Raw genomic sequence first — 138,787 nt, forward strand, 5'->3', positions numbered from 1 at the left:
TTAATTAACATGTTATTAGAAACACGGTTCTATATTTAGGCCCTCCTGTATCACTTATGCCACTCGATCAATCCATCTGATCTCATCAAGTCATATGATATCTTTGTCATGCTAGGGAACAGATTGCGCGTCTAGTGGTCCTCCATGCCTTGTCCATACGTGGCCAGAATTCCTGAGTTTGGAATTTTTCATAGGTGAATGAGTGATCTAAAATAGGATTCCGGTTTTATAATTTATAGTGATATAATTGACAAGTAGTAAGTGGGAAAAAGTGCCACTTCCCAATGGAAAATTAATTAAGTGCTAGGCTCTATATATTGAAGGGCTTCCATCTGAATCAAAAACACATCTGCCTAGAAGCCAAATTAAACTTATGCAAAATGAAGAGCTTACTCTGTAGAAATGCATTCACAGCGAGCCAAAAGCCTTATATTGCCTTGATCTTTGTTCAGTTTGCGTATGCAGGCATGGCCTTGTTTTCCAAGGCAGCAATTGCTAAAGGGATGAACCCTTTTGTCTTTGTCGTCTATCGACAAGCTTTTGCATCTCTTGCCTTATCTCCATTTGCTTTCTTCCTTGAAAGGTTGCTTATGAGAATCACATGCTATTATTTTGCTTCATTTAGAGCCATTTCCATTCTATATGCTAGCTTGTTGATCATTTTTCCGCTTAACTATTTGCAGCCAAAATGCCTCACCTTTATCATACTCCTCAGTGTGCAAGATTTTCTTGGTTTCATTATTTGGGTATGTAATAATAATTCGCTCGCTTCAGTTTGATTTTCTCAGCCACTTCGCTTATTTTTCACATTTCACAAGTGTTTCTTGTATGGATAAATTTCAGGCTCACTCTAAGCTTGAATCTCTACTATGTGGCAATCAACTACACTACAGCCACATTTGCTGCTGCCACCACCAACACAATTCCTGCCATCACCTTTGTCCTGGCTGGTTTGTTAAGGTAAAACAAAATTAATTAACCTAATCTTCAATAATTTGTAGACGCAGACCCTTCCGGTGGACAGACTCACTTGGGCTCTCCGAATCAGAATTAGGGCCCACAAGGTATAGGGCCCACAAGGTAAACAGTGTCACAACCTAAAAGCTTCTTCTGCCCAATTAATCCTGACACGGAGAAACGCAAGTGACGCCTGCACCATCTACCTAATTCCTTCTGCTTTTATTAGAAACAAAAACATATATAACCGGTTTTGAAAATTTTCAGGATTGAAAGCATTTCCATAAAATATCTGCATGGAATTGCAAAAGTATTGGGCTCCGTTGTCAGCGTTTCCGGGGCTTTGGTGTTTGCTTTTGTCAAGGGGCCTCCTTTAAGGTTCCTCAACTGGTACCCTGAAATCCAAAAGCAGGTGTCTGAATCATCGCCAACAAATGATTGTCCCATTGGACGGTGGATAAAAGGTGCTCTCATTATGATTTCAGCCAACACAGCTTGGTCTTTGTGGCTTGTTTTACAGGTTGTTACTTCAATAATTTACTTTTATTCTTTACACAAGCCAAATGGGTTTTAATTTCTGCACTCAATTCATTTAATCCATCTTTGACCAGTGTTATCGTTTTTATATATTTCAGGGTTACATTATCAAGCAATACCCAGCCAAAGTAAGGCTCACAACTTTACAGTGCTTCTTCAGCTGTATACAGTCAGCCTTTTGGGCTGTTGCAGCAGAGAGAAATCCATCGGCATGGAAGCTTGGATGGGATATCCATCTTGTTTCCGTGGTCTATTGTGTAAGTTTCATTAATAACCAGTTAACCACACAAATTCAATTAGTGCATTTATTAAATAAATCCTCAAATAACAAGAAACTAGAGTTATTCACTTGCAGATTAAGTCTCAACTGACATGAGACTGTTTTAAGATTATGATCATTCACATGATAGCGGCTCATAAAATCACAAACTAGGGCTTCAGTTATATTACACATCTAATTGAATGACCAAATATAGGTGAATTTAGCTTCTGTCTTTTCGGTTGAGTTGATTAACTTTAAACGTGACCGACATGTGAATGTACAATCAGATATTTATGATGATACTTATGTTGGCACTGGACAAACGGTAGTCCCAGATTGCTGGACCATCAACTCACTACAGAGATTATTAGGCAGTGCGCCACCATCTTTATTGGTAAAGTGGGAGATTTTTACCCAAAAAAAATAGCATATCCTCTGTCCGATGAGACAATCAACAATATTTTGCTCCTTTTTCAATCAACCAAAAACAATATCCTGCTGAATCATCATTTATTTTGATTTTTGAGTGGTCTCATGTGGTTAGTTATGAATTAGATGAAATATACATACGACACACATGCGCGCGCGCACACAGAGAGAAATTTGACTAAATATTTGTCCTTAGTACATTTTATTTTTCTGGTACTCATGTGTATTTGTTTGAAACATGGCAGGGGCTGGTTATCAATGGCATTACTTACTGGATACAAGTTTGGGCTATAGAGAAAAAGGGTCCTGTTTTCACAGCAATATTCACACCATTTGCTCTCATTATAACAGCCATCTTCTCAGCGTTCTTGTGGAAAGAAACCCTTCATTGGGGAAGGTCCATACACAACCTTTTCTTCAATGAACAAAATCACACACACACACACACACAAATAAACGTATATATTTATAAATATACAGTTTATATTTCAAAATGTGAATTTGAAATAGACGGCGCAATCTAATTACAATTCAATATCAAATTTGAGTTAAACTGCATTCTCGAGCTAAGCTATATATGCTGTCGATTTTAAATTAAATTTACATCTTCAAATATGTGGACATTTGTACTTCAGAATTTTCTCTTATTTGCGTAAATATAAATAAGCGATAGAGTTTGTAAAATGCAAATTGTGTACCGTTAATGAGTTGATGACTTAATTTATTTCATCGATATCATAGGTGACGAGAATTGACAAAAAGCTTAAATTTTATTGGCAGTGTTGGTGGGGCTGTTCTGCTAGTGGGTGGTCTCTACAGTGTGTTATGGGGAAAAAACAGAGAAGAAAGGATAAACAAAATTGTAGGAAATGATAACGATGAAGAAAATCCTGAAGGCAAAGAGGAAATCACAATGGAGAGCACTATAAACAATCACTGACTTGTGACGACTGATGGGATATAAATAATAATCAGACAGCAAATGGATTTGATTACGAGGCATTCCACACTGAGTACCAATTACAATGCTGGACTCTCCATTTGAGATACCAAATATATGTATAGGCATAGCTAAGCCTGTCCTGTCTTGAGTTTTAATTTGTACGAATCAAGGTTAATCAATTATGAAAATGTCACAGTTGTTTGTGGGTAAAAAGTCATTTTCACCCTTGAAGTTTGATATAATAACTCATTTCATCATTTCTTTTTAAATAACAACTCATTTTATCCATACTTTTAAAACAACTAACAATTAAATAAATGCAATAATGATTAAATAACAGAATTTTTAATAATATATAATTCATTGAAGGCACATTAGAAATTTCAATTAAATAAATGTAAACTATTTTAAAATAAAAATCTCAAGTATGATTAAATAACATTTGAATTTCTGTATGTGTGTGTGTGTGCGCATGCGCTCGCCCACATGTGTTCACTAAATCTTTTTTAGTTAAGTAAACTATTTTTTTATATAATAATAATAATAATAATTTTCAATCAGTGATCATTGTCTATAATCAAAGATAAATAAAAAGTTGAAAAAAATATATTATAATGCATTGTATTTTATTATGTTGTATTTTAAATTTTTGTTTTTTTTTTATGTAAATGAAAAAGTATGTGTTTACTTTTGATAAAGAAACAGCAGTGATTGATTATTTATTTATTTATTTCGGCCATATTAAAGGTAAGGACAAAAAAAAACTCTAGTGCATGTGAAATCTATGTTTTTTTTAAAAAAAATTTGTCTTTAGTATATAATTTAGTATTATTTAGTGTTATTATTGTTTATTCATTAAATTGTTCTCAAATTTTAAATTTATGCAAAAAATTAGATATTATTTAATTGTATTTGAGAGTTTTATTTTAAAATAATTCATATATCCCTAATTGAAATTTTTTATTTTGCCCTTAATAAATTACACAATAAACTAACAATAAATTAATCTAAGGGTGTTTTAGACTATTGTTTAAAAAAAGGATGAATTGAGTGATTATTTAAATAATAAAAATAAAATGAGGTGTTACATCAAACTCTAATAAAAGAAATGGGTTGGCTCATGCCTCATAGCGCCGAGAATATTGGGACTGTCATTTACATGTGATTAAACCAACAAAACAAATTATATCGTGCACATGATGCAAAATTGTTACTGTTCTGAAAATCTAACGGGTAAAAGTTCCTGCAGATTGTATGCTCAATTTTTAATCAAATAAAAAATGTTGCTTTATCAAACTTGTTTATCACTTCTGATACTCTGATTATCGTGATAGTTATTTTATCAAATAAGTCATCTACATATGTGATTTACTATCTTAGAATGTCAAACGATGGTAGTATGTGACTGACCATGTGCAATCGGGAAATTTTTGGATGAAACATGATATTTTAATTTACTGTTTAGGCCCAACAAAATTCAAGCCCCTGGCATTTGGGCTAAGTTTTAGCTGTCGACAAGGCTGGGTGACTCTATATATGTCTGTGGGGGCAAGAGGGAGTGAAAGAATAAATGAATGGATTCCCAGAGTTTTTTTTTTTTTTTTAATACTGTTATATAAGATTGTAGGTATTATAATTAATATTTATAAATAGATTTTATAATTAGAACTTTTTTCGTGGCATGTACTCTTCTGAAGCTCTGCCCAAATTCTTCAAATCTTCTCAAATATTCGAGAGTTGTCCACTCCACTCACATTTCGTGAGGGATAGATTGACTCCACTCAATTATTTGATAATTAAGGAGTTACAAATCCTCTTAAATATTCTACAAATGAATTCGCGGTGTTAAAAAGGACCGAAGGCGACATCATTGAAATGTGTTGCACAAAAAATAAGGGACAGCCGTGATCTTAGCTTTCAAGATTCAGCGATCATATCCATCCATGCATTGATGGGTCAATAATAAGTTAACTTTAATCTTTTATATATATTGCGTGAACAGGATCTTTTAAAATCCAAATTCCTGCGAAGGAAAAGCATATAATTATGAAAAGGATATATTATACATTGAAAAAAATCCCATTATGTAATACAGTGCATCACAGCTTGGGAAAAAAAAAAACAAAAAAAGAATATGCAGTAAAAAGCACTTGAATGATTCATCAGGATTTTTATCAGACATAGATAATATGCATTGATGGAAGAAGTGTGGATTTTTATCTGACGGTGAAAAGGGTGTCTTGATTTTTCTGGAACATTATGGTTTTCTATCACATTTATTGTACCAAAAACAGATTAAATTAATTGGTTGGAAAATTGTTGTTCACCAAACAGTTTAAATTAATCCAGTTTCCAATAGCAACATTATGATTCACATAACATTCTAAGTATTAATTAATGTGACAAATGAATGCGGTATGCTTTATACTTCGTCCTTTCTAGTATGATTTCTTTTTTCTTTTACCTTTTCTTTCAGATTGTATAAGACTTTGAGAATAATCAAATTCAAAACTGCATGTTAGGAAGCTGTTAAACAAATTATTAACATAAGAGATATAAATGTGTATTTATAATATGAAGTTTATTATTTGTATAATTGCATCCAAAAGAAGTTTTGAAATGATTCCTCTCAAAAGTTCGTAGAATCTTAAAAGAACAAGCAAAGCCCTAGGCTTTCTTAATGATGCAATATAAAGAATCACTTTGAGTGACCTAGGATCGTTGATGCCTTAATCTCTATAATTATGAAATAAATTAACAAGTTTAACATCTATCAGCATTAAGTGCATAGCGTCAAAGTGGAAAAAGTGGAGCAAAACCTTATTTTATTTCCTCTTTAAGGAGCCGAGCCGGGACAAGTACTAACTGAAAAATTACAAATCGACATGGAATTAATTGAACTTGAAAGTGATGTTTTATAAATTCTACTAAATAATGGGATAAGGACAAATTTTCTTTCATTTTTCGTTTTCTTTTATCTTCCACTAATCCTTTAAATCCTTTAAATCATCAACTACCCCATCCACCATTTCTAAACAGTCATAATGAAAATTTTCAATATCTCCTTTCACGGCAAGATATGTTGAATAAGTGAATCCACCAAAATAGAACTATACATGCTTTTTTTTTTAACATAAATTTTTTTTAGCTTAAAACTTTCACAAAAAAATATATATGAGAACAATTTTATTAATAAAAAAAAGGAGAGAAAAATTACAAGTTAAGAAACAAAATGATATTTAGGTAAACTCCAAACATCTTTTAAAAGGTTTTTTCTAATGAAAAATAGTCGATAATCCCACCAAGTAAAAGAATTGTAACCTGTAAACCTTAAAAAAAAAAAAAAAAAAAATCTCACCAGGCCATTTGTATATACATTTTTTTGCTCTTGAATTTTTTCTAATTTGTTATTCATTAAAAAATGTTTGTGGGCAACTAAAGCAAGATGCTTACAGTTTGCTAATATTGTCCCACATGTCCTTTATTTATACACCACCTGATGAAATATATTTCCTCTCCTAAAAAACTTCAGTGACCAATTAATCAGCATCTAAATCCAATTTTAGCTTTCGGCAAGATTTAAATTATAAGTCGAATCTACATCGTTGTTTCGTAATCATCTTTGTCATATTATATTTGTCTTAAGAATAAAGTAAAAGACAAGTAGCATTGCATCATTAATGGGTAAATGACACGTGTTATTATATAAACCTTTTTTTTTTTAACACCTTCTAATGAGTTTAGGTTGGAAATTGTAATCTCTTCACGGGAAGAAAAAAGGAACCCCCAAAGAAAAAAAAAAAAATTCCAATTAGGTGAAGAGAGTTAGTTATGTATCATGCCCTAGCACGCTAATTATTTTTCGATTATACATCATTGTCAATTAGTCGTGTTTCAAAACTACCAAAAAGTATGAAACGTGGCTTGTTCATGGTCTCTTCAATCATAGTGAGAGCTACTTATTGAGTTATGACATTGCTTGCATAGGAACCTTGTGTTGACAGTAGATCGATGTCTAAAAACCAGAAACAAACTTTTGTGGACATATATATAGATATATATTTTTTTTCATAATCCCAAACAGTGAATTTCAATTTTTTTAAGATTTTGCGCCCGGTTAAAGAAAAATTATATAACTAACTATAATTTACTGTACCGTAAATAGGATTTTAACACGATAATATTCTTTTAGTTGGATCAATCGGCATTGTTTCACTTAATTTTAGAAATGTTCGAGTCTCCTTATTATTTGTGAAGAGTATTTTCTTTCATTTATTATCATAGGCCTTGGTTATATATTAAATTTTGATTGTACACATTTATACTATGTGTTTAGCTCTGTTGTTGTATTGCATGTGATATTGAAATTTAAAAAAAAAAAAAATTAGCACGCCCTCTATAGGAGATATAGAGACTGAGAAAAATGCATGTTAACAAATGAAATCAAATAAAATGATTATAAGAATACATATTACTAGAGACGTAAATTTAAAAAAAAAAATCATGAAATAAGAAGAGAAGGAGAGATTTTAAATAGAAGATTCTGAATTCGATACCACGTTAGAGAAACATCTAGAAACAACGACCTAAAAATATATAAACTAAAAAAGAGAACCAAATAATTCAATTCAAGCACAATACCTTAGATACAAGACAGTGTCAGCCAAATGACTAAATCAAAACTTAAATGAGCAAATCATGTTAAAATCATGATTTTATCGGCTGCTGCTATTCTACGTTACTTTTTCAGTATCATTTGGCCGGCCAAATGTCAACGGGACTTGGAAGATGCCGAGATTAATTACGTTAAATTTTGTTTTCTGAGAAGCTAACTAAGCATTCGGCTTAGAGATTCTTCATTGTAGATAAATATTAGTCTTAGTGCTTGTTTGGTATAGCTTATTTAAGAGCCATAAGTGCTTATTTAATCGTATAAGCACTTTTTAAAATTTTTTATGGTGTTTGGTTATTTTTTTAGTAGAGTTTTTTTAGCTTAAATAAGCTAATTTAACTCTACTAGTAAAAGCCCAAAATTTGAGCTTTTGGGAGTAAAGGTTAGAGAGTTTTCTAAAAATATATAATAAAAAAATATCACACAGTTTAATGGTTCAAAAGTACTTTTTTTATTGACAACCAAATACCCAATGACTTTTTGTCCAAAAGCTCTATTGGTATAAACTCTACTGCTATAAGCTCTACTGTTATAAACTCTATTTAATAAGTTGTACCAAACGGAGCCTTAGTCTACATCAAATCTCTATTAGTTTGACATAATTTCCGGTTAATTAAATCGAAATTTGTTGAAATATTCCAATGAATGTATAATTCATAGCTCTGTGAGTTTTCTTGAGAAAGAAATCAAAAGCACGATAAATGAATCAATCAAGAGATGTACATGTCAAGGGATGCATCGTCACGTGAATTTAAATAAATAAGCAAGTGGATAGAGAGCTTTATTCATGCCGGAAGCTTCAATTTTTTTAGTTTATTTTCCAAAAAAAAATAATTTGTCTACCCGCAAGTCTATAAAAAGCTACCACTACAGTGTATGATGTATTGCTCTGGTCCCAATTGGTTAATTCAAGACCAAATTGTTACATATAAATTGCTTATAAAGAGATTAACCTAATCCATTATAACTAACTAATTCGAAAAAAACGTTAGATTGAAGGATTCTAGGTTGGCAAAATTTTCAATATTACAATGCCAACATCACTTTCTGCACAAGGAAATTACTAACACACTGAATTTGTAATTATTTTGTAGCGAATTTTTGTAGTATATTCTAAAAAAAAAATTACAAGAATACGTATTTGAAAACAGATTAATTTCCATTTGTCCCTAAATAAATTAATACATTTCAACTTATCTCAAAACTACTGAAAATATAAACACACCTCCATTTAGGTTCATAAGATTATGATAAATGAGATTCGTGTTGATCAAAATTCTCATCAAAGTTTTTATCTTCTTAATGACAAAAAAGTGTAGATTGGGTGATAAATTAAAGTATGTCAATTTATGAAAAAGGATAAATTGAAATTTATACACTTAGAAAAAGACATCTCCTTTTTTAAATAGTATGAAAAGTATCAAAGTTAAATCTGGTAATTGTAATTTTAGTAAAAGAGTAACTTTGATTGATTGATTTTTTTTTTTTGGTTAATGTTAATTATATAGGTTTTGAAAAAGTTGTAAAAAACAAAAAAACAAAAACCAAACCAGATCTAAAGTGTAAATTCTCAGTGTATTGCATCAATCTCATTCAATAAAACAATGTCATGATGTTAACCACTAGTCAAATTATGAACCAGACATGCCTACCAAACATATGCTCGGTTTGGTTAGAACTTAACCTAACACCAACAACAAATACGAACCCAATCCTAATCTAAAAGACTTCATTAAAAAACAAAAACAAAATTCAAACCTTTCAAAGAATTTGTTTCCTTTTTCATTTTTAAATATTCTTCCCTTTTTTTTTTTTTCAATTTTATGAAAATAGAGCAATACCGACTTTTTCGTTTAATCAAGGGCAATACAGTCATTATACACGTCCCGAAAGTCCACCAAGCTCCATGATGGCAGCGTGCCCCTTGTCATTATTTTGGTCACATGAATGTTTCACATTGGGTATGCCAACTACGGCTCTTCACGCCCCGTTATAAATTATTATTACAAAAACATCAAAAGAAACTAATTTTACAACAATTTAATTCATTTATTGTGGTCCTCGTCTAATATCTTTTATAGCCATTTTTTCCCAAATAATTAAACAATTTAATTTAGTTTCAGATCATTTTCTTGAAGAAATGACGTATGATTTTTATTTTTTTGAATCTGAATTTAGAGATTACTTTTTTTAAAAAAAATTTAGTTTATTTGATTTTACTACAAATACAAAATCTGAAAGTTAGAAAATAACTACTTTTGTGTAATTAATAACAGTAATGCTCGCTTGCTAATTGCTTGGCTACTGACACGCGCTCACTGCTTGCGCGCACCCAAACAGCGGGGTCCACCTAAGTCTGCCGTTGGTCAGCAACGAGAGTTAGGAAACGAGAAAGTCAACCGTTAAGGCTAAAAATGTAATTTAACCAACCTTTAAAAACAAAGATGGAAACGAGGGAGTACATGTACAGTAGAATCATTATTTTTATCACTGTTTATTAATTAAACAACAAGAGATTATAAAATCTAAGCACCTCTTTATTTATTGACATTTTTTTTGTGAAATGGATTTAAGAATTTTTCAAGTCCGGTCTCCACTAAGACAAAACTAAAGTCTAAAACCTCAGAACTGAATTTAGTGCCTTTCAAAGAAAGAGAGAGCGCAAAAAGTCTCAAGGATCTGACACGCCGTAGAAGAAGAGGGTGAGTTGCCCGTGATCGTTCTTTAGATCTCTTTGACTTTCCCGCAATATTTTTCATGTTCTGGTTGTTTCTCGGGAAAATTTTCAGAAAGTTAGTTTTTGTTTGCTTGGGTGTCTGATCGGCTGGATTTTGTGATTTGCTCATCTGGGTTTATTCCAAATATCGTAGAAGTGTCCAAGTTATTTTTTTAAAACTGCCTTTATTTGAATTCTTTTTTTAAATTCATTTTTTTTTATGAAGTAAGCTGTGGAGATCAAAGTGTTGTGTAATTTCATTCTTTTCAGAAGCAATTTTATTTTTTTGTTATTTCAATTTGTGAGTTCGTTTTTTCTCTTTATCCTTATTGTTTTCTTTCTTTTTTTTTTGGCAGAATTAATGTGAAAGCTGTGATCTTTTTCTAGAGGTATAACAATGGACCTTTGATCAAGATATGCCATGAGAGGTCAGTTCTAGCTTCTATCCTTGTTTTTTTTTAAGATTTTTTCCTTTTTTTTGGTTTAAAACAAAATTTTAGGTAGAACCATAAACTTTTTTAGATAAAATGTAAATTTTTTATTGCCCACTTACTTTGTATTTCATGCTTTTTTTCACCCTTCAATTTCCCTGTTTCTGTGTTAGATTGACTGGTCACACACGGATAAATATTGTAATTTTTTATCAAAAGAAAAATATTAGTGTAACTCTTTTTTCTTTCCATTTTTTTTCCTTTGCTTGATTTGACTGAGCTGAAATTTCTTTTTTTCTTTTCTCCTGTTTTGGTTTATAAATAGTGTTTCTTTTTTTTTTTTAATTTAATGTTCTTCTTTGGTTTAAAATTATACAAAATTGGAAATTTACATTTTGAATAAATGGTGATTTTGGATTTTGAGATCAGATTTAAAACCCGCCCAAAGATGGTTTCTGATAAAAGTCTGGTATTTTAGGTGCCTTTGGTCCATGTGAGGCTTTTCTTTTCTGAGAATCTTCTTTTCTATCTTTGTGCTTTTCCCCCATGTCTTCTTTCTCTTTATTTCTTGTATATTAAGCATGCCATTTAGTAATGAAATAGAGATTTTCTTTTTCTGTTTTCCAAATTGCAGTTACAACTCATAGGCAAGCACTATTATTTCCAGGTCATCAATAACATTAGTGGAATCAAGTGAATGCAGTCATTTTGGGAGGTGTATTAGGTTATTGGTGTCATCAGTCTACCGGAGTAAATGTCCTTCCGAAGTATAGTCCGTGATGTGAGGGATGGATTTGGGAGTCTATCGAGGCGTAGTTTTGAGGTGAGGCTGCCTGGTCATCATGGTAGGGGGAAATCTCATGGGTCGGTACATGAGTTGCACGACCAGCCTGTTGTGATCCAGAATAGCCGTTGGGCTGGTCTCCCACCTGAGCTTTTGCGTGATGTGATAAAGAGATTGGAGGCCAGTGAGAGCATGTGGCCTGCTCGCAAGCATGTTGTTGCTTGTGCTGCCGTGTGTAGGTCATGGAGGGAAATGTGCAAGGAAATTGTCAGAAATCCCGAATTCTCTGGAAAGATTACCTTCCCGGTTTCCTTAAAGCAGGTGAGATATTTATGACATTCTGTTGAGATTACAAGATAACTTTATGGGAAATAACTGATTGTCACTTTTATATTCATTTGGTTGGCTTCTGTTTCTTTTGAACTGTGATTTGATTATATCTTTACTTTGAATGAGATGTTCTTGTTGACCTGGGATGGAGACTGACAAGAAGTTGATTTACTTCCCATTTACAGCCGGGGCCTAGAGATGGTACCATCCAGTGTTTCATAAAGAGGGACAAATCTAATCTAACATACCATCTTTTCCTTTGCCTTAGCCCAGGTAAGCTGCTTTCAAAAGTGAATAAAATAGTTATATCCTGGAACTATTTTAGCTGCCTGAGTATAAATGTTTTTCCTCCTTATTTGCATGACATTTATTACTCATCTGTGGATTAATCACGTGGGATTGCAGCTTTGCTTGTTGAAAATGGAAAGTTTCTTCTTTCTGCAAAACGAACCCGGAGAACCACTTGCACTGAGTATGTAATCTCTATGGATGCAGACAACATATCAAGATCAAGCAGCACTTACATTGGGAAACTGAGGTAGGATTCCTTCTCTTTGTGGCTCCCTGGCCCTTTGCTTTGCCAGTCAGCTCCTTAGTCCTTAACTGTATCTGTCGCAAATTAAGAGTAGAGCTGAGGAAATGAAAATTTGTGATGAATTCTATTTAGTTGAGTACAATTGAAATTTTTCTGTAGCGTTTGTGCTGTCCTCTAACAAAGTGCATGGACAATGGAAAGAGAAAAAAATCTTGAAATTTAACCCTAAAGACATTTGAGGTTTCTAGACGTGTTCTTGATGAATCTTCCATGACCTAGCATGTTAAGCAATTTTCAGTTTGTTGGTTTCCCAAATTTATGTTGGATGAAGGGATCTTAAAGGCAAGTGTGAGGGGTCATCATTTAGTGCAGTTTGTTAAAAAAAAAAACTTCTTGGTTGCTAATTTTCATTTACTTAATGTTCTTATATAGTATATTAAAATAGAATAATTTTGCTTGGATGTAATACTTGTAATTGTTGATGTTATTTGTATTCCACATTGCATGGTTTGGATTTTGACTGAGGAATTTGAGAAATTAGATCGTTCTTGCAAGGCCACTTTCTAGAGCTCTTTAAATATAGAAGTTTATCAGCACAATAACACTTCCACTCCCCGCCCAAACTACAAATCTCAAGCCACAGAAAAGAAACTTATATGCCTTTGGATTTGGTGGTTGTGGGTTTAGCAACATATAGAGAATGCACAAATAGAAATTTATTGTTTGCAATTCATTTTCCCTTCTTATCAGATGGACACAGATATGGTTCTTGGATTTTAAGATCACTGTATATTTTTACTATAAACCCTTATGATGTAAATACTTTCTTTGATTCAGGTCAAATTTTCTAGGCACAAAATTCATAATTTATGACACGCAGCCTCCTTACAACAGTGCTCAGCTTTCCCCACCTGGCCGAAGCCGCAGGTTTTACTCGAAAAAGGTTTCCCCAAAGGTTCCCACAGGTAGCTATAACATTGCCCAGGTCTCTTATGAGCTTAACGTTCTTGGCACTAGGGGCCCTCGCAGAATGCACTGTACAATGCACTCAATCCCTGCGTCAGCTCTTGAGCCTGGCGGTAGTGTCCCTGGCCAGGCAGAGCTTAACCCTCGTTCACTTGAAGACTCGTTGCGGAACTTCTCAAAATCAATTGACGTTTCAACCGAATTTAGCAGCTCACGGTTCTCCGATATTGTTGGACCCCGTGATGAAGAAGATGAGGGAAAGGATAGACCCCTGATTCTTCGGAATAAGGCACCAAGATGGCATGAACAACTGCAGTGTTGGTGCCTCAACTTCCGTGGGAGGGTGACTGTTGCATCAGTCAAGAATTTCCAGCTGATTGCTGCAACTCAGCCTGCAGCTGGTGCGCCCACACCATCGCAGCCACCCCCGCCGCCCCCGTCAGATCACGATAAGATTATTCTGCAATTTGGCAAAGTTGGTAAGGATATGTTCACAATGGATTACCGGTATCCTCTGTCTGCATTTCAGGCTTTTGCGATCTGCTTGAGTAGTTTCGACACCAAATTGGCATGTGAATAGAAGAAAATAGAGAGGCAAGAAGTAGAAAATTTTAGTTTGTTCTGCTTGTTTTCTTTTTCTAGAGTTCTATATAGAATGAAGAAGTTGTATGCAGTGTACAACACATAGCTAGACTTCAAATTACAGGACACCATATCTGTGATCATGGGAGAAGAATCCTGTTTTTTCTTTGTTTCCTCAAATTTCGTTTATATTTTTAACTTTGATTTAGCTTTCTCTGTATGTTTCCTATTGTTTAATCTAAAAAGAAACATTTCAAATTTAAATTGGTTTTGTGTTCTAGCATATTCTGGTTACAAATTGAAGACACTAGGGGCCTCTTATGGTTCAGATAATTGACCTCCATTTAGTCTTGAGTGTGTGTCTATCTAATTTACTTTGGCTGCGTTTGACTAGAGGTGGTAAAAATACCCGCCCGGTCCGGACCCGGACCGTACCCGGGCATTGCGGGCCGGGTAATACCCGGCCCGGATATGAAGCCGGGTCGGTCTTGGGCATCACTTGATAAACCCGGAATTCGGATTTCATTAAAAAAAATTATAAAATATATATTATTTTAAATATTTTATATTTATTTGATTTATTTATTATACATATATAAAGTTTTAAACACTTAAAATTTATATTTTCATGTCAAATTTTATTGAAATAAATTTAAAACTTATAAAATTACCAAAAAATAAAAAATATATACACATAAATATTAAAAAATATAAAATCTAGGTACCCAGATTAAAACCCGGCCCGGACCGGTTGCATCCGGGCAGGGTCCGGTCATGGCAATACCCGGACCCGACCTGGGATTTTGCCATCTCTACGTTTGACACATTGTATTGTATTATGTTGGATTGTATTATTTTAATATAGATGTATCGTATTATACTTATTATATTATTATTGTATTATAATAATGTTGTACAATATTTGATGTTATATTATATTATATTATATTAATTTTTTATTATTAATTTAAATTATATATTTAGAAAATAATATTGATCAGTACTTAGAAAAATATTAAATATAAAAGTTTTAAATTTTAGAAATTTAATTTTTTAATAAAATATTGAAAAAATCATAATATTTCATAAAAATAAAAGTCTTTATCCTTAAATTTTTAGAAATATAACAATTATTTTTCAGTATATTCTAAATATATAACATGTGAAAAAAATATCAAAATAAATAATTTAATCAAATAATCTCTAAATAATATAACAACATAAATAAATAGTTAAAATTTATAAGATGAGTTCTAAAATCATTTTATAATGATAGAATAAAAATTTATATATACAAAAAGATAATTGCAAAATAATAAAGTTATTAATTGTTGTAACATATTCACTAACAAAATGAATTGTGCTAAATTATCCAATAATTATTTATATTATTAATTTTCAATTATTAAATTGTTGAATAATAATCAATTATTATATATAACTAAATAATCAATATTATGTCATATTTTTATTTTTACATATTATTTGAGTATTTATTATTAGTCATATTAACTTATGAAAGATTAATCATTTTTATATATTAATTATTATAATAAATTAAATAATAAATAATACATTATTTTATTATATTTTTAATATAATAAAAATTAAACTAAAATATAATATTATTGAATAATAAATCATGAATTTATTAATTTATATTAATAATTATAATGTAAAAATAAATATTATATTATATTCAAAATTTATATTTATTTATTACTATTACAAAGTTAAAATTAAAAATTAAAAAAAAAAGGAGAGAGAAGCTAATGCTGCGGTGACTAAAGGTCGAGTTTAGATAACGCTAGAAGTTAATGCAGTGTAGTCTAGCGCAGCAACTTGGTGCCCCAAACATGGGGCTGCAGCATTGCATTTTGTAATGAGGCTGAGGCCTACCAAACACCCCCTTTCCCTGCTTTGTTAGTGATAGAGACTCCTGGCTGTAGAGATGGCAAAACCCCGGGCGGGTCCGGGTATTGCCATGACCGGACCCTGCCCGGATGCAACCGGTCCGGGTCCGGGTCCGGGTCCGGGTCCGGGTCGAGTTTTAATTTGAGTACCCAAATTTTATATTTTTTAATATTTTATGTGTAGATATTTTTTATTTTTTGGTAATTTTATAAGTTTTAAATTTATTTCAATAAAATTTGACATGAAAATATAAATTTTAAGTGTTTAAAACTTTATATATGTATAATAAATAAGTCAAATAAATATAAAATATTTAAAATAATATATATTTTATAATTTTTTTTAATAAAATCCGAATTCTGGATTTATCAAGTGATACTTAAGACCGACCCGATTTTATATCCAAACCAAATATTATCCGGCCCGCAACACCCGAGTACGGTATGAGTCCGGACCGAACAAATATTTTTGCCACCTCCACCTGGCTGGCGGACAGGGCAAATAGCCTTTTACACCAACAGACAAAAGTTACTATAAAATCACTACTTTACCACGAAGCTTCGTTGGTTTCTGGAATTTAGCTCCTGTGGGTCTTCTGCACGGCTCGTTGTGGGTGGCTTAGTATACGACAGTATATTCCCAGTTATGTCCTTTTGTCTTTTGGACGTATCAATCATGTTATCATCCGAGCGATAACATATTATTATGTTTAGTTTATTGGGTTAAATGCTTCTTGATGTATCTGGAGAATATACACATGAATGAGCCGTTTTGATATTTTATATTTATTTGTTTATTTATTATTTTTAGGTCAACGCAAATCCAGCTAGACTGAGAAATTGTTGAATATTTGTTTGGCTTTTGTTTAGTGTTGAAGTATTATAGTTTTCACTATTCAAGTCACAACTACAATGAAAAAAAAAATGTTAACTATAAAAGTAAAAATTAATAGTGTGCATTATTAAGCATATCTTTTGAATGATAATTTTGATAAAATATTAAGATATGATTGTTTTTCTTCAGACATGTGTGAAATCAAATCAACTTAACAATTAATGTTTATTAAATATTTTGATGCTCTACAATTACCCAACCTCAGTATTAACATTTATACAGGGGTCTTAACTAAATGATTCATTTCTAACTAAACGACCCTCATAAGGGGCAGTTATAATTACTCAAATACCCTCCTATTTTGTTATAGAACTCAAAGTTAACGATATAAGATATAATAAGAAAAGGCAAATGCGAAGTTACAATAATTGTAACATACATCTCTCATGTGAACCACACAAATTGTAAGTCCTATAATTTTATGTGATTCACATAAGAGATATATGGTACAATTATTGTAACTTAGAGGTTCCCATAAGAAAAACCTCTCGATTGCCCGGGTGGTAACTGGTAAATGTCTAAAGAAAAGAGTTGTCGTTCCTCTTGTGCGTATGTGTCAAGATTTGAGCGGCTCGGAATCTAACTACATACGAATGTATTAGACAGACAGATGATCCTTCACTCACCACCGTCTAATTTAATTGTAATAAAACTGTGGTGGTCCAAAGTTGAATCGACAAGATTTACAAAACATGTGCATGCAACAAGGGGCATGCCGATTGGCTCATCTAACTGACTGACACTTGAGTCCCGACAAAAGTAGATGGCATTAAGGTCCATTTGACATGGAAGGGCATTGATTGAGATTGAGATTGTGATTGAGATTGAGATTGAGATTCATTCTTTCAACTATGGTGGACATAAAGACATTAAAAAATATTAAACTATTGTCCTTTTGAAATACCCAAAATTTAATATGCTCATGATTCATGTCATATTATTGCTGTAACCATACTCCTTGCGACACTCGTAAGGTTCTCTAAAATTTGGCTTATTTTGCGCTTTCTCCATGATCTCCACTTAATTGACACGTGGCGAAGTGGGCGTGCATCCTAAAATGTGGACCAAATGATCATCGAATCAATATCCTTACATTATTAAATGATCATATTGGGTTTTCAATCTTCAATGAATAGAGTTGGAGAACTTCATTTGTAATTGTAATCATCACTATGCAGTCTCTATTCAATCAGGGCAAATCTTCATAGCAAATTAGGAGCAGGAGCAGCATATAATTTCCTCATCGACAAACAAACTTCTTCAAATTTGCATTTTAAAAAATAAAATGAAATAAACAAACCTTATAATAATAGGAAGCCAGGACCATGAGCACTTAATTACACTCATTAACTCCATGTCATGGAACAGAAGCTTTACACTTATTCGATAGAATTCTTGACATCACAGCTTTACAAGGTAAATCAGCAAAAGATGGAAAAACCAGAGGGTCAACACTACGTACAATTGTATAGCAAAATGATATGAATTTGACAGAGTCTGAGAAGTGAGCACTGCTACTCGTTATTTGCCATCCAAACTGAAGTGTGCCGGCGCCTGTGCCCCCGGGCTGCTGCAGCATGGAAGCTCAAGGAGGCTTGTGTACTTCTGAAACTGAGACCATTAGAGACGGTGAGCGAGCGAGCGAGCGAGCGGGTGGGTGAGTGAATGGAGAAGATAAGGATGGCTCTCTTTGTTTCTCTTTTGGAAAAATATGCAAAAAGAGACACAAAATGCAAAGCCCTGGCCACGCCTGCAGTATATAAATTATATATGCATATGCATACGTGCTAAAAGACATTAGAAAAGCGTGTGATGGCATCATTTGGTCTGTGGCTGACAGAATATTGTATTGTATGTATTCTTCTGTTATCCTAGCTACTTAATTATCAAGTCACTTTATCTTTATCTTCAGCTTCCTTTTTTTTTTTTTTTTTAATTAAGGGTAAATTTTAATTTACCTGCACAATCTTCAATTTATTTCTTAATGTTTTTAAAACATTAATTTATTCTTATTTTCTATACATGACCAGATAACGATATTGGGGGGGATTAACAGCCCATTGAAGTTACATTTATTTTTACACTAATTTATAATTATTAGATTAAAGATGTAGTATTGGTGAGGATTAAATGAAATTAGTAATATAATTCTTAACAACATGTACTTTCTCTCTCTCCCTTTGTTATTTGTTATTCTCTTTTCGTGGCTAAGCTTCCATTGAAGGCACCATCAAAACCCACAAACTGGAATGCCTTGGTCATAAGAAGCTATTACATATTAAGAACATACCCATCATCAAATAACTCACAAATGGATATTATTATTTCAAGAAATTTGTGTTCTTATATTCTGTTTATTGTAAGTGGTTAATTACTTACAAATTCAGTGGTTTTCTTCGATTTTTGAACAAAGAAATCGAGAGGGGAGAAAGAATAAATATTTTTCTTAAATTAAATAAATCGCTAGCTTGCTTCTTGCTTAGTCATCACCACTTGTACTGAAACACAATCTCAAGAGTACTTTTGACTTAGATTCAACAAGATTGAGATGAAAGAAAAAAAAAATTAATAAAGATAAAAAATGGGAATAAAAAATGTTTGAGGGAGAGACAGAGAAGAAAAAGTTAGAGAGAAACAAAATTTTTATCAAAGATTTATTACGCTTCACAAAATCTTAGCCATTCATTTCTCTTAAATCTTATTGCTATAAAGTAATGTAAAAATAGGTATAACTTTAGAGGATTGTTGATCCGCCTCTATATCTACACACACACACATTGCCGTAATTAATTTATGTATAAATTAATTGGTGTACTTGTCAATGCCAATATCTCATGAGCAGTACTGAGTACACTCGCATTAACATTGAAAGACTAAGTAAATTGTTTCTTACTTTCCTCCGTCGGCCTTAATTTAATATCCATTGAAGGGGGATTGGAGTTATATAATAATGGGTATCTCTTAAAGTATCTAATGGGCCACCTGCTATTCGAAAGTTGTTGCACAAACTGTACATGGAGCCGATTTGAAGAGAAGATGATAAGCAAAAGATTTTGTGCAATATTGGGCCCTTCTGAGTTATGACCTTAGATAGTAAATTCCAATGCGCAAGTAGGCAAGTCATTCTCTATTGGGAAAGTTGGTGGAGCACTAAATCTTGATACCAAATCTCAAGATTGATTCCAAGTATAAAAAATTGTGGTTGTAATGAAATTGGTTTTGCATTTGGCCTCGAGTAATGATACAGCCACAAACTTTTATACAAATTTATTTTGTACAAACTGATGTGGCATGATAAGATTGGTTGAATTAAATATCACTTGGCCCACATGATTTGTTTTTATTAATTTATATTTTCATTCAACCAATGAATTAATGCCACGTCAGTTTGTACAAAATAAATTTATACAAGAGTTTGTGGCTGTATCATTACTCTTTGGCCTCACACTCCACATAGTGCTCACTATTTCTTAACTTTTCACAAGATAATATTACCAAGTCGGCGCTTTTGTCAAGTTATAACTAATAAAATATTAGAGATTGCACGCCTAGATGAACACATAAACGAATTGGAATGCTTTTTTTGTTATTCTTTTAACACTTATGTGTTATAATTATAAAGCTATATATATATATTAGAGATCTACTAACCGTTATCAATTTTATTATAACACAATTCACATATATTTATTGTCATTCAAATTAAAAAGGATATATCTACGTTAAAGGGTTTGTTTTGACTGATAAAATTACGTAAGAACATCATCAAAAGACTTTTTTAATTTTTATTTTTAAATACTAATTTGTTTAAATATGTGATAAATAGAAGTTTCCTTTCAAAAGGTTATTCAAATAGAAATAAGTTTCTATTATTTTAATAAAAAATTTTCCTCCACCAAGATAATAACAATTCTAACATTCTCTCCCATCAAGAATGATAAGATAAAAAATAATATAATACTAACTTAAAGGATCTAAAAGGCTCTTCAAGTGATATGAATTGAAGGAATCACTATCTAATTTAAAGATCTTTTTAAAACTCCTTTTACTTTTGTGGCTTTTCTAGTGATGCTCTAACTTACTGTCTGTATGTTAGTTTTTAGGTCATGTCTACTTTGGAACTGTAATAAGACAGACAATAAATCACAATTACACACACAAAGTGATAAATAATAAAACATATATTATAATTTTGATCGTGTGGTTATGAAATGGTGTACCTTAGAGCAGTTCGAACATAGGCAAACACTTTTTTTTTTTTCTTCATTTTATCTCCATTTCAAATTATTTTTTTTTCGGTTCCACGGTTTTTTCTGCCACCCCTCACATTAAACCGATGCTTTTATTTGGTTTTAAAATTGTATTCGAGTGAATGATGATACGTGCACTGGGCTCTGAGCGGATTTTTCACCGCGTCTATTGATGGAAATGCAGGCTAGAAAGCTTTATCTGATCTTACATTTGCTTACTTTGCGCTGCAAGCTTGATTATTGGATTATAATTTATGCATTAGCTTTTCTTTTTTATTATATTTCGCCATTCATGGCTGCGTATTGACTTGCAATCTTATCACTGTTTGTAATTGGTGGGCTTGAACAATATAGTTTTTATTTTTGGTTTGCTAAAAACATTTGCTGTTATGATGATGGATTTTGGTTGATGAATTGTTAAAGTAATTACTTGCTCGGATAACTGTTCTCAAAATGTATTTGTCTAGTACAAAAAATGTTTTTATTTACTTAATCTTGTATTATAAACTTTTCATAGGTTTTAGGTTCTGTAGTTCAGTCAGTTAATAGTAGCTTTGCCTTCTTTTTTTGTGTTAATATGTTTTTGGTATAGGCTTTTGCCCAATGATGGAAAACTCATTATGTGGAGTGGTAGCATGGATATTCGTTTTGAGTCTCTACATTTATCATTACTGTTGTAATCATCATCATCATCATCATCATCTCTCTCTCTCTCTCTCTCTCTCTCTCTCTTTCCCTCCCCCCTTTTAGGTCAACTGCTAAGCTACATATAATGTAACTTAGCAGCTGCTTTCTTTCTTTCTTTCTAATATCTTCTTGTTACAATGGATAATGATGGGTAAAGGCTCTTAACGAACCCATTTCGCTAAACCATCAATGACCAGTATAGCTATGAGATCTGAGGGCTATTTAATTTTTTATTTATTTCATCTGCTTTGGATGTCATTTCATTGCCTTCTGACTCTTTCCCTACTGTCATCCTTTTCAGTATATGTTCTATATCTCAAGTTTGAAATCTACAGCTTCAACAATGATGGAAACTCGTTAAGTCTAGTGAGTGCATTGGTTTTTGTTATTAGCCTCCATTATCACTTTTCTACCTCCTCTGGATCGTTGTTGTAAATGTTGTTGTTGTTGTTGTTGTTTATTGTTGACTATATCTTTGGAGGTATGGATTGGCTTTTAATGAGAATCATGAACTTCACTGTCTATAAATTGACTTATGAGATCTGAGGTTTCAATGAATCCTTTTGTTACTTATTTCTTCTTTCACTAATTCTTTCTTTATGTTTATTTTGCGTTGATTTTTTTTCTCATATTGTTTATTTAAGTTATGAGCATTTAATTTGAATAAACACTTTCTCATATTGTTTATTTAAGTTATGGGCATTTAATTTGAATAAACACTTTGTGCAGTGCCATCTAGTTGAGATGGCAAAATCTCTTATGTGAAAACAAGAGATCTGAGAATTGGACCGCACTCACATGGGTGGAGAGGGGGTTGAATCACCATTAGGCTGAATATCAAAATAAAAAGCGATGAGCATTTAATAGTCAGTTTTTGGAATTTTGTGAAGACTTGTGAGTTTTTTATTTATGCTGTTCTACTCTTAACTCATATTTTATCATTCATGAAATGTTTATAATCAATCTTCTCAAGCGTAACATGTAATGATTTAATCAATCTTCTCAACCATTAAGTGTGACTTAGGTGATTTTAGTTAAAAATATTTTCTGATTCCAGTTCTTTCTAATTGCAATCTATTCATAATCATGGAACTTCCATTTTTTCTTCCTCTTTTGCTCTACCTGCAGCTATCTTTTTGCATAATGTGCTTTTAGTTTGAGATTCCGTCTGCTATGGCACTCAATCATCTACCATTCCGGTTCCAGTTTCTGATATAAATGTGAATCAATCTTGTGCAATAAAGTATTTTTATTGTCAAAGTTGACCTTTGTACTCCTGATACATGCCTGCCTTGTGCTTGAAATTTCATCAATTAAATTCCTGTGCGTTATCGGTTTAAGTTCATGAGCACTTTGATAGTTCAGATAAGCGACTCATTTGACAAGGTTAGTAATGACCCTCTGTTTAGTCCATGTTATGTCTCAGTAGCATTCTGTCAAAATTGGAAAATTTCAAACTGACTATTCCTTCTGAAACTGTCTTGTTTGGCTGCTCCAGTTTGATTAGTTGGTTTTGGTTAAGTTTTTGTTTGTCAGGCATTCATGCTTCTATAACTTAGATGATTGTCAACTCTGGTGTTTTGTTTATGATTTGCTAATTGTTGAAAGATGGGTTAGATTGTTTACTAATATACCCTTAAAAAGGGTTTTACCATTGTGATATTTTGCATCTGCCCAATGATGGAAACTCGTTGTGTTGTTTGGTGGCTTTAATTTTCATTGCGAACCCCATCTTTGCTGCCACTCTATGCCATCATTCATTGGTGCTAACTTTTGCTGCTGCTGCTTTTGGTTCTTCTTATTCTTCATCGTAATCATCTTTTTCTTCTTCTTCTTCTTCTCAATTATTGTTGTTATTATTATTATTATTATTATTATTATTGTGGTTATTGTTATCACAATTGATGGTGGTGGTGGGTGGTAGCTATGGTGCTCATCTGATCACCATTTAAGATGTGGAATGGCTTGCAGTGAAAATCATAACCTTCTGCATGAACTGACTTGCAATGAGATCTGAGGGCCATGCTACTTCCTTTTGAGTTTGTAAAAGATTGCGTAGTAATTCTTTTGAGCATGGGAGTCTTTTTTATTTTCATTTACTTCATCAATTTAATCTGTTTTTAGTTAGTTTTCGACCTTGCAGGGTATTGGACTCTTGGCCCTTCCTGTTGGTACCACAATGAGTTATTTGCGGAGGTTTCCTTTGTGGCAATGTGATTACAGATCATTGTAAATCTTTAGCAAAATAATAGCAAGAGTTCAATAAGAACTTACAAATTTTTAACGGTTATTTTCATTTTTCCAATGCTCCTCATTATTTGCACTAAGTGTTATATTATTCATTATTTTTGGTGCCTCATTTGAATAAAATTCTATTCCAAGTTTACCTAATCTCTAAATAAGTACCGAGATTGGCAAATGATTCTGCTTATTATCTAATATAATTGAAAATTCATTCTGAATGTTATTAATATGTAGCTTCAGGACACTGGTGCAAGCTTCGATAGCGTCAACTGAATATTAGCATACCCATGATTGTAAATTTCCTAATGATATCGCGAAGAGAGTAAAAAAAAAAAAAAAAGGTGTAGCTTCTCAAGTAAAGTATCTTTTAGCAGGAGATCTGATGATTTTTTTTTTTTTTGTTTCCTTTCGCAAAAACTTGTGAATTTTGGTTTTTTTTTTTTTTCAAAGAATAAGTGAATAACTACGACTATTATTAAATCTTATGTTATTTGAAAACTGAAAACTGAGTTAAATGGTATCAAAACAAATCATCAATATGTAGTTTGGTGTTAAGGAGACGCGTCTCTGCGGTTCTGCTGCTGTGGTAGGCTACTAGTAGCACACTGAGAAAAAGTAAACAAATATACAGTAAATGAAAAAAAAAAAAAAAAAAAAGAGGAAAAGGTAAATAACAAAAAGAAGCCAAACAGGGTCTTAAAAGCTAAAAAGCCCGGAAATCCTCGCCTGCTGGCTGCTGGCTGCTGGCTGCTGGCTGCTGCATTACATACGTTTCCTAAAGCAACAGAGACAAACGTTTTCCCGCCACGGGGAGATGGTGGTGCTAGAGGCGAAGAGTCTGCGAAAGGCAGAGGTTCCGTTATCTCTGATTGAGAATCCATCTCCTGGAAACATTCAGTCCACCCGCCTCGCTCTCCACGTAATTCATACATTCCCTCTCTCCCTCTATTCAATTTAATTCTCTCTCTGTTCCGTCTGCGTTTAATAATAATCTTTTCTTTCTTTTCGCAGGTTAATGAGGACGGCTGCTCTTGTTTTGTCTACATTGCTTCTGGTTGCCACCTCTACAAGCTCCAGGTTCCTTTAAAGATAGTTTTATTAGTTCATTTCTTTTAGCTGTTGACTTTTTATTTATTATTATTATCTATTTTTCTCTTGTAGGTTATGATGGATGATTGGTTTGTTAGTGAAGGCAAAGACAGTCTCTTCATTCCTGAACAGACACCGGTACTTCAAGCTATCAATTTATTTTCCATTTGTTTCCTTTCCCCTTTTTCCTTTTAAAATTTATTATTATTATTTTTTTATAAAGGTCATGGATTCTTCAATGCTTAACCGATGTCCCCATCGTTCAGAAGTTCAGAGTATAGCCCTTGCTGAGACTGATAGTGAGTGACTTGTGTTTACCTTGATAGTGTTTGATTTCTCTACTCTGTCTTAGAGTTGAACTTTTTTTACATATTTTTGATTCATCATTATCTTCTTGACAATGTTTTAGATGATTTTTTTTTTTAAATTGTTCTCTATTGTCACCTTATGCCTTGCAGGTAGTGGTTATATGGTTTTGGGAAGTGTGGATTCTTATGGTCACCTTATTGTCTCTAAGCTGGATACCAGTGGTAAAGGTACCTCTTGTCTTAATCTTTGTCATGGCAGGCATTGCCTAATCCAAATGTTTACAATGCGTATGCAATGTTCTTTACATGTGTATGTTGGCAATTATCTAATTGTTGCATGTCTCAGAGGAAAAAGATATGAAGTTGGATTTTTTGTCTTACTCGACAATCTGGTGGCTGCAGGCACAATGTTGTTGTAATGTTTGGTTAAATTTTATTTTATTTTAATTTTAGACAATGTTTTAAATTCTGTCCACGTTCTGCCTTGCTAAATTTACAGAGTTCAATTGTTTGTGTGCATTTGTCCCATTGTCGTATAAATCTTTCCATTGTTCTCTGAATGAAATTTTGTCAAGCATAATTTTACCAATTTTGAGGGACATATAATGCTTTTCTTCATTGAATTACAAGGCTATAGCTGAATGTATTTCCATTATTTGTTTTTCTGGTGGTTTCTGCTTCATTTTTACCTCTATGGCTCTGTAAAACTGCTTATCAATGTATGCCACTGAAATTTTCAGATGTGGACAGGCTTACATATTCAGTATTGCCTCAGGATTGTGGTGTTGGAGAAGGTAGTTGGTCAGGGCTTTGCTTCAGTCCAAGTCAATGGTCCATGGTACCTAGCTTCTTTTATAAACTAATTTGCTAATTTATTTCATTTTAAAATGTGTATCTTTTGCTTGGATTGAAGTTCTTTTTCTCTCTCTCTCTCTCTCTCTCTCTCTCTCTCTCTCTCTCTCTTTTTGTATAATTTAAACTCAAGTTATACATCCTTTTCAACTGATTAGTCTCTAATTCTAGGCAGCTGTTGCACGTAGCTTCAGCAAAAGCATTGATGTTTATGACCAAGATATCCATCTTCGGACTTTACGTACGTAAGTATAACTGAGGAAGCTGCCCCTTTCCTCTTTCCCATTTCTTTTTCCTTTTGGCTAATAAAAATTTAGTAGTCTATCTGCTTTATTATTCTTAAATATCTTCATCAACCTTCTATTTGGTTTTCATGTTTCTGTCCTGGACTTTTCCTTTTTTTGTGTATTATGTTGCGTTCTTCTAGTAGTGGCTTACTTTGACAACAGTGGTATTCGACATTCTTCTGTTCTTCAGTAGTACATGAGATCAGGTTTAGTTGTGTTGAGTAACTATTTGTACTGATTTTCCTGTTTACACATTCTGATTTAGATAACTATATTTCAGTCTCTGGTATCCGTCATCATTGAATTTCGTACAAAATTTAAGTCCTGTAAATGGAGGTCCAAATATGTTAGCAGTTACTGAAGGCTGTCAGGTAAATTTTGTGACTTTCTTATATTACGTGTTCTTAATAAATAAAATGAACTTATGCTCCTCTAATCTATATCTTCTTTCGTGCCGGTCTTCACTTTTGGAAATTGCTGCAGCTAACTATATGGGATTTGAGAATGAAAGAAAATGGTGGTTGTCTACATCGAATTTGTGGTTCTGTTGGCGATATCTTGTATGCTGTTTGCAGTTCTTCAACGGGTAATATTGCAGTTGCTGGGGCTGACCGTACTGTGACCATTTATGATCCTCGCAGGTTGGACATCATTAGATTGGTTGAACTACGCATATCACACGTTCTAAATTATGCAGTCTCGTTTGAATTCTTAAGAGTACTATATGTTTATTGTTGATGATTTTGTATATCAGAATACTAATTAGCAGAAAATGGAGATACAATATACATCACCTCGAACTGAAATTGATCCTAACTTCTATTTATATCTTGTATCTAGATGGTCAGCACTATCAAGATGGGTGCACTGTTCAAAATATGAGGTCAGTCGATTTATCTGACAACCTTCTGCTAATTGGTTCTTGTCATTTTTTAGTTCTTTTCCAGTTAGCCTGTATGGAAAATAAGGACAGACTTGGTTGATCCAATCAAATGTTGTTTAATTTGTTTAACTTGGCATTAGCCGTGAACAACATAGGATATACCTGCAATTTCTTCACCATATTCTATTGTTGCCATTCTTGTCTTCAGTAAATTCCACTTTTCATTTGACTACTGAACTTTTGTGGGATATAGCATTGCAGCTAGAGATTACCGTTCTTTCCTTTTTGGCATTGCAGATAACTGGACTTTCTTTTTCATCAATTGACTCCAATTACATCTATGTGCAAGGGGTTGATTATGAGGTGATTATGAAATTTTTAAATCAATTCTTTCTTTTCTCTTAGTTCTTCTTCTACTCAATAATTTGAGCTTCATGTTCAAGCTGCTCATTTCAACATTTGATCGCTCAATTTATTATTAAATTACCTGTGATTTGTTTTGATGTTATTTAATTTGAAGCTAAGTTCATATCATTTTTCTTCTTGTTAATGAAATAAGAAGATACCCATAAAGCAAGCTTGCTTTTGTTTCCTTAGTTCCTGACTGCCACTTTGATGGTAGGTACTTGACTACTTGGACCAATTATAACATGTAGAATGATTAGACTGTAGTGATCACGTGGCATGCAGTTGTGTGGATTCAGGAAAGAAATTGTGGGGTGAGGTGAATCAGTTTTAAGTGTGCATCCAGTGCTAGATTAAGAGCATAAAGAATAACCTTTCATTGCCAAGTTTTTCTCTTATCAAGTTCAGTAGAAGAACTGATGATGTTTCAGTAGTTTGGGTACTAATATGCAAAAAACACATAATGTGGAATATCTTTCTTGATTTTTGATTGCTTTAATTGCTCTGAAATAACAACATATATCGCAGGTCTTTTGTGGACAGTGGAGAGAGAGCAGTAAGGTATTTGCTTTTAGAGGAGACTCAAACTGGCTTGGGTTCAGTAAGGTATTAGATTCTTCTGAAGTCACTGTGTCTGCAGTCCATGCATCACAGAAATTAGCCTCTGATAGCCTGAAATGATGCTGATACCATGCATTCAATTTAGAGTGCATTAGTTTTTTTTTTTTTTTTTTTGTTTTCCCCTCTTTCGGTGATCCTCGACGGAAAGAGGGAAATTTATTAATTGAAATAAAATAAAAATTGAAAGTGGTGGTGCTAAAGCAAAGTTGGAAAAGTTGTCCCGACTTACAGGTTCATGTGCTAAAGCATGCTTTCTATTTCAGTTTGAAGCTAAGATTGATTGCTATTATGAAGAATATTATAACTTTTGTCCATGCCTATATATGATGTGGCTGTAAATAAACTTGTAGAAACCAAAGGTGTAATTTATTCAGAGATGGTTAGCAAAGACATTGACTCAGAACTGAGCAGTGGGGTTTCAGTTCTGGAATTGAATTAGTTATGATGAGAGCTTATAGTATTGATATAGGAAAAATGCCGATAATCTCACAGCTTTAGTTGTTATTTCTTGTTGGCAGTGCTCTAACAGGGATGTATTGGGTGGATGGTCAGATTCGGGGAGCATCTTTGTGGCTGATGTTGTAGCTAAAGAGAATGAGATAAGTGCGTTGAAAAGTCTCGTCAATTGATATCCCTAGTGGTTGTTCAGCTATCTTCTAATACCTAAGTTGCTTTTCACTTGCCACATGTCCAAGTTTGATAAATCAGGGGCCTCTCTTAGCATTTCCGCAAGCTGTCATTTCAGGCATTGACACATGCTCCAGTCAAGCATTCAATTAACTGATGATCTCATTCCACAACGAAAATACAAGTAGTCGTTTGCGGTCATTCATTTCTTGTCTTCCTGATATGTAGCATGATTTCAGTTTGGTCTTTAACCATCCAAGCTGGGGTCAGCCTAAGGTAAGGATCTGATGTCTTGGACATTTACTTGTATGTTGTGTATTTTGGTTAAGCAGCTTTATCTTGAGCCAAGTGAACAGTATTCACAAATGCCAAAAAAAGAAAGGTTGAGAAAAAAATGGAGAAGAAAAGTGAGGTGAGATGTAACTTGATTGTATGGAAGAAGACTGCTTGAAATTTGCAATCCTCCCAAGTACTTTTCACCGATTTCATGATCACTTTAACTGTCAATTTTGAAATTTGCAATCCTCCTATTACTTTTCACCGATTTCGTGATCATTTCAACCGTCAACAGATTTCTTTCTTGTAAGTTATAACTTAGTCAATAAGATCTTTCCACTGATATAATTGTTTCAAACTTTCAATGATTCAGTCAGCAGGAATCCATTGTTGTCTGGAGAAATTCATGGCTTTTCTTGGGTTTCTCTTAGACAATTTGTTCCTGAATAAACTTTCACGTGGTCTCATTCTCTTTAATGTCGCCGCAGATCCTGGAATTTCTTTATCTTTTAACCTTTAATTTCCCTTTATTCAGTTTGCTACAGAGGTGGAACACAGAGGAATATAAAAAAAGTTAATCCCAGTATCTGCTTGGGAGCCTGAATGGTAGTTGTAAGATTCCAAAACTTTATTTCGCTTTACTTGCACTCTTTTTTGAGCGTTTAGATTTTGTGGGATTCAAGTAAATGACCATGACTGCTGAGATTAGAACTTGTGGACTCTGGCTAGGCTGTGTTGTTGTTTTATTTTATTTTTTTGAGTGTTTCAATAATTCAATTTGGGGACTCATTCAAAGTCAAGCTCAGGACTCTCTGGTTGGTCATTTTAGGAGCGACCAGAAGATAGGGTCCCATTTTTGAGATCATCATCAGTTAAGTCAGCATCCCTACTGACTGCTACTTTAATTAATAGATCACAATTTCATTTGGCAATAATTTAATGTACCAATTTCATTGGGGTTCTGCTTGACTTCGTAACAAACAATTTCCGCCTTATGAATTATGATGTCGAACATTAAAAAGCAAAAGAATTTTGGAGTGGATGATTCATTTTTTGGATAGACCTCTGGCTATCTCATTAATTTTTTTTTAAAAGTAAAAATTGCACAATATTCAGGCATGAAAGTGCTTGTTTCCTTGTAATCAGTAATTACTGTCATCCTCGTGATTATATATGTTTCCTTCAGGATTTGGATCTATTTCTTACCATCAATAATTAAACTTGATTGTGTTTCATAATTGCTTGAATTAGGAGTGTCATTTAGCCGAAAAGCATGATCTCAAAAAATTGGAGCGACCATGATCGAGGTACAAACGTCCTACTTCCCACCCATAGCAATTGACTAATAATAGTACAAGAAATAAACTAATAATAAATAAACTAGAAGTGGGTATCTCATTTGCAAGGCATGACATGGACAAGTTGCCATATTCAGACTTTCGGGCGAGATGAATCAAGAAATTTATATGTAATCATGCGCATGTGAGATATTTAATGTCATCATTGCGGATTAGATAGTAATTCTTTGATTTATTTATTTTTATTATTATTAAGTTTGGTTTCTTGCTACATAAGCCAAGAACGAACCTGTCCAAGCGGCCAGTTCTCTAATTGTAATTGCCCCCCCCCCCCCCACTCCGTGGTAAACCCCTTAATAGTTTAAATAACATTTTAAGGACCACCAATTATGAGCCCTAGCAATAATATTTAATTTAATTGGTCCACAACTTTTCACTCTGAAGTTCTTTATTACGGTGATGTTGAGATGTGTGACTGTTTTTCGTCTTACCAGGGGGCAAACATTTTTCCTTTTTTTTTTTGGTTTTTTTAATCTCTTGGGTGAAGAAGAATAAATTTGTCATTGAAATGAGAACAGCCCAACTCAATACCTCACAGTCAAATGTCAGCCTTTTCTAGTTCTGGTATCTTTGATTTAACTAGTGGGCAGGCACGTTAATAATATTAAAAAGTCTAAATATTTCTTTTTTTAAATTGAAACCTTTCACGTGCAAGAATAGAATATCATTACAATTTTATATCTTCGGACGAATTAAATATGTTTCCTTCTTATGCGGGCTTTACTTGCGTAATAATCAAATTATTCATTATTGTTTGCGTTATGATTGCAAGTTATATATTAAAAATTCTTAATTTTGTAGTCTTGGTAATATAATAATTGATAAGTCAAAAAATTGATATTTGTGAAGGTAAAAGTTGAAAATAGAAATCATTCGCTGGAAAAAAAAAAAAGAAAAAGAAAAGAAAGAAACGAAAGAAAGGTTAGGTCTTTAGCTTGTTCCGTAATTTGTTCATTCATTATATTATTGTATATGAAATTAAGAAACATTGTGAAATGTTATCCCATTGGTTTCCTTGAGTCATTAATTTAGATAATATTTCAATGACTCCTAGGGGCTAGGGCCATCGTATTTATACACACGTTCAAGCATGCTCCATTTTATTTTATTTTTTTTTTCCATTGAATAATTAATTTGAGAGTTGGATGAGAATATTGAATAATTCTTTTATTTTATTAGCTGACAAGTTTGACCAAATCAGACTTCTTCCACGTATTGGAGAAAAGATTTCTAGGGACTAGGGACCTTCCATGTGCACTGCACCGGTACATTGAATTGAAGTCTTCGAACTAGAAGGATCAATAACCCTTATTTTGGACCAAAAATTTAATTCTGTTTGGAATCATTCACAAATAGAGTGAATTTGTAGTAGTCCCTTATTACAAGCACTAAATTGCTAATCTACTATCTACAACAAAAAGGGGGAAATTTATTAATGTTTCCACAACTCCTGTGTTGTATGTTATTTTTTTTTTTGACTCTATTAAAACTTACGTGAAAGTAATAAAATATGCACCGATATATCTTTATTACAATATTATAATAAGCTGCGAGTAACATATATAAACTCAACTTGTTATCTTTCAGTCATGAGATAAGTCACAGCTCAAATGAGAAAATTTTAGAATAATTAGGACAGCATAAAACAAGCAGGGAAAAAAATCTGCATAATAATAATAATAAACAAAATTTATTTTCTGTCTGCAGCATGCTTTTTATTTATTTTGGGAAAAAAAAAAAACATTATCACATTCTTCTGCTTTAGCTGTGGCTGACTGGCTGTCGGTATATTTATTATTTATGCAACAGCTGCCTTGAACTTGAACCAAACCCAAAGAGTCTATCAACTCAAGACCACACGTTTGATGATATGCAGTTGTTAGTTTTTTGATTAAGAAGACAGATTCTCTTCTGTCATATTCTAAGCTCGTGTTCTTATCACCTTCATATTATTAATTAATTAATTAATTAATTAATTTCTTTCTTTCTTATAGTTATAGATAATATGTTGCCATCAGAATCTATAATTGCCAGTCTTTTTGTTGGTAGCTGTCTTAATCATGTTTTTTTTTTTACAACTTCCATTATAATAATTTGAATAGTGTGCCCCGTGTAATGGAAGTTTGGGAAGACAAAAATTTTGAGATTTTAATGCCTTTATGTTATTTTGATTTTAAGGAAGACGAGGATAAGAAATTACCATATATACACACACGGGTTTTGGATAATAATACTTGAGATTTTGCTAATCTTGTGATAGAGTTGATGTTTCTTTCTAAATTATTAAGAGTCCCGTGGCCACATACTTTCACTCTATCAACTCTTTACCGCCTCAAAAACACTTGGAAGTTTGAATTTGTTAGTGTTCACTATTTTGAATAATAACATAGATTCAATATTTCTAATTTTTTTTTCTTAATACATATTGCGATTACAATTATTGTTCGTAAAAGGGAAAATATTTATTTATCTATTTGTCATTATTATTTATTCATTTATTTTTTGCAAAAAGACATATACGTTTAATGGTTGGGTTTAGAGATTTAAAAATGAAATATTTTTGTTTTTAAATCAAATTCTTTGACATTGGGATGCGTTCATTTGTTTTTGTCAATCCAACGAGTTTACAAAAACTTTGACAATGCAGTAACAAATATTTACTCTTCAACTTCAATAACATTATTACTCAAATGTTTAGAATAAGATTATGGTATTTTTAAAGATACTATACTCAAATTTTGGATATCATCAAATAACTTTGATACCCAAACTATATCTTAATATGATATGAACCGTTGATTAAAATATATGAAATAGATGAACTGATAACAAATTGTGTTTCACGAATCCATCATTAATTTTACAAATACCATAACTCATAAGTTCACAGCACAATGCAACACAACCAAAAATAATAATAATAATAATAAATAAATAAATAGAACTTCCAATTAAAAAACAAAAAACAAAAAACTGACATTTTACCATTACATAATGGCAATTTCAATTTTCGTCAACACAACAGCTTCTAGACGAAAGAATCAGACCGGGACCAATTCCGTCTATCCCCATTACGCGCCAACGTAGACTCAGCTGAACCTGCCACGTGCACATACAAAATGACTGCGTCTTAGCCATTAACGTCTCCGCACGTGTAACCCATCTGAAGACCTAGCACTGTTCATCAGACAAGGACAGCGCGTTTCCAACCAACGGCCCGGATCTCGTCACATCCCGCGTGTCCGCTACGTGTGCGCTGCGTGTAAAAGCTTGACACGATCTTTAATTTCACCAAATTTTGTAAAATTTTTAATTTATCGGATCACATGCAGAGAGAGAGAGAGAGAGAGAGAGATGAAAAATAATGAAGGCCAATTTTCTAATAATGGTAATAATTTAATTATCCGTTCCTTTCTGACCTTTCTCTTTTCAACCACCATAAAACGCGGTCCAAATATCCCCAATATAATGCCGTCTCCTTGCGTTAGGGTTTCTCAAAATTCATCCACCATCATTCTTTCTCTCCTTTAAAAAAAAAAAAATTCAAATAAAATATTTTTAATGTGAGAGAGAGAGACAGAGATGCCCGCTACTACGGATTCATCAGCAGCGGCTTCTTTCACCAACATCGGCCGTTCAATTTTGAGTCTCCGACGCGATCAGGTCCATTCGATTGAAGGGATGAATATGCAACACCACGACGCCGACACTGAGCTGGAATCCTTCCAGAAAAGAGTCACCGATCGCTTTCTCGACTTGTCGTCGTCATCTGACGAGTTGTTGACCCTCTCCTGGGTCCAGAAGCTTCTTCAGTCGTTTCTGATTTCGCAAGACGAGTTCCGTCAAATTCTATTTAGAAATAAATCGCAGCTGCATAAGCCGCCCATGGATCGGTTGATTGCCGACTACTTCGAGCGGAGCGTGAAAGCGCTTGATGTTTGTAATGCCATTCGGGATGGGATTGAACAGATTAGACAGTGGCAGAAACTCATTGAGATTGTGCTCATCGCATTGGATAACAAGAAGTTAATCGGTGAAGGCCATTTTCGTCGCGCTAAGAAGGCCATGGTCGATTTGGCCATTAGCATGTTAGATGAAAAAGAATCCGGTTCTGCTTTGGCCAACCGGAACCGTTCGTTTGGGCGAAACAATGTGAGAGACAATCTTCATAAGTCATTGGGTCATTTTCGATCGTTGTCTTGGAGTGTTTCGAGGTCTTGGTCCGCGGCTAGGCAGCTACAGGCCATTGGGAACAATTTGTCCGCTCCTCGAAGCCATGAGATTATGGCGACCAATGGGCTTGCGAATTTAGTTTTTACCATGAGTTTCGTTTTGTTGTTTGTAATGTGGGCTCTTGTGGCTGCAATCCCGTGTCAGGACCGCGGATTGCAGGTGCATTTCTCCATGTCTAGGCAGTTCTCTTGGGCGGCACCGATGTTGATGTTGCACGAGAGAATTATGGAGGAGTCGAAGAGAAGGGACAGGAGAAATGCTTCTGGGTTGTTGAGAGAGATTTATCAGATTGAGAAGAGCACTAGGCTGATGAATGAGTTGTTGGATTCAGCTCAGTTTCCGATCACAGAGGAGAAGGAGGGGGAGGTTAGGCAAAGAGTGCTGGAATTGTCGATGGTTTTTGAATCGATAAAGGGGGGATTGGACCCTCTGGAGGGACAAGTGAGGGAGGTCTTTCATAAGATTGTGCGTAGCCGAACTGAGGGTCTTGATAGTTTGGGAAAAGGGAATGGTCCTGATTAGTTTTTGATTCGGAAATTGATTATAGGTATCCAAATGTGAAAATTTGCAAATGGGGTTTTCATTTTCTCTTTCGGGAATGCCAGGATGATGAAGATGTAATTGAAGCTGGCACTGAGAATGCAAAAAAATAAAAATAAAAAATGTAAGGAGGAAAATTTTCTTTTGTATTTATTAGCATATATTGTGTAAAGAAAGTAGGATATGGAATTGGACCATCACAGTCCATGGTGCTGTTGTCCATCTTTTGTGTTTCTATTGTATAATCAAGTTTCTTAGTAAATTGCATCTTGTTTTTGTAGTTGATTTTTGTTTTCATACTTTTTCCAATTTTTGTTAATGATACATACAATTTTTTCTTTGAAAGAGCTAGATGCTATTGTAACTTTCTTATCACATTTTGTTTTTTAATGCAATGACAAGTTCCTCATGCTATCAGACGAGTCTCCGTTGTTTGTTAATCTTTTCTAATGAAGATGAAATCGGCAAATATAATGGTCCTCTGTCTTATTCATTTTCAGAATTTCAGTTACCTTTTGTGTTGAAAGAAGAATAAAGAATTTAATTTGAAATTCTCCTTTGGCTTAGATTCTGACTGCAATATATTTCATGTAAGATGGTGTTTTCTTTTCAATACAACAATGGCCAGTCTTAAACATTCCATTTTCCAGAACCTTTCAATTTTGCAGTTCAATTTCACAAGGCTCTGATTCAAAGAATCAATATTTTCCATTATTTGTTTGTGCTACTACTCCTTAACTAGAACAACACTTTGTCGCATTTTCTTACCTTTGATTTATGCTGTTGGAAAGTGTTTCCTCTTGTATCTTTGTTCAGCATCTTTATTACATTTGATTTGTGCTGTTGGAAGGCTTTGCCTGTTTATCTTTGGTCATTTCTAGGTAAGATTTAGACCTCAGGTAACATTAAATTGTTTATCCTGCTTACAGTAAAGCATTAGTTTGGTTGATTTCTGTGAGCTAGTGTTATTCAAACTAACAAGATGAGTATAGCCATAGTTGACATACCTGCACATTTGTGATTTTCTTGTGGTATACATAATTGCCAAGGCCAATATTACACACTTCTGTGTATGGCACCAGAAAATACCACGTCCAATTCTATGAAATATGAATTCAAATGTCAATACCAGGAAATTGGTTCAAGTTATTTTTGGAGTTGGCCTCACTGGCTTCAATATTTAATGTTAACTGTAGGCTTGCTCTATCGATAACACATTTCTCAATTACAAGATTGTGCCACTGGTGATTGTTTTCACGGTTATCAGGAGCCACTTCTATGCTTTTTCAATGGTTTCCCATAAATATCTCAGTTATTACGGTAATTGCCAGAAATTTCTTTGCGTGTCAGCAAGATGACTTATCTGCAGTCAAGAAAGAGCTGCATGGATACGCTTGTAAAATCTCTGCTCTACTAATTTCTTTTGTGGTGTATAAGTCAGTTGTTACTCTTGTTTCTGATCATCAAGAATCTTCTTTGCTATTGTTTTAGGCCATTCTTGATAGATTAAGGCATCTCTGCTGTACCCAGCTGGGCCAATATCTTAAATGCTGAATGGTTTTGCTCTTAGCCTCAAGTGGATCAAAATTTTTCTTCTAAGCACTTCCTTTCTTTATCTCTGATAGGTCAAGGGACCCTTATCCAAACAGAAGTTCTTTTGACCTGCATCATAGCAGCTGCACGGTTGGTGGAACATAACATCCCTGGAAAAGTTGCAAATTTGAGCCAAATTTTCGATGCAAATGGAGAGGCTGCCAAAGAAAATGGCCTTGGTGGTTACGGAGTTCGGTTTGTTGTCTTTCCAGGTTATGAAACCAAATCTTTAATTTCTGAAAGCTCTTGGTTTCTTTTCCTGGTCAAACTTGGCCCTTACTGTAAATGTCTTATCTAGTGAGAATTCGCATCTTCTACTCTGAAATAAATGTCTTGGCTAGTGAAGTTTAAAAACTACATAAAATTTAGCATGTGTCAATCTATATAATATCTGAACTCAAGCAAATAAAACTTTAAATCAATTAACTCATCAATTAAAATATTAAAGGCAGAAAGTGAAAGTAATTGCAGAAACTTGTCTTGAATACCATAACGCAATAGCAAATACATTACTCATAATAATTTCCTTCAGGGAATCTTTAAAATAAAAACTCAATACTAGGAAAAGAAATATTACGTCATTCATTTATGACATTTCATTAAATCAAAGCATTGCTATTTGAAGCTTGAGAGTCTTGAAATGTAAATGGAAATCCTGTTAAGTTTAACTTCAAATGAGATTAATCTCCCTCTGTTCGAAATGTTAGTGAAGTAAGAGAATGAATTTAAACAAAACATTTGTTTCGAATTGGTGAAATCCCTCTTGATTTATATATAATTTTTTTTTTCATTTTGCTTTTGAAAATACAAATTATTCTATATATACATATTTTGCCTTTGAAAATACGAACTATTCAATTGTAGCTTAGATAGGGAAAATATGTAAAGACTAATTTACTTATTATCACTGTCACAACCTAAGGCTTACAAATTGAAGTGCTCTACTTTGAAAACTCACAGAATTTCCAAAAACAAATTTTACGACTAATTATTTATCTGGGACAATTGATAATGTTTATTTTAAAAGTCACCGTAAAACTGAACTAGCCCTTACGGTAAAATTGCAAATGGAAGTAGTTTGCGTTTAGAGGTCTTTGCTGGTGCAAGCCTCTAAACACTTTTTAAACTATATAATAGGATAACCTGCTGTTTTTACCATCAGTTTATACAACAAAAAGATTAAATTAAAATGCAAGAGAAATAGAGTTAAGTAAATAAGAAAAATCTTTGAGAAGTCCGGTGAGGATGAATTTGCTATTAGTTTCTTCAAATATGAAAATTAGACCGGAGGGATCTTTGGTGAGCCAAAGATCAGCCATGGAAGATTGATCATCATCTCTTGTACGAGTGAGCTTAAATCCCAATTCAAGCTCTACGGTTGCTGCTGCTTCTTCTTCTTCTTCTTATTTTAACTGTTTTTTTTTTTAAATAGAAGAACGCCAAATGATTATGTTCTTAGTACTAAATGGAGAATCAAAATTAATACAATTATAGAAAAATTGTAATGCAAGGCATTCTAACACATTGAAGTCACAATTTGGTGGCATTGTTTCTGGTGTGTGAATAAGAGTAAAGCACATGTTTTAGTCAGATTTTGGTTGACCGATTGAAACCGATTGAAACAAATAAAATAGCTTAAGAGAGGAGGAATAGAGGGATGTGAAGCTGCCTTGTTATGTTTGATGCGTTCTCGAGCAGGTTGGCTGGGTGGTTTGAGTGTTTGATAAAAAGGGAAAAAAGATGTGATGAAAATGAAAATGAAGGTCACCAAACATGAGCTAAATATGTCCTTCTAAACATGAGTCGACGGTGGCTGATTACTCCACTCCAACGTTCAAGTTAGATTTTGAGTGATAAGTGGCACCTCAAGGTCAAATGGACCTTAAAGCTATCAACAATGGAGAAAAGTGTTTTGAGAAAGAAGATAAGTAAATAATTTTTCCATAATGAAAGTTGGTTACCAGTTGGAAGAAATCCTTGAGCTTTGTAAAATGTGTTTGAAGGTCATTTTAGATATTTTGGACACATGACATTTAGTTAATGGTTGCCCTCCCTCAAGTGAGGGCGTTTTTGTGTAATTTATAAGGTGGTCTCAAGATGGTGACAAGCTTAGGTTTGGGAGGCAAAAAAAACCACCAGCTGCCTTTTTGCCTCTTATTTTATACATGTGGTAACCTCTCGAGCTTGTGGTTCTCCTACCTTTTTGGGACACTGCAATAGGTAGCTTACGTGCAATTTTCTTATTGCTCATCTTAGGAATCTCTATTCCCATTGGCACCTCATTCTTAGCCAAAAGATAGATATTTTTTATTTCTCACATGATAGCATTCTATTTATTACACTTTTAATTTCATTAGATCACTAATCTCATTATTTATTTTGTTTTTTAAATTTTATTATTATGATTATTGTAATAAGTCTTATAATATCAATCCATATGAAAATGATCTTGATACTTATCATTAGATTACTTATTATATACACTTGCATATTAACTTTTACATCGTATCGAGCACACACCATCATGCACTGTTCACATGCGGCTCCAACCACCAAGATTCGATTTTTAAAAAAATACTGTTTGATGATGTGGAGTTTTCGAAACTGCCCTTTTTTTCGAGGAACTTATCTTTCGATTCCTGGTGAACTTTTTCGGCGTTCTGGTCAAACAACCTGCTCCTCGCTTTACAAACCATCTAAGTGGGTGCATCAAGAGAAATTATTCTAAAAGAATTTCTCCAAAAGAGCTAGGTTGATCATCCCAAACTGGTCTTGATTTTATTACAGGAAACAAACAATTAAGTATTCACTCAATTTCTACAATAACACACAAAAGAACTTTAAGCCTTTAAATGTGAACTAAAAGACTGTGGTCGGTGAGCACATGTGAATGTATGTACATGTTAGATTTATTTCTCACATTATGTGGACTGACATAAATCATTCTAATTATTTTCTATATTTTACCGAATTAATACGTGACTAAAGTCAAATATTGTTGAACAATTTTGACATACCCTGTACAGTAGTATATTATGGACAAGTATATCCTTAATTGTGTTATTTTCGCCCATAATGGGATGGGCAATTTTGTACTAACACATGAGGGGTCCCTGCACTCAACCGCTGTATTTAAGTAACTTCAGCCCATTGGGAGTTAACTGTTGGAAAAATGCATGAGTGCAGTGCACCTCTCTCTCTCCCTCTCCCTCTCCCTCTTTTCTCTCCCGTGAGTGTGTGTACAGCAAATTTTGAAGCAAGCCGATCCTTGAACTGAGGCAAGAGAAAGGAATTCAGAAGCTAGATCAAGCAACTAGCAACTCTCTTGAGGCTCCATAACAAGCTTTCAAGGTCGGATTCATGGGAGATCACGGTAATTTTCGAAATTCCCGAAAATATGTGTTTAATTTGGAAATGCACGATTAAGGGCATAAAGTTTGTGTTTGTTTCATCAATTGGTATCAGAGCCCATGGTTATGCGTTTCCTTGTAAACCATAGTTGTTTTGTTGAAGAAATCTCACTCATGGAATTTTTTTTTATTATTTTCGGATTTTTCGAATTCTTCGAATTTGGACATATTTCCTCAAACGGTTGTTAAATAATGCATGAGTGATGATTTTGGAGCAAAGATATAATTTTTTCGTGTTTTTTTTTTGTGGCCAAAATCGGGTTGGTATGGATGTGGATGCTGTAAATGTACTGTACAATACTGTAGCAACAGCCCGAGGTTGAAGATGATGGGACAATTTCATTTGGATCGCTAAATTTTGTGAATTGTCCCTATGGCCCAAAATCTTTGCAAACTTTTCGAAAGGGTCCTTCGAAAGGGTCCTTGACCGAGGGTCAACTATGTAAAAGATCAGTTTGGTCCCTTGAATTTTGAGAAATTATAGTATGGCCCAACAGTTTATTTTATTTTATTTACATTTTGGGCCAAAAGTTTTAATAGTTAAAACAGTAAACATAATTCTGAAAATTTTTCTTTTTAGTCCAAAATCCTTTCAATTTTGGCGATTTTTCAGAATTTTAAATTTTAAAATAATCCATCAGTTATTGAATCTTATGGGCATATCATTTATATATTTTATTGAGGCATGTAGATATTTTATTTGATTTAATATCTTGTTAATTTCATTTGACAAAATTTATTTAGCCTCAATTTTGTTAATATACGAAATATATATATGATGCAAAACTACAATTTAGAGTGATTGTGTATCTGCTTATCGTAGGACCAATCATGATAAATTATTTGGTGTTTTGCAATTGGTTGTCCATTTATAATTATGAATTATGGATTATGTGATGGATTATTATTGTTATTACCAAGATCCATACGGGTGATGATACTGCCCTGTCGGCAAATCACTACTTGGTAGGATGCTTGGGAAGATAAAGAGATTTGTTGAGTATTTTCTACTGAGTGGCTTAATTACCCTGTCGGTAATAGGTCAATGTTGGTGTTATATTCAACTTGTCTGCTTTATCTTTAGGTTAGTGCATTCCTATATTGTTAAAGGATGCCTAACATATTGTGTTGCTATTGGAGAAACTTAGAATGAGGAGTAATTGATTATAGCATGATTTTAGTTTTGCATGCTTGATAATTCTTTTGTTATTGCTTCCTCAGCTCTAGATATTCTCTCCTTTCTCCAAGTAGCCTCCCTCAAGAATTTAACTGGGACAAATTTTGAGGACTGGCGTGAGTCCATTTTGTTTTATTTGTCTACACTGAATAGAGACTTGGCATTAAGAGTTTATGAACCAGCCAAGCCCACAGATAAGAGCACTGCTGCTGAAAAAGTAGAGTGGGCAGCTTGTGATGAATCCAATAGACACTGTCTGGATACAATGAAATACACCATTGATAGAACAACTAGAGATAGCATCCCTGCATGTGATAAGGCCAAAGATTACTTGGCAGCTGTTGGAAGAACTTTTAAGAAGGTAGATAAGGCAGAAAATGGTAACTATCTGAGGCTGCTTGCTAACACTCAGTATGATGGTGTTTCTGGAGTGAGAGAGCACATCCTTAAGATGACCAGTTACCATAAGAAGTTAAAGGACATGGATGTCAATCTGCCTGATGACTACCTGGTCTTCCAAATCCTTGAATCCATTCCACCACAATTTGGCAATTTGAGAAGCCAATGCAATACTCAGAGAGACACTTGGAATATCACTGAGTTGACTGCTTATGTGGTTCAAGAAGAGGAATCATTGAAGAAGGGGAAATCTCACACTGTCATGGTGGCCACTACTCAAGAGAGTGGGAGTGTGAAGAAAGGCTCTTCAAAGGGCAGCAATAAGTTTTTCAAGAAGAAAAAGTTTGGCAAGAAAACTTCACGTGGTACTTCTTCTACCACTTCTGGTTCCACTTCTGAGAGCTTTAAGGGAAAGTGCCACTTTTGTAAGAAACCTGGGCACAAGAGAGCTGACTGCAGGGGATTCAAAGCATGGTTGGAAAAGAAAGGAATTCATAAGCAGGAGGGAGCCCAATGAAGGGGAGTTGATAGTTCACATGGGCAATGGAGTGACAACCAAAGTTGAAAGCATAGGAGTTGTCAGACTACATCTAGCCACAGGCCATGTTTTGGATCTATTAGATACAACTTATATTCCTTCTATTAGGAGAAACTTGATATCTGTATCTATTTTGGATAGATGTGGCTATACTTTTCATTTTGGTGATAGAAAAGTTTACTTATTCCGCAATTCAGAGTTAGTTGGTTCTGGCACTCTTTATGATGGCTTGTATATGATTGATTTATTTTCTCGTGCTGTTGAATCATCATCCAATGCTCATGTTATGCACGTTGTTAGCTCTAATCGTGTCAAGGTTGATGAAAATTCCTCTATTTTATGGCATAAACGGTTAGGTCACATTTCTAAACAGTGGATGGAGAGGCTTATTAAAGATAGCATTCTACATAAGTTGGATTTCTCTGATTTTGGCACTTGTGTTGATTGTGTCAAAGGCAAACTTACTGCCAAAACCAGAAAAGAGAGAACTCAGAGGAGTCAACAGGTGCTGGAGTTGGTACATACAGACATTTGTGGGCCATTTACTCCTATTGCCATTGGAGGTTATAAGTACTTCATCACGTTCATCGATGACTTTTCTCGTTATGGTCATGTTGAACTTCTTGCTGAAAAGTCTGAATCCTTATCTGTGTTTCAAGCCTTTAAGGCTAATGTTGAGCTCCAAAAGGGCAAGCAAATTAAAGCAGTAAGGTCAGACAGAGGTGGTGAGTACTATGGGTGATATGATGAAACTGGGCGTAATCCTGGACCTTTTGCTAAATTTCTTCAGGAATGTGGAATAGAAGCCCAGTATACAATGCCCGGGACTCCTGAACAGAATGGAATTGCTGAAAGGAGAAATCGTACCCTTCTTGACATGGTGCGGTGTATGCTGAGTAACTCCACCTTACCAGATTTTCTATGGGGTGAAGCCTTAAGGACTGCAGCTTACGTTTTGAATCAAGTACCTAGTAAGTCAGTGCCCAAAACTCCTTATGAATTGTGGTCAGGAAAGAGACCGAGTCTTCGTCATTTTCATGTCTGGGGATGCAGAGCAGAAGTGAGGCCCTATAATCCACAATCAAGGAAACTTGATCCGAAAATAATTAGTGGTCATTTTATTGGCTATTGTATCGGCTCAAGGGGTTTTAGATTTTATTGTCCTTCCCACACTACTAGAATCATTGAGTCTGATCGTGCCATTTATTTTGAAGATGATCACAATGGTGGGAGTTCTGAGCCTCGCAGTCTGACATTGAGAGAAGAACGTGTGGTTTTGCCTATTCCATCTTTTCCGACTTCTGCGATGGGATTACCACATATTGATGATTCTTCTGTTGATCCTGAACTTCATCATAATATGGAGCCCATGATTGTAGAGGATGATGGTACTGATGTGCCATTGAGGAGATCAGAGAGGATCAGGAGACCTGCAATTTCTGATGATTATGTTATTTACTTGCAGGAGCATGATTTTGATGCTGACTCTTCATCTGATCCTATTACCTTTCAAGAGGCCATCAGTTGTTCAGAATCATCATCTTGGATACATGCGATGCATGATGAGATGGCATCTATGTATTATAATGGGGTTTGGGATTTAGTTGAGTTACCAGATGGATGCAGACCAATTGGTTGCAAATGGGTTTTCAAAACCAAAAGAGATGCCAGAGGTCAGGTAGAGAGGTATAAGGCCAGGCTTGTGGCTAAGGGTTTCAGTCAAAGAGAAGGCATTGATTACACTGAAACCTACTCTCCTGTTTCTACCAAAGACTCTTTTCGTATTATCATGGCATTGGTAGCTCATTTCAATTTAGAATTGCATCAGATGGATGTGAAGACAGCTTTTCTCAATGGGAGCTTGTCTGAAGATGTATACATGGTGCAACCTGATGGTTTTGTTGAGTCTGGTAGAGAAAACATGGTGTGTAAGCTTAAAAGGTCCATTTATGGACTTAAACAGGCATCCAGACAGTGGTATTTGAAATTTCACGATATTGTCACCTCTTATGGGTTCCAGGAGAATGCCGTTGATCAGTGTATATACTTGAGAGTCAGTGGGAGCAAATATATCATTTTGGTGCTTTATGTGGATGATATCTTGCTCGCTGCTAATGACACTAATTTGTTATTTGAGACAAAGCAAATGTTGTCATGCAGCTTTGATATGAAGGATCTTGGTGAAGCCCATTATGTATTAGGGATAGAGATTCTTCGTGACAGACCTAGAGGAATTCTAGGTTTGTCTCAAAAGACTTACATTGATCGCGTTTTGAAAAGGTTCAATTTGCAGTCTTGTGCTCCTGGGAAAGCTCCAATTTCGAAAGGTGACAAAATTTCCAAGTCTCAGTGTCCCGATAATGATGTAGACAAAGCTAGAATGCAAACAGTTCCGTATGCATCCGTTGTGGGTAGCTTGATGTATGCTCAAGTCTGTACTCGCCCTGATATTGCCTTTCCAGTGGGAGTACTTGGAAGATACCTGAGCAATCCTGGATTTGAACACTGGAAGGCTGCAAAGAAAGTACTTAGATATTTGCAAGCCACTAAAGATTTTGTGTTGACATTTTAGCGATTTGACTATTTGAATATAGTCGGATATTCTGATGCTGATTTTGCAGGGTGCTTGGAAGACAAGAAATCCACATCAGGTTACATCTTTATGATGGCAGGAGGAGCTATATCATGGAAAAGTGTCAAGCAGACACTCATAGCTTCTTCAACAATGGAAGCAGAATATGTAGCATGTTTTGAGGCTACATGTCATGCTTTATGGATGCAAAATTTTATCACAGGGCTAGATTATATAGTGGCCGTACCGAGGCCATTAAAGATATACTGTGATAATTCTGCTACTGTTTCTTTTTCTCACAATACAGGGAGTTCTTCACGTTCCAAGCACATTGACATTAAATACTTGTTTGTGAGAGAGAAAATTGCTCTATCTTGTGTATCAGTAGAGTATATCCCTACAGAACTCATGTTAGCCGATCCACTTACTAAAGCTTTAGCTCCAAAGGTATTTAGGGAGCATGTGACGCATATGGGATTATTTCAATCCACTTATATATGCTGAGTCAGTGGGAGTTCTGGTTTGTATTATGAGTTGCAACTTAAATGAGCTTATGTATTACTCATTTTGTTATTAAGCATGCATGTTGTTATGTGAAATGGATATGCCATATATTGTGTACACATTTGGTTGCGTATGGCATTATATATATATATACTGAGGATATTATGGTCCGAGACATTTTGCTAAGTCTCAATATGGACATTAAAGATTGAAGCATTATGACTTAGCTTCAGTGTGCTTTCTTGAGACATTTTGATTCAGTCTCATTATGATTATAAGAAAGCACGGCTTCTGTGAGACATCTTGGTATTAGTCTCATTATGATTAAAAAGGAAGCTCGCTTCTCGAGACATTTTGTTATAGTATCATTATGGTTATAAAGAAGCGATGGTCTAGGAGACATATTGTTTTCGTCTCATTTTGCTAGACATCTGGACTTTATGGAAATGAGCATGTTGATCACATTGTCATGTTATTTCCATAATTATACTTGTATACTACTACATGATCACGTGTTTATAAGTGTCTTGTTATATGGAGCATCCTGTCGGTGCACATATGATTTGATATTTATGGCACATTTTGGACTTGTTTATGTTTTGGGTGATTGCTTGTATTTGACCTTTTGTTATAGTCACATATTGATTAATTCGGTTGTTTTCAAAATATTATTTTATTTTAAATTTATCATTAGAGTGATTTCTGTCGTCCAAGTGGGAGATTGTTAGATTTATTTCTCACATTATGTGGACTGACATAAATCATTCTAATTATTTTCTATACTTTACCAAATTAATACGTGACTAAAGTCAAATATTGTTGAGCAATTTTGACATACCCTGTACAGTAGTATATTATGGACAAGTATATCCTTAATTGTGTTATTTTTGCCAATAATGGGATGGGCAATTTTGTACTAACACATGAGGGGTCCCTGCACTCAACCGCTGTATTTAAGTAACTTCAGCCCATTGGGAGTTAACTGTTGGAAAAATCAGTGGCATGAGTGCAGTGCACCTCTCTCTCTCCCTCTCCCTCTTTTCTCTCCCGTGAGTGTGTGTACAGCAAATTTTGAAGCAAGCCGATCCTTGAACTGAGGCAAGAGAAAGGAATTCAGAAGCTAGATCAAGCAACTAGCAACTCTCTTGAGGCTCCATAACAAGCTTTCAAGGTCGGATTCATGGGAGATCACGGTAATTTTCGAAATTCCCGAAAATATGTGTTTAATTTGGAAATGCACGATTAAGGGCATAAAGTTTGTGTTTGTTTCATCAGTACATACATGTCTCACTTCATATACAGACAATAAATATGATGAAATGCAAAAGGATAAAAAAATAGACCAATAAGATTTAACGTCATTGACAACTCAAGGATAACAGCAAATTAAAGGTTCAAGAGTAGATATTTAACTTACAGATGAATAACCAGCTACTCAGCCGAGGAAACGTCTATCCACCATATCTGCTGTCTCTATACCAGGGGAAAAAAGAAAAGGAAAAGAAATTAATGAACTAATTAATACTCTTTTTTTTCCCCATTAATGGGCACAAAAAGCAGCTCAACCTTACAGAACTGCCAATATTGAAATCCTTCTATACTTGAACTTGGGAGTGGGAGTTTATCCCACAGATTTCTTGATATCCAGGTTGTAAAATAAAAATAGGAAAATGTCTGCATATATTGACAAAGAATTAGGGATGGCAAAAATCCCCACGGGGACGGGTACCCTCGGGGATTTTCCCCATTCGGGGAGGGTACGGGGATAATTTTATACCCAATTTTTTTTTCGGGGAGGGGACGGGGAAAATTTTTTACCCAATTTTTTATTCGGGGAGGGGACGGGGATGAGGTGGAATCCCCATCCCCTACCCATTTCCCCATTTTAATTTTTTATTTTATTTTTATTTTTAAAATTACTAATAAATAAATAACAAAATTATAAATATTGTTAAAAATAATAAATATCAAAATAGTTGTATGTTGGGAAAGTGGTCACCTTTTGCCGGGAATTAGTTGAAGAGTATTAATTGAAGTTTTCACCAACTGTTTATTGCTTTGATTATACTGGTAGTAGTTCTTCTACTAGATCTACAGGGGATTCTTATAAGAAAGCAACCAAATGGATGATAGGTTTTGATGATTATGTAAACAATGGAGATTGTGCAGTTGTTGCAGATGAATTAAATTCATATTTGGATGAGAAAGTTATACCTCGGATGGAAGATTTTAATATTTTGAGTTGGTGGAAGACAAATGCTAATAGGTATCCTACATTAGCTCGAATTGCTAGAGATATTTTGGCAATTCCAATTACAACAGTTGCTTATGAATCAGCTTTTAACACTAGTGGTAGAGTTGTGAGCCCATACCATAACAGACTTCATCCAAGCACATTGGAGGCCTTAATGTGCTGTCAAAGTTGGTTACGAGCTTACAATAGCGGTATGAGTTTATTTTAATATGATTAATTTAAAATCGAAAATAAAAAAAATGTATTAGACTATTAGTTATTCGGGGACCGGGGACCCTCGGGGATCCCCTGTTATTATTCGGAGAGGGGATGGGGATTCTCTCAAGCAATTCTGACGGGGACGGGGAGGGGACGGGGACATATGTAAAATATCGGGGATGGGTATGGGGAGATTGGTCCCCTCCCCTCCCCTCCCCATTGCCATCCCTACAAAGAATAAAGCTTTACTTTGCAAACGATCCCCCCAACCGCCGGATAAATCGGCACTCTCTAAAATATTACGAAGGATCTGTTCATAATTTAATCCAAGAACAGTCATCGCCACCTAAGAAAAGCAACTGTGAGAAATCGAATTTAATTACTCCGGCATAAGTTGAAAAAATTTTTTTTTTAAAAAGGCACGATCTATACCTGTAGCTTGATGACTTTAATTCTACTTTGCTCATATAAAATAAAAGCACAAAACAAATAACAAAAAGATCAATAACTTGAGATCTGCAAGCAAAGATTGTTCATTCTTCACGACACTATTATCAGCGTCTCCTGCAGCAGCAAAATTCTTCCCACAGTTACAGGAGCAAACAGTAGCAGCTGGCAATGGCATCACCGCAGAAACATGAGCCAACGCTGAATTACGACGACCAAAAGCAGCAGTCATCGCAGACATAGTCAACAACCAAAGAAGACTGCACCATCAAGACCACAGGACCGGGAATCCTCCACCGTTTAGTGACAGATTTTTCTGAAAGATTCGATTTTGAACTCGAGCAGGCAACAACCGCGGTACTGTAAGCAGATTTTGTAAAGCTTTCAACTTTAACGCCTTCGAGCCTGGTACTTGCCGTAAATTTATCGAATTTGATGGCCAGTCCGCCGGGTTGGTGGCAGCGCAACTTGTTTTTCCACTTTGTTGAATAAAGCAATGAATTTGCTTTCAGTATTGAAGCCGTTGCCATTGAAATGATAATAACAAATATCAATCGATATAGGTTTTTCGAATGTCATTCAAGGTCTGATTTAATAATTATGATCTGTTAGGCCTCTTTGCCCCCAAGGTCGCTTCTTTTCCAACTTTGTTTTTGAACGACAATAGCAGAATTATTTAGCCCTCCACGTGGAAAATCATTTGGCAAAATTATTTTGAGAATTATTTTATGGATTTTTCATGTTGTATGAATTTTTTGGAATGCTTATAATGAAATTGTTGTAGACCTTAAATTTAATTGTTTTAATCTCTACCATTTATTTAATTTAATGAATAAATAATTAGTTAATTAATAAGGAATAAATAACTTTTAAAATACAGTTTGATGAATTTAAATTAAATGGAAAGGTTATGAATTCAACGAGGAAGGCTAAAGGCTTGTGCTCTAATACGACTCCTCTTATCCTTTTTTTTTCCTTTCTAATTTCTAAATAATATTTTTAACATGTGTGTTAACTAATTACAATATTTTTAAAGAATTAACATTTGTTCATTAATACAAATATTTTACGCGTTGATTAAAATCGAATGATGTGCATTGTTACGTTATTGATGTTGTAATTAAAAAAATAAATTATAAAATGACCCTTGTTTTATACTTAATATAACTTCATATAAGTAAACTTAAGGAGATTATTATTATTTTATAGTTTTTTTTTAATTCTTTCATGTTAAATGACGTGGCATGTGACATTCTCATTTATTGAGAATTTTTACAAAGTTTCAAATGTATCAATTACATTATCTTAGTATTCACTTTGTGAATGTCATAAAAACTAAGATCAAATTGAAAATTGAACATTGAGAGCATTTGATGTTTTATTGTACAAATTATATTTTGGATAACATATGTGTCGAAACTATTTATAAGTACTAACATGCTGAAACTAAATGGATTAATAATGGTAACAGGATGATTTCAAATTTTCAAATTGTAAGGCTGGTGATTCATTCAAGTTACTCGACTTATATACACATGAACTGTCGTAATCATTTGGGCAAATGACAAACAATATACAAGGAAATGCAAGGAACTGAAGCAGCTAATCTATCTTTTCTTAGCTCTAATCAATTGGAAAACAAGCACTATAAGAGAGACAAGAAGAGCTGATCCTGCGACAACAAGAGGAGGACAAACCTTACTCTTTTTAGAAACATGCTTCTTCATTTGTGCTGCCGCCGCCGCATCCTCACTGATACCTTTCTGCTTCTCCAATTCTTCAGATTCTTGTTCATCAGGTTTTTCTTCAGATGGCTCAATTTCATTTGGCTGAGGAGTTTCTTCTGGCTCAGGTACTTGACAGGGCTCTTCAGGTTTTGTCAATTCTTCAACTTCTTGACAGGGCTCCTGCTTTCGTAAATCTTCGGGCTTTTCGGTTTCCATTCGATGATGATCTTTACTAGCAGTGTGTTTCTCTTCAACTTGAGTAGATAACGAACCTTGATCATCTCCAGATTCGATTGTTTTAGCCATCTCAGGGCCAGGAACATGTGCTTCAAATCTTGGCTCTGGTGCTTTTTCTTCAGGAAGCCTTTCTTTCCAAGTTTCTTCAGTTTGCAATGGTTCCGTGATCTTCGAAATCTCAGCTTCCCCGTCAGGTTTTGAGGATACAGTTTCAGTTCTTCCTGGTGATTCCTCCGCAACCCGTTCATTTTCTTCCTTGCTTTTAACTTCAGGCCCTTTGGATTCTTCCCGAATTGTCTGTTCGACTCTTTCAGTTTCTGCCTCGGCTCCATTCTCCAATGGCCTGGATTCCCCTCCGTCAAATTTTTCTTCAGCTCCTTCTGTTTTTCCATTTTCAGGAATCTCTTCAGCAGCTGATTCCGTTGTTTCAAATTTTCGCTGATCATTTGCTGGTTCCTCAGCCTGAATCGGATCCTGCTTTTCTTCAATCTTCTCTATAATTTCTTCCTTAGGCGCCGACTTATTCGTACCTTTCTCGGGAACCTCATCAGCCGCAACTGGTTTCATTTCAGGATCCTCTATTTTATCAATTGCTTCAGGCACCCCTCTATCTACTTCCTCTTCCTTCACTTCCTCAATCACAATCCCAGAATGTCCTTTAACTGACTTGGGCATGAAAATTGTCAAATTTGATGTTTCTTCATTAAACTTGGCCTTAACTTTATCCAAAATCACCCCATTTGGTATCTGAAAAACTTTCCTGAAGGCCATGATTTCCACCTCTTTTTTCTGCACAATCCAACCCATCAACACCATCTCTTGCACCGGCTTCTTTCCACTAATTGCAATTTTATCTCCTGCTTCATTTATCATAATATCGATATTCTCTCTTCTGAAACCTGCATATGCTCAAAATTTAAGAGTAAATTATCTCATTTACCATCAATTTATACAACAAAAAGATTAAATTAAAATGGAAGAGACATGGAGCCAAGTAAATAAGAAAAACCTTTGAGATATCCGGTGAGGATGAACTTGCTGTCAGTTTCTTCAGACACGAAAATTGGACCGGACGAATCTGTGGTGATCCGAAAATCAGCAATGGAAGTCTGTTCGTCGTCTCTTGTACGAGTGAGCTTAAATCCCAATTCAAGCTCCATGGCAGCTACTGCTTCTTCCTCTTTTTTTTTTTTTTTGGAATAAAAGAAATTCAAATGACTATGCTCTTAGTAATGTATGAGAAACAGAATTAATACGATTATAGAAAAATTGTGGTGCAAGGCATTCTAACATGTTGAAGTCACTATTTGGTGGCATTTTTGCAGGTGTGTGAATAAGAGTAAAGCACATATTCATTGCTTCTTAGTGTAAAATTTGAGGTGGTTTCAAAGTCGGTTACTTCTAACTGTTTTTGGCCTTGGCGGGAAGCAACGGCATTTTGTTGACACTAAAACGTGAAATTGCAGGTGAGGTGCAAGTGGAGCACCAAAATGTGTCCCCGCTTGGGATAAAAGAATATTTCCTTAATCAACATATATATATAGCCACGAAATGTTAAAAGTTATTAACTTTGACAACAAATTTGATATGTAAGAATTTTACTTTCATTAGTTTCTTATCAGAGGAAGTAACATTATTTTTGGATTTTAAATTATCAAGTAACGAAAAAAAAAATTAACTAAACACTTTAATAATTGTGATTTTAAGATTGATTTTAGAAACCCCTATATACTATTGAACCTCATGTGAAAGCAGCACGACACTATTCTTGCTGGGCTCGTACCATCTACGATTACGGCCAATCTGATCCAATTGAAATCTCTATACAGCACTTATTTGGTCATCAAGAAGCTGTCTTTGAATTTATAAAATGAGGAGTTTGCTATCTTACCCTAAGGTACAATCCTCTCACAAATTTGGTCATGGGTCTTACTTGGACTTACGACCAGATGCTGTTCATATGAGAGGAGAGGACTGCACCTTGCGGATGTTGTAAGGTAGCCCTCTCCCATAAAATGGTTTTTAAAAATGGAAGTGAATCTGGTTTCTTCCGCCATAAGAAGATTTAAAGCAATGCAGAAAAGGGACCTCTTTGCCCAACAGGTCACCCTTGGAACTTCAAATTTAAAATTTTCATCATTAATTCAATTTAAAAAAAAAAAACAAAAAACAAAAAAGTTATGCAAAGAGGTGGGGATCAATGAAGAACAAAGAGAGTGAAAAAGAAAAAAGTAAGTACTTGATTGCATGGGCAAAATTAAAGATCAAAAGTGAGAAATGATTCCAAAGCAAGTGCCAGAGAGAAAAAGAGCATCGCCAGTCACCATAAACACAAATTATGGTACATATAATCATCACATTTAAAGCTACTTTAACTCTCTAATTACCACATTACTTTTTTACTGCATCCTCTTCCTACTTAATAAATAAAATATTTTCTACTTTTTACACAGGCGAAACGGCCTCCATTAATTTCTCTCTTGAGTCTCAGCCTCTTTTTTACATCATCAGGAAAACTGTAGAAAATAGGAGGACCAATAATTGACTTGCTAGTATCCCAACCTCCACCTGCAATTCCACCCACCAAATCAACACACCATTAAAATCATTTCACTATTATTTTATATGTGTATGGCCAAGTGAACCAAAATGATAAATGAAATACACACACACACACACATATAAAATCATGACTTACATCAGCATCAAATTGGAAAATTTTAATTTCAAACTCTTACTAAACATTATGTGCAAATCCACATTTTTATAAAACCCAAAACGTTCTCACCTGATTCACATGGCCTGAAGTGGGCAAAGGCCGTATAGTAGCAGAATCAACTTCACCAGTAGGCAGAGGAACGGCGGGGTTACTGTTAATGAACGGAATGCCGCTGCCTTTATCCGGCACCGTCCCTGGAGAAGTGGCAGCAATCATGGGTGCAGGAGTTGGGGAAAAAGCCTTTTCATGAGGGCGGAAAGGCCACGGATAAGATGGAGAAGACGACACAATGCCTCCGGGAGCCGGCGTCGGAGCCGCCATCATCGGAGGTTTTTCCGTTGAAGGGGTTGGTGACGGAGTTGAAGAGACAGCAGAGACTTTTATGGAGAGCTTTTGTGAGCTTTTATTGCATGTTTGAAGAGAGCCGTTGTTGAATGTGAAGTAGAAAAATCCACGGCGTGATGGGTGCCACTAATTAATTTGCATACATTATGAGCAAAAATTTTAAAAAATTTTAAAAAGTTAGTAACAATTTTGAGACATTTTTCAATGTACCCCACGTAAAAAAGAATGCAACTAGAACATGTTTCCAGATCCAGAAAAAAAAATCATTTTCAAAATTTCCATGTTTTTGTTTCAAAAACAAGATTTGAAGCTAGCTAGTTACCGTATAGGAGGTGGAATTGGGCTTGGTGAGAAGAGTAGCTTGAGAGAAATTGCAAAGATTGAATGCATTCTTGTTCTTGAAAATGTAGAGGTTGGAGTTATTAAACTTGTGTTTGAAAACTGAGAAAGAAATTAAGAACAGGACATGTTAGTCATTGCTAATTTGGATCACATAAAAAATGTTGTTTTGTTTTCAGATTACTTACTGATTGTGTCTCCTACATGGACACTGGGGTTCTTCCACTCTGAAATTCCATCAACAAAAATTGTTGCAGATTGAGCTTGTTGTGAGAGAAGGAACAAAACTAGGAAGATTGGAAGCATGGATGAAATGTCAAGCTTCATGAACTGAAATGATGAACTAATGAAGTGAAATGATGAAGAGGGATGATTAAATCAGAAGGGTTTATGGCTTTTATGCACTTGTAATGGCTCTGTCAAAGCTTTTAAAAGAAAAAGGGAATTCTGAAAATTGAAAAATGTGCATTAGTTTTTTTGTTTTTGAGGGGAGACCCTGCAAACTGTCAGACTTTGTTTGAATGGATGACAGACAATGGATATGGGAGATTGTGTGATTTCATTTATTTTAAACAGTAAAAGGTGGCATGATTTTGTTTGCTGAAAAACTTTACAAAAAACAGTAACAATAAAGAGAATGAAATTAGTATTTATAATGTAATGATAAAAAAAATTGATAAAAGATGATGGGGATTATTATTCTAAAATGATTAGCTAGTTCTTTGTGATTATCACTCTGCAGTCTTTATTTACATCAATTTTTAATTTAAATAGTTTTTTTTTTCTTATATGGAGAGGTGAATGAGTGTGGGGAATCTAATTTTACTTTCTTTGATGAAATCTTTAACTTTTTAATTTGGCCCATTTAGTTTCTTTAATACTTTAATTTGTTTAATGAAGTGATACGCATACTTTTTATTTTGATGTTTCAAACGAATAAAATCTCACTATCTTCTGTAATTACATTGTGGAATTGAAACCATAAATTTATCTATATTAAACAAGACTCAATACGAAACCCAATACAAATATATATATATAAAATACTTGCAAAACCAGTTGTGCTACGAGTACAGTAGAGTATGGATACTTATTTAAGTTGTGTATTGGGTTGTAACTTAGCACATTAAATTTGTTATATGAAAGTTGAAACCTTATATATACTTTTTTTTAAGTATGTTATACACAGATGTTACTGACATTACATCAGACATTACAATTAATATTTACAATCATATTATATAATTGAGACCACCACCATATATTGACACACTGAAGCACTTGTCCATATATTTTAAACCATATGCTCCACTCAAATTTCGTAAGAAAGAGATTGTCTCCACTCAATTATATTGATAATTGAGGGAGTACTGAAATTAACCCCCATAAAGCTCTTATGGAAGCTCGAATCCTTGCATTCAACATTGTAAGTGCAAGGATTCTCCCATTGAACCAAAGGTCCGTTGGTTGAAAAACTTATATATACTTACATGTGCGTGCATATGCTCGTTTAATGAAAGGTACAAAATGGTAGAATCCCTTGAAAAAATATTGCAGAATTAGAAATTGAAACATTTTTTTTTTCCAATAGGAATTATCACTTGAGATATTCCGCTGGTAGCTAGTCAAGGGTCAGTAAAATATAATATGTTAACAAAATATATCAGTTATTAAGATAACAAACTGCAAATGCTGGATCTGGAGAAGCTGGTGTAAATAACGGCAGGGCCGAATCATACGAAGACAAGGATTTTAACGACAAAAAGAACAAAAAGAAAGAGGACTAGAACAGGGACATAAAGAACTTAGGATACTTAAAAAAACAATCTTGGAGGATTAGAAGACAAAAAGAAAAAAGCTTTCTGGTATAGTTCCTCCCCCCTTTGTTATCTCCCAAATCATTGTTTCAATGACAATCAACAAACTTTAGTATTGGCCAAAAAGATAGCTAAAAAAAAAATAAAAGAAAAAGAGTCTTAAATAGAATAATTACAATGAAATTACAAAGAAAAAAAGAATGACGTGGTAAGTCTACCTCACCTAATATCTTTTTTTCGATCTATAGTTGGCTGAACTGCATACAAAACATAATCAATTGCAAAATTGAAAGTTTTCAGGTAATATTTGATAATCTGAGTAATACTAAAGAAAGGGGAATAGTACAAATACATGGCTCGCCATTCAACAGCAACGGCAACAGCTTTACTACAAATTGCAGCTTTCGAAGTGAGAAGAATGTCAAGACAAGTACTAAAAGACAAAGGAATAGTGACAAGAGTGCTTCCGGGAAGCAGATAAAAGAAACTAGTGATAGATAAATAAATATTTGCAGAAAAGATATTAAAAGCCGTTGAGTGGATAAAACGACAGAGATAAAGCGCCTGTTGCCGTTGCTATTTCATTTTCAATGTCGATACGAGAGTGCTCTCTGCTGCCAGTCTCGCTCTCTCACGCTCGCCACTTGCTACTTCGAAACCCTAACCTTCAATCCTCTAAGCTACCGTTTATTTTTTGAATTGGATTGGAAATCTTGGAGAGTGAGATTCTTAGGATTGAGAGTGTAGAGTGAGAGTATGTTGTTTACTTACACTAGAATGGAAGTATAGAATAGAGATCAGAATTCAATTTATCTGTTTATTTTATCTTGGATTGAGAGTAAATAATTTCAAATTATAATTTTATCTTTATTTAAAGAATTATAGTTTTTAATTACAAAACTAATAAAAAATATATTTAATGAATAATATTTATTTTATTATATTTGTAAATTTATTATAATTATTAATATTCTTAATTATGAACAATAAATTATTAATTTTAATACAAAATGAAACCTTATTTTATTTAATATAATTATATTAAATTTATTATTATATAAAATAATAATATAATATTATTTAGTACAAAATTAATATTTTATTAGAATAAACTATTTATTATTATTAATATTAAATAAATATAGTACTATTATTTTTAAAATAAATATAATAATATTATATTTATTAATTCTCTATTAATATAATAATATTATTTTAAAATAATTTTAACTTAGAATCAATGTAAATTATTATTTAGTTAAATATAATATTATTATTCAAATAAATATAATAATATTATTCAAATAAATATAATAATATTATTCAAATAAATATAATATTATTTATTTTATTTTATTAATTATAAAATATTAAATTAAATTAAATTAAAAAAATAAAAAGGTAAAAAAGAGAGAGGTGGGAGTGGGAATTTTAAATTAAATTAAATTAAAAAAATAAAAGAGTAAAAAAGAGAGAGGTGGGAATCCACTCCCTGGGAGTCCCACTCCCACTCCCTACTCCAAAAATGAGTGGGGCCCACGGAGTGGGATTCCCACTCCCTTCCTATTTTAAGGAAGTAAACGCTAGAGTGGAAGAAATCCACACTCCTTACTCCCACTCTAACCAGTAAACACAGCCTAAATATTAATAGTTGCCATTTAAGATGCCTTTTTTTTTTTTTGGCGCCTATTGAGTTTTTCATAGCATTTCTTTGAATTTCCTATAAATTTCCCATATTACAGACATAAAGCTTACCATGAGGAATTTTATTATTTAACAAAAAAATCCTGAGAAAAATTGTGGAAATAAAAACATGGCTAATAATAATATGTTGGCAGGTAATTTTAAGTCCATAACTTATAATGAGGGCAGAAGCTTTCACGCATATTGATCCATGGAAGGACATGCTAGAACTAAAATTACAAATGAAATTTCAAGATAGCAACGGCATAAACAAGAACAGTGCCATTGGACTCTCATAAACACATAGTCCAGCATTAGCAGATATTCTCAGATCATTAATTACTGATATATTTTGTTGAAACCTAAATACAGTATACTGCCAATCGAGAATGTAATTTGTTCTCCCAAATCACATTATATATAGCAGAAATCAGGAGAAACAAATTTTGCATTGCAACACTCCCTAACTACATTGATCTACATTTGTCATCAGCCCTCCTTGATCTCACCTGATGAAAGTCTCTCTCTCTCTATTTTTTTTTCCTCAAATAATAGGGAATTTTTCTTCACGACTCGGTGACAATCCCTTTTCGACTATATATCAAGAGCCATTACTGCTCTGAAGTGATCATTGGGTGGATGTAACTGCCATGAAAGAAGCTATTTCTCTATAAGATGACATTGCCGATTTGCCGCCACATTCTTTCTATGCAGGAGAAGCCAGTTCGTAAGTTATCATATCTAAAGCAAAACATAATCTACCACTCCGCGGATTGAACTCTCCGAAGAACACGCGGTGGTCTTTTCTTCTCAACAACTGGAACCACTTTTTCCATTAGCTGCAGGAGAATCAATAAGAAAATCAATAATCAAGTAATTTAAGCTTTACTAGCCATTCTCATCATTGTAATTTACTTTGCAATAAAACATTGCTACATTTGTTCTGTCTATGATTTATGGCAATTTCATAAAGCACCAGCAAAGCTACCCACTAGGACAGACTGCTTGACTGAAAAAGCATGGTAGGAAAATTAGACGGAATTGTCAATGTTTCTATGCATATCATCCTTGAATCAATCACAACAATGATACAACTATACTTGCAGACTTGAATATAGTTGAAATATATGGGTTTCTCTATATTACTCATGAATTAGATTATCCAAAATCAACTTCCAACACTAAAACACATTAATTCCCAAATTTGATGAAAAGTCAGACAGAGTTGTTTTGTTACCTGCTTGTACCTCTCCTTAGTCCTCTCCGCCTGCACAGGAAGAAATTTTGTTAGGCAAGAATAAGCAAAATCCATAGGGGTAAAAAAGAACTTGAAGAGAGCTAACACAATTAGTATAGCCTCCAATATGCATTTACAACTGGGCTTTCATATTACAAAAAGGGGATAAAATTAGACCTCCTAAACCACAGTAAACTAATGGAACATAAGAGAGTGTATATGTAATTGTTCAATGCAAACAAAATAGTGTTATGATAAATATCTTAAATTATATGCATAAACCACTATGCACTCGTGATGACACAAATCTGAAAAAAGCTAAATTGAATTTAAGCAATCATCGGTAATCAACTCCCATCTAGACATTATTTGTCAACTTCTATGAGAATGGGATGAAGGTTGGAAAAGTACTGCAAGAGAACGATGAAAGTTAGAAGTGATCTCCAACTCCAAGTGATTGCTATCATCAATAATTTTCTTCAATTCTTAGTAAATAAATACCTCACATAACATCTATCCTAGAAAACATAACTAATGATTTATATAACAATGTTTTTAACGCATGATTTGTCCGACAACTAACTGTCATTAGGGATGTCCACATAAAGTCTGTAACCAGTGTGGAAACAATTTATAAATAATGTGTGAATAATTTTTTTCAGGAAGCAGTGCTGCACCACTACAACCACAAATATAAGTTACTTCAATAAGTTTACATATATAGATACACACACTAAGAAAATGAACTTATTAATCTGTGCATCAAGAACAGAAACAGAAAAATACAGGAATGGGTCCTTCGTCCCCTAATAGTTAAGCATCTGTTGTTTTTTATCTAGCAAACAACTTTGTTGTTTGGACCACTGAAATCAAACAAATCTTAAAGTTTGCTTCTCCAAGGAAAGATTTCAAACAAGTATTGAAAGTTAACTAATTAAATCACCACATATTTCAGAACTTCTTAGCTTGTGCTATTGGTAACCTAACAAAATTTCAGAAGACGAGGACAGGAACTAACAATTAAGATAAGACGTCATATTCAAAATGGATCACCCACATACAATAATAAAAAAAACCAAATCATTTAAATTTAAGGCATGTAAATACTAGAATACAATCTTTCAAATACCTTTACATGGTAGAATGTTAACTTGAGGCAGAGACAATGAACAAATAATTCATAACACTATCTGAAAACTGATAAATGACATGACCAAGCATGCTTGCTATGTGTTATTGATCAATTTATTAATCTTACAAACTCTCTTCAGCATCGGTAACATATCTAATTACCTTTTCTTTCAACAGCTGCTCGTTTTCCTCCTCGAGCCTCACTGCCAAAGATTCTAATTCCACTTGATAAGCCTGCAGAACACCAAAAATTCCAAACCCATCGATCAACAAAACAATCAGGATATGTTTGGAATTGAGTTGCAGCCACGACTGCTATAAATTGAAATCAGAGACAGTGAAGTACAGATGGGTAGGTGTTTATCAAACGCTTCAGCTGATGAGCTATCAAATCAAAAGCCTAATTAGAACAGAGTTTTGTGACCTGTTTCCTTTCCCTCGACCTAGCAGCGGACTCTCGGTTCTTGATCATCCTCCGTTGCCGCTGCTGCGCTGCCTTATCCAATGGCTCCAACATCACTCTCCCTCTCTTCCCTCTCCCGCCAACAACTTCCACTCCATTTCCAAACCCAACAATGGCCCCTTCAACCTGAAAGGGACTCGCCGCCGCCGGCTGATCAAACGCATAAACTCCACCACTCAACCTCTCAGTAACATTCGCAAAAGCTTTCACGTCCATGTCATCACCGCCAGCACTATCCTCAACAGCTCCCGCCTTTGCCAAAAAATCCTCCAAAGTCATCATTTCGTCAATCGCCTCCTCCTTCATCTCCTTCTTCTCCCCCGATACGATCTCCCTCCACACGTCGTCCACACTCTTCATCGCCCCCGCCGAGACGGCGCCGTTCTGGTCGTTCTCGTTCGCGATCAGATTCGAGTTCGTGTCGACCAGAGTGATTTGCGCGTCGAGAAGAGTGGCGTCCGTCGTCAACGCCGTCGTCGTGTTGTAGACGTTCCGTAAAATGCCGTCCACCGTCATTGCGGAAGCGAACTTCGACGCGTCAGTTAGTGCCTCTTGCTGCTGCTTTGTAGAAGAAGAAGAAGCAGTAGAGGACCGTTTTGAAAGATCCGAATTTCGTGTGTTTGAAGATTTCATGATTTTAGAGGACGCCATTTTAGGGCTAATCCTCAGAGATTCTCTCTAGAATTTTTCTTTGTTTTCGTTATATTAGTTGTACTTTTACAAAAAATTTAGGGTTTTGGGAATCTGATAATTTGATTTCTTGATTTTGGGGATGGTTTGTTACTCTGTTGGGATCGGGGAGAGTTGAGGATTTGACTGTTTTGAGTTTTCAGCGTTGAGTAAGAGAAAAGCGCGTGGGTTTCGTTTCGTCGTGAGAGGGAAATGTTAGAGTTACGGACAATAGCGGTGGCTGTGACAAGAAACGGAGCGAATCCGTCCGTCCACTCCTCGATAGGACAATGACATATCACATGTGAGTTTGTGGGGAGCCGACTGTAGACCATTTCTACGAATTTTTTTTTATTTTGAGATGATAGTTTTCGAATTTTTTAATTATGGTATGGGTGACGTGTCGATCACCGTGCATTGTGGCGCTCTTTGTAGTTTGGATCTTCTATGTTTCGTACTGGGTGACTGACTGATGACTGTGGGCTGAAGAAATGGGTCTGATGTATTGGGCTTTAAATTTCCAACATGAATTATTTATTTTATACCATTTTCATAAATAACATGAACATGGTATTTAATGATAAAGTTAAAACAAGAATAATCTATTAGATAACATAATAATAATTTTATTAATTATAAAATTTATCATATTGTTATAATATATGAGTGTCTGACACATATGATTGGATCCAAGTATTAGAGTACTCTGATACGAATACTTTTAAATCTTACGTAGAGTGTCTGGTTTTTATAATACAAAATAAACCCCCCCCCCCCCCCCCCCCCCCACCCCAACCCCCCAAAAAAAAAAAGCCTCAAAAAAATTTACTTCCCAAAATCTGATGAAGTGACCCGATTACTTTTGCACGCCCACAACATGAATCGTGTGTTCTATTTGCAAAGAAAATTGACGTAAATGGCCTAAAATATCAGTTATAAGATACAAGCAGCCACCCGTTACCAAAATTTGGGCACGGTGCCTGTGACTTTTAGACGTTACACCTAATATAAAATACACACACGCATATTATGTTACAAGAAAGCTAAGGTGAAGTAGCACAAATTTATTAAATATTGATCGATCAATTTCGTGTCCGAGTTAACAAATTGTGTGCTACATCCCGATCACTCTGAGACGCACACTCTTGAAGTTGAGATCTCCACGCATATCTCTTCAAGTTAAGCTCAGGGTCAAAGGTTGAGGTTATCTTCAATGGACTTCCAAGAAGTTTATTGATTACTTGCATGCATTGCTTTCTCTTTCTCTCAAATAATATGCATGTTTTCTCTTCCACATGAAATGCCCACGTAAAAACCTTCCACGTGTATACCAAATCCACTTTTTTAAATCTTTTTTTTCCTTTTAAATAAGTGAGATGTATATAGACAGAGAAAATGTTTGGAGTTTCACTTAATTTTCGTTATTAATCAGAAAAAGGTTTAAATAAAAGACGTAATTAGGCAGCAGAAAAAACATGAAGTTGTTAGGCGGAGCAATTTGTGCCTTTACAGGTTTCTTGCCAACTATTCTGCGCTCACCCCTCAACGTTCCTTCAACCGTTCTCGAAACCAAACCCTAACTAATTATTTAAATTATTTCCACTTGCTTTGCCGTGAATGTACATTTATACCCCTCCTACAATTATACATATGAATCATTTAATTAATTAATTAATTTCTGAATTTCTTCCACCTTTCTCTTCAATACTTGTATATATTAATTCCAATTAATCTAATTCAATTGAGATGGAAAAACTCGATTTTATAAGTGATATAACTCAGCACGCAATTCTATTTGGCTCCACATCTAAGAATCTTTAAATTAATTTATTGTAAAACTCAATTTTATAATTGGTATCAAAGACAATATTAATGATCATCATAACTGAAACACACGTACCCATATCTCACAGTTCGCAAGAAAGTGTGGCGATCATTCAAAAAATCATAAAATTTCACCACAATAATTAGGTACTTTTTCTCTTAGAAAAGAGATAAAAATGTTCTCAATTTTTTATTTTAAATATCAAAAGTATCTAGAAACTAAATAAAAAACTAAACCCCCCAGTCTTGGATATTTTAACTTCTTTAACCTTAAATTTGAAATATTGAGAAATACTATAGATATTAATATATAGTTGATAGAGTTTTGCCGCATTAGTGGTCCTGTTCAGTTCGAATATGAATTAATCAGGGTCTAATGTGATTTTTGAATACCAGCTGATTTAAAAAACCGAAAAAAAAAATTAATAAGATGATGCTTTAATACAACAATAATAACGAAGATCCATGTTAATAGTTAGATACACGAAAGAGGAAACATAGATTGAAGAATGATGATGAGGATAATGACAAATTAAGGACAATGATAGCTCACAAGTTTCTTTTGGTTTTCGGCAATATTAATTCCTATGAACACATGTGTAGCCACACAACTCATAATCATATATAATAAACAAACCAATCAAGGGCGTGTTGGTAGTTTTGGACAAATATTTCTTCAGCCTCCAAGATACAGTTTAGGTGTTAGAGAAAAGAATGGAGTGTAAAGCTTACAAAATCATGCAACAGGATAAAGACAAGTTAAATTATGAATGATGATGGAGTGAATGAAGAAATAAAGCCAACGACAAAATTAAAGGAGGCTACCAGATGCAATAAAGGTTCCTCATGAGACGAGGGCTGCTCAGCAAATTTAGCCTTAAAGCTTGCTAAGAATTTGAATAAGTGATTAAAATTCTCTTTCTCTTTCTCTTTTGATCAGATTAGATAGAGTTACCAAAGAGATAGCGTTCAATACAATCCTTAAAACGCCTTTAATAATTTAGAGGCTTTGTATAAGTGTGTGTATTTTTGCTCAACTGACAAGCCTAGGAAGTTGAATATACCTGCTCATATATAATATTTGCATAATACCCTTCAGTATTTTCCTTTTAAGAATCTTAATTTTGTATATTCTTAGAAGGGAATGATCCAATTGTGGGGTATTTAATTTTCTCACTGGAAGTGAGAGCTCTGTTTGGTTTTTCTAAATTAGTCCAGGATATATCTTCAACTTTATTCTTATATAATTTATAGGAATTCAATAAGATGTGGGCAAAACTTAGAGCTGCAAACTCCAGAAGAGGTATCTTCTAATAGTGCATGCACAAGCACACACGCATCATATTAATTGTTGCTTGTTTTAATTTATTACCATCTTCTATATATCATTGACAACGGGACAATCATCATGAGTTTTACCCAAATTTATGCTTCTTCCATGAAACAAATTTTTTCATAAATATATCGAAATAAAGTGAAATTTTGTTATACTGATTTCTTTTTCTTTTTTTTGTGTTCTTTCGGGTACTTGTTCCTTTTTATCATATCAAATTTATGTATAAGACATAAGAAAAAAAATGTTTAGAATAATTTACTTACATAAAATTTGTTATTTATTCAATTATTTGCATATATTTCTCATAGGTTGCTTGTTTTCCTCATCTCAAATTACATGCATGAAAAGATTTCCTCATCTCAAATTTTTATGTACCATGTGTATCTTTGATGACTGAAATATTATTTATTCATTATATTTTTATTATTATCTATATATATCTTGATATCTATAACGTCAGTTGATATTTTCTACACATATCTTAATTTCAGATGACGAGGAATTGAGAGAAGCAAGAAAAAGCCTGAACATTAATGAAGAATATCTCAGCGCACTAAGAACAAAATCTTTTGCCGAATGCTTGTCCAAGGCTCAATTATTCGTTACCGAGCCATCCTCTCCATCCTGCCGCCATGAAAAATTTTGTGAAATCTTGCTTGAACCCGATCAAGACACCATACCAAGCATTCTCGAATCAGCTGTTCTTTCAAAGGTGCCCGAACTCAAAGACCTCTTGCTTAATTACTTTGATATAAGTGCTGAAGCGTCAAGCATTTGTGGCCAGCTCCTCAAGAACATCAATGATGTTCGATATGAGTACCGGTTCATTCAACTTGCCCTAGATACGGCTGATGATGATCAAACAGAACCTCACGATAAAGTTAAGTTGATTGTTTCGAACTTGAACTCGTTGATTATTTTAACCAACCCGTTTTCCAATCCGAGTACGAATGAATTCAAGGTCATTCATGATAAGTACTCTTCCGTGTTGCACAATTTGAAATCAAAGAGAAAAAAGGTGGCAAGAAAAATTAAGCTGATTAATTATGTGCATAAGGCAAGTGGGATTTGCATAACAGCAGTCTGTAGCTTAATTGCTATAGCAGCTGTTGTTGTTGCAGCACATGCACTCACTGCCCTACTCATCGGGCCAATGATTTTAAGCTTCCCCACAAAGTGCTTCAAGAAAAAGCCCTTCAACTTTAGATTCCTCAGAAGTGGGTTCCTAAGAAAAGTGAGGAAGCAGCTTGACGTGGCAGCCAAGGGGACTTATATCTTGAATAGGGATTTTGACACGATGGGGAGACTTGTTGCTAGGTTACATGATGAAGTTGAGCACAACAAGGTAATGATTCAATTTTGTTTGGATAGACGAGAGGATAAATTTGCTTTGCATGTAATGAAAGAGATTAAGAAGAATCATGTTGGGTTTCAAAAGCAAGTTGAAGAGCTTGAAGAGCATGTGTATTTGTGCCTTGTTACTATCAATAGGGCAAGGTCTCAAGTGATTAAGGAAATGGTGACAAGTTCTTCTTGTGTGGAAGAATTAAGGTAGTTACAGCAATTATATACAAGAAATGTGTTGTATAAAGTGTAAATTAAATTTTCTTTTTCTGTAAAATATAAATATTATATTTAAGCTCTTGGTTATGAAGAAGACTATTTGGAGCATCAATTTAAATTAGATCAGATTGAATTTGATATGAGTGTATAATGGCCACTTTGTTGAATGAAGTGATGTATTGGAAAATTTAAAAGTATTGTATTTGAATTAACTAATTCAAATTTAATTGTTACATTTTCTGTGGACTTTGGTTTATATGGTACTGTATGTATTTGAATGATACTTTTTAATAAGTGATGAATATAACTCACCAATTACCCACATTGATATCGTTTCATAAAATTAATTCATGATAATCTATTAGCAACTTATACTCAGATTAGATAATAATGAACATTTTACAATTTTCAACACTTATATAGAAGTATATATATATTTTTTTAAGAATTGCCAAGACGCATACTCAAATAATGCTTTATTACTCATTATCGTTAAAAATAGCACTCGGGCTTTCTTTCTCGAATTCAATAACTGCGATTTCAATCTTAAAAATATTTGTTTTTGGTTTTATGATGCAGAAACATGTCACGTGTGACACCATGGATCCTGGATTTTGATTGGGCCGAGGTTAGGCACGTCCATGGGATGACAACTGTGGCCTCGAACAAGATCACAGCCATGATTATTATGTTGGGTATAATCTTATGAGTAAATGCAACTGATAATTATTATTAAGGTTCCAACTTTTTAGATTAAAAATTAACATATCACATCTGTACAATAATTGTATAGAACATGAATTGAAAATTTATGTTAATATAGCCGAGGTTCACTCTCATTTTTTGAGAGAAAAAATTGTTCTCGAATTCTTCTTATGAAAGATTGAATGTAAATAAGAGAATTTATTTGTAGATGAGTTCGTCATCCGTCTAAAATAATTTCTATTAATAATTCATTAGCTTAACTTCTTTCAAATTTTAATGGATATTTAAAGCTTTACACGTAATCAACTATAAGAAGGCAAATGGATAATATATTGAAATTTTAATAACTTATTAAAAAATAGAAAAAATAGTGCACTCCAATCCTTTCAAAAGACACATACCTTTCTTTAAGGTACACACAAAATATTTTGAGCTCTTTATAAATTAAAAAAAAAAAAAACTCTCTGCAACGCTCTTGACTTTTTACTATTAAAACATGTCACACTAAACAATAAAAATAATAAGTTTTCTAAATAAAAAAACAAACTTGTAAAACAATAAACATTTTAGTAATAATTTAATCACGGTTCTTAATCCGCTGCGGAATATCCCTTTCTAGAGCCTTTATTTTATTGTTGAACTAATTTAATGATGATTTAAAAAAGTTAAATTAGGAGCGAGAGAGAAATCAACACGAGCCTGGCTTACTTTCAAAGAGAAGTGCACATGTGTCCTAAGGAGAGAGAGAGAGAGAGAGAAACCATCCAAATGCATCCAATTAGGAGCTGGCTAAGCTGGACCTGTAAGTTACAGAATCTGTAACTTAGCCAGCTCCATAAGAAAAAAAACAACACGAGCCTGGCTTACTTTCCCGAATGGAAATTGAATCGAGCCAACCAAGCCAGCAGCAGTCCCGAAGATTCCGAATCTCAAGATACCCGTTAATATCTTTTTAATAAATGTGTTAAGCTAATGTTAAATTACATGCATATACCTTACACTCTTTTTATATAAATAGTGAATGACGTGGGTTTATTTATTATTTACGTGAGAGGGTTGTAAGGTACATACATATAACTTGGAGGGATCCAATGTGTTAACGGATGGAAGAAATTGTAGAATTTATTTTATAATATGTGTAAACCGTGGTCCAAAATTCTTAACGAGACACGTGTCATGCGGGGTCCATCTACGGTTTTCTGGATACCGCACCCCATTGGGTATTGTCAGTTAATAAAAGGAAATTAGTGAAAATAATAATCACGTCACTCATATTCACCAAATATAAATTGATATGTAAATAAAATAAAATTCCAAAATATGTAACGTTCAAAAAGTGCTTAACTTCAAATATTTGAAGTATGCATAACAAAATAGGTTACACACGTTTTTGCGTGATTATCAAAGATTGTATTATGATTTTGAAAGAGAAGGTTTATAATAAAGTCGTAAGCATTACAATATGACAATGGAGTCAAATAATTTTTAGAGAAAAAGAGAGTTATGATTAGAATTAATTAATGTCAGATTTTATAGTAAGATCACAGTCTCTCATTATCGGTAACAAAATTATAGCTTGACCCGTAATCTGTAACTGTAGAAAACCAATCTTTTCTTTACCCCTCTCATCGTCATTTGATCTCCCAGCATCAGCAAAACCCTCATTTAACAAAAGAAAATCACCATTGGGTCCATTTTTGGACAAAATATTCTATCATTTTTCGCCCTCTCAGCACAAAAGTTCTATCTTTTTTACTGGGTTTGCAAAATCGTACAGCCTTTTGTAATATTTTTCAGCACATAGTTCTATATACCGTGCTTCTGCGTGTTCTCTTCAACGAATTAGTTTTATATTCACGATTAAACGAAATAGGTGGCATTTTTTTACTATTCTTGCAAGTAATTAACCAGGGAGTTGTTGTTTTCTTTTTTTAAAAATTTGTTTCACGTTTTATTAGTCTTTTGGTTTCATATTTCGAAGTCCTTTGAATAGTAAACGTTATGTGAAGGTTTGCATAATCTTTGTTGATTTTTGCGTCCGTTTAGTGATTAAATTTGCTAATATTTTTTCCCCTCCACCTACCATTCTCTGCGTGTGATTGACTAGTGGGCCTGTTTTCTTTGGTTTTATTGGTGTAAATATATCTTAATTTTAGCATTTTACAGTTGATAATTTATAAATTGTTTTGGACTTTGGTGGCATTTAGCCACTCTGTTTCGACCCCAGGATCTTGATTCTGGGAGGTTTTGTTTGGGGTGTTTGTAGTTGTGGGTTTCTGACTTTTTGATGAAGGGTTCTGGAGCTCTTTGGTGATTGTTAATATTCGGGGGTTTTTGTTGAAGGGTTTTAGGGATAGTTTGATTTGGAGTCTTTGGGAATACGGGGAATTGTTTGCTGGTGGGTTTACTTGTCGCTATTGTTGTCTCTCATTTTGAGTTTTTGAGTTTTTGAATTTTGGTGATTCTATTGTTATAAGGTTTTTGAGTTGTTGGTCTGGTTAGCTGCAATTGCTGTTCAATTCAGAATTTTGATCAGTGAGAACTTAGATTAGGTTGAGTTGTAGTGGCGATTTTAGTGGTGATTTTTTTGTTAAAGCTTCGTATTTGATACAATGAGGAGTAATGGGTTTGATCATCCACTAAAAGATGTAGACAAGGAGGAAGGTGTTGGAGGGAGCAAGACACTTAACAAGGACTTGTGGCAGACTGATGGTATTGATGAACCAATGAACAAATACAATGCACGCGCTTTTCAGAGTGTAGAAAAACAGAAGACAAATTCCTTGGAGCAGTCACCAGTTGTGGGGATTTCTCTGTCTAAAAAGGAGGATGTTCATTCTTCACCTCGAGCAAGTTAGTATCAGAAAAAAAATCTTGTTTGTATTTATGCATTTAGAGCTTATAATTGACATTGCTAAATCTTCTAGGTGAAACTTTTACAGTGGTTAATTTCATTGGATGCTCATTACCAACAATTTAATTTATTATTGAATTATAGAACTTTAGAGTGTAATCTGGGCTGCACATCTTGATTCTGTAGTTTTGTGATACGCAGCTGAACAATTACTTAGTTGTTTATTCGCATCTTTTGGTAGAGAGTATAAGTTTATGAAACAATACTTTGTTTTTTGAGTATAAAAACTTAATGGCCAAACTTCAGAACTAGATAAATGATGAATGTTATCACTTTCTTCATCTACAACCTTTATTAAGATGTTTACTGACACCATATTATCTGCTGTTTGAAGGTTTGGATCATTGCATTACTGCACCTATTACACGTAGAGATTCACTTACTGATATGAATGAGTTCAGATACTCAAGGTCCATGACAGAGAAGAAGTCGATGCCGAGGCATGACCTGAAATTGGATAGACTGTCAGATCGTGAAAAGGTATATAACAAAAATCTCATGCATGTGACGAGTTTTTCTGCTCCTGCCTACTCAAGAGCATGAAAAGGTAGATAACAGATTCACTCGCACATGACTGCAAGTTTAAATGCTATTGCTTGCTTGTATATGTTCAAGTTTATCATGATGCAACAGATGCCAATGTGTTTCCTAGATGTTGCAATACATATCTGGCTTATTTCTCTAACTGCATACATAGCACACTGAATGCGCTTCCCCCTGATTTCTTTTGAGGGAAAATTATAGCTCTTATATTTGATCATCCTATGTCAATTTAATCCCTAATGTTGAGAAAGAATATTGAAAGTATCGTTTTATGGACTTCATTATTTTGTAATTTAACAATTGTGGAACTTTTTGTCTGGTTCTTTCTCTTGTAATGAAGTGGTTAACTAGTTCTTTCACATTTTGGGACAATCTGTTATGGTTTTTTGGTTAAACAGTCATTCTTTTACGTTCTTGATTATGGAAGGCGTAACAAATGCTTAGCTTTTTTTTATCTTGCCCTCAATGTGTCTGTATTTGTTTCCAAAGTTATCTTTCTTCTATGATACATGATTTCTACAAATCTTTTCCCCTCAGAAAAAGCTGATTGTGGAACTAGTCAGGATTCAAAATGACGGGACTGTAGAAGTTGATTTAGATAAAAGCGCACCTGTAGCTTCGGAGTTTTTGGAATTTCAACCTGTCGAAGGGCCACCTATCATTTTGGATGACACCAGTTTTTCTGATTCCAAGAAATCGATCCCAAGATTGAATATTGCCATACTTGTGGTTGGAACAAGAGGAGATGTACAGCCATTTCTGGCTATGGCCAAGAGACTTCAGGCATGCTTGACATGATTCATTTTTCTTCCAGTTCATGTTTGTTAATATTTGTGCTGTCACCACAAGTTTTTATTTTCAATGTAATCTTATTGCATTATGTAAGAGGTTAGAATCAACTTCTTTTGAGATTTTATTCTATGCATAAACCCTTTTGAAGGTTTCATATTGAGGCTTCTGCATGATTTGAATTATTGATCACTGTGTGTGAGTTATGTCTACATATATGTGGTTCCAATGACGTTGTATCTTAATTGATCTTCCAGTATTTAATTTGTCGTAGAAAAGCCTAGATAATTACATATTTTCTGTAATAGTAATCTAATTATTTGTAGTAAAAAAAATGTGGTTGGCCTTTTTCCGCAGGAGTTTGGTCATCGTGTTAGGTTGGCAACCCATGCTAACTTCAGGACTTTTGTAAGGTCAGCCGGGGTAGACTTCTTTCCTTTGGGCGGTGATCCTCGGGTTTTGGCAGGATGTAAGAGGTCCCTTACTTGAAATTTTTTGTTTTAATCTTTAACTGCAATATACTTTTCTTTTTTTTTTGGTGGCTATTTTTTTATAGGATCCATGATTTATTGTTCTTTGTTAGGTAACTCCTTTGTGTTCTTTTCTTTTAGATATGGCGCGGAATAAAGGTCTGATCCCTTCTGGACCGGGAGAAATATCGATACAAAGAAAGCAGATAAAGGCCATTATAGAATCTCTTCTTCCAGCATGCACAGATCCGGATATAGAAACTGGTGTACCTTTTAGATCTCAGGCAATTATTGCAAATCCTCCTGCTTATGGTGAGCCCATGGGAATGGAATGCTGTATTTTGCCTTAGTTGTATAGTTAAATGTTTACAAGAAAATTTGTAATTGTATTTATACATAAGAAATTTAAGTCCATCCATGGGGCAGTTGAACATGAATTTTACATGAGGTCTACTTAAGCTGGAAGTTTGGGCATGTATGTTTCTCAAATCCATCTGAGTCCACTTTGATAATTGAGTCCTTGCTCATCCCTCATTGGTGCGCATAATTTTGGATCTTGATGGCAGCTGCTCAAGTGAAAATATTTGATAGAATATTTATTTTAAGACCTTTAATTTGCTATTTAAGCGTGAATGGAATTGAAAGCAGAAAAAAGAACTGATTCTATATCCATATGTTTTTTCATGGTGAGGTATCTCTTTAACCGAGCATGAAAATGATATTTGCTTGTTTCTGAGAGGGAACAATTATGCAATAAGGATATGGAGCCAAAAGAGGAAGAACTTTTATGAAGATGAGGGCTGCAAATGAAATGCATCTTAAAATCATTAGATAATCCCCAGTTGTTGACTAGTTAATAAATTACTTTCAGTTGTCTTTATGCAGCTCGAAGTCATATATGATTTCATCAGAATTTAGTCATTCATGATAACATTTATGAACTTACACTGCAATTTTGATTTTTCATCTCATTGATCTCATTCTATTTTAATTATTGATATATTTTTTTGAATGGTGTAACATTAAATTTTGACATCTTCTTTGGATTGCAGGGCATGCCCATGTTGCTGAAGCTCTTGGTGTGCCCATTCACATTTTCTTTACGATGCCATGGACGTGAGTTTTGACTATCCTTGCACGTCAATATGTGTTTTATATTGCTTTTGTAACCCTAGTATGAGGCTATAAATGTCGAACATTTTTAAACTTGAATACAATTTCATTGATAAAATAATAGAACTCAAAATAGTATTGTTGTTCCCTGACCTATTAACTTAAGTTTTTGGGTTGATTGCTTTTTTAATCAGTATTTGCGTTGGCCTGTTATAGCTTAAAATGTACCATTGGGATTTTATCTGTTAACATAAGCTTTTGAGTATGATGATAACTTAATAAGTACACTTGAAAAACAATGAAATAGTTTAATTCTTTCTGGTGTTAAATTCTGTGACATTGTCTGATACTGTTTTTACTAGGTTGAAATTATTCAAGCATAACATCACTTCTTTCCTTGAATTATATTTGGAGAGAGTATTTGCAAATTTTTCCTTTCAAGTAACTTAAATTGGTCTTCCATGTCTAGAACAATGAATTGGGTACGTGTCACTTGTGGTACCTTGACTGAAAAGAATTCAAACTCTTGGGGAAAGGAGGGATTTGCTGAAAAATATGGCACGCATAAATCCTTTGTGCAAACATGATTACAAAAACGTTGACATTGTTAAAGAACAGGGTTGCTGCATTCTGGATTGTCATTTTCTGACTGTCATGAAACTAAAAATGCAGCAGGGCAATTTTAAATTGTAAAATGGGGAGATATAGAACAAGAGCTAGTATGAATCGAAATACGCATGAGATTAGTCATGGACAACTGCATGTTATTGTCAAAACCTGGTTAATATCAAGTAAAACTTTGTTTGAGACTTCCTACTTACTTCTATTCTCAATAGACAGGCCAACTTATGAATTTCCTCATCCGCTGGCACGTGTACCCCAAAGTGCTGGATATTGGGTATGTTCTTGACTGTGGCCAGTCCACCTTTTTTTCTCTTGCCTTTTTCAATGTTGGTTTTTCCACTTTGTTGGTCATGCCTGCTTACTTGCATTGACAAATCTGCCTTTACTGTCTCATACTTGCTGAATCCAGCTTTCTTATATAATTGTGGATTTGCTGATATGGTGGGGCATTAGGAGCTATATTAATGACTTCAGGAAAAGGAAGTTGAAGCTTCCCCCTATTGCATACTTCAGTACATACCACGGATCTATATCTCATTTGCCAACAGCCTATATGTGGAGTCCCCATCTTGTGCCAAAGCCAAGTGGTGGGTTTATTACTGACAATGGAAATATTTGCTCTTTCTATGGGATTGACTTCGTTCGCCTGTTGCAGATTGGGGCTCTTTAGTTGCTGTTGTTGGATATTGCTTATTAAACCTTGGGTCAAAGTATCAACCACAAGAAAACTTTGTTCAGTGGATTCAAAGAGGACCCGAACCTATTTATATAGGGTTTGGTAGCATGGTATGTGACCTCACTAGAGCTTATTGAAATGATTTATAGTTCAAATTTTCTTTGTTATGTTTTCTTATAGTTCCTTGTCATTGTTGGAGGCCATCAGGCCAATAAACTGCATTTTGATGATTTAGTGGGAGGGTTCCACATTCCAGTCAGAGTAATTTGACACTATAGACCTTTTTATGAGAAGGAAATAATGAAAATTGGAACCTTCTCTGATCTTTTGGATTTTGTACTCTTTTGCCAGTGAAGATTACTGCAAAATTCTTAGACACTACACAAAAACAGAAGTCAAGAACACTAGTCTTGGAAATTCATCAGAATCATAAAGGAGTAATTCTGATTCCCTTTTTTGGGCCTCCGACCCCCTGTTAAAATAATTTCTAATTTTCCCATTGCTGATGGTGTCCTATGTTTTCTTTAATAATACTCTACATGTAATTGACTTTTGTGCAAATACTTTAGCAATATTATTGGATTTTTTTTTTCCTTTCCCCCTGTTTCTTTTCGCGAATGTTAGTATTGAGAATGCAACTGTTACTTGTTAAGCCTCTTGAAGATCCCAAGAAAACAACAGAGATTATATTGGAGGCACTGCGGGATACCGGACAAAGAGGAATTATTGATCGAGGTTGGGGAGATCTTGGAAAGAGTATGTTGTTTCCTTTATGTTTACTGCTTTCTGGTTAGCTGGTTGATGCTCAAAGATTTTGCTGCATGGCTAGGGAATAAGTTTCAAATTATAGTTTCTGGGTTGATGTTTACCAAATTTTGCTTCATGCCTACCAGTGTACTATAGATGTCATAAAGGCTGCAATTGCACTTAAATAAGGAACATTAACTGAAGATTTTTTCATTATGATTTATCTTTTTATTTTAGATGCATTTACCTTTGTTGATTGGTGCTTTTCATCAACTCAGGCGATACTTCTATCTTTCAATTGATTACATTTTAGGGAATCTTTCATTTTCAAACTATTTGGATCAAATATTCAGCGGCAAGGATCAAATTACAAATATTTGGAAATCATAATAATTTTAGGTTTTTCTAATTTTCAAATATTATTACAACAGGTTCTTTGTGTTGTATGATGTGTTTGATTTGTGTGTTTTCCAATAAATAAATAGTGTAGGTGTCTATTGCCAGTTTTGAATATTTTCACCAATGAGTTATGCATTTCCCAACTTTTGCTTCTTAATGCTTGTACTGTCAAATGATGATATTCTCAAGGGCCAGCTCCCAGAAATATTGAAACGTTGTAAAGTATCTCATATGTGTATTTAAAATGACATTATTATTATTTTTTCCTATTTACAAGAAATAGACCTGTGGAACATCTCTGACAAATCATTTTGCATTCTACAGTTACAGAAGTTCCTGATAATATATTCCTTCTAGAGGATTGCCCTCATGATTGGTTGTTTCCTCAATGCTCTGCCGTGGTGAGCTTTCTTTTATCCTTCCTAAAGTGAATTTCTTTATGTGGATATATGTGGTTATCGCTACTTCAGTGTGTAGCATAATTAAGGAATGTATGTTCAGAAAAAATAGCTGATTGTGGCAGCACCCAAATTAGAGGTAAGAGGAAGAATTTTGTGGTAGTGAATAGAGATGTGTTCTTAGTTTTGAATATGGGTGGACTTATAACCATCTAATATTGACTAAATAACATAAGAATTTTATGGCCGATTATAAAGATTTTAAATCAACAATTATACCTCTAAAGATAAAACCAAAAAATGCTTCGTGTTGCTGTTGAAAATTAGTTGTTGAATATGACAAACCTGAAAGATAAAATGAATATCAAGTTGTAAAGTTGTTTATTTTTTTCCTCTACCGCACTAATAAAAAACTTCTAAGAGCGTAAAACTTATCAAGCTATTTGGTGCGAGTTACAAGGCTCCAATCTTTACAAAAGGCACAAACACTATATATATGCTGGAGTGAGAGTAGAAAAAACAGTGTGTAAGGCATGGTTCGCTCTGATCCTCCCTGCCTTACGTCGCCATGGATGATGTGAAATTTTTATTAGTGCATTCTTCTTTGAGTGCAATGCAATTATGTTTGTGAAAACTCAATTAACTTGAAGCCTTATGCCCTGGATGTGCAGGTTCATCATGGAGGAGCTGGAACTACAGCTACAGGGCTAAAAGCTGGGGTAATATTCTGTATTTTTTTTTCATTATTCTTCTGTACTGCATTCTGAAATAGATCTTTTCAGATGAGTCCATATAGTTAGATCTTACGTTATGAAAGACACTTGGTCATATGTCTGACTGTTTGTAATAGAAATTATTCAACTGGCTGATCTTGTCTAACATCAAATTTATTAATTACAGTGTCCAACAACCATAGTTCCTTTCTTCGGAGATCAGTTCTTTTGGGGTGACAGAGTGCAGCAGAAAGGGCTGGGACCTGCACCAATACCAATATCTCAGCTTACTGTTGAAAACCTTTCAAATGCTGTAAGATTTATGCTGCAGCCAGAGGTAATTTTGGAGTTGGCATTCCTTTTTCAGAATCTGAAAAGTGACACCCACCAGAGACTTCAGAGATTTTGGTTCTTAACTGGACTTTGACTCTCTCAGGTGAAATCCCGAGCAATGGAGTTAGCGAAGTTGATAGAGAACGAAGATGGTGTTGCCGCTGCAGTTGATGCATTTCATCGGCATTTACCTGATGAGATACCAATGCCTTCTGCGTTACCAGAAAAAGACGACGGGCCTGACCCTTTGCAGTGGTTTTTCATTCAAATTGGAAATTGGTGCTGTCAGCGTTGTGGTGGTGTGTAAACTTCGTAGGTCAACCTAGTGTTTTATAGGTACTGTTTTCCCTTTCCAATTTTCTTTCTTTATATTTGTTCGTATCATTTTAGTTGAGCAATCCATTCTTTCATTTGTGGCTTTTATGTATGGGTTTTCTTTCATTCATGGCTCTGATGTACCTGTTTGATTGATAGGAATAGAAAAAGAAACATACAGGTGTAGATTTCTTATTACATTTGCGGTAGTATCATGTTTCTCCTGCCTGTGTATAATGACAGATCATTTTGTTATAAGTATTATCGACTTAAGCTTGATTATCAAATGTATTTATGTGCTGTCTAGCTTATTTATGTTCTGATTGAACAAAATATCATGCCCATAAATGTGAGCAGGATTCGAATCTCACAATTCCTACTTATAACCAAATAATTATCCAGTTTAATGATAAGGATATTATCCTATAACTACGTTTTTTTTTATGTATAATTTTGTCACCAAAGTTTTCTGGCAATTGCCTTTTTCCATTTCATGTTTCAGTTTTTATCTGTTTATCATCAAACCATTAACTCCATTAAGAAATTGCTTTTAATAGGGGTATTTTAGAAATTGTAATATTTTTAGTATTTTAAGAATTTTATGGGTTACATGTAATTTTATCAATTGATTATTTCAACTATATAAAATAATCAATTGATTATTTCAAATATATAAAATAATCAATTGACAAAAACATTATCTCTTTGTATATAATTAATTTTTTATTTTTTATTATTCGAGGATTAAATTGTACTTACACAGTTTAGGAGTAAAATAGTAAAATAGACTTTTACTATAACTACTACTAAAATTATGTTATTTTTAACAATTTGATAGAAAAATAATAAAAACTAAAACATAAAGTGGGAAAAATGCAGTTGTCGTAAAATTTTGGTGAGAAAGTGAAATGTTAGAAAATATTTTAGTGGTAAAATAATAGTATCGATGTTAATAGAAACAATTAAAATAAATAAAATAAAACGAGCATGAAATTCAATCATACAGCAATGTATCTATAGTATATTATACAGCAACTATACGAGTGTACATAGTAGAAAGTTCCTCATATAATATAATGTGTATGGCTAACTTGCTACTAAAATAGCAAGATTTACACCCATTAGTGATTATTTCTTGTAAAGTTTGATATCTCTCCATCTTGAGTCCATGTAATTGCTCGAGCCTGCAGGAGCAGCATAAACACCGCATTTGAAATACAGGTCTCCGGGTCCCTGATCATTCACCACAAACTTCTGTTCGCTGTCGATGAAAACTGTGATCTTCCCTTTTACCACATCATGAATGACATTGAGTCTGAACCATTTATCGTACAGATCTGTCGCCACTACGTTGAATTTATAGTATTTCATATCTCCATTATAAATTCTGAGTTGCAGGGTTGTGGCTCCCTCGGATGCTCCATGAATCTGCATAATTGTTACGCCGGATGTGCCTTTTGGGACATAAGCATAGCCCTCAAATTGCCAAATTCCGGATGAGTAATCATGTCCCTGAAATAGAGTCAAAATACTTGAGAAACGTACTGAAAAATTCAGCTTATGCCTTGAGGTACAAATTAACGTGAACCTTTTACCTTTATGCGCACTTCAGTACGCGGTCTGGTGCCGCTGCTAGACTTGAAGGGCTTGTCGTGGTTGTAAACCCAAAAACTTCGTACCCCATCTTTGTAACTGTAACGAGTTCCCAGGGGTTCGTTGTAAGGTTTCTGTAAGACGAAATTATCCTCGGCTAACGCCACTTCAGCGAATCCATCGGTAGGATCAGCGCCAAAAATTTGATGGCATTTCATAGAGCATATAACAAGTAACAACAGGAAGCTGTAGTGGCAAGACTTACTCATTTTCCCAAATTCTTCTGGCAAGTACAGAACCTGTGAAGCTAATTACCACCCCAGTAGTATCTTGGATGCATTTTTATAATCAGATTTTACAGGGGGTTTTTCGAGTCCAAACAATATTGAAATCAGCTGGTTAAATTTATCTTCTTGTTGCGGGTAAATAAAGTAATAGGAAAACTTTTCGGCAAGTTTCTGACCATTGACTGCTATGACTGTTTTTATCAAATCAAAGTGGGAATTATGTGCAAAGAAAATTCAGCCAATTATTGTGACCATTGATAGCGAGTCTTAAGAATACAACATTGTTGTCTTTGTAAATTGTCATATAGCATCACTTCACTAGTTTATCCTACAGTATCCACGTCATTTAGAGGCTTTGCTTTGTCAGATTAAATTAGTTTATATTATTTTTTACCTTATCCTTGACGGTATAGCTTCGCTCTGAGAGAATCAAAATCATTTTCCATTGTCACTCTTTGCACACACATAACCGGAATAAATTTTTATCTTGCAGTACGAGTGATCTAAATTTTTATCCAGAGGAGAACGATTTTATTATATACATGTATGTATCCTATTCTTCAGCTTCCAATTTCCACAAGTAAACGGGAGACATCACATTATGTTTCCATTTCATCAAATTCATGTTAATGTTATCCTATTCATATATAAAATCCCACATAACAGATTGCCTTTTTGACATTTTTGACACCACCATTAGAAAAGGCTAAGGTTCGTCATCCTTTTTTTTTTTTAATCAATGCTTATGCTCTTGATTTTCTGCCCCCATAATTTATGAAACTGCTAAACAAATTTAGTGCAAGTTTGGGCATCAATGGATTTTGCTTAAAACATGGAAACCCTATCATACAGGCTTTTTGTTCTCTGCTTGTTTCCATTTCATTATCACTTTTGCTCATCAAACTGCCATCACATTGTTGTTTATTTGCTTTCCATAACTAACCTCAATTTCTAATTGGAGAATGATGCTGCTGCCAACTTTGTCTTTTGTAGCATTGAGAAGCCTAAGGTTATTTTGTTTGATTACTTAAAACTTCTTAATGTTGACATTTCTGGCCCCAGTTTGAATATTTTGTCCAAATTATTGTCTCAACCCAAATTTTGGAAGTAATATCATTGATATTGGATTGATTCCTCATCAGACTTATGCATTATTTATTCTCTTAACGTTTTCTGAAGGGGGTTCGTTGTGTTCCTTTGGATGTCTCCTTGTTACTGTCGGGTATATGGAATCTAACGTGGGGAATATATTTGCAGTTTAATTTCCTAAATATATATATTGTACATTTTATTCTAAAAGGAGATCACACGCAGTGCTTTGCTGAATTGAAAATGATTCAATGACTCCAGGACATGCAATTTTTCCAAGCTCATTAACCTAAGATTTTCCCAACTTAATAACGCTTTCTGGGTGAAAGATGCTTGTAAGGACAGGAGCACCTGTTACATCCCCAAAAGTGAATACGAATCTTAAACAATCTATAAGTCTCTGATATCTCTACTCAGTTTCTCGGACTGGACGCCGGTCTATTAATTTCTTCATAGTCACAGCTCCAACGTTACACAATTTACACAACAGAGCACACAGCTAGCATCATAAAACCTCCGAAATTTATTTCTCAACCCAAGGTGATAACAATGAGCTACATTATTCTTAAGTTCAGGATTCACACTTCTTAAAAATTTTGATGTCTCTCCACCTAGACTCCATGTAATAGCTTATATTAGCAGGAGCAGCATAAACTCCACATTTGAAATACAAGTCCCCTAGCCCTTTATCCTTAGTAGCAAATTTCTGAACACCATCAATAAAAACAGTTACCATCCCACCATCCACATCATGAATGATATTAAGCCGAAACCACTTGTCGTATAGGTCCGTCGCCACCAGATCAAAGCTGTAGTACCTCATGTCGCCATTATAGATCCTTAGGATCAACGTAGTAGCCCCGTGAGCTGCGCCGTGAATCTGAGCTATTGTAGCACCAGAGGTTCCGTTTGGCACAAAACCATACCCTTCAAATTGCCACACTCCTGACGAATAGTCCAGGCCCTGCAGAAATTCAAAATATTAAAGAACTTAATAGCACAGAGCCACATCTTTAATCTTCTTTTAGAAACAAACAAACAAACATATTTGATATTTTGCTGAATTTAATTAAGGTTACGCGTATGCGGATTTCTGTGCGCGGTTGGGTGAGGCTGTTGGGATCATGAGGCTTGTCATCAGCATAGACCCATAATTTATGCACCCCATTTTCATAGCTGTAACGTTCTTCCAGTGGTACATCATATGGTCTTTGCAGTTCCAAGTTTTCAGGTGTCAATGCGACGGGGCTGAAGCCATAAGTGGGATCGGCAGGAGCATAACACAGAATGGCTTTGAACTTGTTCAGCAAAACCACGAGAAGAACAAAAGGAAGCGTGTAGCTTTTGGGCTCAACCATTTTGGTCAGTCACTTTGCCTGGACTTGAGAAGCTCTGTGAAGCACTAGCTACCAGGCAAGTAAATACATATATATAACTCAAGTAACCAATTCTTCCAATCATGCCTTACTGTGAAATAATAAATGTTATCTTGTCCGCCTAATGTGTCAAGGTGACAACACTCCTTGCTAAATAAAATTTTAGGAAAGACCCACAACTATTTATTTTTTTCCTTTAGAAAAGTAGAACATTCAATTTTCCCTAGCCGCATTAAAATTTCGCGTCACGCTATTGGGCCTTATACACCTTGCGCCCGCCATCTTCTTTCATTGGGCCTGAGATCCAATAATATTGTTTTTTATTGTTAATTTTTTGAATAAATGAGTCGCAAAAATAAAAACTAATTAACTTTTAAATGGGCTTTTAATCTGTGAACACAATCAACAGCTTATTAATTAACCTATTCACAAAATAATTAATAACTGGATAGCTTTATTACTATTTCTACCAATAATAAATTAATAATAATAACAAACTTCAATTATGTACAGTTAGGAGACCAAAGTCTTCAGCTTGAGTTCACCACACTCCAGTGACATTCCTTCGTCGGAGATCATGCGGTTGCCAGCGGCGAGGAGCGGCGGAGGTCTGGGCATCGCCGCCATGTCTTACATCTTAATAGACTACCTGCGCCACCTGTCTCCGGCATGGCACGCGCGCTTGCAGCCGGTGCTCTGGACCGTACTGGCTCTGATCGCCATCACACGTGTCCCCTATTACAGGCACTGGACCGCCGAGTTCCGGGCGGCAATTCCATTCGTGGGTTCAATGATTTTCATGCTATGTGCTCTTCTCTTCGAGGCTCTCTCCGTTCGCTTCGCTACTGCAGTGCTTGGCCTTGATTGGCACAGGTAACTGTGCTGTACATAAAGATATAAATCTTTTGTGGTTTGTTTGATTCTGCTGGTCAGTTTTATATTTTAATTCTTTTTGGATCTAATAATGTTGCGAGGCAGCCTCTATTGTAGAATGGAAGTGATGACCAAGGAACTTATCATTTTGTTTTTCCTTAATCATCTTTCAAAATCCATATTTACTGGTGAACTTAGCTCAAAAGTACTGATGACCAAGGAACTTAACATTTTCTTAATTGTCAAATCATTGTAGCTTTAATGTCCCTGTATTCATCACAAACCGTATGGAACATTTATGACTTTAAATCTGGTGTTGATTAATGTGTAATGTTCAAATGAATTATCTTCTGCATCTCTAGGTTTTTCTACTTCCCTTGAGTTGAGAGACAATACGTTTCAGTTTTTAGCTATTTCATCTTTGAGTATCACCAATGCTTTAAAAACAGGACTATTGATTGGCTTGGCAATGTGCAACAGTGATACAGATCCTCTGCCTGATACTGGTCAGTGGTTGCTCCTGGCATTAAATGAGAAACTTCCTGGAACAATAGTCCAAATATTGAGAGCTCGTATCATTGGGCTGCACCACTTTCTGATGTTGTTTATGATGCTGGCTTTCTCTGTACTATTTGACTCTGTAGAAGCTCCTGGCCTTGGGCTAGGTGCAAGGTATATGTTCACTATGGCAGTCGGCCGCCTCCTTCGGGCCATAACATTTGTATCTACCATTCTGCCATCAGCCCGGCCTTGGTGCGTTTCAGCAAGGTTTAGAGTCCCCGCGTACCCTCATTACTGGGCACAGAAATATTATGTGCCTTATGCTTCAGATGCCAGTGCTATTCGTCAGATTATAAATCAGGATATGGCTTATGGTATGTGTTGCTTATCAAATTCAATTTGTGTTGTCTCCTTGGCTGTCTGGATTTAGTGTCTGAGTATCTTCATTTTTTGCTGGGAGTCTGGGACCCCAATTGGATGTGCTGCTGAGTGCTCGGTCAGCTTCTGTTTTGTGTTGATACTCTTTTGTTTTCCATTCGGCTCCTCTCCTTCATTTCTTCCAACTGAACATGGACTTAGGATTTAGGTAATGGATGATGTTCAATGGCCCTATACTGACCACTATAATTCAACTGATAAAAGCAAAATATTCTGATTATCAAGTGCTTGTGGCTCATGCCAGATGAAATAGATTCAAGATTCCTAACTGTCTTTTCTAGATAGACTAAACTTTACTGATGAAATATGACAGTACCTATCTTATATGAGGCATTTGTTCTTCAATATGATGTGCTATCCTAAATTCATATTAAGTTTGTCTCAATGACTGGAAGGGTCCTGTTAACACCTCTATTATCTTTTTCAGCTGATGTTGGTAATTATCCGAGTGACTATCGACTGGATTGGGGTTCTATGAGTTTCTTAATTGACTTCCTGCGACCGACTGCATCAGAAGGATCTTCATGGTTCAGTCTGCTGAAGAAAGCTGGTGGTGGCTGCAATGACCTTATATACAGTGGTCACATGCTTGTTGCTGTACTGACAGCTATGGCTTGGACGGTATTCATACAAATCCATTGCCAAGCAATGAGAATAAATGACTAATTACATACTCTTATCAGCCTTTGTTTCTTAAAATGATTGCAGGAGGCTTACGGAGGCTTTAGCTCGGCTCTCGTATGGCTGCTTGTAATGCACAGTGCCCAGAGAGAAGTTCGGGAACGCCACCACTACTCTGTGGACTGCATTGTGGCAATATACGTAGGCATCCTCCTCTGGAAGATGACAGGTTTTATCTGGCCACTCAAGGATGCATCCAAGAGTAAACGGCTCAACAAACTTGATAAAATCCAAAGTAGACTACTCCAAGCCGCTAAAGACTCGGACATGGACAAGGTAACCGAGCTTCTCAAAGAAGTTGAGCCAGGCGGTCAAGAAACCCAAAACAAAGGCCCCAGCAAGGGCCTGTGGTTGTTTGCATGCGCCATAATTTTCTTTGCACTCACCATTGTTGTACTCGCCTTCACGTTGACGAGCGATGGATGATTTTTTTTCCGATCTGGACATTGTTGTATTTCTATGTAGTGCAACATTTTGTTAACGGGGAAAGGTTTTGATTTTTATGCTGCCAGAAATGGTGTTGGGAGTAAGACAATTTTAGCAGACAATTTTAGCGGCATAACAATTAACACGTTGATACAAAGGATGACTTGTAGCTGTATTATGTGACCTTTAGGTAGCTCCTTGGCTTTTTTTCTGTTGCTTGGGCTTCTTATTTGGATGATGATTGGATCCTTGAAATTATGTTTGAGTTGGACTATTGGCACCCCTCTCATCTCCTATAAAATCTCATTTTTAGTTATATTCAAATATTTTTTTTTTAAATACACTTTTCTAAGTTCTTAATTTTCATTTGATTTGTTTTATTATTAAAACTCAAAGTATTATTGTGCTATTTTTTATATTTTTAATTTTATTATTAATCTACACACAAATTAAAAAGTTATATGAGTGATAAGTTTTTTAGTGTTAATTATTGGCTGAAATAACACATATTTCAAATTATAATTTCAAAGTAATTTTAAGTATAAAAATATTTAATCAATAAGAAATCAAAAGAGAATAATAGATTATTTTAAATTTGTATAATTTATTTTAGTTAAATAGGAAGTAACACACACACACACACACACACACATATATATATATATATTAAAAGGATTGATTATAAATTAAGTAATTTGTTGGAAAAAAAATCTTTATGTGTTTAATTTTTAATTATCCTTAATTGTTATTTTATTTAAAGTGGGGTTTTGTAAGAAAAATGTAGGGATGCCAATAGCTCCACTCATTATGTTCTTATTTATTTTTCAATATTTATTATGAATCCTTTTGTCAACTCCTTTTATGACCATTTTATCAGTTTTGTATATAAACATCTAAATCATGAAAAATAGTCATAGTTATGTTTAAAGGAAAAAGTAAAAGAAAAATTAGTTGAAAGAAAAATTAATTACATTCACCAGATGAATTTCAAAATAAAAATGCCACGTGGGATTAAAATTCTCCAAAAACAAAAGGCTGAACACTCTTTTGCAAGGAAAAAAGAAAAAAAAAGTTCAGAAGCAGATATTCTTCAGAGCTTAAACGAGAGTCTTTTGCAACCGTCCGATATAAACACAACAGAAAATTTCCAACCATCTGACGACTCACAATACGCCGATCTAGTGAATTATCCTACTATCTGCCCAGCAAATTCATGCCGCGGTTATCTATGTCGCCTCCGCATTGCACCTACCAAATAAACAGATTCTTTTTCCCCTCCAAACCTGTTGCTCTCTGTCGATTACATCCAAAATACAGAGCTAAAATATTTATTTTAGGAAAAAGTTTGACAGTCAATTGCAATGGCGATTTCTTTGACGGCGTCTACAATTCCTTCATTAAATGCAAAAGTGTCCGCTAGCAGTTCATCAAAACTCTCTCGGCTGTCTTCTCTGCAATTCCCCGTGCAGTTGCGCCGCCTTCGAATTTCTAACGGCTCGAGAACTTCATCTTCCTCCAAACGTCGCTTACTGCCAGTGGTACTCTTTGATTGTTCTTTGTTTTGAGTAGTTTTTAATTAATATTTGTTTACGAGTTCCTTAATTGAAATAATTACTTTCGGTAGGTTGAAGCGAAGAAGCAAACATTTTCGTCACTTGATGATTTGCTGCAGAAATCTGACAAGCCTGTGTTGGTTGACTTCTATGCCACCTGGTAATTTTCATCCTTCGCTCAAGAAAATTTTAACATTGTATAATGAACATCAAGTTGATTACTTAGGCTATATTTTTTACTTAATTTTAATAACAAAGTAGCTAAATTGTTTGGTGAGCATTCTTTTTACGACAGCTAATGTTGATTGCCTAGCCACTTGCCTGTACTTGTCAGCCAGTAATTTCATTCCACAGCTTGTGATTTTGTCTTTGTCTTGTTTGTTAACAGTTACCATCTAGTGTTTGCACTTCAAGTTTGTTAAAAGGTTTTATAAATTGAAACATAGACAACTCATGATATGGTTTGCAGGTGTGGTCCTTGTCAGTACATGGCTCCTATCCTCAATGAAGTTGGTGCTGCTCTGAAAGATAAGATTCAGGTGGTCAAAATTGATACTGAGAAGTACCCTCAGATCGCTGATACATACAGAATAGAGGCCTTGCCAACTTTCATTCTATTTAAGGACGGGAAACCTTCTGATCGCTTCGTAAGTCAATTTAATATTGCTTTTTTTGTTTTCCTTACAATTTATTTGTGCATCTTTACAAAATCATTGTTTATTCTCTGTGAAAATGCATTAAAGTGTCAAGTGACTACTATGAATAACCCGAAGATCCTCTCTTTCCCATGCCTGTAAATTTTGGTGTTGATATTTGGATTTGGAAATTCTTTTCAAGCATTGTCTTTCACTTTATTGGATTCCGCTATAATCGATGTGTAGCTCTGGCCTCTGAGGGTTATCCAATATTCCAAAGTTTGTTGCTAGGCCTGGGATATTTCCTTTACACAAATAGTATCGTCATCAATAACTTATGCATTTTTTTGTTTGAGCCACTGGTGTATTTTTGACTCAGTTAACTGGCATCAGCAGTATGCGCATATTGTCATTGTATGATTCTTTCTCGCTTTTCGGTTACTTTTTCTGGTAGCTGTTGCCACAGGTTAGTTCTTTCATATGCCTGTGGACATTAAGTTCAATAACAATCCTGATGGTTGATTGTTTTCAGGAGGGTGCTTTTACTAAAGATCAGCTTATCCAACGCATTGAGAATTCATTGAGCGTCAAGCAATAGTTGTGGTGAGCTCTAGTTTTTATTTATTTCTACTTTTGAGTCTGCCCCAATTAGTCTATGTCCTCAAAGAGCCCTTTTAATTGCCATTCTCCTGTTGGCTCACTCTCTGCTATTTTTTATGTTTTGCAGTTTCTCAGGTTCTACCAGGAAACCAATGTAATCAAGTTGTTAGATTGGAATATTGAATTCAGTAAACAGGGAATTCACAAGGAAATTGTCTTTTCGTTTCTTTCCATTTTTTATTTTCGAATCTCTTGTATTTTTACCTAAATTTTATGACCTATTTTTTTTAGGTTATGCTGCTGATTTTTTTAAAATAAAAAATTTTGATGACCTACTATATTGAAATTTTGGTGTGAATTCATCATGTTAATGGTGCTGTCATGGCAGTTTCTGTGTCTCTTTAGTTTGTTCAACGATCTTGGTCTGCAGTATAGTGGATGACTACTGACTAGTAATAAGGGCCCACGCGACACAGTAAAGGGCATATAAGATCCTCCAGAATGACCAATGCTTTTCAAGTTTCTTGACTCTAAATAATATACATTTTAATTAAGGTTGTAGATTTCAAGTATAATGCATTGCGATATCATCGCTTTATCTATATTTTCCCTGAAGTTTGAATAATATAGTTACAAATTCTTATATAAATTTATTTTATATAAATTGATATGATATAATTAAATTAAATATTTTTTATTTATAATATTTATTTTTATTTTTTTAATTAATAAATTAATATCAAATCAGTTTGTCCAAACTTATTTTTACAAAAATTGATGATTGTGTCTTATAGACTCCTCATAATTTGCGGGGAAGGAAATTGTAGGCTTTTGTTTTTGTTGTTGTGTTTTTTTTTTTTTTTTCCGGTTTTTATGAAAACCAATTGAGTGAAAAAGCTATTAGCTATCTAATGAACTGGTGTTACTAAAACAACCCTGATTGGTGTCAACGCTGAATTAATAATAGCGGTGAGCAAGGGGGGTAGGGTCGTCTATTAAATGAGATTATACCATATACCGTCCCGGTGAGAAATTGCCAAACCTCGAGGGAGGTAAGCGATATTACCCTTTCCTATTCTACTTATCGACTCCTTCTCTGGCATCGGCTGATCAGCAACGGGGAGATGGAAATGGAAATGCGTGCGAGTGAGGAAATAAGGCAAGGTGAAGACATAACGCCACCATTATTTCCTCTCACTTTCGCATTTCACGACTCTTTACTCGACGGTCACTGTTCGTCTTGCTTCTCTCCACTTCCTAGTTGCTGCTCCTCCCTCCCCCTCTCCTCCGCCGAACTCCGCGCCGCTCTCCACCTCCTCCACTCCCCTCTTCCCACAACCTCTCTTCCTCCTCCTCCTCGTCTCTTCGGCTTACTCACCAACCGAGATAAGCTAATGTCTTCCTCCGACTCCGATGTTGCGTCCAAAATTCGAGAAGGAGCGAGGGAGATGGCGAGAGCGAGAGGGAATTTGTCCGACGACGTCGCTTGGGAGGAGGCTGCGTTGTGTCTGGTGATGACCAATGCCGTTGAGGTGCAGGATGATAAGACAGGGCGTATTTTAGGTATCGCCGTGTACGATAAGGATTTCTCTTGGATCAATCACAGCTGTTCTCCCAACGCTTGTTACCGCTTCTCGCTTTCTGAGCCAAATGCTCCGTCGTTTCGCGATGAAAAGAAAAAGCGGATTGCTCCTCACGTTGTTTTCGACAGCACTGAGGCTGAAACTCAAGTAAAGTCCCAACTATGTTGAAATTTTTTTGAATTTTTTAACTGACTTGAGCAAGTCGGTAATTGATTTGATGCAGGGAAAGAGTGATGTTTGTATCAGTTGTGAATTAAAAGAAGGTTGCTAATGCTAATTGTTGTTCATTTCTATATAAATTTTGCACATTGTTTGATTTTTGCATTTCTTAATTTCATTTAATTTTATTTTCAAGGAAGTAAGAGACATGGTCCAAGGATCATTGTAAGGAGTATTAAGCCAATTAACAAAGGCGAGGAGGTAACTGTTGCTTACACTGATTTGTTGCAACCCAAGGTACTACATTCCATTTAAAATCAGCTGATCAGGCATGTGTTTTATTTGATAATTTTGCATAATTCTACATTGTTCAAACCAATTTTATTTTGTTCAGGGAATGAGGCAATCAGAGTTGTGGTCAAAGTATCAATTTGTCTGCCACTGTAGGAGATGCTCTGCATCACCCCCAAGTTATGTAGATATGGCCTTAGAGGTAAAAACTTTATGTAAATTGTCCGCGGGAAGATCTCAGTTGCAAACGAGTGGTATGACAAGTATTGAACTCTCGAGGGCTTTTTTTGTTCTTTCCCCAGGAAACCTTTTCTTCAAATCCCGAGTTTTCGAGCTTGAGTTCTGATTACAACTTCCTCAAGGACGAGGCAAATCAAAAGTTGACTGATTGGATGGATGAAGTTACATCTGAATATCTATTAGTTGGTGATCCTGAATCTTGCTGCCAGAAGCTGGAGAACATCCTTACCCAAGGTCTGCAGGGTGAGCTGTTAGAATCCGAAAAAGTGAAAATACAGCTAAATTTGAGGTTGCATCCCCTGCACCATCTCTCACTGAATGCCTATACAACACTGGCATCTGCATATAAAATCCGTTCAATTGACTTATTAGCTCTCAATTCTGACATTGATGGACAGCAATTGGACGCTTTTGATATGAGCAGGACAAGTGCCGCATACTCATTCCTGCTTGCTGGTGCGACTGACCATTTGTTCCGATCTGAGTCATCTCTGATCGCAGCGTCTGCAAATTTCTGGGCAAGTGCAGGGGAGTCCTTGTTAACTCTTTCTAGAAGCCCAGGGTGGAAATTATTTGTGAAACCGGAATCACCTATGTCAACCTCATCCCCTGAGAATCATGAATGCTCCAACTGCTCGCAAGTGGACAGATTTCTAGTGAATCCATTTCTTAGTCAATCTCAAAATGTGGATTTCCAGATCATATGTAATGAGTTTCTTGCTTGCATCACTAATATGACACGAAAAGTTTGGGGTTTTCTTATAAGTGGATGTGGGTACCTGCAAATGTTGAAAGATCCCATTGATTTTAGCTGGCTTCGGCAGTCTTCCAATTTGTGCCACACCCCATGCTGCAGTGATGAGGAATCCAATAAGGAAACCGAGTATCAAGAAAACATTTGCAGAAGGGTAATGCAGCGGTGTGATGGTAAAGAAAGGATTACTATCTTTCAGCTTGGTGTTCATTGTATAGCTTATGGAGGATATTTAGCAAATATATGTTATGGTCCGAATTCCCATTGGCCTTGTAAAATTAAAAATGTTGTACAAAACGAAGAGAAATCGGTTCATTGTTGAAAGAATTTTCAATTTTCCTTGCCAGTTAAATTTTAAAGAACTATATGTGAAAGCGCCACTAGAAATGACTAATATGTTTAATGTGCCATGGCCATGCTTTGCGAGATCCTTAATATGAAATTCTCCTCTAAATCGCATATGAAGGAAGATGAATAGATGATCAAAAGCGCTAGTCAGACATAAGAGGTCGTGAAATGGGCATGGGCCATGACTATTTTGTATCGAAAACAGAATAATTCCAATTCACACCTTTAAGTACACCAACGCGGTTCGGGGAGTCCAACTTCAAGAGTAATGCACCGATTTTTTTTCCAAAAAAAAAAAAAAAAAAATTGTTACAATCCACCTGTACATTAATCTACTGGAAGCCTATATACATACATTTTATATAACATAATTTCAGATTTGGAAATCCACCCTTATATACCACTGCGATTCAAATCCAATGTAATGCAGTGATGTTAGAACTGAATTTTACTTGGACAATTTTTAGTTACACTCTGAAATTTATTTTCCATTAAAAAAAAAAAAACTAATTGTTAGAGTTTTTGATCATCTAAATTGTTCGACAGAAATTAAGTCTATGCTGTCTCACAACTTCTTTATTGAATACGAAACAAGTGTGCGTACATAAATGTATTTCCATGTTTATGATTTTCTATATCACTACTTTAATCACAATTCAATTTTTTTCTGTAAATTTTTTATACTATTTCAAGAGATTTGATTGCCAGTGTAAGCTAACCAATAAACAACAATATTACTCGTCAAAAAAAAGAACAAATAACAATATCGAATGGAAAGTTTTCAATCACAAGCACACATATGTGAGGCGAATGTAATGTTCTTCCAGAAAAGCTTTTGGTGACCTCTCAGTAGGCTAAACAAAGCATTAATATTTCATGTGATGCCTGTATGGTCTGTTTCAATTGATATAAGAAGTATCAATGATTTGGAGGTGCTGTTGCTTAATGAATTAAGCTCCTTCATACACGTTGTAATTGGGGATTGTAGCTTCTCCTTACGTGTATGGTGGAGCTGGAAGCATGTGGCCTCAATGGAACCCAAATCTCCTTCATTAGTGTCAAAACAATTTAGTTGTTGAATCAATTAGCACTCATTAGTGTCCGAAGTTTCTAATTGCACAAAAATTAACTAAAATGGAATACTAGTGTTAAGCTTATCCAACAATTTAGCTCAAGTGATTAATTTAATTAAACTTACGTGTCATTATTTTTTTTGGTCTGTGATCACTCAATTTTAATATTAATTTTGAACCCCTTCCAATCAAACATGAACAGTTGGCCTTACCTCGATCCTACAGACTCGAACCTCTGGTTGTAACATGACATAAAATCAAGCAAATCAAGAGGGGTCTTAATTAAACGTTAGAACATTAGGTTACGCAATTGTTAACATCACATTACCGAATCAATCAGAACCCCACCCATCAAAGTTCATCAACCACACAAACCGATTTTAGTACTTTTCCATCGATCATTATCCTGCCTATAAACGTGGCTGCACGATCTTGTTTCCATGGGACCCGTTAATAAGGCAAGTCCATACTCATATTTTAATATACAGCTGCATTGATTTATTAATAGTTTCATCTAATTAGAGGGAATATAATCTGATGCAGTTAAACTTTATATAACCATCAATTACATGTTAGTTCTTTAAAATAAATTTATAAATTTAATAACATTATTTATTTATTATATGATTGATATAATATTTTAAAGGTATTCTAAAATTTCTCCACCTCTACATATATATATATATATATATGTACACATGTCAAATGACTTATGCCTCTAAGCTTTATTTCCAACACCAATGTCTCTAAGCTCCCAACGTTTTGGATTTCAACATTGTTTTTTTTTTTTTTTAATTTGGATTTGGTCAATCACTATGTTACAACAGTTGCAATACTTTGGATTACCAACAAAAAAATTTATCTTACTTTAAAAGTTGTTTATTACAGTATTTCAATTTTTTCATTATACAAAAATATTTGAGCACCATAAGTCATTCTATGATACTGTGTTAAAATCATGACATCAATGCTATAATCAAACATAAGTTATATAATTAAAATATAAGATTTGTGAATTTAATATAAAATTTGTAAATTAATATTAACTATAAAATAAAATATAAATTTTGAAAATGGAAAAAAAAAACCTTGTAAATGAAAGGTAAAACTAGTTAATATAAAACTAGTAAATTGATATATTGTTTGTAAACAAATTAAAAACTTAGAAATATAACATAGAACTAGTAAATTAACATTAAGTACAAAATAAAATATAAAATTCAGAAATTGAAGATAACACCTCTAAATGGAAGGTAGAGTAAGTAAGTTAATAGAAAACTAGTAAGTTGGTGTACTTAGGGTAAACAAAATAAAAACTTATAAATATAACATACAATTAGGCCAAGTCTCGGTGATGAGCGCTCACGTAATGCCCCAACTACATCTCAAGGAGGCTATTGATATATTATTGGTAAACAACACAAAAACTTACAAGTATAACACAAAACTAATAAATCAAATTAAGTGTAAAATAAAACATAAATTTTGAAAATAAAACACAAGACTTATAAATAAAATGTAAAACAAGCCAATCAATATAAGAGTGATAAATTAATGTTTTACCAGTAGACAAAATAAAAATTTACAAATGTAACATAAAACTTATAAATTAATATTAAGTGCAAAATAAAACATAAATTTTATATATTACACTTAAAATGTATGAATAGAAGGTAAAATTAGTAACTTAATTTAAGAGTTACTTAAAAAAAAATGTAAAAAATTACGAACATAAAATAAAAACCCATTGATTACCTTATATATTTGATTTTGTATTTAAATTGAATAATGATTATTTATTGTTCTTGTGATACATTTGATGTTTTATTAAGGATAAAACTTATTCTCAAAGTTAAATAAGACTTATTAAGGATAAAACTTTAATGTTTTCAAAGTTGTTTTAAAATGAGCTCATTTTACATTTTTCTACACCTCAGCAACAACATAAATGGTTTCTGAATATAAGTAAGGAGTAAAGTTTAAAACTATGCATAAAACTCAAAATTAAATCTAATTTTATTGATATATCATATATGTCTAGTAATAAGAATATCTTTTTATTTTGTTTTTGTTTGATCTACATTAAGATAAATAATTTCACTTAATTAACTTGTGTCGTAAACATATATTATTATAGAAAATTAAAAAAAAAAGTTTATAAACATTCCAGAATGAGCATAGAGTTTATAGTTAAAACAATTCAACAAAACCTATTCCACTTGTTTTCAGTATAGTTTTTTTTTATTTTCAATTGATGAGTGATTTTTTTCCTTTATTTAATTAAAGTAAATGGTTATATTATTTTTCACTAAAATAATATAAAAACAATGTTAATTATTTTAATAATAATATTTTTATATTAATTTACTTATTCATAGTCTTATATATAATTTATAAAATTTATATTTAGCACAATACTAGTATCATAATTTTAATCACAATATTATAGAATTTCCTATTTATAATAAAAATAGAAGCTGATAACCGTTACATTTATTTATGACTATAGTTTAAAGTTGAGAGTTCTATATAATGTTTAATATTATTCAACCGATAACACTAAAAAAATAAAATTATTTAACTTTTGATGATGACCATTACATTTATTTTTCTTTTAAAAAAAATGGATATTAAATGGTGCAAACAACTGTTGGTATTAAATATCTAGTCTTGCCGACACATCAACTGCCATTGGATTGGGACCCATTTAACTACCGGCCATAAAACAGTTTGGACAAAACTTAATCCTGAAAAATTTGTGGACCCCTCCTTTTAAAAAATTAAAGAAAAATTACGTGTCAAAACAAGAAGAAAAAATTACAATGATGCATTATTGTTATGTCAAATTATCACACATAAAATAAAGAATTTAAGCAAAAGTCTTAAACCATTATAAATGTGAACATATGGCAGATTTATGATATGATGGGTCCACCTATTAAATATCTTTTTTAGTGTGGATATACGTGTTTCATAAAAGTATAAATTTAATATTTTATAATAGTATAAAATATTTTATAAAGGGCAAACGTCAACACTTTAAAAAATTTTTTTTACTATTTTAGTCAGTATTTTATTTTTTATGAATCGATCCGGTATGAAAGGAGATTAATCTAAATTATGATACCAATTTAAAAATACTTTCTACAGTTAGGATCCACTCAGAATTGATAAAAAAAAAATTATCATTACAAAGAGTGAAAAAAAACAATCCAGTTTTGAGGGTTACTAAAGCACTAAAAAAAAATATATAAAGCACAAGATATTTTAAAATTGGAGAGAGTTCATATAAAAAAAGGGTCTTATTCATTAATGGATATGACATACAATGCAAAGTTTCGCAGTCTATTAAAGCTAGAATTAATTTTATCCATTAAACTGCTCTTTTCCTATTTTATGGATAATTCTTTTGAACCACTGTTGAAGTATTTGCAATTTGTGACTAAATTGTCTCAGCATGAAGTCTCGTTGGTGAAACCAACCATGTCCACATATGACGAAAATAAATGAACCAACAATAGACCAGTCACATTATTATTATTATTTGAGTACGTAAATTGATTTTTTTAGAGTAAAAAGAAAAAAAAAAGATTTTTTTCTCCGTGAATTTGACTTTTTCTTGTGGTACCGAACCAACCATAGAGTTATTACCTCTAAAATTTTCTGAAGGTTAAGATTTTTTTTTTTAAAACAATTAAAATCATCCCCAGAAAGAGACTCGAGTACACGTGTCAAAAAATTGAAGTTTCTAACGGAGTTAAGAAATAAGAATATGTTAAAATAAGTAAATTAATGCATACATATCAAAAAAATCTTCCAAATATTAATTAAGTAAATTCAGATTAGTACAATTTTATTGATTATTTGATTGTCACCCAGAAAATCTAAGAAGATATTGTTAGCAACCCTTACTATTTGGGTCACGAAAAGCTTATAAATAGACGCACATCCCCCATACTACGATCATCAGCAACACCAAAAACACTTTCTTGAAGTAGCGTCTATTAAATTTCTCTTCTGCTATCACTTTTTACTCTATTAATTAATAATGTCTGAGGAAAAGCACCACCAACACGGCCTCTTCCACCACCACAAGGAGCATGAGAAGCCTGAGGGTACCACCGGCTACTCCGACACCGTCACCGGCTACTCTGATACCGCCACCGGCTACTCTGATACCCCCACCGGTTACTCCGACTTGACCACCGGATACTCTGATCAGTCAGCCACCGATTACTCTGAGACTACAGGTTATCCGGGAGACCGGCGCCGGCCATCAGAGATGGAGAGCGGTGAGTATGGCAGGAAAGAGGAAGAGTTTGATTACAAGAAGGAGGAGAAGCACCACAAGCATCTCGAGCACGTTGGAGAGCTTGGAACTGGTGCAGCTGGTGCTTTTGCTCTGGTAAAGTGCTTCTTCATCAAAGTGCCTTTTCAATTGTTTGATGGTATAGAGTTTCATTTCTCATGCATGCTTGGAAAAAGTGTTTTTTTGACAACATACTTATATATAATACCGCGCATGTAACTAGGTTTTTTGCAGACACTGGCAAAAAAAAACAAAAAATCCCATTATTTTCTTTTCATTCTATCTTTATGTTGACCCTCAAATTTTTTTTTTTTTTTGTTGGGGGGGTGGGGGGGTGTTGATACGATATTGTAAATGGATCAGCTTGAGAAGCACAAGGCAGAAAAGGACCCAGAGCATGCACACAGGCACAAGATAGAGGAGGAGATAGCCGCGGCAGCAGCCGTTGGATCGGGAGGATTTGCGTTCCACGAGCACCATGAGAAGAAAGAAGCCAAGGAAGAAGACGAGGAAGCTCATGGAAAGAAGCACCACCATCTCTTTTAATTAATTATGTGATGCGTGCGCTACCTTTTTTAGTTTATTATAATTATGTGTTAATATTTTCTGTATTTTATTTGTTTTTGTTCGTTAATTATCATTGAGCACAGAGGTAGCTATCTGCAGCCCTAAATAATACCCTTGTGTGTTTGTGTGTATGGGTGAGTCTGGTGACTTTTGTAAACAGACCGGAGTTATCTGGTTATGTTGTCATCTTCCATTTATATATATGTTGATAATAAAAATTAGTTTTAATTGTGTGTTTATTATTTATAAGATTTGACCTCATGATCTGATGTTTTCTCCAATCTCAGCTGTTGCTTTAGAAGTTGGGATCATCTGTTAATTATTATTGTTTTTTAAATGAAGTGAGCTGACAACCATTGGGCTAAAGACTAATAATTCAACATCATAAATAAACAACTCTCTTTGCCGTGATGTAATTTTATTTGCCAATGGGATAAAGTAAATTTATGTGAAATAACATTTATTCTATGGACCCCCAGGCCAACTTTAGGGGAACATTTTCCTAGAATTGGCCTGGGGAGCAGCTGCGTGGTGGCAGCGCAGCTGCCCCAAACGGATTTATATATTTATTAAATTTGTTAAAGGAATATATAAAGTTTAAATTAACCTACAACTTTTCTTAAGATTCAAATCCTTGGGGCTTTATCAAATAAGATTTGATATTATATCTGAAAATGTAATTGTGAAACCAATGATTATAAGTTGAACTTAATGTACAACTAATCTTGATATTACCAAGTTGATTTATGGACTTTTGCTCGAGAATGTTGTATGACTCGTGACAAGTTGGACTGAAAAGCCCATCGAGTAATGGAATGTTAGGTGTATTTTCTCAAGAAGCAGCACTAAATAATCACCCGCTGACAGTCAAATAAAGCTCACCAATTAATTGGACAACAACAATTATCTACATCCATTAAAGTGAAGCAAAGTAAAGAAAGGTCTATGCAGGCTTCACAAGCACAAATTAATCAAGTAGTTGCACAAGCACAACCTGAACAAGCACCAGGTAATATTTAACCTCTATGTTAATTCCTTATTTTTATGTCCATGAATAATAACTAAATTAATACTTTTTAGGAATATATGGACCTCAAAGTACAATTGGACAACAACAACAACCTGCATATATTATAGCGAGGCAAAGGAGGGCTAGACCATTGCATGATCAAGGAACTAGTAACAACAACAATAATGGAGTTATTAATACCGAGCCTGTTCTAAAAAAAGTCAGAAAAGAGAGCAAAGATAGGTTGAATGCAACTCAACCATCAGCTTCTATGCCTGATGGCTTTGGTGGTTGCATGTAGTATCTTGTAAAATATGATATCTAATTAGTTTTGTTAACTATTGTAGCAGGGGGTAAAGGTGGCTTCATTCATTGGGTATGTGGCAATAAAATTCATACCCATTTGAATATTGTGTTTACTTTTGGTTAACTATGATGGAATCTTCTTATATTATGATTACATTTAGCTTATATGGCATTGATGCGTCAAACGATTACTCCCTGATTTTGATTATAACGAAGATATATAATTTTTTTTTTTTGGCAATGCCGTAAGATTTTGTTGGATTGTTTTTGTAAGAAATGATTGGGTATTTATTTTTTTTGCAAGATTATAATTGCGGAGACATAAATGGTTGAAAGGATAGAATATTCGGGAATGTTTGTGCAAGGAATGTGGTTTGACAGAAGTGACGCAAATTAGGCTTATTGCATTTGTGTTTTACGGGTATGTATAGCTTGATTCATGAAATTAGAAAATAAACGTTAGTCTTCCTATTAATATTCATTTTTTCAATCCATATATTAATGGCAATTAAGTCTTTTTGACTCTAAAAGTAAGGGCACTTTTAAAATTTCACTTTGTTATATATCAATTAAAACATGTGGGTAATTGTGTGATTTTATCCACTAGAGCTAAGAAAATTGGCGCCAATCTCCTGTCATTTGGATACTAGGGGCAAATAGGTAAAAGTATTTAAAAATTGAGCAACTTCTGTTATTGTTATAACAGCAGGGAGGAAATTGGTCATTATGAAAATAGTAAAGGAAGAATTGGTATATAATGATTTTAATAAGGGGGAAATTAGCAATCTCCCTTATAACCACCGAAACATCAACTGCCATTGGATTGGGACCCATTTAACCACCGGCCATAAAACAGTTTGGACGAAACTTAATCCTGAAAAACTTATGGACCTCCCTTTTCACTTGTTTTTAAAAAAAAATTAAAGAAAAATTACGTGTCAAAAAGGAAAAAAAATTACACTGACGAATCCCTTATTGTCATGCCAAATTATCACACTTAAAGTAAAGAATTTAAGCAAAAGTCTTAAACCATTATAAATGTGAACGTATGGCTGATTTATGATATGATGGGTCCATCTATTAAATATCTTGTTTTCTTTAGTGTGGATGTTTTTATTTTATTTTATAAAAGTATGAATTTAATATTTTATAATATTATAAAAACTATATAATATTATAAAATATTTTATAAAGTGCAAAGTTCAACACTTGAGAAAGATTTCTTAAGGTTAAAGTTTATCATTACAAAGAGTGAAAAAAAAGAAGAAGAGGAAAATATCCAATTGTAACTACAACCGTCATGTTTTTACATTGCATTTCTTACAATTTTCCATTAAATATTTCTCAAATTCTTTAGAGAATTAAAATAGAATTGTTATAAAATTAAATTCTCTCATGATCTAAATTTGTCTCGTGTAAAATTTAGTTGGAAATTAGTGGTTAATTAAAAAAAGTTAAATCAAAATCATACATAGCATTAAAAAAAAAACATAAAACACAAGACATTTAAAAATTCGAGAGAGTTCATGTTAAGAAAGGGTCTTAATTCAATAATGCATATGATATGAAATGCAAAGTTTGGTGGGTCTATTAAAACTATAATTATTTTTATCCATTAAACTGCTATTTCCTATTTTATGGATAATTCTTTTGAGCCACTGTTGAAGTATTTGCAATTTGTGACTAAATTGTCTGAGCATGAAGTCTCGTTGGTGAAACCAACCATGTCGACATATAACGAAAATAAATCAAAATCCGGAAACAATATTAATGTAACAATGAACCAACAGTAGACCAATCGCATTATTATTATTATTTGAGTACGTAAATTGATTTTTTTAGAGTAAAAAGAAAAAAAAGATTTTTTTCTCCGTGAATTTGACTTTTTCTTGTGGTACCGAACCAACCATAGAGTTATTACCTCTAAAATTTTCTGAAGGTTAAGAATTTTTTTTTTAAAACAATTAAAAACATCCCCAGAAAGAGACTCGAGTACACGTGTCAAAAAATTGAAGTTTCTAACGGAGTTAAGAAATAAGAATATGTTAAAATAAGCAAATTAATGCATACATGTCAAAAAATCTTCCAAATATTAATTAAGTAAATTCAGATTAGTACAATTTTATTGATTAGTTGGATGTCACCCAGAAAATCTAAAAAGAAATTGTTAGCGACCCTTACCATTTGAGTCACGAAAAGCTTATAAATAGACCCACATCTCCCATGCTATGATCATCAGCAACACCAAAAACACTTTCTTGAAGTAGTGTCTATAAATTTCTCTTCTGCTATCACTTTTTACTCTATTAATTAATCATGTCTGAGGAAAAGCACCACCACCACGGCCTCTTCCACCACCACAAGGAGCATGAGAAGCCTGAGGGTGCCACCGGTTACTCCGACTCGACCACCGGATACTCTGATCAGTCAGCCACTGCTTACTCTGAGACTACAGGTTATCCGGGAGACCGGTGCCGGCCATCGGAGACGGAGAGCGGTGACTATGGCAGGAAAGAGGAGGAGGTTGATTACAAGAAGGAGGAGAAGCACCACAAGCATCTCGAGCACCTCGGAGAGCTCGGAACTGCTGGAGCTGGTGCTTTTGCCCTGGTAAAGTGATTCTTCATCAAGTGCTTTTTTTATTTTGTGATAGTGTATAGTTTCATTTCTCATGCATACATATACAAAGTACCACGCATGTAACTAGGCTTTTTGCATGGATTGGAGGAAAAAAAAAGAAAGAATCCCATTATTTTCTTTAATTTTATCTCTATGTTGACACTCAATTATTTATTTATTTTTGGGGGGTGGGGGGGTGTTGATACGATATTGTAAATGGATCAGCTTGAGAAGCACAAGGCAGAAAAGGACCCAGAGCATGCACACAGGCACAAGATAGAGGAGGAGATAGCCGCGGCAGCAGCCGTTGGATCGGGAGGATTTGCGTTCCACGAGCACCATGAGAAGAAAGAAGCCAAGGAAGAAGACGAGGAAGCTCATGGAAAGAAGCACCACCATCTCTTTTAATTAATTATGTGATGCGTGCGCTACCTTTTTTAGTTTATTATAATTATGTGTTAATATTTTCTGTATTTTATTTGTTTTTGTTCGTTAATTATCATTGAGCACAGAGGTAGCTATCTGCAGCCCTAAATAATACCCTTGTGTGTTTGTGTGTATGGGTGAGTCTGGTGACTTTTGTAAACAGACCGGAGTTATCTGGTTATGTTGTCATCTTCCATTTATATATATGTTGATAATAAAAATTAGTTTTAATTGTGTGTTTATTATTTATAAGATTTGACCTCATGATCTGATGTTTTCTCCAATCTCAGCTGTTGCTTTAGAAGTTGGGATCATCTGTTAATTATTATTGTTTTTTAAATGAAGTGAGCTGACAACCATTGGGCTAAAGACTAATAATTCAACATCATAAATAAACAACTCTCTTTGCCGTGATGTAATTTTATTTGCCAATGGGATAAAGTAAATTTATGTGAAATAACATTTATTCTATGGACCCCCAGGCCAACTTTAGGGGAACATTTTCCTAGAATTGGCCTGGGGAGCAGCTGCGTGGTGGCAGCGCAGCTGCCCCAAACGGATTTATATATTTATTAAATTTGTTAAAGGAATATATAAAGTTTAAATTAACCTACAACTTTTCTTAAGATTCAAATCCTTGGGGCTTTATCAAATAAGATTTGATATTATATCTGAAAATATAATTGTGAAACCAATGATTATAAGTTGAACTTAATGTACAACTAATCTTGATATTACCAAGTTGATTTATGGACTTTTGCTCGAGAATGTTGTATGACTCGTGACAAGTTGGACTGAAAAGCCCATCGAGTAATGGAATGTTAGGTGTATTTTCTCAAGAAGCAGCACTAAATAATCACCCGCTGACAGTCAAATAAAGCTCACCAATTAATTGGACAACAACAATTATCTACATCCATTAAAGTGAAGCAAAGTAAAGAAAGGTCTATGCAGGCTTCACAAGCACAAATTAATCAAGTAGTTGCACAAGCACAACCTGAACAAGCACCAGGTAATATTTAACCTCTATGTTAATTCCTTATTTTTATGTCCATGAATAATAACTAAATTAATACTTTTTAGGAATATATGGACCTCAAAGTACAATTGGACAACAACAACAACCTGCATATATTATAGCGAGGCAAAGGAGGGCTAGACCATTGCATGATCAAGGAACTAGTAACAACAACAATAATGGAGTTATTAATACCGAGCCTGTTCTAAAAAAAGTCAGAAAAGAGAGCAAAGATAGGTTGAATGCAACTCAACCATCAGCTTCTATGCCTGATGGCTTTGGTGGTTGCATGTAGTATCTTGTAAAATATGATATCTAATTAGTTTTGTTAACTATTGTAGCAGGGGGTAAAGGTGGCTTCATTCATTGGGTATGTGGCAATAAAATTCATACCCATTTGAATATTGTGTTTACTTTTGGTTAACTATGATGGAATCTTCTTATATTATGATTACATTTAGCTTATATGGCATTGATGCGTCAAACGATTACTCCCTGATTTTGATTATAACGAAGATATATAATTTTTTTTTTTTGGCAATGCCGTAAGATTTTGTTGGATTGTTTTTGTAAGAAATGATTGGGTATTTATTTTTTTTGCAAGATTATAATTGCGGAGACATAAATGGTTGAAAGGATAGAATATTCGGGAATGTTTGTGCAAGGAATGTGGTTTGACAGAAGTGACGCAAATTAGGCTTATTGCATTTGTGTTTTACGGGTATGTATAGCTTGATTCATGAAATTAGAAAATAAACGTTAGTCTTCCTATTAATATTCATTTTTTCAATCCATATATTAATGGCAATTAAGTCTTTTTGACTCTAAAAGTAAGGGCACTTTTAAAATTTCACTTTGTTATATATCAATTAAAACATGTGGGTAATTGTGTGATTTTATCCACTAGAGCTAAGAAAATTGGCGCCAATCTCCTGTCATTTGGATACTAGGGGCAAATAGGTAAAAGTATTTAAAAATTGAGCAACTTCTGTTATTGTTATAACAGCAGGGAGGAAATTGGTCATTATGAAAATAGTAAAGGAAGAATTGGTATATAATGATTTTAATAAGGGGGAAATTAGCAATCTCCCTTATAACCACCGAAACATCAACTGCCATTGGATTGGGACCCATTTAACCACCGGCCATAAAACAGTTTGGACGAAACTTAATCCTGAAAAACTTATGGACCTCCCTTTTCACTTGTTTTTAAAAAAAAATTAAAGAAAAATTACGTGTCAAAAAGGAAAAAAAATTACACTGACGAATCCCTTATTGTCATGCCAAATTATCACACTTAAAGTAAAGAATTTAAGCAAAAGTCTTAAACCATTATAAATGTGAACGTATGGCTGATTTATGATATGATGGGTCCATCTATTAAATATCTTGTTTTCTTTAGTGTGGATGTTTTTATTTTATTTTATAAAAGTATGAATTTAATATTTTATAATATTATAAAAACTATATAATATTATAAAATATTTTATAAAGTGCAAAGTTCAACACTTGAGAAAGATTTCTTAAGGTTAAAGTTTATCATTACAAAGAGTGAAAAAAAAGAAGAAGAGGAAAATATCCAATTGTAACTACAACCGTCATGTTTTTACATTGCATTTCTTACAATTTTCCATTAAATATTTCTCAAATTCTTTAGAGAATTAAAATAGAATTGTTATAAAATTAAATTCTCTCATGATCTAAATTTGTCTCGTGTAAAATTTAGTTGGAAATTAGTGGTTAATTAAAAAAAGTTAAATCAAAATCATACATAGCATTAAAAAAAAAACATAAAACACAAGACATTTAAAAATTCGAGAGAGTTCATGTTAAGAAAGGGTCTTAATTCAATAATGCATATGATATGAAATGCAAAGTTTGGTGGGTCTATTAAAACTATAATTATTTTTATCCATTAAACTGCTATTTCCTATTTTATGGATAATTCTTTTGAGCCACTGTTGAAGTATTTGCAATTTGTGACTAAATTGTCTGAGCATGAAGTCTCGTTGGTGAAACCAACCATGTCGACATATAACGAAAATAAATCAAAATCCGGAAACAATATTAATGTAACAATGAACCAACAGTAGACCAATCGCATTATTATTATTATTTGAGTACGTAAATTGATTTTTTTAGAGTAAAAAGAAAAAAAAGATTTTTTTCTCCGTGAATTTGACTTTTTCTTGTGGTACCGAACCAACCATAGAGTTATTACCTCTAAAATTTTCTGAAGGTTAAGAATTTTTTTTTTAAAACAATTAAAAACATCCCCAGAAAGAGACTCGAGTACACGTGTCAAAAAATTGAAGTTTCTAACGGAGTTAAGAAATAAGAATATGTTAAAATAAGCAAATTAATGCATACATGTCAAAAAATCTTCCAAATATTAATTAAGTAAATTCAGATTAGTACAATTTTATTGATTAGTTGGATGTCACCCAGAAAATCTAAAAAGAAATTGTTAGCGACCCTTACCATTTGAGTCACGAAAAGCTTATAAATAGACCCACATCTCCCATGCTATGATCATCAGCAACACCAAAAACACTTTCTTGAAGTAGTGTCTATAAATTTCTCTTCTGCTATCACTTTTTACTCTATTAATTAATCATGTCTGAGGAAAAGCACCACCACCACGGCCTCTTCCACCACCACAAGGAGCATGAGAAGCCTGAGGGTGCCACCGGTTACTCCGACTCGACCACCGGATACTCTGATCAGTCAGCCACTGCTTACTCTGAGACTACAGGTTATCCGGGAGACCGGTGCCGGCCATCGGAGACGGAGAGCGGTGACTATGGCAGGAAAGAGGAGGAGGTTGATTACAAGAAGGAGGAGAAGCACCACAAGCATCTTGAGCACCTCGGAGAGCTCGGAACTGCTGGAGCTGGTGCTTTTGCCCTGGTAAAGTGATTCTTCATCAAGTGCTTTTTTTATTTTGTGATAGTGTATAGTTTCATTTCTCATGCATACATATACAAAGTACCACGCATGTAACTAGGCTTTTTGCATGGATTGGAGGAAAAAAAAAGAAAGAATCCCATTATTTTCTTTAATTTTATCTCTATGTTGACACTCAATTATTTATTTATTTTTGGGGGGTGGGGGGGTGTTGATACGATATTGTAAATGGATCAGCTTGAGAAGCACAAGGCAGAAAAGGACCCAGAGCATGCACACAGGCACAAGATAGAGGAGGAGATAGCCGCGGCAGCAGCCGTTGGATTGGGAGGATTTGCGTTCCACGAGCACCATGAGAAGAAAGAAGCCAAGGAAGAAGACGAGGAAGCTCATGGAAAGAAGCACCACCATCTCTTTTAATTAATTATGTATTGCGTCCGCTACCTTTTTTAGTTTATTATAATTATGTGTTAATATTTTCTGTATTTTATTTGTTTTGCACGTTAGCCCTCATTGAGCACAGAGGTAGCTGCAGCCCTAAATAATACTGTTGTGTGTTCGCGTGTATGGGTGAGTCTGGTGACTTTTGTAAACACACCGGAGTTATCTGGTTATGTTGTCATCTTACATTTATATATATGTTGATAATAAAACTTAGTTTTAATTGTGTGTTTATTATTTATAAGATTTGACCTCATGATCTGATGTTTTCTCCAATCTCAGCTGTTGCTTTAGAAGTTGGGATCATCTGTTAATTATTATTGTTTTTAAATGAACTGAGCTGACAGCCATTGCGCTAAAGACTAATTCAACATCATAAATATATACATATACTCTTGGAAAAATGAAAAACTCTCTTTCCCGTGATGTAATTTTATTTGCCAATGGGATAAAGTAAATTTATGTGAAATAACATTTATTCTCTATATTTATTAAATTTTTTAAAGGAATATATAAAGTTTAAATTAACCTACAACTTTTCTTAAGATTCAAATCCTTGGGGCTTTATCAAATAAGATTTGATATTATATCTGAAAATGTAATCGTGAAACCAATGATTATAAGTTGAACTTAATGTACAACTAATCTTGATGTGTGACTCGTGACAAGTTGGACTGAAAAACCCATCGAGTAATGGAATGTTAGGTGTATTTTCTCAAGAAGCAACACTAAATAATCACCCGCTGAGAGTCGCAAGTTTCTTGGCACAATGTTACTTTCATGGATTTAATTCTCTAATTATTGTATTTGACTCTAAAGCCGAATCCCTGTACCATTGTCATGAAGGAGGGCGAAAATAATCATTTCTGATTCGGCTCAACTTTGATACAATAGTTGGAGCGATTAATGTTACACTTTAACATCTTACTAGGGACGTAGCTTTCTCCTTTATTGAAATAAACATGAAAGTGAAAAAAAAAATGTAATTGAAAAGATTAAGAGGACATGAAAGAACACTAAACAGGCGGATAATTAGAGAACTCATGATTGTCATCTTTAATTTGCAGTGAAAGAGCATTAATTTTTTTTTTCTGGGTTTTATCTCACCACTTGAGAGTGGTACAATTAACAACAACCCAAATTCACTAGCATCTATGTAATTCTATTATTATTCTTGCTAAAAGTATGCTTAAACAAAAAAGAAATGTCGACAGTTCTAAATAGATAAAAATGATTTTAACTAGCGTTAAAAAAAATCTTTATGGATTAAATTTTTTATAATAATTAATAATTTTTATTATTATTTAGTTTAATGATAACTATGGATTCCTTTTTCTATTTATATAATCAGTTTACATTTATATAATCAGTTTAATTAGTTCGAGCCTAAAACTTTTAATAACAAGAGATTTTATCATCTCAATTAGATGAAACCTACAGTGAAGAATTGTTTATATTACAACAGTATATTATAAAATCCTACCCCAAGAAATCAGAGGGTACCATTTTCTTTTTCGGTCGTGGAAGCAATGTATATTTAATCATGGAGACATAAGTCGTCAAGACTAACAGTTTTATCACTCCCACTGGACAGTGGTGGGTCACCAACTCCACCAACTTATCCATTGATTCGAATATCTGGATATTCTCTATTGACATGATGATCATATACTTGATTAAAATACGAAAATTAATTAATTTTCCTCTAATGCATACTTGAAGAAGCATCTAAGAATGCCAGCAATTTTATTTCGTCGAAGGTGATCGGGTTAATTAATTATCTTGCAGAAGAGGACGATTTAGACGAAACACTGTTACAGACCAATTATATATATTGTCAAGTTTAAGGGCTATTGTCTCAAATCAGGTGATATTAAGTCGTTGTTGTATACACCACTAGAACACGTGCACATGAGCTCAAAATATCGAGATTACATTTATTTATTTATGATAAGGACAAGTAATTTGGATAAATCCATGACACCTAGCACTACACTGAAACCGCGGGTCTTTTGATCGTGGCTGTATTAGAAGAACTTGCCTGTGGACAGTGCTGGCACAAGCATAATAGGGTTCGGCTGATCTCATTTGCATTAATCTATCATTCTACTACTTAAAATTTTCACATTTATCTAATTTCAATAATTTTAAAATTATTAGAAGGACTTGCCCCGAGACAGTGGCTGTATTAGAAGAACCTGCCTATTAGGTTATATAATAAGTTTAATACAGAATATTTTCAAGTAAAAATCTCATAATTAATAATTATCATTGATGCTTTATAACCTTCAAAAACAGATACGTGAAGTAAAAAAGCACACCGACTCTGACTGAAATCTTGCAAACAAATTAAAAACCAAACACGACCCAAATGCCACACAGTGAATTCAAACGGACATGAAACAAAATTCATGATTAAATATCAATTACTCAATTTTAATTTGTAGTACGTAAAAGAACCAAAAATTAACCAATCCCCAATCATGATATACAGTGTCTTTAGGAAGCCCAACGGACGGTGGTGCATGATTGATCGTCGGTTTCATGATGATCACAGTAGCCTTCGCGTATATCACCCTCTTTGGTCGTGAGCCCTAATGTACCGATCATATTAGGCCAGGCTGCCAGCACTGGCTTCTTATGGTACTTATGGCTTCGCAAAAGTTGTGCATGATTGAAGTTGAATCAAACTCTAGGTCACCTCCTGGCCTGGCGTCCAGGATCAATGTGAAAGTCGTCATTATCATGACCTCTGATCACCCGGGTAGTGTAAAGAATCCCAAACATTTTGTGGATTCATGGTATAGTCTTAATCCGGCAACGAGCCTTCATCCTGAGCCTTGCATGGATCATGGAAGCTATGAGCAAAGCTGAAAAGAAGAGTTAGCAAGAAAAGCTTAGAATTGTTAGCCATTTTCGAGAGAGAGATGTGAAGATTGAAGAGTGAAGTGGGTTGCTAGGGTTTTTATAGAGATTGAATCTGTAACTGGTGATGATGAACATTTTTAAAGTACGTAAAATAAGTTTGGAGCATACTAATTAGGTTTAGGCGTTTAGCTTAAGTTCGAAAGGATGTGTATGTGCTTATTGATGAGCCTATATTATGGAACGTACGTAAATGAATACACGGCAACTTTTAACTAAAATTTGCCTTCAAAGATTTCTGTTTAATTACCTCCTCGTTAATTTTAACAATGACAGATGCTTTTTCTTCAAAAATAAATAAATAAATAAACTAACAAAACTAATGATAAATAGGCGTTACGAATAATTGAGTACTTAGTACATCATCACAATACAGAAATTGCCATATAAATTGTATTCCAAACTGTTATACTTTTGAGTATCCCCTCGTCCAAGACCATCGAAATGAAAACTAATGATATCATAATTTTTTTTTTCATTTGGCGTGAAGTTGAAACCATGTGCCCGGAGGACAAAACAAATTTTTAATGAAATTTAGTAAAGAGTAATGCTACGCTTAAATTGGGATAAATATACGTTGTATTTCGATACAACATCGAAAATATGTTATTTATTGATAGGTGAAGTAAGTTTGTCACAATAATTATGAAAAAGAAAAGTTAAATAATACTTAATACAAAAAATAATTGTTGACACATCACTTGAGATAATTACATTTCTCAACTATGTAAGTATATAATATAATTGTTCTTATTGGCCTCCTCGAGCTTGTTTTTCTCCATTGTGGCCCCAGTTGAATCAAAATCGGATTCTGCCAACGCATGCATCTAAAAGACTACTAACAAAAATCAACGTAGATTGATGCAAACCAAAATTAGTTCGCTATGACCTGTAATTGACTGTGGTATCTAGTTTAACTGCGTGCAGTATTAGAGATTAATCGTCTCCAGGACCTATAATTTAAGTTTCGATTAGGGGCAAGGCAGCAGTATAGGTAGGTTAGATCGATGAGGAGGAGGACGACAACAATGATTATATGATGAACATAGAATCGATCTTACAGAATTCAAGTTTGATGATGGAGAGGAGTGATTGGATTCAGATGGCGATAATTAGTAGTTACATGAGATAATAATTCCAAGGAATTGCTATTATGGTGAAAAATTAAGCTAGTATACTGTTATATAGTAGTCGATTAAGCAATATTTAAGGAAAGCTTATTCGTCAAAGTAACTCATATTTACATAAGGAAAATTTTCATCCATATGATTATTGCTTGAAAACATAAAAAACTAGCTGCCAACGAGACAAACTCCTCCAAACTTCAAACCAAATAAAGTAAATTAAAATGACCCAAGTAACACAAAACTAGCAAACTAAGTGCCTAACATTCAACTTAATTCGACCAAAGCAAACACCACAAGAAACTTTATTAATTAAGTTGAATAAAAATAAAATAAAATTCCACTTAAGGAACCAAACCGCCCCTAACGAAATTAACCATTCCAGCATTAGTCTCCACAGGGATCGGTGCCGGTTGGGTATGAACGATGGCTGCCGGAGTTTCATGATCGCAATAACCTTCAAGTACATCACCCTCTTCAGCGGTAAACCCTAGGGTATCAATCATATTAGGCCAGCATTGTTTCCGGATTGTACGTATGGCGTTGCAGCACCCGTCGCCAAGATACGTCTCCCCGTTGAGGAAGAAGAGGATGATTTCTCCGGAGCATGCTTGAATCTGAATCAAAGAATCCCAGCAGCTCGACGATTCATCGTCTAGCTTTAGGCGCGTGGCAAGGCTTGACTTTGGGTTCGATAAGGGTCGTGCGCTGGCCACGGAACCCATGATCAAAGCCATAAGAAAAGAGAAAACGAAAAGCTTAGAAGCATTAGCCATTTTGAGATATAGAGAAGAGATTTGTTTGTGTGAAAGGTTAGCTGAAGCCATAGGGTTTTATATAGAGATGGCATTATTTATTTATTTCATGAACGTTACGATACGAGCATGAGAATTGAAATGAAGGGTCTTAAAATGATTGTGGTTATGTGAAAGAAGTTGAAGTGGCGGTCCAAGTCATTAATTATGCAAGTTATAGAGGCTGTTTAAGATGCATGATAGTAATTATCACTGAAGATATACATGTAATAAAATGATTGTGGCAGTTGATGTTCTTGATTCTTTTCGTTAGTTAATCTAATTTGTAACGTATACGTAACACACCTGACGCAGTATGTTATCGATTATTAAATATGACAAAGCAAAGGCCTGCAATGTATTGTGGACTAAAGCCCTTATTTATCATGGACTAACACAAAAGCCCAAACAGGCTATGGGCTATGGCCAGCCTAAAACACACAGCAATGCTAAGAACAATAATGATGTAGCTTCCATGCTAGCTGGAAGTCAAGCTTATATCAAAATGCAATTTAAGACTAAATGGTATACACAAGAATGTTTATCGTTGTTTCCTTTTCTTGTTTGTCTTGATTTTGCAAATCATAGAGAAGAATAAGATAAAGCATTTCCACTGAACCCACATGGGTGTTGCTGCCTAAGACAGCCCCCTCTGCATGTGGTTGACATAAATGTATATATACTACAGTTTCATATTCATTGCACACACATTGCTTGCTTCTTCAAGCGCTTTCGGTATCTTTTAAGACTTTGGCTTGTCACTGTTTTGCTACTGGCTAGCTTTAAGCCGCCCTCCACCGCCCCTCAACTTAGCTATACATATATATTATTTTTCTTTCTTATTTTACCTCATGTAATTTCATTTAAGGATATCTAACTTTCAAAAAAAAAACATTCATTTTATGATTATAGTTTGTATGGATATTAGTCCGAATGTCTGTGTGCAAACTGAACTAACGCTTAAAACATATAAAATTGTTTGGTTAAAGTTCCAACTCAAATTCATATTTTATTGCATGCAAATGCCCAGACATATGATAATAATCACGTGTCAATATATATCACGATTATTACACCTGTTGGCTGTTGCTTGTGCGGGACATTTGTATTGAAGATTCATTGATAACAAAACCCATGAAAAAAGGAATATGGTGCCGGAGTGGGCTGTCTATTGCATCTAAAAATATGTGAAGCGTATAATGGGCGATCTTGGCCTTTTCTTTGTCATAGAATCTCATAGGTAGTCGTCATTAAAATGCTTGTGGATGGCCAACCTCAATTTCCACAAACGCTGAAAGCCGCAATCTTACACAAATCAGCAATCGACGTTTTGCACAGTTACAGAATGAACCCAGACTTGGGTGTTCTAAACATTGTTTAATTATCATTAAAGTAGTATTGTTCTTGAAGTCAGCAATTTGGGATAAAATTTGTTTATTCACCTACAAACTCCAAAGTGCGCTGCACGTGAAGGGAAGAAATAGAACGTGATAGGACTCCTCTTTTTCATTTTTTCCCCGAGAAGATGTGGTGGAACTCGGTACATTAATTAATTAGGCAAAATTTGTTACTATTGTGGCTGTAGTTTAGTGGTAAGAATTCCACGTTGTGGCCGTGGAGACCTGGGCTCGAATCCCAGCAGCCACACTAGTTTTTTCTTTACTTTTTGTTGTGTTTTGGAAATTTTACTTTTTACAATAACTAAAATATTAAATTGATTTGATCCACCGTTTGTATAATATATATATATATATATATATATATATATATATATATATATATATGTTTTTAATATTTTTGTCAAAATTATATTTAAAAGTCATGTTTATTATGTACTATAAACTTTTTTTTTCATTATAACGTAAAAATTACAGTACTTCAATAACAAATAGGTCTTAATTCATTTAATTATACTTATGCATAGGGGAATGTGTGAAATACTATTTTTAAATACTATCAATTAGGACAATACTTAAGACTCACGACTAATTTAGAGCAACATTTATAACCACAAAGTGTTTGGTAAATACTAACTATTGCAGCTTGTAAAATAAATTAATTTGATCCACCATTTGTATGATGAAAAACATATAATAATTTTTTTTTATTTGTCAAAATTATTATCTACAAAGTTATTTGCTACATACTATAAATTTTTATTCATAGTTACATTTTTTTTATAACAATCATAATATAAACGTTACAGCACTTCAATATTGGATAAGGTCTAATTTATTTAATTATGTTTGTGCATAAGGGGAACATGTGAAATATTATTATTATTTTTTTAATAACATGTATTAGAAACATCAAGACTCAAGAATAATCAACAATACATCATCGTGTTGATGCAAGTGCAAGGCAATATCCAGCTTAAAAAATTTACGAGACTTTTGGACAAAATGGTGGTAGTGTCCCCGCTTATCTCTCAATGTCTCCACACTATTATAATTAAAAGAAGAATTCAGTATAGTGTCATAACAACAACACCAGCAGCCACGTTAACAGCAACAGGACGACACAAACATGAAAAATATCAGAACAAAAAAAATTACAAAGAGAAAAATAAAAAAAATATCACATAAAGCCACTAAAATAAGATGATTTTTTTTTGGAGAGTTCATTCAATAAACTCTGCCTAAAGCCATCAAAATCTCGGCACAGCGCTTTTGTGTGACATGTATTGCTATCGATATACTACAATAAAAAATCGGGTCGGGTCATCTAATGGGACTCGTTATTGCATCTATCATGTGTATAAATTTCGTTGTTCATTCACTTCACCCAAACAAAAACCCGCTTGTTCTTCCCGCCTACTATTTTCCGTCACAAAACTGGCGGGCATTTTCCAAATCCCAACTAAATTTAAATGCCACCGACCTCACAGCATAGTAACACACCGACGGCATCCCCCAAAATTTAAATAATTTTAATTCAATTTATATAACGACGGCAAATTAATCACGAACCGTTTCGTTGACAGACGCTGACAGTTATTGATAACGACAAACAAAATGCCATCAAAGCACTCACTCTCTGTGGCCTGTGGGTCATCACCTAACACGTGGCACATTTGCCATAATTGGGTTGATGCATATCTTTTGTGGTCACTTGCTATTTGTTTTAGTTCCACCGACGAAAAATGGGGCAGGCAGCTACGCCTTCGCTAGCTGTCAACCAATCCCAGTGGGCCTACTTGCTTACGTGTTTGTAGTCCTTTTCACACGTGCCCAAATCTAACGGCCGGATCGTATTAGAGTTGTACTGTTATACAGATTATCAATCATTCAATCACAATTATGAAACAATTTTCATTGTTTTTGAATAAAAAAAAACATTATTACAAAAATTAACATCTTGAATTTTAAAAATTATTTATTTTATTAAATATAAGTTTTTTTAATTTTTTTAAATTTATAGGATAAAATAATTTTTAATTTATTTTAAAATAAAATAATAATTTTATTTGAATTCTTTGATAGATTATAGTTTTATTAGTATCAAAATAATTGATTGATGCAATATTAGAAATAAAAGTAATATAAACCACTCAGTCAAAGGATTGTTACCCTTCAAGTAGTTCCAATCCACATAAATACAATGCGAAAATATTTTCTTTCTTAATTATATTGTATAATCGAATTTTATCAATGAGGTTTCCGAAAAAGGCATTATCTCTCTCTTAGTTATATTGTATAATCGAATTTTTTTTATAATATAAGAACAAGTGATCCAAATGATAAATGAGTACGAGAGAAAAACCTTTTAGCACCTGATACGATTTTATTGACAGTCTTTCTAAAAGTTTTCTCTGAGTTCGTCTGACGTGGCATGCTTGGGGAGATTTAAGCTGCTGTACTTCTCTGGAGGAGCTCAAACTCGTTAGGTGGAGTCATCAATCAAGTCCACGTGTCACATTATTGCTCATGATTGTCCCACGTGGCAGAACTGGTAATGTTTGTCCAATTAGATCGGCGATCGCAAGGTGGCAAAACTTTCTAACAAAGGCAAATATCCAATTGGCTGTTTTGGGGAAAATTATTTTGATTTAGTTGAATATAACTGAATTACTAGGGTGTGCTTTAAGAATTATCTAGCGATACTTACATGGCACGTACGTCACCATATGATGACTGCCACGTGTACACCAACTGAGAGGAAATTAATCATGGATCGTCAACTTTCTGACCCAGAAATGATGGCCAAAAGAATTAAAGAATCCAATGCAAGAGGAAAAATTTTCTAAATCCCATTTGATTACTAAGTATATTAGCGGTCAAAATAATGCTTGTTTTAGGTGTAACAAAATATTTGGAACTTTTTGGATTGTATTGCATTATTAAAATAATGCACTAACCACTTGAGATTTTTTTCTCTCCTAAAAATATCTATGTATCATTATTATTATTATTATTATTAAAATTTACACATAATCATGTTAACTTACCGCATTATTGCATTAATAATTCATAGATTTAGACTCCTGCATTAAAAAAAAAAAAGAAAAAAAGATTTGTTCGTGATCATTTCGACGACGCAATTGAGTCTATAAACCATTAAAAAGGGTGCATTGTAATTCGAATTGAATCTAGAGTTGTTTGTATGAGTAGCATTTAAAATTATAATTCATCTTTTACAAGCATTTAATAAAGAGCGGTAAACTTTAAAATGGAGAATCATTGATGGAGTTGATTTAGATGAATATTTTTGATCAGACACATGCTCAAGGATACCATATCCTATATATTAATCACTAGATTAGTCTATAATCTAAAGTCTAGGTCCTCCAATAATCAATGTTGATTGTCTTTGAAGTACAATATCTCTATCGATTGAAAAAACCTAGAAGATGCAACATATATACAAGAGTTGGTGCAAAAACACTTGATGATTTTTTGAAGTAGAAAAAGTAAATGCAATCAAAGACCAATGAAACTTTCTTTTACAGGCTCCATCAAGAGCTCTTTTGTTTCCCTTGAAGTGGAAACTACCCAAAACTCATTATTTGAGTTGTTTTTTGTGCCCTAAAATCTATAAAGAAAACAAAAGTGGGACAAAGTAGGGTTGAGTTGCATAAAAGAAATCATAAAAAGCCAATCCATCCAATTGTTGATTCCTTTTGCTTTTCCTCCCATTTTCTTTCTTCTTTTCTGTTCTACCGAACGTTTTTCTGGTTTTATATATATATATAGCAACAAGTCCAAGTTATTTGTACGCTTGCATTATTGGCTATTACCAGATTTCATAGCATCACCGACACTTTTGAATTACCAATTCGTGGCTAAAACCATCTTGTGAAATTTTACTCGATCTAAACGCCATATCTACACTATATATATATATATATATATATATATATACTCTGTATTTTTATCTGTATGTTTATGTGGCTATAATTACATTGGATGTTAACCCATCACCTAAATTTTGGAAAAAAAAAAAAGAAAATAAAAAAGACAAATCGTCGGTGCACAAGGTCAATAAAACAATACAACGTATAAACAATTTGACAAATAATTCTATCACTTTGAAAATTCAGCAGTTTTGAGTTGATTGTGTAGCCACGCACGCATATTTTGTTCCATTAAAAGCAAAAGCGACCCTTCACCTTCACCGCATAGTTCCCATATCACTTTATCGCATTACATCAAACATTATTAACAGTTGTTTTAGTAGCCATTATTTTGGTACTAAGCAGGGGGAGGTTCTCGTAGACTGGGGGGGGGGAATGCTACTTGCGGGTCTTGAAAAAAAAAATTTGAAATTTTTGAAAGAAATATAAAAAAATTAGGTATAAGAATATTGATTTGGCCCCTGCACAATTAATTTATAAATTTTATATTTTTTAATTATTTTTTTATTCTAACAAAATGGAAAATATCTTTTTAAAAGTTTAGCAAAGCTTGGACTTAGTTATTTGATTCTTCCTTTGTTAATTATTTTTTTTCATTTAAGATAGTAGCCTCAATCATCAATTAAAGTCTCCAAATTAGAACTGATATAGTTACAAGTACAATTCTTAAATTTCCGGCAATTACAACATAACTAACTATAGATGAAAAAAATCATTTGAAGTCAATCTCTTGAGAGCACTTGAAGTTTGAACTTCGCCCTTCCGAATATTTACTCCGGGATCCATCCCTCCTACTAAGCATATAATACAGGGGTCTGATTATAATATCGAATTGATATCAATATCTTGCGTGTAATGTAATATATAACATATTATTAATCCGACACAACAATGCAATCGACTAATTATAAACGATCTTTTAACAAGTGCAGAAAAATTGAGTTCTTTTGTATTTTTGCTATAACTTAGCAAACTTTATTATCCGTCAACTTATTTTATAATAATAATTATTATTTGTGATCTTGCAAAGCCAGGAGGACCAGCATCAAATCATTCAATTAATGAGACAGTGGATCAAGATTTGAAAATATTGAAAAAAAAAATGTCGAAATTGATTTAAAAAATAAATACTACTAATTTTGCGACACACAGTGTCCCCATACGAGATATGTTTGTTCCAAATTAAAACGTGGTTTTTTTTTTTAAAAAAAAAAAAAAAAACACTGCACTGTAATATCATCCTCACTCAAGAGAAGCATATCAAGAATAAAGACCAACTTGAACAAAACAATAATAATATTATCAGAGCCGTCACTTTCCTTAGAAAGGAAATAACTGCGTGCATGTGATGCGTTCGTAATTCTTGCGGCACTTGAATTTAGATCGTCTCTGTAAAATTCCTCTTGGAATCTTGCATACACATGCTTTGAGATATTCTTCCCCAAAGAAATGGTTTTTGCTTTTTCTTTTTTTTTTAAATCTAATATGCATGTTATTGAAATTACGGCACAACCACTCTCTATATATTTCTTTTATTATATTTTTCTTTTTTCTTTTTGGGTAGATTTTGTTAATTTGATCCCTCACTAAATGGAAAAAATTAGTCACGGGGTATAAATTTTATGGTATCGTGTATTTTTATCGAACCTCAATCATCTTGATTGATATTGTGCATGTTTTTAAATTTTATATAAGAACGATATAATAAGATCTAGTGGTTCAACGCGTGTTATATTGTATTATATCGCATGGACACATTTGGACTCTAACAAATTTACCTTGAATTTTTTTTACCTTTTATGGGTTTTGTGAAATCGTAGGAAAAGATATTTATATGTGATAAAACCACAATAATTTGACCATATTTTAACTAAAACTTCGAAGAGCTCAATCAATTTAGTTCATATAAATTTTGGGACCACACTGCAAGAAGATGCATGGAGTGAGCGAACAAAATTATATTATTTTGCTCTGTTGTCAGTTGGAATATCAACATTAATCACAACTGGATTTGTTTGATTATATGTAAATGATAATGTTTGACCTAACAGAATATAAATTTAAATATTTTAATTAGTACACAATGTAGTGCCAATTCTCTAGGTAAGAGACTAAGAGTAAAATAAGAGCGTTTAGCTAGGGAGATGGATAAATTTTCAATAATAAATGTGTTTCGTTTATTGAAATTTAGGTAACTTGGCGATTATGTTATGGTTTGAGAAATTATCACGCGATGTCAATGTCATCAAAATTAAACATATTTGTTTGCGTCACATTTATTTATGATTCTATAAGATCACTTGGCACTGGAATGGTATTTACTTATTTTAACATGCTTTAAGACCACAATAAGTGATACTTACGTATTCGATACTATCTAATTAATTCATAATTTTAGTTTCATAGAATGTTGCAAATTGGGTAACTCATGCTCCTTGTGAGTTTTGGACTAGACTATTACTTTTAAAGTAATTTGGATTTGGGGAATAAATAGTCCAATTGTAGTAAAAATACACATCAAAGCAGGTAAAAGGGCAACTTTTATTGGTGAATAAATATTAACGTGACATGCTGCGGACACTAAAAGAAACGATACAAAGAAGGAATATACTCGGAAGCACTTTAATGGTAGAACTTGAAACTTCAACTCCTTTAGTTGAAAATGTTACGCAATCACTCAATTTCTCGAGAGAAGGTGTTGCTTCTATTTCTATTTAGTAGACGCGCATTATTAAAAAAATAATAAATAAATTGAACACCAATCATCTAAACAAAAAAATAAAAATAAAAAACTGTTAAAATGATAATTTTTTTAATAGAATGGAATTATCACAACATTTGAGTAGGCTTGGCAAAATCCGAGTCCGGTCCGGGTTTTGGTGTTGCCCGGGACCAGACCGGATGAGAGAAATACAAGACCGGACCCTGGTTAAAACCCGATTTTTTTCGGGTGAGGTCCAGGCTTGAGCCCGGCACCTTCCGAGTCCGGGTTTTCATCCGGACTTTCTAAACCCGCATGTGATAACTTCAATTTTTTCTTTAATTTCTCTAACAATGCAAATTTTAAAAAAAGAAAATAATCAAATAAACTCATTCAATCTCAAACTTTAAAAAAGAAAATAATCAAATACAAATATATAACACACTAACAATGCAAAATTTGCACAAATGATAAATTAAAATTATTTAAATCTACTTTCTAATACCTAAATTCATCCAATTTCTAACTTAAACTCATTCAATCTATATATAAAATAAATAAATTAAATTCAACAACACAATAATCACACAATAAATTTAAATAACATCCAACATATCATAAATTCATAATTATATATTTATATATAATATATTTATATTTTTTTATTTATTAAAAAACCAGGTCCGGTCTGAGTTTCGGGTTTTTGGTGTTGAACCCGGACTCGGGCCCGAAAATGTCCGGGTTTGAGAATTTCAAATCTGGGTCCGATTTTTATGTGCATGTAAAACCCGGACCGGATTGGCTGGGTCCGGTCCGGGCTGACTTTTTTGACACCCCTACATTTGAACATTGATTCAGGAAAATCTCACACGTGTTAATGTAAGGTATAATTGAATAAGTGTGTATTATGCCCACTTTAGCCAAAGCATTTTTTAAAGGACACTTTACCATATCCTATAGAGTTTAAATTTTACTTTTAGCAAATGTAAAACTACAACTTTAGTTTTGGAAATAATAACTACAGCCATAAATCCAACCGTTCCGAGTAGGCCCTCAAAAACTTTATTATCTTTGTCCATGGTCGATAAGGTATGTTAGGTTTTCGATTTTTGGTGTACTTCACATTGAAGACTCATCCCTTGTAATCAATACACATTACAACGTTCACTTGAGGCTATTTTGGTCCAAACACCTACGTTGATAGAGCAAGGTCCCTGAGATTCAACGTTTTTGCCAAAAAAAAAAAAAAAATAGTCCCTCTAGCTAAAGTTTGTTTATTTTTCTTTTGGGAAAATGACCGAAGTTTTAAACTCCATACTAAAAAGAAGACCTACACACTAATTGTATCATAAATCATTTGCTTTTTATTACAATATGTGTAAGAAGGGGTTTGAGCCTCTTCGCATATATTAGTGTAATAAGAAATTTCTTTCTATATATTTCGAAGCATATTTAATCTATTATAAGATTGAGTTATATATAAGACGTAGGAGATTTTGAAAGATTTAACAATTTATCGTATCAGTAAATTTTTAGACGTAATATTTCAAAAAAAAAAAAAAGAAAACGACTCGACACACAAACGTACTTCAATCTTTTCAACGGTCCCAGCGACTAATTTATCATAAATTGAAAAACTATACATTTGTTTGAGAAAACGTAAAAAATCAGGGGTTGCCAAGTTATTACCCACAATACTTTTATCTCTTTATAAAAACTCTTTCAATTTCTCACGAGAAGCTGCAGAATTCTCGGACTCCTTACTCCCCAGCTTTTCTCGCACACGAGCCACACGTGACAGTTCCTTACTCTTTCAGTCCTCCTTCACTCTCTCTCTCTCTCTCTCTTGACAACGCTCCACAGCAAAACCGTGAGCGTGGAGACATCCTTCTAACACAGCACTACGAGTCTACGAAATGTGAGCAGAGGAAAAAAAGAAAAAAAGAAAAAAAAAAGGATAGCTAAAAGTAAAATCACCCACTCGCCCAAAAAGAAATTAACAAAGTGGTACTGTTCTTCTCATTTTTACCAAAATACCCTTTACTACCACCGCTTCCAACCTTGAGATGGGCCCCACTCTGGCCCCGCTTTGTTAACCCTTCGACATTTTCAGTTTTGCATTTCCCCCGATCTCCTCTTGTCTCTGTCCTTATCTCGTCTCTTCTGTAATAAGCGTCGAACTGAATTTCCTTTAGATTCTCTTGCGGGCAGTAAAAAAGATTTTAAAAAATAATATAAAAAAAAAGTGTTTTTACGCCTTATGATTTTTTGGATCAAAATCTCGTGTCACGGATCAGAGAAAGAGAGGCCCATGTTTAAAAGAAAATTGGGTCTCTCTCAACTCTCAAGAAAAGAATCAATCAACACAATCAAACAAAACTTTATTTAAGTGAATAAATTTATCCAATTTTATTACAATACAGTGGTGACACATAATATTTGGTTTATTTAATATCCTCTACCTTAGAGTCTCTCTGTGCTTATAGTTTTTGAGGCACCCACTACAAGAAACGGCAACCCCACATTATACAATGAACAAAAAAAACAGAGGTTTGCTTATAGAGAGAGAGGGGAAGCTAAAAGCTGAGATCTTTGTGGGTTCTGAGTGATGAGAGAGGGGTTCTGTGAAGTGGGTGTGTTTTGTTTTTAAGGCATTCAGTGTGTGTCTGTGTTTTGGTTTTGATGGCCACCAACGGGAGGCTTGTTGCTGGTTCTCATAATAGGAATGAGTTTGTTCTCATCAATGCTGATGAGGTTGCAAGAGTAAGTGCCCTCAAATTTCTCTTCTTTTTATTTGGATATTAACCGACATTTGTGCATTGTCAAAAGATTGGAGGAGCAAGCAAGCACCTTCAAGATTTGATTTGATTTGATTTGATTTTTTTTAATGATGCTTTCAGTTTTTCTAAGTGATTTTTAAAAATCATTTAAATTTTGTGTTGAGTGGGTTCTTGATCTATAATTAGCTCATATTGGCATTTTCTTTCTATTTTTTTTTGGATTTTTTTTAGATTTTTCTATTAAAGTTATCTTTTAAAATGCTTTTCTGATATCAGTTATTATGTTTTAGCTGCAATATCTGAATTTAGTTTTTTTTTTCTTCTTCAGTGTAATTGAATGATTTTCAGCTAAATATTTTTGCTTGTCTGAGGAGTATTCTTCAGCGTGGTAGAGTTTTACAAAATGAAAATTTGTAAAATTTCATTTTAACATTTTTCCTTCTCTTGTGCACTGTTACTATGGTGCCTGGTTTTAAGTAAAAGGTTTCTTGTGCTTCTGTTTTTGTTTATAGATTTCAGTGCCAGTTAATGATTTTACTGCATAAAATTTTGCAACTTCAGTGTTGCATGGGGATCTTACCATAATTTTTCCGCTGAAATCAGTGATAATTAAATTTGTTGTAAGAAAAATTTTCCAATTTCTTTAATTTGGAGATGAATCTTACTCTAGCTAATATGAATTGCAGGTAACATCTGTTAAAGAATTGAGTGGTCAGATTTGCCAGATCTGTGGGGATGAGATTGAGATAACAGATAACGGCGAGCCATTTGTTGCTTGCAATGAATGTGCATTCCCTGTGTGCAGACCTTGCTATGAATATGAAAGAAGAGAGGGTAATCAAGCCTGCCCTCAATGCAAAACAAGATACAAGCGCATTAAAGGTGAACCTTTTCTCCATGTTTTTAGTAAATAATTGTTTGTCAAGTATTAGTAATAACTATTACTGAAAATTTGATCAACTTTAGGTAGTCCTAGAGTGGACGGGGATGAAGAAGAGGATGACACCGATGATTTGGAGAATGAGTTTGATATTAATGACAGAAAAGACCCGCACCACATTGCCGAGGCCATGCTTTCATCTCGCCTTAATATTGGCCGTGGTTCCCAAGCATATGTTTCAGGGATCACTACACCTTCAGAGGTGGATTCTGTTTCTGTTGCTCAAGAGATCCCTCTTCTCACCTATGGCAATGAGGTTGATTGACTTTTCTCTGTGAACTGGTCTGATGTCTTGAATTGTAATCAGTTGTTTCATCAATATGACTAATAATGACTGTCGTTGATGAAGGATGTTGGAATTTCCTCCGATAAGCATGCTCTCATAATTCCACCATTTATGGGTAGAGGAAAACGGATTCATCCAATGTCATTTCCTGATGGTTTCATGACTTGTAAGTTTATTGAATATGATCACTTGTAATTGTTGTAAGCAATGTTGTCCGGTTTTTCTTTGCTTAGTGATTAGTTTTTTCTGCTGCTGTCACAGTGCCACCAAGACCGATGGATCCGAAAAAGGATTTGGCAGTATACGGCTATGGAACTGTTGCATGGAAGGAACGGATGGAGGAGTGGAAGAAAAAGCAAAATGAGAAACTTCAAGTTGTTAAGCACCAAGGAGGAAACGGTGGTGGAAACAATGATGGCGATGGAGTGGATGACCCTGATTTGCCAATGTAGGTGTATCTTCTAAATCCCTTTCAACTATTGCTATCCTAGAACTTAGCTTGAAATTTGGATTCTGAGAGCAAAACCTTCAGTTTGCAATTATTTTCTTCGATTGCATTAATCAAGAATCAAGATGGAGATAGGCTGACTATTAATTTACACTGGAACTTTGCTGCTTTAGCTTGAGTCTGACCTAGTTACGGCAGATTCTGAGATTACTTAATTGTTATTATAGACAATATTCTATTTCTGTTGTATTACTAATTACTCAATCAATCTGTTATTTTTGTCATTTCCTCCTTGCTCATGGAAGGCAGCTGTATAGGAATTCAAACAGTCCCATGTCTGTATACAAACAAAATACTGCTTTCATGCAAAGTAGTCTGGACAAATTAGCAACTCGTGATGGATAAATATCCTTTTCGTTAGTAGTATGAAAATCACTGATTACATAGAGATTGCTAAATTTGCATTCTGACCATTGGTATTTCGGTTACAGAAGCTAAAAAGAAAAAATACATTTTTGGTAGTTAAGATCAGTGACGTGTAAGAATGAATTGCCAGCCATGTGTTACTGTTTGTTTCTTGTTTTAGCCTCAAAGTGAAAGCATTTACTTTGCCTACAATCAGATCATTATTAGCCAAATTTGCAGAAGGAAACGCACATTATCTTTTAATGGAAATGAATTGAAGCATCTGTTATTTAGCCTAGTGTGTTTTTGGCTGGGCACTGAAGTTGGATCAATCCAAGTTTCTTTTGGAAGAACACTTGAATCTGCTAACTTGTATGCCGATACTGATAAAAGAAACTGTAAATTGATTGTCTATTTTCATTTCTTTTAACATAAGATGGTGGTTTAATTGGCATCACCTCACTGGATTAATAATCATTTGAATAAGGATGTTGATGAAAATTGTCGTTTACTATTGGATAATGCATTAGTAGTATGGTAATGACTATGAGCCGTGCAAGTAGTGTCGGCATTACTTCAAAGAGATGCAATAACATTGTATATTGCTTTTCATAGGATGGATGAAGGCAGGCAGCCACTTTCAAGAAAACTACCAATATCTTCAAGCAAGATCAGTCCATACAGATTGATAATTTTACTCCGGCTCGTGATTCTTGGCCTCTTCTTTCACTATAGAATTCTCCATCCAGTCAACGATGCTTATGGACTCTGGCTGACATCTGTAATATGTGAAATATGGTTTGCGGTATCTTGGATATTAGATCAATTCCCGAAATGGGACCCAATTGTACGAGAAACGTACCTCGATAGATTGTCATTGAGGTATCATTCTCTCTCTTTTTTATCTCTTGTGAGTGCTTTAGTCATAAAAAAATGTGTATTTGAATTCTAAAATTCGTTTTCAGGTATGAGAAAGAAGGGAAGCCATCTGATTTGGCTGATATAGACATATTTGTAAGTACAGTTGATCCCATGAAGGAACCTCCACTAATCACAGCAAACACGGTTCTCTCCATCCTTGCAGTAGATTATCCAGTCGACAAAGTTGCATGCTATGTCTCAGATGATGGTGCTGCCATGCTCACTTTTGAAGCCCTCTCTGAGACCTCTGAATTTGCTAGGAAGTGGGTTCCATTCTGCAAGAAGTTCAAGATTGAGCCCCGAGCTCCAGAGTGGTATTTTGCTCAGAAGCTTGATTATTTGAAGGATAAAGTAAATCCGTCCTTTATAAGGGAACGTCGTGCCATGAAGGTTTGAAGCTTTCTCATTGCCTCTTGCCTTATATTTCCAGACACCATCTATAGCATTTGATCAGCTCTTGAATTTAATTAATTTGTCCAGAATGCTAAAGATGACACTAATTAAGCATAACATGCTGTAGGAAGAGAAGTCACTTCTTTGCCTCTAGCACAGGAAATGTTTTTGCTATAATTGTTCTCATCTTGAATTGTTTGCTTGATTCCAAATAATTTCACTGTGTTAATTAACACAGTGTACCTTGTAATTTCACTGTGTTAATTGCAGAGAGAATATGAAGAGTTCAAAGTTCGAATAAATGGGTTGGTTGCCATGGCACAGAAGGTTCCTGAGGATGGTTGGACGATGCAGGATGGAACTCCATGGCCAGGGAACAATGTCAGGGATCATCCTGGAATGATCCAGGTTAAGCCAGATACCATGTCCATCTGATATTTTACCCATGAAGATTTATAAGCTTTTAGTGTCTCTAAATTTCACCATCTCCCAACAGGTTTTTCTTGGACAAAATGGGGTGCGTGACATCGAAGGAAATCTATTGCCTCGTCTCGTTTATGTCTCTCGTGAAAAGAGACCAGGATTTGATCACCACAAAAAGGCTGGTGCTATGAATGCTTTGGTAGAGCTCTCTCTCTCTCTCTCTCTTCTCCTTACAACTTGTATTTGCATTAATTCTCCGTCCTCCTCCACTAACATTTATGTTTCTTTTTGGCTGAAGATCCGAGTCTCAGCAGTCATATCAAATGCTCCTTACTTGCTGAATGTCGATTGTGATCACTATATAAACAACAGTAAGGCACTTCGTGAAGCCATGTGCTTCATGATGGACCCCACATCAGGGAAAAAAATCTGTTATGTGCAATTTCCTCAAAGATTTGATGGGATTGATCGTCATGATAGATACTCAAATCGCAACGTTGTGTTCTTTGATGTAAGTAAAGATATTGGTATTAGTGATATTTTTGCACGTGTTCTCTTGTTGCTTTATGAGAGGATAACATGTTTTCATGATTTTGTATAGATAAACATGAAAGGATTGGACGGGATCCAGGGTCCCATTTATGTTGGAACTGGGTGTGTCTTCAGGAGGCAGGCACTCTATGGATACGATGCTCCCGTCAAGAAGAAACCTCCAAGGAAGACCTGTAACTGTTTGCCAAAATGGTGTTGCTGTTGTTGCAGATCTAGAAAGAAGAATAAGAAAGGGAAGTCAAATAAGAAGAACAAGGACACTTCCAAGCAGATATATGCACTAGAAAATATCGAGGAGGGAATTGAAGGTGAGGGGTGGCTTCATATTTGCTAACAAAGTCACATAAGCAAAATTTTAGATGCGCAGTTTAAAATAGCAAAACCCACATAAGTGAAAAATATGCAATTGTTCATATCTACCATTTCTGCGGAAAATCAGAGCCTGAATTTTTATGGCTAATCATAAGCAGCTAATTGGTATCGGATCTTTTTTTTGGCAGGATAACAATTATTTGATTCTAGCTTATGGCGATCTAGATTGTTAATGATGTTTTTTTTTTCACTGTTATGGCAGGTATAGATAATGAGAAATCATCCCTGATGCCCCAAATAAAATTTGAGAAAAAGTTTGGACAATCACCAGTTTTCATTGCGTCTACTTTGAAGGAAGCCGGTGGAGTTCCAACAGGAGCTTCAACCGCATCACTCTTGAACGAAGCAATCCATGTTATCAGCTGCGGCTATGAGGATAAAACTGATTGGGGTAAAGAGGTATGCAGTCGCTATTAAAAATCTAACAAACTTGTGTCTATTTGAGTTCCAACGATTGATTTATATGCTATCGTTTATCTAACGTGTTCAATTTGTTGCAGATTGGATGGATTTATGGATCTGTTACTGAGGATATATTAACAGGCTTTAAAATGCATTGCCATGGTTGGCGATCTGTGTATTGCATACCAAAAAGGCCAGCTTTCAAGGGTTCGGCTCCTATAAACCTCTCAGATCGTCTACACCAGGTTCTTCGTTGGGCACTGGGATCTGTTGAGATTTTACTTAGCAGGCATTGTCCGATATGGTATGGATATGGGTGTGGATTGAAACCACTGGAGCGCTTCTCGTATATAAACTCCGTTGTTTATCCCATAACATCCATTCCCTTGATCGCATATTGTACCTTGCCTGCTATCTGTCTCCTTACTGGGAAGTTCATTGTTCCTGAGGTAATTTCTGATTGCATATCATTTTCAATTTCTGATTGCATATCATTTTCAAGTTCATGAAACACACTTGATCTATTTTTAGTTATATCCAAATCAGGGGAAAATGGGTACCTAATATGTTTGGAAGATTTTTATGTTTTTCCCACCAGGTTCTAATAAAATTTTTGTTTCTATCAATTTTCAAACTTTTCTCTCTTTTTGTTTCATATACTCTCAGATCCTAAGCCCCTCATCAAATTAGCTAGACAAGTTACAACAAAGCCTAAATCAAATGTATACTCTAAGCTGAAATCTGGTTGCTTGCAATGATTTTGATGTTTGTGTATGGTGTGGTTTGCAGATTAGCAACTATGCCAGTATCCTTTTCATGGCGCTTTTCATATCCATAGCTGCAACTGGCATTCTTGAAATGCAATGGGGAGGTGTTGGCATACATGATTGGTGGAGAAACGAGCAGTTCTGGGTGATTGGTGGTGCTTCATCACACCTATTTGCTCTTATCCAGGGTCTGCTTAAGGTCGTAGGGGGAGTTAACACAAACTTCACTGTTACTTCCAAAGCGGCAGATGACGGGGAATTTTCTGATCTTTACCTATTTAAGTGGACGTCGTTGTTGATCCCTCCCTTGACTTTGTTAGTCTTCAACCTAATTGGCGTCATAATAGGGGTTGCAGATGCTATCAGTAATGGATACGAGACCTGGGGTCCACTCTTTGGTAAGCTGTTCTTTTCCTTGTGGGTCATTCTCCATCTTTATCCATTCCTCAAGGGGTTCTTGGGGAAACAGGACAGGCTTCCCACAATCCTCTTGGTCTGGGCAATACTTTTAGCTTCAATTTTCTCACTTTTATGGGCTCGAGTCAATCCATTTGTGTCGAAAGGTGATATTGTATTGGAAGTTTGTGGGTTGGATTGCAACTGAGCTATGCAAATATAGAAAGTTTAGATGTATCAAGTTTCATATAGAAAGTATTTTGGCAATTGCATAAGCAGGCCATGGTTTTTGGTCGAAGAAGACATCGTTTAACACGGTTTGTTGCTCATGAAAAACATGGTGTGGTTAAAAAGATAAGCCACGAAAAGGAAAATCAGTGGCAGGTTGTGTAGATACAAAGGATAGGATTCTGGAATTTGGATATTTTGTCTTTGCCAAATTTTTTTCTCCTTTTTTTTCTTTGATTTTGTTGGTTGAAGGGTTTGAACTTGTAAGTGTTTGTTATCCCAAAGGAACATAAAATGTTTAGTTTCATCAATAATTTATATGCCCTTCTCAATAAGGGATTTCTTGCAATGTGTCATCAAATCTTGATTGCCCCATTTTGCGAGTTGCTTTTATCAATTTTAGTTTCATCAATAATTTATAACCGGACCTTGCTACGTTACAGACTCTGTATGTAACGCAGCAAATGAGGAGCATCCACGCGTTGCAGGAGAGAGGAAAAATTGTTGGAATTTAGCTGATACAAGACTAATTTCCATTGAGCTGTTACATACAGAATCTGTAAGGTAGTTTTGTCCTTTATTAACCTTCCGTGTGAGGGACCTCATTACTTTACTGACCATGATGAAACCAATAATTTAAGGCACGCGTTCACATCTAAGAGCAGAAAAAGAAAAAAGAAAAAAAAAATCAGGTCCTAGGATGACAAAATATCTATTGTCTTGTTGAGACGCTAAAACATCAATTTTAGCAAGCAAGAACTATTCATTTCGAAGATCCTCCAGAGCTCGCCGTTTTGACAATGTTTTTTCTGCTGTCATGTTACTGATTTTCTCCCTCTTGGTGCTTAGCAAATTCTCTTTCATATCACGGATAAGTGGCTTTGGCGTTCTCTGAATTGAAGCGCTTTTCTTGTTCTGTTTCCTCATTGAAGATTTCAACTTCTTCGCAAACAAGGTGTTGCCTCGACCTGTTGTTGCTTCTGAACTTGTTGGTCGAGGTGACAGCAAGTTGATTTCCAACTTCCATGGGTCTTGAGCAGCAGTATCTGTAAAACAACTGAAGAAAATTAGAAAATATTCCGAGTCAACAATCTCTTACTAAATTTTCATCAAAGGCGGTGCATTACCCGTACAAGCAGTTGGATTTGTATTTTCAAAAGTTCCATGGATGATGCTAAGCGTGTTCTGTTGCTCTGTTTCACCTTCGCTGCCTTTACAGCTAGGCGCATGTGTGTCAGAACAGAGGTTAGGATCAAGCTCTGAGACATCCTCTGCTGTAATGTTCTCAGGAATTTGCTCTTCAGTAATTTGTGCAGCTTCTTGTTCCATGATCAATACATTATCTTTCACCCAATGCTCATCAAGTTGATCCTTGACGGCTTCCCAATAACCTCTTGCATCGAGTTCTGGACTAAAACCACCTGCACTTTTACTTTTGTCAATTGTAGCTTCAGTATCTTCTTGGAATAGCAAAGCCATATCACTACAAATATTACCGGTAAAAAATAAAGCAAGCAAATAATAGTGTGTATTTTGTTTATGAAAGCTATATGTGAGGAAAAAATCATACCTATGTCTTGATCAGCCATCTCTGTCCTTCCAGCGTCGCTAATGTAATCTCCATTGAGGACATCACCATTGTTCATTTCTTCTACATTGTGCACAAAAAGAATAGAACAATGAAAAATAGTTGACATCAACAAAGAGTAATATTGGATGGAAACTGCATGCATAGCAGCATATCGTTATTGCCGGTTTGAAAGTCCATGCTTTTCATTTAGGGAACAGCATTTTAGTTGATAAGTTTCAACGAGGCATGAAATACTGAAAAGTTGGTCTTTATAAGTGGAAAAATACTCACTGCAAAAACTCTCTTTCCATCTGCTGCCACTTGAGAATAGCTGCTGAAGAACTCTCCCTGAAATGTCGTGCGATGTTTCCTCTGGATTTTCAAAGCCAGCGCATGTCTTCTCTGGAGTAACTGGTTGTCCGGTACCTACATTTTCAACTTCCTGCGTATTCATTGTCTTATTGGCTCCTTTGTGAACTTTATCCATTGATATTCGCCTTGATCCACAGCAACTGAAAACACCAGCGTCAACAGTAATATTCTCTGCATTTTTTGGGTGATCAACACCATCCAAATCTGCAAAGGGACTGCTGCTGGCTGCAGAAGCTTCTATCAAGAGCACTTCGGCAGAAACATAAGATGTGTCTTTCTGAATTTCACAATCAATGTGCTCAAGGTTGAATGCAGACAATTCCTTTTCTAGATCCAATTCTTTACTGTCACAGATCCGTTCACCTGATCAATTCAAGAAAATCAATAAATATTCCGAGTCAGTAGTCACCTATTGAATTTTCATCAAATGCAATGCATTTATTCTATCAGAAGCTGAGTTTGCAAATTCAAACATCGAAGATTCATTTTTAGTAGTCTTGTTACCAGAAGTTCCATGGACAGTGACAAGCATATTTTCTGGCTCTAAGGCTTCCTCTGCTGTCTTGTGCTCAGAAAATTGTTCTTCATTAATTTGTGCAGCTACTTGCTCCATGATCATTACATCATCTTTCACATCGCTGGCATCCTCACGTTTCAAGGTGGTTTCCAGGGCCCCTGCTGAATATTCAACTTCACATTTTTCGTTGGGTCCCCAAAATGAACTCACTTTCCGACCAGTGAACAAGAGTGATTCAGCGTTAAGCTCTATTGCTTTATTTTCTGTAGTTCCAAGGGACATAAAATTAGCAGGATAATCAGAAAAAGTTTCTCCAGTAATTTTTTTTTTAAAATGCAACTTGTATAAATTGAGAATTTCAGAACTTACGAGGGTTAGAAGAACAGGTAACTGGGGAAGTAGCAGGACAATCACCAGCTGTCTTGGCTATAGATGTAGAGACAACATTAGAAGTTTCGGAGTCTGTTACCCTCGTGAAGTCTTCAGCAGTACCAACATTGTCATCAAGATGATGTAACCCATCTGCTTCCTCAGCCTCAACTCCAGGCCCCTTACTTTTGTTACCCCATAAGGGCTGATTTAGACCCGAACAACAAATACCGTCCCTAAAAGTGGCTTCTTTGGCAGCACTTTCATGCTTATCCATTTGATCCTTGACAACTTCCTGAGAATCTCTTGCATTACTGTCTGGATTAAAACCATCCACGGGTTTACTTTTACCAATTGTAACTTCAGTTTCTTCGAGGAATAGCAAAGTCATATCGCTACAAAAATTGCCTGTAAAATGAAGAAAACAGATCAATCATGTTTAATTTATTGTGCATATCAAAAATTTCAATCTGATAGCTAATTGCATAATCTAGAAAAAAGATGATACCTATGTCTTCGTCAGCCACCTCTTTTCTTCCCGCATCATTGCTGTAATCTTCATTGTGTAAATGGTCTTCATTTATTTCTTCAACAATGTACACGAAAAGAAGAAGGACGAAAAGTAGTTGTTATTATCATGCTCTTACATGATTTTTATTATGTGAACATAAATAATGAAAAGTTTCTCTTTATAAGAGAAAACTTATTGCAGTGCCAAACTAGTTGAGTTAATAAAATCTCGACTTAAAAACAAGAGGTCTGGTTTTGAACCCCGCTCAGATGAGTAGAAAGGTGATTGAGTTGGTGTTAGGCTAAATGATAAAAATATTAAAAAAAAAAAAAAAAAAAGGAAGTGACAAAAACTCACTGCAATTTTTCACTTTCCATCCAAGGCCACTTGAGAATATCTGCTGAAGCATTGTCCCTGTAAGTTCATTTGATTTTTCTGTTGGACTTTCACAACCTGTGCAAGGAGTAACTGGTTCAATGGTCCCAGCATTTTCAATCGCCATAGTTTTTGTTGACTTAGTGGCTTCTGTGTGAACTTGGTCTGTTGAATTTCCTCTTGATCCACTCTGATTAGAACCAGAACCAACAACAATATTCTCCACATCTTTTAAGTCATCAGAAACATATTCTCTCTTGAATCCATTCAATTCAGCAATGTGACTGCCGCTGCTTGCAGCAGCATCTGTCAAGAGAAGTTCTGCAGAAGCATAACATTCGTCTTTCTGAATCTCACAATCAATATGCTCTTCCCTGAGTGCAGACAGTTCATTTTTCTGAAGCAATGTTTCATTGTCACAAATAGGTTCATCTGAAACAGCTTGGTGAGTATGATGCTCCTGCTTATCAACGTGATTTACGGCAATCTGTTGATCAAATAGTTCAGCAGTGCTTAGATTTTCTTTCACCTGCAAAGCTTGCTTCCAATCCTGAGTAATTGAATTGGCTTCAGGGGTCCCTCCAGCTGATTTCTCAACAGCTCTGCTATTTGTGGTCAAAAGGTTGTCTGAAGTAGCAGAGGCACTTCTTTCCAGGTCTGAAACATTTTCCTTCAAGCAACTGACAAGATCACCAAAATTTACTTCATCAACCTGTGGCACAAAGCCCATAAATTCATTTGATCTTTCCCTGTGATCTTCAACATCAGCAGCTATAACCTTATTAAAAGCAATTGCAGCCCTATCATTAATCTCAGCAAGCTCATCTGCACATGTCTTCCCAGGCGTCGCAAGACTAACCGCTACTAAAGCGTCAACATTGCCTGCTTTGTCCAGGAAGTCCTTTCTCTTCATGGCCACTGACTGTGCTTCTCGGTCTCCTTCAGTTCTTTCATTTTGAATGAAAACATTACACTCTTCCAAAGCTTCATCTTGAACCAAGCAAGTATCAGAAACTTGCGCTAAAGGACCAACATCAATGACCTCAGTATCAGAGTTTCTATCTTCAAATTTGGATCCTTCCACCTTTATATTGTCAACTCCTTCAATGCATGTTACAGGGTTCATCGTTGTTTCAACTACTTTCTCATCAGAAACTTCACTTTCCTTAGAAATGAACTCTGTCAAACTTGTGCCAGCAGTAACATTCATGTGTGGAGCCACCACTTTTTGATCACTTTTGTCTTGAAGTTCTACTTTTAGAGCACACTCCAAATTTTCCTCCTTGGCAACATCAGCACACTGCTCAACATCTGCTTCTCCATTAAGACTTTTACCATCAATTCGCTTGCTAGCTGCATAGTCTTCATTAGGGGACACATCTTCTGCAGAAATGTCAACACTACAGTTTCTCCCTCTAACTAATTCTGTGCCATCATAAATCTTTTCGGAAACAAGTTCTGAACTACTCACAGCAGCATCTTGAAGTTCAACCGTACAATCCCCACCAGTTTCCTTGGAGACATTATGGGCTCTTTGCTCTGGCACTTTGTTTTCTTTCTCCCTGGTATCTTGGATGTACAGCTGTGACACTTCTTTCTTCTTAGTATCTTTACCACCTATCTCGACTGAAATAGGAATGGCACTATGTCCCACCAATAAATTCCCTTCATAGCCCCCATTAGTAATCTTTTCACTGACAACTTGATATGCTCTTTCACTACAACTTGCTTCTTCAGTCTCAATTCTATCAGTTGTCGCATTGTCCTCGGTCTTTGCTTGACCGAGTTCTAGGTTCCGATATTCTTGAACTGAAACTCTGTCATCTTCTTTTGACTGATCATCCACATTGTCACTCCAATGGTTCATATTATTGCCTAATGATGGCTCTTCCGCCCTATTTACTCTCTCCAAATCCACAAAGTTCAATGGCTCAGCTGCATTTTGTTTAGGGAAAAAAAAAATTGTGAGGTGCTACCTAAAGAAATGTGATAGATATGTCATTAATGAAAAACAAAGCAAAATAAACATCACTCACCCGAATCATCTGATCCGTTTGAAGGTGAGGAAACACATGGCAGTTTTACCAAAGTTGAGATCGAAGTTTCCTCTAAATTCAGTGTAGTATCTGCAACCACCTCTGTAGCAGAATTAACAGTGGAAGGCTCAAAAGAACCATGTGGCTTATTTGCTCCAACCTCTCCCCCATTTGCCTCCCTCTTCTTTTTTGAACTTTGAAGCACTTGCTTGCTGTAGCTACCATCCACTTTGTTTTTGTAATTTGCAGCTACAGCCAATCTGCCATGTTCAGAGGCTGAAAGATTCCCAGAATATAGAGCCTTTTGCTCTTTAATTGGCATTTTAAGTCTACCATTCTGCTTCTTCCTAGCAGCTTTATTGGTTGGTTCTGCAGGCTCAACAAAGCCCATTTTGGAGGCGATACGTGCGGATCGTTTCAACGGCCTTTTTGTCAAAGGTTTACGCTCGCTCAAAGAACCATCTTCATCCAAAATTGGCTCTTGTCTTCGCTTCTGTTGCCCGACCTTTCCCACATCATCAGCCTTTCCATCCGCCTTGGAAGAAGTTACAGTTGAGATGGCTCTAGAAGCAATTCGACTTGACTTCCTCAGATTTTTAGTCAAACTAATATCTTTCTGTCGAGAAGTTTGATAATTTTCCGACAATTCATTGGCTGAATTAGAAGATTTAAGCATTACAGCGTTGCGCCTGGTTCTCCTTGAAGGGCCAGTGGGAACAAAAACGTTGTGCATCATCTCAAATTCTTTATTAGGTTCTACAAATGCTTCAAGTTCCGACACTCCTTTCAAATCATTATTTCTTGACAGTTTCCTATTTTCTTCTCTCTCTTGAAGTCCATCACTTCCCACTTTACCCTTCTGAGACACAACAGATCTACCCCTGGAATTATGTCTAACAAGACCCTTCGAATGTTCTTCAAGCTGAACATTCTCTTCCTCAGTTCCACTTTCAGCTGCAGAAGCCTTCCCCAAAGTGTTTGTACGAGTCTTTATGATCTCATTGATACTTCTTAATCTTCTTGGATTCCCACTGGAAATCTCAGAGTGTTGAGCCTTTGTCACTTTTGGTTTTGTTTGCTGCAAAACCTTGTCCGGCTGAGCACTATTTGCAGCGCCATCCAGAACATTTCGCCTAGAACTCCTATTAGTAAAAAATGCAGCTTTCTGCCCAATATTTTGCTGGGTTTCCGACTCTACATCAGCTGAAACAGTTGAGGTAAACATTACAGTGTTGCGCCTGGTTCCCCTTGAAGGGCCACCGGGAACAGCAACATTCTTAACTATCTCAAAAACTTTACTAGTGTCCTGAATTGCTTCAAAATCGGAAGCTACTTCCAAATCAGAATTCCTCGATCCACACGCTTCCCCTGAAAGTTTTGTTTGAGATCTTGTGATCCTTTTGCCACTCAACATTTTACTGCTTTCATCCTTTGCAGCGTCTTGACTCTCCACATCTCTTTTCGCTCTCTTCCTCCCAAGAGGAAGAGATGAGACAACATCATTTTCAGTAGCTTGAATCTGCGTCTCTGACACTGATTTGACAGTACATCTTCTCCTGCCACCCCGCTTATACCCCGAAACATCATAAACAAAAGTTTCATTCTCGGGACTAAACCTAACTTTCTTCACCACTTTAGTGGTCTTAGGCAAAGAATCATTTCCCTTCCCTTTCTTCCTTGAATTTCCCCCAAAAGACTCGCCTTGTGAAGTGATTTTTTGGCTCCCCTGTATATCGCAAATAGAATTAGGCCCAAATTCATGGATTATTCTCTGCGTTTAATCTTTACAAAAATAAAAAGAAATAAAAAAAAATCCTTGACCCTGTCATTTCAATAACGAACAGAAATTTATCTCAAATTTAACTTTCATTCCTGACTAGTTTTCATACATATTCTCGGCAGCCAAAAAGAACTAATAAATTGCAGGATTAAAAAAATCGAAATTTCCAACACTTCTTTTCATTTCCTCCAATTTCTCTGCAACCAAACAAATGAAACTCAAATAATTTTAGAAAACAGCAAAAATTTAAAAAAAAAAATCCAGCCATTTGAATGAAAAAAATTCTAACTTTGAGAATCGAAGATAACCGATCTGCCATCTCGCTATTGGACAAGTTGGCCGGTACACCGTGCTTTTTGCACAGCGCTTGAAGCTGCTTTCTCGTCAATGATTGATACTCCATTTTCGCTTCTCCTCTCATTCAAAGAGAATTTGAACGATAATAGAGGAAGAAATCATATCAATTTATCAAAGAGTCTGGCATTGGAAATGAACATTCATTTGAATTTAAATCTTCCTTTGAAAGCCAGCAGTCTTCCCGCTCTTTAACTTTGAATGTATTTTCCACGCTCGAGAGTAAATAAAGAAATTAATCTATCCCGCTTCCTTCCTGACATGTCATCATTCGGCGCGTGAGCTGTTAACGAGCAATGAAGTGAGCGACTGAGCGAGTGAATAGATAAGGTCCGTCTGATGGATGCCACGGGGATAATATCGGTGGCGGTTGGTTAGTTGAGACCTTAACGGTTCTGTACGTGACCTGTTCATCTTCCGACTATTTACCCGTCTGATTTAAAAATAAAGCTAAATTAGAATCGGGTTTGAAAATTATTTTTAGAGAGATTTAAAAATAATTTTAAAAAATTAAAAATTAATTTTAGTAGTTGATAATTTTTTTATAAATTACTTATGTAAAACTCGCCTTATTCTATATTAGATTTTGAAAAAGTATGAATAAAGTAGTTTTTGAAAATCTAATTTTGAAAATCTAATTTATACATGATACCATTATTACATCCTCATATATATTATAAAAACATAAAATTTTATTTATTAATTAAGAAATAAAATCACTAACTTTAAATAAATTGTTATTACCATCAATGATATTGAGATAATAAATAAAAAATAAAATTAATAATTAAAAAATATTTATTTTAATTACCTATTATTATATATACACAATAATATATATATATATATATATATATATATATATATATATATATATATATATATATATATATATATGTGTGTGTGTGTGTGTGTGTGTGTGTGTGTGTGTGTGTGTGTGTGTGTGTGTGTGTGTGTGTGTGTGTGAGTGTGTCTTTATAAATGTATAAATAAATTTTAGTCAATGTTATGTCAAATTCAGTCATTTATATTTTTAAAATAGTTCAATAGTAAGATTCACTAAACATATATAAATATTTTTAAAATAGTTGTTTTAAAACTCACAATATTTTTTAAAATAAATTTTATCAAAGATTTAATTAATTATATTTATAGTACGGTTACCCACCATAATTATTTTTAAAGCTACATCATTATCAAATTGACCTTTAATTAAATAAATACATTATAATTCATTTTCTTAGGAGCTAAAACTTAATTTTAAGCTGTTAGTAGAAAATAACCTCCAATGAACCAAAATATGTGTTCCAAGCTAAAACTTTCCATTTTAAGCTAAACAGAAACTGGCCTAAAAGCCCGCCTCAGCCTGAGCCTAAGCCCAACTTGGGTGCAATGTGCAAAACTCAGGGTCTGGACCCAATTGGAATGGAGCCAATATTTTCTCGCATTGCCTGATTTTATCCCTTAAATAGTATTGTTCAAAAGAGTTGTACTATTGGCACCCCTTCAAAATCCTATTAAAACCCCTATTTCAATTATACTTCGATTATTGTCAAAAATATCCTTTTTTTAAAAAAAAGAATCCTTCTTTCCAACTTAAAAATCTTTCAATTTACAATCATTTTCTCACACTTATAATTCTTTTGCGATGAAATGTAATGGTTTCCCCTAAAAGAAAATTGGTACAGCTGCGTATAGATGTTGCTGTAAATGGTACATAAGGTTTAACGAAAATTAGAGTTGTAGTCACTGATCAAGGAAAGTTTAAATTTATGGCGGCATTAATTTGCAGGAAATTTTGTACTAGTAATGTGGAATTTGTAGAATTAGAAGCGATCTTATGAAGAGTCAAAATGGCTAAAGATGCTGGATTGTAGGTGAATTTAGCGACTTCACAACTGACAAAAATGAAGTTATTATTAAGCATATGCTTAGAGTACTCAACCAAGCTTGTAATTTCCCTTCTTGAACAGCTGGAGTGGCTAGAAGAAGTTTCTGCAGACATTGCAAATATGTTGTAGCTTCCTTTCTTTGTTAATATAAAATACTCCTTTTACCCTTTTTTTTAATAGTCTCTTTTACGCAAAAAAAAAAAAAAAAAAAACTCTTGTTTTGATATCTCTAATCTTCTCAAACTTTCTCTCTCTATAAAACTAAAAAACTTTAGATTCCCAAAAATAAAAATAATTCATATAAAAAAGATTGTTGTTTTAAGATTGTGCAAACCAATTGTATATGTGGAATTAAAAAAGAGAGAAAATGGGAGAGAAAAAAATATAAACAGTTAATTCTTTTTTTATTTGTCCTTAAATGTAATTACAATATAATAAGGGTTTTATAAGATCAATTATGGGGTGCCAATAGTCGAACTCTTTTCAAAACTTCTACCCTACAACTTATCAATTGTGACATTCTAAACCCCAATATTCCCCATTCTGAATCTAAAGCTTAAAGCTTTGTTTGTTGAAATTCAGAAGAAATCCACAATCGACATACCATATGATCTGAAAAAATCAATTGATAAATTAAAGATGAAGCTCTCATACCTCGATGTTTAAGTAATTAGTATTCATGAAGTAGAAGTACCGATCAATTAAAAATATTAAATATGATTATATAACAATTGTAGTCTTTTGTTGATTCCAAAAAATTTATCCAAGGTTAACTGCATGATGTGGCAAAAGCTGAAGCCTAAAGCTGAGCATAAAATTGTGGTTAATCATTTATAGTTTAAACTGGTACACCACTTTAGTGTTTACCTGTAATATTTTTACTATTTAGCAAAATTATTATTTAAAAATTATATTTATCACACGTTATGAACTCTTTTTTTTTTGGATCATAACTACAATTTTTTTTTTCATTGCAGTGAGTTTTAAACCACCTCACTTTAATAGCAAACAGGACCTAAAGTGGGTGTTCAAAATTGTAAACAACTGCTTTTCAATTTTCTTGTTATATAGAGTATTAGTGTGTTACTATATTGAATTTTAATTTAACACTAAAAATGGTGAAGCCCTAAGATATTATTAGAGAATTCAGAAGGGAGAAAAATATATTTTGATTAATATTTTTTATAAAAAAAATAGTGGTCTGTGTTGACGAACCCCACAAATTAAATTTAAATTTAAATAATGGTGAATACTACGATGTATTATCTATAAAGGTTGTTTGTTAATTAGTTACCCCATTGCAATCAATATACCACAAATAACAAGTTGAACATGGCTTTGCTCATCATATTCCTTGTGTCACTGCCAGTACTCAGTTACTTTCTTTATCTCCTAAGGAAACGCATAAACAAAGCCAAAACGACAAGTGGTTTATTACCACTAGGGCCTCGAGGTCTTCCCTTAATCGGAAACCTACACCAGCTTGAAAGCACAAACCTTCATTACCAGCTCTGGAATCTCTCCAAAAAATATGGCCCACTGATGTCGCTACGCCTTGGCCTCGTGCAGACCGTAGTAGTTTCTTCAGTAAAAATGGCCAAAGAAGCTCTGAAAACCCATGATGTTGAATTTAGCGGCAGGCCGGCGTTGGTTGGCCAGCAAAAATTAACCTACAATGGCTTAGATGTTGCCTTTGCCCCGTACAACGACTATTGGAAAGAGATGAGGAAAATATGTGTCACTCATCTTTTTAATGCCAGTAGAGTCCACAATTTTTCGTCCCGTGAGAGAAGATGAGGTAACACGTATGATCGAGAAAATTTCATCATTATCATCATCACCAGCAACGACGGTGATTAATCTAAGTGAGTGTTTAATATCACTTACAAATTCGGTCATATGTATGGTTGCGTTTGGGAAGAAGTTTGAGAACAAAGCTGGCGAAAGAAGCAAGTTCCACTCAATACTTGATGAGACTAGGGTTGTGTTGGGAGCCTTCTATTTCAAAGATTTTTTTTCCTTTCTTGGGTGGTTTTTTTTATAAGCTCTCGGGAATCACTCGTCATCTCGAAAACAACTTCAAAGAATTTGATGCATTTTACCAACAACTCATCGAGGAGCATGCAGATCCAAACATACCGAAAGACCAAATACGTGGGGATATAA

General features: G+C 34.4%; 20 protein-coding genes, 1 long non-coding RNA gene, 2 other non-coding genes and 1 pseudogene across 30 annotated transcripts; 17 read left to right on the forward strand and 7 right to left on the reverse strand.

Annotated features, from left to right (window-relative positions):
* The first annotated feature begins 256 nt into the window (after positions 1-256).
* On the forward strand, positions 257-3,378 carry LOC18040861 (WAT1-related protein At1g43650). The gene is made up of 7 exons (XM_006434394.2): positions 257-583; positions 684-746; positions 844-960; positions 1,225-1,477; positions 1,593-1,751; positions 2,431-2,582; positions 2,966-3,378. The coding sequence occupies exons 1-7, from the start codon at positions 381-383 to the stop codon at positions 3,123-3,125; spliced, it is 1,107 nt and encodes a 368-aa protein (XP_006434457.1). The 5' UTR covers positions 257-380; the 3' UTR covers positions 3,126-3,378.
* Positions 3,379-10,369: 6,991 nt separating this feature from the next.
* Positions 10,370-14,287, forward strand: LOC18040862 (tubby-like F-box protein 8). Of its 2 annotated transcripts, XM_006434395.2 has the most exons (6): positions 10,370-10,502; positions 10,873-10,944; positions 11,582-12,052; positions 12,247-12,334; positions 12,467-12,599; positions 13,434-14,287. In XM_006434395.2, exons 3-6 carry the CDS (start codon positions 11,702-11,704, stop codon positions 14,140-14,142), a joined length of 1,281 nt encoding a protein of 426 aa, XP_006434458.1. In that variant the 5' UTR covers positions 10,370-10,502; positions 10,873-10,944; positions 11,582-11,701; the 3' UTR covers positions 14,143-14,287. The 2 variants fall into 2 exon arrangements, with proteins under 2 accessions (XP_006434458.1, XP_024040109.1); XM_024184341.1 differs by lacking the exon at positions 10,873-10,944.
* Positions 14,288-21,248: 6,961 nt separating this feature from the next.
* Positions 21,249-22,852, forward strand: LOC112098327. The gene is made up of 2 exons (XR_002905459.1): positions 21,249-22,255; positions 22,619-22,852. It is a non-coding gene; the product is annotated as an uncharacterized LOC112098327 (long non-coding RNA).
* Positions 21,321-21,408, forward strand: LOC112098736. Its single transcript, XR_002905845.1, has one exon. It is a non-coding gene; the product is annotated as a small nucleolar RNA snoR118 (small nucleolar RNA).
* Positions 22,853-24,805: 1,953 nt separating the features above from the next.
* On the forward strand, positions 24,806-30,788 carry LOC18041954. 6 transcript variants are annotated; one of them, XM_024182982.1, is made up of 15 exons: positions 24,806-25,052; positions 25,145-25,210; positions 25,295-25,360; positions 25,446-25,521; positions 25,681-25,758; positions 26,271-26,368; positions 26,554-26,627; positions 26,950-27,040; positions 27,153-27,310; positions 27,510-27,552; positions 27,850-27,915; positions 28,486-28,563; positions 29,097-29,787; positions 30,017-30,093; positions 30,733-30,788. In XM_024182982.1, exons 1-13 carry the CDS (start codon positions 24,948-24,950, stop codon positions 29,205-29,207), a joined length of 1,110 nt encoding a protein of 369 aa, XP_024038750.1. In that variant the 5' UTR covers positions 24,806-24,947; the 3' UTR covers positions 29,208-29,787; positions 30,017-30,093; positions 30,733-30,788. The 6 variants fall into 6 exon arrangements, with proteins under 6 accessions (XP_024038750.1, XP_006434462.1, XP_024038749.1 ...); XM_006434399.2 differs by lacking the exon at positions 30,733-30,788 and having other exon boundaries at positions 29,097-29,181; positions 29,274-29,787; positions 30,017-30,179; XM_024182981.1 differs by lacking the exon at positions 30,733-30,788 and having other exon boundaries at positions 30,017-30,179.
* Positions 30,789-34,231: 3,443 nt separating this feature from the next.
* On the forward strand, positions 34,232-35,897 carry LOC18041955. The gene has a single exon (XM_006434401.2). The coding sequence runs from the start codon at positions 34,422-34,424 to the stop codon at positions 35,592-35,594; it is 1,173 nt and encodes a 390-aa protein (XP_006434464.1). The 5' UTR covers positions 34,232-34,421; the 3' UTR covers positions 35,595-35,897.
* A 14,351-nt stretch (positions 35,898-50,248) lies between these two features.
* On the reverse strand, positions 50,249-51,831 carry LOC18042537 (neurofilament heavy polypeptide). The gene is made up of 2 exons (XM_006434402.2): positions 51,678-51,831; positions 50,249-51,567 (listed from the first exon to the last, which is right to left on the reverse strand). The coding sequence occupies exons 1-2, from the start codon at positions 51,826-51,828 to the stop codon at positions 50,312-50,314; spliced, it is 1,407 nt and encodes a 468-aa protein (XP_006434465.1). The 5' UTR covers positions 51,829-51,831; the 3' UTR covers positions 50,249-50,311.
* Positions 51,832-52,920: 1,089 nt separating this feature from the next.
* On the reverse strand, positions 52,921-54,528 carry LOC18042538 (pectinesterase inhibitor 10). The gene is made up of 4 exons (XM_006434403.2): positions 54,260-54,528; positions 54,055-54,173; positions 53,457-53,858; positions 52,921-53,236 (listed from the first exon to the last, which is right to left on the reverse strand). The coding sequence occupies exons 1-4, from the start codon at positions 54,396-54,398 to the stop codon at positions 53,168-53,170; spliced, it is 729 nt and encodes a 242-aa protein (XP_006434466.1). The 5' UTR covers positions 54,399-54,528; the 3' UTR covers positions 52,921-53,167.
* A 3,223-nt stretch (positions 54,529-57,751) lies between these two features.
* Positions 57,752-61,380, reverse strand: LOC18042535 (G-box-binding factor 4). Of its 2 annotated transcripts, none has more exons than XM_006434405.2 (4): positions 60,364-61,380; positions 60,102-60,173; positions 58,809-58,838; positions 57,752-58,410 (listed from the first exon to the last, which is right to left on the reverse strand). In XM_006434405.2, exons 1-4 carry the CDS (start codon positions 61,051-61,053, stop codon positions 58,330-58,332), a joined length of 873 nt encoding a protein of 290 aa, XP_006434468.1. In that variant the 5' UTR covers positions 61,054-61,380; the 3' UTR covers positions 57,752-58,329. The 2 variants fall into 2 exon arrangements, 1 of the variants encoding a protein (XP_006434468.1); XR_002905440.1 differs by having other exon boundaries at positions 58,320-58,410; positions 60,286-61,380.
* Positions 61,381-64,115: 2,735 nt separating this feature from the next.
* Positions 64,116-65,847, forward strand: LOC18042536 (UPF0496 protein At1g20180). The gene is made up of 2 exons (XM_024184644.1): positions 64,116-64,198; positions 64,723-65,847. Exons 1-2 carry the CDS (start codon positions 64,162-64,164, stop codon positions 65,784-65,786), a joined length of 1,101 nt encoding a protein of 366 aa, XP_024040412.1. The 5' UTR covers positions 64,116-64,161; the 3' UTR covers positions 65,787-65,847.
* Positions 65,848-67,997: 2,150 nt separating this feature from the next.
* LOC18040701 (sterol 3-beta-glucosyltransferase UGT80B1) lies at positions 67,998-76,864 on the forward strand. Its single transcript, XM_006434408.2, has 14 exons — positions 67,998-69,352; positions 69,748-69,893; positions 70,494-70,739; positions 71,103-71,214; positions 71,357-71,527; positions 72,268-72,331; positions 73,169-73,226; positions 73,362-73,539; positions 73,608-73,738; positions 74,282-74,384; positions 75,099-75,175; positions 75,844-75,891; positions 76,073-76,222; positions 76,322-76,864. The coding sequence occupies exons 1-14, from the start codon at positions 69,112-69,114 to the stop codon at positions 76,523-76,525; spliced, it is 1,929 nt and encodes a 642-aa protein (XP_006434471.1). The 5' UTR covers positions 67,998-69,111; the 3' UTR covers positions 76,526-76,864.
* Positions 76,865-77,619: 755 nt separating this feature from the next.
* LOC18040702 (citrate-binding protein) lies at positions 77,620-78,543 on the reverse strand. Its single transcript, XM_006434409.2, has 2 exons — positions 78,129-78,543; positions 77,620-78,045 (listed from the first exon to the last, which is right to left on the reverse strand). Exons 1-2 carry the CDS (start codon positions 78,393-78,395, stop codon positions 77,662-77,664), a joined length of 651 nt encoding a protein of 216 aa, XP_006434472.2. The 5' UTR covers positions 78,396-78,543; the 3' UTR covers positions 77,620-77,661.
* A 1,363-nt stretch (positions 78,544-79,906) lies between these two features.
* On the reverse strand, positions 79,907-80,907 carry LOC18040848 (citrate-binding protein). Its single transcript, XM_006434410.2, has 2 exons — positions 80,582-80,907; positions 79,907-80,466 (listed from the first exon to the last, which is right to left on the reverse strand). Exons 1-2 carry the CDS (start codon positions 80,858-80,860, stop codon positions 80,074-80,076), a joined length of 672 nt encoding a protein of 223 aa, XP_006434473.2. The 5' UTR covers positions 80,861-80,907; the 3' UTR covers positions 79,907-80,073.
* A 470-nt stretch (positions 80,908-81,377) lies between these two features.
* Positions 81,378-84,080, forward strand: LOC18040849. Its single transcript, XM_006434411.2, has 4 exons — positions 81,378-81,751; positions 82,232-82,626; positions 83,118-83,311; positions 83,399-84,080. The coding sequence occupies exons 1-4, from the start codon at positions 81,456-81,458 to the stop codon at positions 83,795-83,797; spliced, it is 1,284 nt and encodes a 427-aa protein (XP_006434474.1). The 5' UTR covers positions 81,378-81,455; the 3' UTR covers positions 83,798-84,080.
* An 801-nt stretch (positions 84,081-84,881) lies between these two features.
* On the forward strand, positions 84,882-87,010 carry LOC18040850 (thioredoxin Y1, chloroplastic). Its single transcript, XM_006434412.2, has 5 exons — positions 84,882-85,335; positions 85,422-85,510; positions 85,820-85,997; positions 86,518-86,588; positions 86,713-87,010. Exons 1-4 carry the CDS (start codon positions 85,159-85,161, stop codon positions 86,581-86,583), a joined length of 510 nt encoding a protein of 169 aa, XP_006434475.1. The 5' UTR covers positions 84,882-85,158; the 3' UTR covers positions 86,584-86,588; positions 86,713-87,010.
* Positions 87,011-87,516: 506 nt separating this feature from the next.
* LOC18040703 (protein SET DOMAIN GROUP 41) lies at positions 87,517-89,952 on the forward strand. The gene is made up of 5 exons (XM_006434413.2): positions 87,517-88,315; positions 88,392-88,431; positions 88,524-88,624; positions 88,722-88,820; positions 88,921-89,952. The coding sequence occupies exons 1-5, from the start codon at positions 87,710-87,712 to the stop codon at positions 89,932-89,934; spliced, it is 1,860 nt and encodes a 619-aa protein (XP_006434476.1). The 5' UTR covers positions 87,517-87,709; the 3' UTR covers positions 89,935-89,952.
* Positions 89,953-94,982: 5,030 nt separating this feature from the next.
* On the forward strand, positions 94,983-96,151 carry LOC18040704 (abscisic stress-ripening protein 2). Its single transcript, XM_006434414.2, has 2 exons — positions 94,983-95,438; positions 95,706-96,151. The coding sequence occupies exons 1-2, from the start codon at positions 95,082-95,084 to the stop codon at positions 95,886-95,888; spliced, it is 540 nt and encodes a 179-aa protein (XP_006434477.1). The 5' UTR covers positions 94,983-95,081; the 3' UTR covers positions 95,889-96,151.
* Positions 96,152-99,436: 3,285 nt separating this feature from the next.
* Positions 99,437-100,514, forward strand: LOC18040705 (abscisic stress-ripening protein 1). Its single transcript, XM_006434415.2, has 2 exons — positions 99,437-99,834; positions 100,069-100,514. The coding sequence occupies exons 1-2, from the start codon at positions 99,541-99,543 to the stop codon at positions 100,249-100,251; spliced, it is 477 nt and encodes a 158-aa protein (XP_006434478.1). The 5' UTR covers positions 99,437-99,540; the 3' UTR covers positions 100,252-100,514.
* A 3,284-nt stretch (positions 100,515-103,798) lies between these two features.
* LOC18042771 (abscisic stress-ripening protein 1) lies at positions 103,799-104,656 on the forward strand. The gene is made up of 2 exons (XM_006434416.2): positions 103,799-104,197; positions 104,432-104,656. The coding sequence occupies exons 1-2, from the start codon at positions 103,904-103,906 to the stop codon at positions 104,612-104,614; spliced, it is 477 nt and encodes a 158-aa protein (XP_006434479.1). The 5' UTR covers positions 103,799-103,903; the 3' UTR covers positions 104,615-104,656.
* Positions 104,657-108,843: 4,187 nt separating this feature from the next.
* On the reverse strand, positions 108,844-109,644 carry LOC18042772 (egg cell-secreted protein 1.1). The gene has a single exon (XM_006434417.2). It carries the CDS (start codon positions 109,509-109,511, stop codon positions 109,029-109,031), a length of 483 nt encoding a protein of 160 aa, XP_006434480.2. The 5' UTR covers positions 109,512-109,644; the 3' UTR covers positions 108,844-109,028.
* A 1,409-nt stretch (positions 109,645-111,053) lies between these two features.
* Positions 111,054-111,125, forward strand: TRNAH-GUG. The gene has a single exon. It is a non-coding gene; the product is annotated as a tRNA-His (tRNA).
* Positions 111,126-119,780: 8,655 nt separating this feature from the next.
* LOC18042773 (cellulose synthase A catalytic subunit 2 [UDP-forming]) lies at positions 119,781-127,206 on the forward strand. The gene is made up of 14 exons (XM_006434418.2): positions 119,781-120,295; positions 120,999-121,194; positions 121,279-121,508; positions 121,602-121,704; positions 121,800-121,986; positions 123,007-123,273; positions 123,357-123,702; positions 123,976-124,113; positions 124,202-124,327; positions 124,427-124,639; positions 124,730-124,988; positions 125,255-125,451; positions 125,553-125,903; positions 126,244-127,206. The coding sequence occupies exons 1-14, from the start codon at positions 120,215-120,217 to the stop codon at positions 126,823-126,825; spliced, it is 3,276 nt and encodes a 1,091-aa protein (XP_006434481.1). The 5' UTR covers positions 119,781-120,214; the 3' UTR covers positions 126,826-127,206.
* Positions 127,207-127,247: 41 nt separating this feature from the next.
* LOC18042774 lies at positions 127,248-134,880 on the reverse strand. Its single transcript, XM_006434422.2, has 10 exons — positions 134,665-134,880; positions 132,596-134,321; positions 130,542-132,494; positions 130,182-130,259; positions 129,674-130,081; positions 129,292-129,567; positions 128,707-129,150; positions 128,416-128,496; positions 127,973-128,266; positions 127,248-127,891 (listed from the first exon to the last, which is right to left on the reverse strand). The coding sequence occupies exons 1-10, from the start codon at positions 134,794-134,796 to the stop codon at positions 127,605-127,607; spliced, it is 5,679 nt and encodes a 1,892-aa protein (XP_006434485.2). The 5' UTR covers positions 134,797-134,880; the 3' UTR covers positions 127,248-127,604.
* A 3,073-nt stretch (positions 134,881-137,953) lies between these two features.
* The window catches only part of LOC112098207, a 917-nt pseudogene continuing 83 nt past the window's right edge, over positions 137,954-138,787 (forward strand).

Source organism: Citrus clementina, unplaced genomic scaffold (genome assembly GCF_000493195.1).
Source record: "Citrus clementina cultivar Clemenules unplaced genomic scaffold, Citrus_clementina_v1.0 scaffold_5, whole genome shotgun sequence".
Taxonomy (NCBI): domain Eukaryota; kingdom Viridiplantae; phylum Streptophyta; class Magnoliopsida; order Sapindales; family Rutaceae; genus Citrus; species Citrus x clementina.

Bases quoted from the DNA above. Each gene is read 5' to 3' on its own strand.
- LOC18040862 (XM_006434395.2), top strand. From the start codon at position 11,702: ATGTCCTTCCGAAGTATAGTCCGTGATGTGAGGGATGGATTTGGGAGT. The intron at 12,053-12,246 runs GTGAGATATTTA...TCCCATTTACAG, and splicing joins TCCCGGTTTCCTTAAAGCAG to CCGGGGCCTAGAGATGGTAC. The intron at 12,600-13,433 runs GTAGGATTCCTT...TCTTTGATTCAG, and splicing joins ACTTACATTGGGAAACTGAG to GTCAAATTTTCTAGGCACAA.
- LOC18042774 (XM_006434422.2), bottom strand. From the start codon at position 134,796: ATGAGAGGAGAAGCGAAAATGGAGTATCAATCATTGACGAGAAAGCAG. The intron at 128,267-128,415 runs GTATGATTTTTT...GTAAAAGTGCAG, and splicing joins GATGGCTGATCAAGACATAG to GTGGTTTTAGTCCAGAACTC. The intron at 127,892-127,972 runs GTAATGCACCGC...GTTGTTTTACAG, and splicing joins AAATCCAACTGCTTGTACGG to ATACTGCTGCTCAAGACCCA.
- LOC18040705 (XM_006434415.2), top strand. From the start codon at position 99,541: ATGTCTGAGGAAAAGCACCACCACCACGGCCTCTTCCACCACCACAAG. The intron at 99,835-100,068 runs GTAAAGTGATTC...TAAATGGATCAG, and splicing joins GAGCTGGTGCTTTTGCCCTG to CTTGAGAAGCACAAGGCAGA.
- LOC18042772 (XM_006434417.2), bottom strand. From the start codon at position 109,511: ATGGCTTCAGCTAACCTTTCACACAAACAAATCTCTTCTCTATATCTC.
- LOC18042535 (XM_006434405.2), bottom strand. From the start codon at position 61,053: ATGGCGTCCTCTAAAATCATGAAATCTTCAAACACACGAAATTCGGAT. The intron at 60,174-60,363 runs GTCACAAAACTC...GGTGTTCTGCAG, and splicing joins GGTCGAGGGAAAGGAAACAG to GCTTATCAAGTGGAATTAGA. The intron at 58,411-58,808 runs GTAACAAAACAA...ATTCTCCTGCAG, and splicing joins CTAAGGAGAGGTACAAGCAG to CTAATGGAAAAAGTGGTTCC.
- LOC18042773 (XM_006434418.2), top strand. From the start codon at position 120,215: ATGGCCACCAACGGGAGGCTTGTTGCTGGTTCTCATAATAGGAATGAG. The intron at 121,509-121,601 runs GTTGATTGACTT...TCGTTGATGAAG, and splicing joins TTCTCACCTATGGCAATGAG to GATGTTGGAATTTCCTCCGA. The intron at 125,452-125,552 runs GTATGCAGTCGC...AATTTGTTGCAG, and splicing joins AAACTGATTGGGGTAAAGAG to ATTGGATGGATTTATGGATC.
- LOC18042536 (XM_024184644.1), top strand. From the start codon at position 64,162: ATGTGGGCAAAACTTAGAGCTGCAAACTCCAGAAGAG. The intron at 64,199-64,722 runs GTATCTTCTAAT...TCTTAATTTCAG, and splicing joins AGCTGCAAACTCCAGAAGAG to ATGACGAGGAATTGAGAGAA.
- LOC18040861 (XM_006434394.2), top strand. From the start codon at position 381: ATGAAGAGCTTACTCTGTAGAAATGCATTCACAGCGAGCCAAAAGCCT. The intron at 584-683 runs GTTGCTTATGAG...AACTATTTGCAG, and splicing joins TTTGCTTTCTTCCTTGAAAG to CCAAAATGCCTCACCTTTAT. The intron at 2,583-2,965 runs GTCCATACACAA...TTTTATTGGCAG, and splicing joins GAAACCCTTCATTGGGGAAG to TGTTGGTGGGGCTGTTCTGC.
- LOC18040850 (XM_006434412.2), top strand. From the start codon at position 85,159: ATGGCGATTTCTTTGACGGCGTCTACAATTCCTTCATTAAATGCAAAA. The intron at 85,336-85,421 runs GTACTCTTTGAT...TACTTTCGGTAG, and splicing joins AACGTCGCTTACTGCCAGTG to GTTGAAGCGAAGAAGCAAAC. The intron at 85,511-85,819 runs GTAATTTTCATC...TATGGTTTGCAG, and splicing joins GTTGACTTCTATGCCACCTG to GTGTGGTCCTTGTCAGTACA.
- LOC18040703 (XM_006434413.2), top strand. From the start codon at position 87,710: ATGGAAATGGAAATGCGTGCGAGTGAGGAAATAAGGCAAGGTGAAGAC. The intron at 88,316-88,391 runs GTAAAGTCCCAA...GATTTGATGCAG, and splicing joins GCACTGAGGCTGAAACTCAA to GGAAAGAGTGATGTTTGTAT. The intron at 88,821-88,920 runs GTAAAAACTTTA...TTCTTTCCCCAG, and splicing joins ATGTAGATATGGCCTTAGAG to GAAACCTTTTCTTCAAATCC.
- LOC18042537 (XM_006434402.2), bottom strand. From the start codon at position 51,828: ATGGAGCTTGAATTGGGATTTAAGCTCACTCGTACAAGAGACGACGAA. The intron at 51,568-51,677 runs GTTTTTCTTATT...GAGCATATGCAG, and splicing joins CCTCACCGGATATCTCAAAG to GTTTCAGAAGAGAGAATATC.
- LOC18041954 (XM_024182982.1), top strand. From the start codon at position 24,948: ATGGTGGTGCTAGAGGCGAAGAGTCTGCGAAAGGCAGAGGTTCCGTTA. The intron at 25,053-25,144 runs GTAATTCATACA...TTCTTTTCGCAG, and splicing joins CCACCCGCCTCGCTCTCCAC to GTTAATGAGGACGGCTGCTC. The intron at 27,311-27,509 runs GTTGGACATCAT...TCTTGTATCTAG, and splicing joins ACCATTTATGATCCTCGCAG to ATGGTCAGCACTATCAAGAT.
- LOC18040704 (XM_006434414.2), top strand. From the start codon at position 95,082: ATGTCTGAGGAAAAGCACCACCAACACGGCCTCTTCCACCACCACAAG. The intron at 95,439-95,705 runs GTAAAGTGCTTC...TAAATGGATCAG, and splicing joins CAGCTGGTGCTTTTGCTCTG to CTTGAGAAGCACAAGGCAGA.
- LOC18041955 (XM_006434401.2), top strand. From the start codon at position 34,422: ATGCCCGCTACTACGGATTCATCAGCAGCGGCTTCTTTCACCAACATC.
- LOC18040848 (XM_006434410.2), bottom strand. From the start codon at position 80,860: ATGGTTGAGCCCAAAAGCTACACGCTTCCTTTTGTTCTTCTCGTGGTT. The intron at 80,467-80,581 runs GTAACCTTAATT...GAATTTCTGCAG, and splicing joins GCACAGAAATCCGCATACGC to GGCCTGGACTATTCGTCAGG.
- LOC18040702 (XM_006434409.2), bottom strand. From the start codon at position 78,395: ATGAGTAAGTCTTGCCACTACAGCTTCCTGTTGTTACTTGTTATATGC. The intron at 78,046-78,128 runs GTAAAAGGTTCA...ACTCTATTTCAG, and splicing joins GTACTGAAGTGCGCATAAAG to GGACATGATTACTCATCCGG.
- LOC18040849 (XM_006434411.2), top strand. From the start codon at position 81,456: ATGCGGTTGCCAGCGGCGAGGAGCGGCGGAGGTCTGGGCATCGCCGCC. The intron at 81,752-82,231 runs GTAACTGTGCTG...AATGTGCAACAG, and splicing joins CTTGGCCTTGATTGGCACAG to TGATACAGATCCTCTGCCTG. The intron at 82,627-83,117 runs GTATGTGTTGCT...TATCTTTTTCAG, and splicing joins AAATCAGGATATGGCTTATG to CTGATGTTGGTAATTATCCG.
- LOC18040701 (XM_006434408.2), top strand. From the start codon at position 69,112: ATGAGGAGTAATGGGTTTGATCATCCACTAAAAGATGTAGACAAGGAG. The intron at 69,353-69,747 runs GTTAGTATCAGA...TGCTGTTTGAAG, and splicing joins TCATTCTTCACCTCGAGCAA to GTTTGGATCATTGCATTACT. The intron at 71,528-72,267 runs GTGAGCCCATGG...TTTGGATTGCAG, and splicing joins TGCAAATCCTCCTGCTTATG to GGCATGCCCATGTTGCTGAA.
- LOC18042538 (XM_006434403.2), bottom strand. From the start codon at position 54,398: ATGAAGCTTGACATTTCATCCATGCTTCCAATCTTCCTAGTTTTGTTC. The intron at 54,174-54,259 runs GTAAGTAATCTG...TTTCTTTCTCAG, and splicing joins CCATGTAGGAGACACAATCA to TTTTCAAACACAAGTTTAAT. The intron at 53,237-53,456 runs GTGAGAACGTTT...GTGGAATTGCAG, and splicing joins CTTCAGGCCATGTGAATCAG to GTGGAGGTTGGGATACTAGC.
- LOC18042771 (XM_006434416.2), top strand. From the start codon at position 103,904: ATGTCTGAGGAAAAGCACCACCACCACGGCCTCTTCCACCACCACAAG. The intron at 104,198-104,431 runs GTAAAGTGATTC...TAAATGGATCAG, and splicing joins GAGCTGGTGCTTTTGCCCTG to CTTGAGAAGCACAAGGCAGA.